This window comes from Archocentrus centrarchus, chromosome 13, assembly GCF_007364275.1.
Source record: "Archocentrus centrarchus isolate MPI-CPG fArcCen1 chromosome 13, fArcCen1, whole genome shotgun sequence".
Classification (NCBI taxonomy): domain Eukaryota; kingdom Metazoa; phylum Chordata; class Actinopteri; order Cichliformes; family Cichlidae; genus Archocentrus; species Archocentrus centrarchus.
In genome coordinates, this window is record NC_044358.1 from 39,278,229 (window position 1) to 39,387,935 (window position 109,707).

The following is a 109,707-nucleotide window of genomic DNA, read 5'->3' on the forward strand; positions in this document are numbered from 1 at the left end:
TTAATACACAGTTGTACTTTTTTCCTCTTTAATTTGTTGTTAATTTTATATTATTATATATTGTTATCTTGCATTATATAGCCTATAATATATGCCTGAACAATAAAGAAATATCTGTTTAACTTCGAGTGTTTCTTTTCCTCGTTTGCAGCCACTTACTAACAATCATGAATTAGAATACGGGCCTAATGTGTGAAGAAGGTCTCATGAAATAGATTACTTAAACATATTTCGCTTTTAAAATGGAGTTGAGTAAAATATCTACAATATCAAAATAGGTTAAGCCAGACACAGGCTACAGAAGGCCTAATTAAAATAAAAATAAATAAAACCCACTTTTTCCCGGGATTCCCGGGAAATTGCTCGTCTTTTCCCGGGATTTGATTCATGCCATTTTCGGGAAAAATATTAAACCCTACGCCATACATACACATTCACTCACCCACCCATACTCACGGAGACGGTGACAAATACACAAAGACACACATTCATCCATAGCTACCCACCCTCTGAAGACGGGACAAGTGGAAACCACCCCAGGGCCAATAGCGACCCCAGGACGCCACCAGCCCAGTCCCCAAGGAACCACCCGACCCCTACCCTGGGCGAGGTGTAAGAAATCGGGGTGTGAGATGACCCATCCACCCCTCCTCCTCCCCAAATTGTAAGTGTATGTGTTAATGTTTGTGAGTGAATGAGGTGTATAGGGTGCAGTTAAAATTGAGGGGACAGTTGTGCCACAAGCACCAACTGTTGGTCGCCCACACTGTCCCCCCAAAACCCTCCATGTCTAAAGTGCAAATAAAATTTGGGGACAGACAATGATGAGGATCCGAGTGGGGCCACCTCAGTGGCCCCACCTCATCAACCTCTGAGTAACATGCCTGCCCCAAAGGTCCTATGTGCATCAGGTTGTAAGTGTGTATGTGTTGTGAGTTATAATGACTAAAGTGCAATTAAAACGGAGAGGCAAGTGGTGGTGCAGCTCTCCACGTGGCCTCTCCATCCTACATCTGTGAGTGATGTGTATTCTGTGTGTGTGTGTGCGTGTTTGTGTATGGGGAGGAGGGGGGGGGGGGGGGGGGGGGGGGGGGCATATGACCAGGAAGAATCCTGGAAGAAGAGAGCCAGCTGTCTGCTGGTTCAATAGGCACCCCGACCCCCCACACCCCAGCACAGGGCAGGGGGAGGTGAGCCCGGGGCCGTGGTGACAGCATCCTGGAGCACTGCAGCACCCGAGGTTGGCGCCCCCGCCCCCACTGCAGAGGGCGGCCCGCTCCCCCTAGATGCCCATTCACTCAACAATAGACACAAACAAGCGACAGGACATACTGGCCTGGGCATGGGAATACAGTGCCCAGTCCCCCCCAACCACCCCACCGCGGCCCCATCCCCCACCCCACCCCCCTGCAATGCAGGCACCCCAGGGCCCCAACAGTGTAGACCGGACATCCCGACGCCAGGCCAACCCACCCCACCCGGTGGCGCGGCCGGGACAGCAGAGGCCCCCCCAGCGCCAGGGGGGACCCACCGGGAGCCGGCACGGCCCCAGTGTCGGGGCCCAGACCCCAGCCCCCGAACCAGGGTTATTATAGTTAACGAAAACGAACGAAATAACGAAAACTGAAATTGAAAAAACATTGTCGTTAACTGAAATAAATAAAAACTAAAATTAAAAGGAAGAAACGACAACTAACTAAAACTGAATTGTGAGTTTACAAAACTAACTAAAACTAACTGAAATTATAGATATTGTTATTTTTTCAAAAGTCTTGTGGATTGATAAGAAATCATTTTTTTCCTCTCTCCGAGTTTAAGCTCGGAACGCCGTCGGGCAAATGGGTGCGCATGTGCGTGCGTGCGCATGTGCGTGCGTGCGCACACCGCGCTGCTCCTCAGAGAGTCCCATGTGGTGTTTTTATTTTTTTTTTTTTTACTATGATAGCACAGATAGCAGCGAGTGTCTTGTTGTGGATGATGTTGTGGATGATGTACGGAACACTTCTTAGTCAGGAAAAAAAACACCAACATCAAAGTAGACCTGAGAAGCGCACACAAGGCAGCTACGGAAACCGCTCTCATCCTACAAGGCAACCCGGCCTGCACCTCCAGAGAAACGTGACTACTCGTCGGGTCAACGCAGCCCACAACGTTGTGTTTAGTCCTTGTGCGTTTCCGGCTACTTTATCAGTCAGATAATAACAGTCAGGACTAATAATCAAAGCATCAATATAAGGACTCACAAATGTCAGCAAATTCCTGGAGGGAGCTGCTGAAACTATGGGAATGGACGTGAAGGAATGAAGAAAGTGAAAAAACAGGGACAAATATGTTTGCACCCTAAAAACTGAGCACAAAGAGCAAGGACCAAAAAACCCCCAGCACACAACCACAAGGTAATTAACACACGCAATCCAGCTATACATGCATAAATGCGGACATGAGGTCGGACACTTCCGTAGGCTACATAGGCCGCAAAGACCCTGCAAGTCTAATCAGCGAGCATCTAACCAAGCTAGCTCCAAAACAGAAGCAGCATCAGGTGGAGAGAACATCAGGATGCAGCTGGATTTGAGCTTTGACTCCTTCAAGGAGTTTGTTTTTGTCAAACACCACATGTAGCTGTTGTTAATCTGCTGCACTGAGGCTGAACTTTATTGGGAGTTTATTGTAGAATTTATCGAGTTTTGGAGTTCATATTGTTAGCAGTTTCTCCCTGTTGATGTTCATGTGTGTCCTTAATATTACACACATTTAGCATGTAGTTCTGCTGTCTGTGAACAGTTGGTTGCTGAATTTATTTCTTTAAAGGGTATCTTTAAAGCGTACCTGATTAAGTATGAAAATACTAAAACTAATACTGAAACTAACTAAAACTAAGCATAAAACCAAAAATAAAAACTAATAAAAACGAGCAAAACCACTCTGAAAACTAATTAAAACTAACTGAATTAGAGAAAAAAAAGTAAAAACTAACTAAAACTAAACTATATTGTAAAATCCAAAACTATTATAACCCTGCCCCGAACCATACAGGGAAGACCAGCCAGCCGACCGAGGGCCGGCATCACCCCCCCAAGCACCCCGGCCCACACCCCAGGACCGAAGGCAGCATCATCCAAGCCCCCACCACCATCAACCAGGACAGGCACACAGACATCACCAGAAGGTCGCCCCAGGACTCCAGTCTCAGGAGGCTACCAGCTACATAGGCGTCCGGAGTCCACACCCAACCGCCTACAAAGCACATCAGGAGCAGAGTCCGCAGCCCACCACCCCCACTAAGTAATGGTGCTGATCAGTGGGAACCAACGAGAATCAAATTCCTCCAATTTGTTTTTAGAAGAAGCAGACATTCTCTCTAAACTAACATGATCTACTAATAAATTTCTGCATTGAGTAATACATAGTTTATTTTTTGTCTTCCAGTTCATGAGGATCATCTTAGCGATGCACAAGGCAGTAAGAACTATGTGTGATATATTTAACTCCATAATTAATTCACTGACATCACCTAAGATGGATAGTCTGGGGGAAGTTGGGATACGACAGCTAAACCATGTGGATAGATCTTCACAAATCCTCTGCCAAAATCTCTGAACTGGTACACAAGACCACAGAGCGTGTAGATGATTATCCTCTGAATTGCTTGTACAGTGGGTGCATATGTTTGAGTGTGTAAGGCCCATTTGGAACATCCTTTGTCCAGTATAGTGTGTTCTATGGAGAATTTTATATTGTACAAGTTGTATTTGGGGTCTTTTAGTCATTTTGAAGATATTTAAACATATTTCTGTCCATAAATTTTGATCCAGGTTGACAGAAAGATCACGCTCCCATTTTGCAATTGGGAGGGAAACTGAATCATCAGTTTTTATTAATAATTTATATAATTTTGATAACAATTTTGGGGTACAGAGGTTAAAAAATTTTGTTACCCAAGTAGGCATTTCTAGATTCAATTGATTAAGGTTAAATCTTCCCTGTAAGATGGACTTAAGTTGTTGATATTCCAGAAATCTACCGTTGCCAATTCTATATTTTGATATAAGTTCTTGGAACGTGATAAGATTTCCATCTTGGATAACATGTTCTAAGTTATTTATACCCTTATCACACCATAACGGAAAATTCAGCATTTTCTTTTTCTGACAAATATCTGGATTGTTCCAAATGGGTGTTAGTTTACAGGGGATAAGTGAAGATTTAGTTATTTTTAAAAATTCCCACCAGGCTGTCAGAGAGGTATTTATACTAAGGACTTTATAGCAATTATGATGTTTAATACTGGGACTAATGAAAGGTAGATCTGAGATTTTTATTTTTCCACAAAGTGCCTGTTCTACATCCAGCCACGTGTTGTCTAATGGATTGGATTTGATCCACTTTGAAATATACTGCAATCTACTGCTTAAGAAATAGTAATAAAAGTTTGGTAATTCTAGACCGCCACTGTGTTTTGGTTTTTGTAAAGTTTTTAAGCTTATTCTTGACGGTTTGTTTTTCCATAAAAATTTTGAGACGTTTGAATCTAGTGACTTAAACCAAGGAAGAGAAGGTTTATTAGGGATCAATGAAAATAGATAATAAATTTTTGGTAAAACCATCATTTTAATGGCAGCAACTCTCCCCATGAGTGATATAGGTAAACTTTTCCAACGTGATAGATCATCCTCTATTGTTTTTAATAAGCCTAAATATCTAATATTTCCTGACTTTAGTGGGGTCCTAGAGGTTCTATGGAAATTACAATTCAGAGGCAAAACTGTTGATTTACTCCAATTGATAGAGTAATCAGATATCGATGAGAACTTATCTATCAGTGTGATAGTCTTCAAAAGAGAGCCTTGTGAATTCCCAAGGAAAAGTAATACATCATCAGCATAAAGGCTAAGTTTATGGTCCATATTTTCAGTTTGAATCCCTTTAATATTTACATTTTGACGGATTGCTGCTGCTAGTGGCTCAATGAAAATTACAAAAAGAGAGGGAGAGAGTGGGCAGCCCTGCCTGGTGCCCCTCTGCAGACTGAAACTTTGGGAAATGAGATCATTTGTCCTAACACGTGCATTCGGAGAGCTGTGTAGTGTTCTGATCCAGTTTATAAAGGATGAACCGAATCCAAATTTTTGTAGAACTGCTAGTAAAAATTTCCAATTTACCCGATCAAATGCCTTTTCTGCATCTAAAGACACGATTGTCGTCTCTAATTTGTTAATAGAACAATAGTCTATTATATTTATCAGTCGACGTGTATTATTGGCTGAGTGCCGACCCTTGATAAAGCCTGTTTGATCTGTATGTACAATACATGGGGTAATACTTTCTAATCTTTTGGCAAGGGCTTTGCAAATTATTTTAAGATCTACATTAATGAGAGAGATTGGCCTGTAGCTGGATGTTAGCTAATGTTAGCTAATGTTAGCAGAGTTCATGGTTGGAGATAATGTGTGATCATTCTGAATCTGAGTCACCATTCTGAAAAAAATGGGAGCTAGCTCAGACCAAAATTCTTTATAAAACTCGGCTGGAAAACCATCTGGGCCTGGGGCTTTATTATTTGGGAGATGCAGTAGGGCTTCACTAAGTTCAGACAATGAAAGAGGTGAATCCAGAGCTGCAGCCTGGCCGTCATTTAGTTTTGGTAGATTTATATTATTAAGAAATTCTTCAATTTCAGTATCAGATGGGTTAATCTGTGGTGAATATAAGGCTTCATAGAAGTCTTTGAAAGAGTTATTTATTTGTTGTGGGTCATGAGTAATAATACCAGTCGAGTCTTTAATAGAAAAAATAGCTGTTTTTTCTTTATTCAGTTTTAATTGGTTGGCCAGGAATTTTCCAGATTTATTTCCACGCTCAAAGTTTTCCAAACGCAGCCTCTGCAACATAAATTGTGTCCTTTTATCAATTATTTCATTTAGCTCCAGTTTCAGTTTCCTCAGGTTGTTAATTATATGTTCTTGTGGTGAAGCAGCATAGGCAGTTTCTAAAGATTTAATTTTTTGTTCTAATTCTAACACAAGTGCTTTTTCTTTATTTTTCTTATGTGAGCAGTAAGATAATATTTTGGCCCGCATTACTGCCTTTCCTGCTTCCCAAAGAACACATGGTGATATTCCTGGAATATCATTATATTCTAAGTATGCTGACCACTCCTTTTTGAAATAATTAATAAAATCTTGTTCTTTAAGTAATGATGTATTAAATCTCCAGTTCCTGATTGGTGGTGTGACTCTTTTCTGTGTCAGAGACATAGACACCGGTGCATGATCACTGATAGTGATAGGGTGAATCTGAGTGTCTGTGATATCCATCATCATGGAGCTGCTAACTAAAAAGTAATCTAAGCGGGAGTGAGAGTGATGTACTGGGGAGAAAAAAGTATAATCTCTCAGAGTGGGGTGATGTGAACGCCAAGCATCACAAAGACCAAAATCCTTCATGTACTGTTTAAGAATGTCTGCAGACTGCCAGTTCCTCTGACTCACTGCTGTACTGAGCCTGTCAGTATCTGCATTAAGTACCAGGTTGAAGTCTCCTCCTATTACAAGTGTGGTGTCAGAGTGATCTGAGAGTGAAGTGAACAAAGCATGAAAGAAGGAGGGGTCATCAACATTTGGCCCATATATACTAGCAATACATAAATCTGTATTCTGTATAGATAAATTAAGTATTATAAATCTACCTTCAGGGTCTATTGTACTGTTGCTAATGTTAAAGTTTATCTTCTTGTTAATCAGTATAGCTACACCTCTTTGTTTGGAGTTATAGCAGGCTGAGTACGTGTAAGGGAACTGTGGAGAGGAGAGAGTGAGCACAGATGTTTTGGACACATGTGTCTCCTGCAGAAAAACATCTGCTTTTAAGTCTTTTAACCGATTAAAAATTTTTAGTCTCTTTTCCCTCGAACCAGCTCCGTGCACATTCCATGAGACAAATATGAGCGTGCTCATATTTAAACTAACTGATGGACTGTTGTGTGCTCACTAAAGATGTGTGTTTGTGTACATATGTTCTGTATGTTGGCGTGTGTGTGTGGTTTATGTTGATGTGTGCGTGTGTATGTGCGCTGTATGTTGGTGTGTGTGCGTCTGCGCTGTATGTTAGTGTAGTAAACTGTAGCATTGTAAGTGACGTAAACATATTGCTGAGTGCAGAATGAAAAAAGACGTGTAAAAAGTGACCTAAGTGACAGAATGAAATTAGATGAGGGGAAAACAAAACAGAACAAACAAACAAACAAACAAACGATCACGGCACTATGCTGACTTGTCGGCGTTAATGGTACTATTTAGACAGATTTAGACTATTTAATGGTACTATTTAGATAGTTGAATATACATTTCGAAAACTGCAGAGAAAGTAGAGAAAGAAGAAGAGAGAAGAGAAGAAAAAAAAAAAAACTCAGAAAAGAACGTTAATATGGACACAGATCACCTGATCGATCAGTAGAGCCATGGCGTGGTGTTTTTGTCGCGGTAAAGCTGTCCGTTTACATATAGTTTGTCCACAGCGATGACAGCCCGGGAGCCTCCCTGCATGAACTTCTTCCGGATGGGGAACAGGACCTTGCATCGCTCCAGGATCTCCTTTGGAAACTGGTCGTTGACGCTGAAGTTCGTCCCTCTCAGCTCCCGGCCGCGGCTCTTCACCAGCTCTTTTTCTTTGAAGTGTTCGAATTTGGCTACGATCGGTCTGGGTCTGCGTGCTCCGGGTCGCTTCCCTCCCAGGCGGTGGACTCTATGGAAGGCGATGATCTTCACAGCGTCCTCCGGGAGCTTCAGGTGAGTTTGGATAAACTCCATCACTGTAGCCTCCGGGTCGTCCTCTGCCTTCTCCGGGATACCTGAAAACACAAGATTTTCTCTCATGCTGCGGGCCTGAAGCTCGATAATCGATTCTTTAATTTTCTTATTTTCTTCTGAGAGCCGGGTCGTTTCCTCGGTGAGGGAATTCACCGACTCTCTGAGGACAGCGTTTTCAGCAGCGAGTGTTTCCACCTGCTGCTGGCTGAACTCGACTGACTCCCGTAGGGCCTGAAACTCCTTGTGGAGGATTTCAACCAGGGCCAAGCGGGCGTCAAAGCTGGACAATTTGTTATTAATGGACTCCAGAATGCCCACAATATTGGTGGTGGGTGGCGAAGTTGCCTCTGGGGAATCTTCGGGGCGGCTTCTTTTTGTGGACGGAGTTCCCTTGCTGGTGGAGGGAGTCGGCGTCTTGTCGGTTTTCCCCATGACGACTCGCTGAAAACACCCGTCGATGTACCACAGCAAACTATCCAGGTCCTCTTCACCATCCTCCAGATTGTTGAAAATAATTTAAGTTAGGCTAAGAAACTACCGATATTTGTTAGTTTTAAGCCTGTCTAGTTATAAATTGGTAGATTCCACCATATCATGAGCCATTGCCTCCGCCGCCACCCCAGTGTCATATCCTTGTCCTGAGGAATCAAGGTTCATCAATACCCCACAGTATGTAGAGCCATGCACGCTACCATCAGAAGTGCCTTCAATAGAAACTGTATACAGAGGGCCAAAGCCTCATATTCCCTACTTCACTGAGGATGACCCTCGACAGTTTGCTCGCCTCAAAATAGCATTGGACAATATATTGCCTAAAGACGCTACAGAGCGATTCAAGTATCAAATACTTGTTGATCACCTCAAACTGGAGGATGCCCTCCTCATAGCAGACTCTTACAGCCATAGTCCAACTCCCTTCTCAAAGACTATGGCTTCCCTCACTGAGCTGTATGGGCAGCCTCACAAATTAGCTCTGCAGCGTATAAATGAGGTCCAAGCTGAACCACCAGTCCGGAGTGGTGATAGCCGTGGGTTTCGCCTCTTCGCACTCAAAGTCAGAGCTCTCGTGGGGATGCTAGAGCAGCTGGGAATGGATGGGAAGACTGAGTTAGAATGTGGGTCACACACAGCACGCCTGTTGTCAAAGTTGCCACATGACCTCAGAGCCTAGTTCAAATGGTTCATTAACCCTATCCGTACTCCCATTCCAACATTGGTGCACTTTTCGAAGTGGCTTGAATATGAAGTCAGGGTCCAGGACGATGGCTCACAACCGTCTCACTTCTGGCCAGCTAGGGATGAGCGGCAGAGACTCAAGCCTAAGCAACTGAAATCAGGCGCCCGTCCTACTACAGTACTGCTTGGTTCAGATCTAGCTCCCAAGCCATCTGCATCATTGGCCTCATTCAGACCTGCGACAAAAATGGAGAAACCCAAAAAATACTGTCCTTACTGTGATAATGTCCAACAGTGTACGGCGTTCAAGAAGTTTAACACAGACCAAAGGGCAGCTTGGATCAAAGCTGAGAGATGTTGCTGGAGATGTGGGAGAAAGCTTCGAGCAGCACAGTGCTATCTCAAGGCTAAGTGCCAACAATGCAATCAGACTCACCTGGAAATATTGCATGAGGTCAATTCAGCCACCACCATCAGATCAGAGGAACCGCCCCCAGAGACTGTACAACCAGTTACCTATTATCTAGACCAGTGTTTTTCAACCAGTGTGCTGCGGCACACTAGTGTGCCGTGGGAGATCGTCAGGTGTGCCGTGGGAAATTATCCAGTTTCACGAGTGTCTGTGCTGTAGTAGTGACTGGGAGCATAATCATGTAATACTCTTCCATATCATTAGACTAGACAGCAGCAGTTAGCGAATTGCATTGTACATAGAGACAAGAGAATTGAGCCGCGTTTCCATACAGAACGACTCCCCGCGATTTGACGGCATCTCCATTAGAATCAGGTACACTTTGCCGGTCTTTTTTCCGTACTCACTCACCCGAGGTTCTAAGCGATCCGAGGCGATACAATGTGACACGGAGGACAGCATGCCACTGATTCGCCAGGGAGTGTTGTCACTAGCGGAGGCACGAGAGCGACTCCTTCGCCACAATCATTTAAAAAACCCCACAGCAAGAAACTGGAGGCACGCAAAGCACCGGTTGAATGCCCAGACCGACAGGTCTCAGCGGTAGTTTTGCAACATGAGAGCCATCTGAAACGCACACACAGCATACATATTATAACCCTATACTGCCGGGCGCTTGCCGCTACTAGCCGAACAGCTGGTTAGCACAGAGCCTGAGGCGGCTGATCAAAGGAACTTTGAGTTACTGTAATACCGTCCTATCTGAAAAATTCAAACGGTTTCTGAAAGCTGAGAAACTGCACTTCACAACCAACATAGGGTATTACTGTGGTGTTATTACTGCAACTGTTGCCATAACTCCGCGAACGGCGGCACTTTTGAAGTACACTGAGTCGATTGTGACATGTTCGGTGGTATGGATTATATTTAACAATAACCTTCATCCATAAAAACATTGTACGGGGACTTATGCATGATGATATTAAACTGACATTAGCTGTGAGCTTACCTCTATCTCATGTATTGTTCTGTTGTGTTATTCCTGGTAATAGAATGCTTTTGGACAGAATTAGAGTTTGCAGAACACTGAAGTTTTCTACTATAAGACCACATTGTTCTGGCATTTGTTATGTTCAAGCTGTGTTTTTGAAGTGGACATGTTAAGTGCACTTTTTATTTGGAAGAAGATATATATTATATGATAAAGTTCTTTTTTGTGTTTATTTGATTCCTATTCAAGACACTTTGATAAGAATGACTATATTGTTAATATAGGCTACAGAGTATAATTTTTTAACATTTTTGCTGGTAGTGTGCCTCGTGATTTTTTCAATGAAAAAATGTACCTCGGCTCAAAAAAGGTTGAAAAACACTGATCTAGACCCTGCCCTAAGAGGTAGCTGTGTTTTGCTGAAGATGGTTAAAGTCATTCTCTACAATGGCAAACAGAGACTTGAGACCTATGCCATCCTTGATGATGGTTCTGAGTGCACAATCATTCACCACAAGGCTGATCAAGAACTCCAGCTTAATGGACCAAGTGAAAACCTAGCACTCAGAACTATCCGCCAGGACATTAAGACAGTGTCAGGAAAGTCAGTGTCCTTTTCCATAGCATCTACAACTCATCCTCAGAAACGGTTTCGTATCAACGGAGCCTTCACAGCAGCAGAACTTGGGCTATCTAAACACTTTCACCCAGTTGAAGCCCTACAAAAGATTTATCGTCACCTCAGGGGTCTCCCCCTCCACTCCTTCAGCCAAGCTCAACCATCGCTCCTCATTGGTTCAGACTATCCTCACCTGCTCACTCCAGTCGAGCCTGTGCACTTGGGACCACCAGGAGGACCCGCAGCTCTCAGGACCTGTCTCGGCTGGACCCTTCAATGTCCTGCTAAAGTCCTGCTGCATCAGTCCTCTACTCCTCAGTGTCTCCTCATCAACACTTCTTCTCCTTCTGCTCATCTCCTCAGTCATGTGTCAAAACTATGGCAGATGGACATTCTCCCATATCGTAATGAGAAACTCATCACAAGGTCAAAACAGGATAATGCAGCCATCAAACTGCTGGAGGAGAAAACAATCAGAGTTGATGTTGACAACGTTCAAAGGTATGCCACTCCCCTGCTGTGGAAAGAAGGACTACCCCCTATCAGTGCTCCAAAGGAAGCAGTCATGAGTCACCTGCGGGGTACCGAGAGTCGTCTGACCAAAGACTCCAGCAAAGCAGCTTCCTATGACAAAGGGATCAAAAGGCTACTTGATGCAGGCTACATCAAAAAGCTTACTTTACCTCAAGAGCAAAGCTGCAACTCACGGTATATACCACATCACATGGTCCATCACAACGACAAAGACTGCGTTGTCTTCAATTGTTCATTTACATTTCGAGGTACCAGTTTGAATGAACATCTCCTTCCTGGACCAACCTTGGGAGCTACTCTTTTAGGCGTCCTACTCCGTTTTAGAGAGTATTACACAGTTAGCAGCGACATAAAGGGCATGTTCCATCAGGTCCGCCTTTTGTCTGAGGACCAGCCCTTTCTCCGTTTCCTCTGGAGAGACATGGATCGCAGCAGACCCCCTGATATATATCAGTGGCAGGTTCTCCCCTTCGGCACCACCTGCAGCCCCTGCTGTGCGATGTTTGCCCTCCAGAAGCACGTCATTGAACACAGTAGCGCTGAAGAGGACACTCGCCACTCAATCGAAAACTGTTTCTATGTAGACAACCTTCTCCAGAACTTTCCCTCCATGTCTGAAGCCAAACAGCTTGTCACTAAGCTGCAAGATCTCCTCCAGTCTGGTGGCTTTGAACTGCGACAGTGGGCCACCAACGTTCCAGATCTCATCAGTCTCATGCCGCCTGAACAGGTATCTGAAAACAGAGAACTCTGGCTGTCCATGGATGGAACAGACCCACCAGAACGAACTCTGGGACTGCATTGGCACTGCAGATCAGATACCATCACCTATCGGCTCCGTCACACAGAACAACCTCAGCCCACAATGCGCACTATCTATCGGATCTTAGCCAGACAATATGACCCCTTAGGACTGCTCATTCCTTACACTACACGAGCTAAGATCTTGGTGCAGCGCCTCTGGGGGAAGAAACGTGACTGGGACGACCCTCATCTTCCAGAGGACCTCCTTCAACTTTGGACCATTAGGGAGAGTGAACTCTATATTCTCCCGAATATCTCCCTCCCCCGCTGTTATGTCCAGTCCGAAACAGACCTCTAAACCTCAACTCAAGGCATCCACATCCTTTCAGATGCATCAGAGAGGGCATACGGATCTGTGGCCTACCTCCGAACTGTTAGCAGCAATGGGGAGATCCAGGTAGCGTTTCTAGCCGCCAGGTCTCGTGTCACTCCAGTTCGACAGCAGTCCATTCCAAGATTGGAGCTCTGTGCTGCCCACATTGGAGCTCAGCTTGGCTCTGTATTGAAACGAGAGCTCACTTTACCCATCTCATCCGTCACATACTGGACTGACTCCACTACTGTACTGAAGTGGTTGCAGTCTCCATCATGCCGCTACAAAGTGTTCGTTGGTGCCAGAGTTTCTGACATCCAAGAGTTAACTGAAAACAGTTCTTGGCACTATGTCCACTCCAGTGAAAACCCAGCCGATGACATTACATGTGGACTAACCCACTCGCAGATCATCAGTGGAAATATCTGGAGTAATGGACCTGGTTTTCTCAAACAACCAGAGTCATCATGGCCCCTCTGTCCAGACATTTCTTCACTCAATGACCTAACTGAACTCCGAAAAGTCCAGTTTTGTGGCCAGACCACTACTTCCTCTTATCCACCATTACCTGATCCCAGACAATTCAGCACCTTCAAAGAGCTACTAGAGGCTTCAGCTCGAGCATGTCACGGGGCGGCCATTAACGCCATTCCTACAGCTGAAAACTTCAGACAAGCAGAACTGTCTCTACTCAGACAAGCTCAAAGGGACTGTTTTCCAGAAGAATTCTCCCTCGTCTCCACCCAGAATCCAGTCTCTTCCAATAGCAGGCTGCTGACTTCAGCCCCAGAATATGACTCAGAAACTCAGTTGATCCGGGTGGGAGGCAGATTACGGCGATGTGAATCACTTAGTAAAGACACCTTACACCCCATTGTTCTTGATCCTCATCATCCCATAACAAAGCTCATCATAGCAGACTATGACAGCAAACTTGCCCACCCAGGAGCAGAGAGAGTTTTTGCTGAACTGCGAAGAAAGTTCTGGATCCTGCATGGCCGCAAGCATCATCACCACTGTCCCGAATGCTGCAAATGGCGCAGTAAACCAGTCATTCCAAAGATGGCTGACATCCCGCCTACCAGTTTAAGATTACATAAGCCAGCATTCTATTCAATGGGAATGGACTGTTTTGGACCTTATTTAATCAAGAGTGGGAGACGCAATGAGAAATGATGGGGCATAATATTTAAGTGCCTGACAACACATGCAGTGTACCTTGATCTGCTAGCCAATATGGACACTGACTCATTCCTCATGAGCCTACGCCATTTCATCGCCAGGCAGGGAAAACCTCACGAGTTGCTATCTGATCAAGGGACAAACTTTAAAGGTGGCAGCTCAGAACTCAAGGAGGCCTTCAACTTACTTGCCCCTGATCTACAGTCACAACTTGCCAGTCAGCAAATTCATTTTCACTTCAACCCGCCAAATGCACCCCATTTCGGGGGCTCTTGGGAGCATGAAATCAGAGCCATCAAATCAGCTCTGCACACCATCCTAGGGTCTCAAACAGTAACAGAAGAGGTCCTGAGAACCATCCTGACTGAAGTGGCGAGTATCATTAACTCCAAGCCACTCGGCTACACTTCCACAGATGTTGCAGACCCAGATCCAATCACTCCCAATATGCTGCTCATGGGACGACTGGATCCCTCCACACCTCAGGTCATCTACCCTCAGACAGATCTTCTTAGTCGTCACAGATGGAGACACTGTCAAGCCTTAGTGGATCAGTTCTGGGTCCATTTCATCCGGAATTATTTACCTTCTCTTCAAAGTGGCAGCAAGACTGTCAGGACCTCGCTAGAGGAGACATTGTTCTCATCGTGGATCAGCAGCTTCCACGTGCCCTGTGGCTGGTTGGCACAGTAACAGCTGTTTTTCCTGGAGTGGATGGCAGAGTATGGACTGCCCAGGTTCAGGTCAAGGACAGGAACTACACAAGACCAGTCGCAAAACTCATCAGACTTCCTTCACTACCACAGGATACACCTAACTGACTTTAATCAACTTTGATCCTCAAAGTTGGGGGCGGCTGTTAACAAGGTTTTCCTGATTTTCTCATTTTCATAGTCACTGAACGCATCACCATCCCATAATAGTTGTTTTCTCGTAGCCCATCCCATAATAGTTTCCTCCGACGGAACGGGACTTCGCTTCGGAGCTCACAGTTCGCTCTCTTTCAGTTTGACCAGTACCCTCAAGTAGTTGCTAGAATAGTTCTTCTTTTTGCCTCAGTGGAGGACTATCTTGTTGGGACACTCATGGGTTTTGTAATTGTCAATGTTTATGCGTCCATGAGACTGTAAGTTTGCCTCTTTAATTGTTTGGCTAGTTACGAAAGGCATCCAGTTCGCTGTTGAAATACTCTATAGTTGTTCTCACTGTTTAATTCTGAGTGTTGTTGCCGTAATATTCCTTATTGTTATGATAACTATCTTTGTGAATCTTTATTAGTCTTAATTGCATCTGAGTTAGCTTTTTTGCATTGTGGTTGCCGAAAATACTGGTGGTGCATTTAAAGACCATCGGAATTCTGGAAATTCCCGTAATTTCATCTCAGTCAATGGTGCGTTCAAGGACACTTGGAATTTCCTGTATTTGGCGAGAATTCACCGGATATCAATGTTCTTTCTAGCACACTATTTATCTGTGCTGTTAGATAGATTATATTTGTTATATATCTATTTGATCACTTGTTGTCATTTATTCTCTTTTTGTAGAAACCATAAACCTCATTATAAGCATAACCCTCATCCCAAGGTAATAAAGAGTGGCATGAGTGTAACTGACGTCTTCTCTCATCTGTTCTGGCCAGACAACCTGGGGAGATTGAGGATCTAAATCAGTTGCCTTATACAGTCCTTCAGCGGTCACAAGTTTGGATTATTTTCCACCACCTCTTTTACAATCTGTAACTAATAGTGTGTAAATAATCAACGAATCTCTAAATAAACTAAGTAATCTATAAGTAATTGATTAGCTTTTAGTTTTCTTTAATGTCTAAATGAATTTACTATCAGAAACATTTAAATGCCTCTGATTTATTCCTCTGAGCTCACATTCTGTATCAAAGACCTCCTACAGCCATGTAGCTCCACATGCAGTCTCCACCTCCACCATACGCTTCCCATCTTCTGCCTCCATCCTCTTCCAGCAGTTTTTACCACCTACCTATATCCACCTCTTCATCCACCAAAATTATCTGCTCATGACATTAAGCTGCTGCCTCCAGTGCCAGAGGGCTCCACCTAAATGATTTGCCAGTAACCTGCAGTCTCCGCATCAAGCTGATGAATCTGACACACAGCCCAAATCGACTTCCACCAAAAGCCACAACCTGCACCCATTGTCTCCACCTACAGAGAGCTCCACCCAAAGTCTCTGCCAGCAACCTACTGCTTCTGGCTCCACCTGCAGGTTCTGGCAGACAGCTGTGATTCAGAGCTCCACACACAGTTTCTGCAAGCAAATCTTTGTCATTCAGCATTATTTCATTTGTCTTTCTCAGGTAATATGCCCAGGGTACCTGCAGTTGTGTCCTACTACTGCCTCTGACAACTTCTACCACCACTTTCTATCAGCCAGCTGCCTCCTCCACCAGCACATTGTGGCACACAACTGCAGAGCAAACCTTGACAAACACCGTCTGCCAACAACATTCAGATCTGAAGTTACCACCCATGTAGTCTCCAACTAAATCAGCTCTCAAACCTCCTCCTCCTGTACATTTCCCTCGAAGAGCACAGACTAATGAAAATCCAGAGGTGAGAAACGGATTTTAAACATTTTTCAAATGAGTAGAAATTCATAAGAAAAAAACAAAAAGTACAAACTTGCTTGTTTAAATGGTCCTTTGTCTTTGTGTGCAGCTTTTCGAAGCAAATTTGAAGACTTGAATCTTTGAAACCTTTTGTGAACACACCGTAAGAGCTAGGAAACAAATAAATCAAAGATTACTATCTTAAACTGAAAATACTGATTAACATACATCTTACTTACACATAAACCATAATTTGTACATCAAATTTGAGCTGCTGATACCCTTACTGGTAAAATAACATAAAATTATAACAAACTACAGCATCCCCATTCACTGTAACACATTACGGTCGCTAGCTTACCGCTTCTCACCCTGCACGAAAAGAGGCATATTCGTCTCCGTATACTGACAGTAAACGACAGCTTTCGACAGCTTACGGGGATGCGCATTTTCGTTCGCCTGAGACGGATATGGTCGTTTACATACCACCAGAAGCAGCAGGGGGTAAAGGAGGTGTTAACGACTACTTTTCATATGAATAGCAGCGCTGCAAGCTGAAGCAGCGGCAAGACCCATGTGGCTTCTCAGTCATTGGATGAAAAAAATGACATCACAATTCATTACTCACATGTGATTGGTTGGTAGATCTGTCCCCCATTGGCCTTTATAAAGACAGGCCTGGGTAAGCCCTTGCCTAATAAATAATAACCTACTAATAAAAATTATTTTTAATTACTATTTCTGTGATATACCTTTTATGTTATGTTGTATTCATGCCATGCTAATAAACTCAACTAAAGGGAATTCAATTAAGAGAAACAAATTTTGAGGCACAAGTTTGAATTTTTTTTTTTTTTTATAAAGCAATATGCACACACACACACACACACACACACACCACACACACACACACACACACACACACATCATATAATCTATATATATATACATATATATAATCTATATATATATAGAATATATATATATATATATATATATATATATATATATATATATATATTAAGAAAACAAAAACATTATGACATATAATGCTTTGCTACTTCTGGGCCATGTGGTGGTGGCTTTCTCTCAGACCTTGGTCCAGCATACAAACACTTATGGTGCATGGCGTTGTATTTAGGGTGAGCTTCTAGTCTGTCTTGCAGTTTGGCTCAGAGGTCACTGAGCTCCTGGCTGCAGAAGCTTGGGGGTCTTAATCCAGCCCGATACGCCCTCTGAGATGCCATCCTCCTCATCCAACATGAGGTCAGTGGTGACACCGTCCCAGAAGGCAACCTCCTCTGCTGCCAGGACACAGAGCACACATTAAGTCATTATAAAACTGTATGAAATATTGTGAAAAATCAGGAAACTACATTGAAAGTTTGAGTCTCTTGACTTTGAATGCACACATAGCAGATAAGACCCTGAATGCAAAAAAACAAACAAATGTAATCAGCCCATCTTTGTCATCAAAAACAATGATTATCTGACAAAGTACCAACTCCTGTGCATCCTGTGAATAAAAGACAAATGAACAAGTACTTTGAAAAAATTTAACATTGATAAAAGTATTTCAGTGGTTTTGGTCATTAACCCTTGAGGCACCTTTAAACTGATTATACACTTTATCTTTTAGGTCCCAAAATGTTACAGCTGCTGAAACTATAAACATTCAGTGTTAATTATTTTCACCTGCACTCCATCACCTTTTTAATAAAAAAGGTGATGCAGTGCAGTGGTGGGCCGTCAGGGGCTGCAAGGCCTTCTCTGCTGGTCTAAAAAATATCTGAATCACAGACTGATGTTAATTATATCTTGTCCATCAATACTTGTTAAATTATTCCAAATGGTTTGTACGGTTCCTTTCATAGCTTTTCCTATGGCCGCGCTGTTTCCAGACGTGTATTTTAATATTAAAGCACTTAACCAATCACATTTCAGCCATCATTTGTTGCCAGGGTCAAAGAAATCTGCCTGGAGGCCTTCACAATCAGTTCTGCGGGCCCTGTAGCACAAAATAAGTGTCGATCAAACAGTTTGATCAACCAATCAGATTATGAGTTGGCAGCACCGAGGCCCTCTAGCAGGCGTACGGTAAGGTCAGCATATTCATACACTTTGATTGGATAGTCAGTGTACTAGCCAGAGCTAGCAAACTGCATCTGTAGCAAGCTGCATAAGCAAAAATATGGTTGTGTTGATTTTATAGCTGTTTTGTCAACTCACAATGGCTGAAGGAGGAGAAGAAATGGATTTGGTTGCAGATTTATTGTCAAAACCATTTTCAAGACGTACTTTTCGAGAAAAGCTGGACATCATTAAGAAAGGTCGGGCAACTCCGAAGCGTTGGGTTACATAACGTAATCCCTGGTTCTTTGATAACAGAGTGAGGTGTTTCACTATGGGAATCGCCTTGGCGTGACCAACTACGGAAGCTCCAATGACACCACGTCTGTCTGCGACAGACCTGTCAAGCCGTGCTCAGGGCCCCGCCCCTCCTACTATCACGGCTGACCAGCTCCTCCCTACTCATTCTAAGCAGATTTCTTTCCGTGCCCAAACAAGGAGGGAAGTGATGGTGAAACACCTCACTCTGTTATCAAAGAACCAGGGATTACGTTATGTAACCCAACGTTCTTTTTCTAACTTCGTTCGGTGTTTCACTATGGGAGATATAGCCCACTCCCGGATTGCGCCAGCCCTCCCGAAGCTGTGCGCCAGTGCTGCCCAGGATCGCAGCTCAGACCTGAGGCACTAGACTCCAGGACTGCCTGAGCCAGGGATGACTGAGCGACATCCAGTCTATAAAACCGCACAAATGTGTGTGGTGTAGCCCAACTTGCTGCTGCACAGATATCCTGGACTGACACCCCTCTGAACAAAGCCCAGGATGTAGCCATTCCCCTAGTAGAATGAGCTCGAAGCCCCGATGGGGGCTGAGTACTCTTACAGCTATAGACTAGAGTTATAGCTTCTACAATCCAATGAGACAGCCTCTGGCGGGACAAAGGCCTGCCCTTGTGGGGGTGGGCCCAGGAAACAAACAGCTGATCAGATTTCCTGAACCCAGCTGTTCTGTCCACATATGACCCCAAGGCCCGCACAGGGCACAAGGTGTTAAGCCTGCGCTCCTCTACAGAGGAAAAAGGCGGGGGGTGAAATGCCAGCAGTTCTACTGTGGGGCACCTGTATGATGACTCTATCACCTTAGGGACAAAGACCAGGTTTGGCCTCAGGCATGCTTTAGTAAGACCAGGGGCCAACTGTAAACAAGAGGGGTGAATGGACAAAGCCTGTAACTCACTAACTCGCTTGGCTGTAGTTAGAGCCAGCAGCAGAGCTGTTTTAAGTGAGAGAAATTTCAACCCTACAGCCTCGATTGGCTCGAAGGGGTGGTAGGAGAGTGCATCCAAAACTAGTGATAAATCCCATAATGGGACCAGTGGCCTTGAGACTGGGAGCTTACGGCGTGCCCCCTTCATGAAGCGACACACAAGAGGGTGCTGACCAATAGGTTTATCACCCAATCCCACATGGCAGGCTGAAATAGCTGCCAAATAGACCTTTATTGTGGAAAAAGCTTTCCCTCCGTCCAGCAAATCCTGAAGAAAACACAGCAACTCCACCACAGAGCACTGAAAAGGGATAACCTGCCTTTCATAGCACCATTCTTCAAAAACACGCCATTTACAACTGTAAAGAGAGCGTGTGGAGGAAGCTCTTGCATTCTGAATGGTGTCAATAACCTTCAGAGGCAGACCTGCAGCATTCAAATTCGACCTTTCACGGGCCAGGCCCAGAGAGCCACCCGGTCTGGGTGAGGATGGTATCTCCCCTTGCGCCTGAGACAGAAGGTCCCGGCGGATGGGGAGCGGCCACGGTTCGCCCGCCAGGAGCTGAATTATTTCTGCTAACCAGTGTTTCGACGGCCACTGTGGAGCTATTAAAATTAGCGACAGCCCCTGATCTCTCACTCTGATTAGGGTTGGAGAGATAAGGCTGAGAGGCAGAAAGGCATATAGCAGTGTGTCTGGCCATGGGTGGGCCAGAGTGTCCATGCCCAGTGGGGCGACTGGGTCTGACAGGGAGAAAAACAGTGGGCAATGTGTGTTTTCTTGCGAGGCGAAGAGATCTACGGCAGCCCGGCCGTATTTCTGCCATATCTGCTCCACCACCTGCGGGTGAAGTCGCCAATCTCCGAACAACGGGTTCCCTCTGGACAGGAGATCCGCCCCCCTGTTCAGAACACCCGGCACGTGAGTTGCCCGAAGGGAGAGGAATTTTGTGCTGCTCCACACAGTTATTTCCCTGGCCAGTCTGTGCAACTGCAGGGAACGAGTACCACCCTGGCGGTTGATATAAGCAACTACTGTAGAGTTGTCTGTTTTCACCAAAACATGTTGACCCTGGAGATACGGCAGAAAATGCATTAGAGCTAAGCGCACTGTGTGCAGCTCCAGTATGTATGTTGATGTGAGCCCGAGAGAGCCTCCGAGACCAAACACCATTTACTGCCCTCCCCATCATGGTTGCGCCCCACCCTGACAGAGATGCATCTGTGGTCAGGGTCATCCTGGATGACACCGCGCCCAGAGGTACTCCCGCCGCAAGAGCTGCTGGGTTCCTCCAAGGCTGGAGAGCCGCTATACATGACGGTGTTATTTTTACACTGCGACCGAGATGGCGGTGAGGGCACAGACGTAGGGACATGACCCAACGCTGAAAATCCCTCATCATAAGCAGCCCCAAATGCACCACATTTATTACCGAGGCCATAAGGCCGAGGAGGCGGAGACAGAGCCGGAAACGCACGACTTTCCCCACTTGAAAGAGGGAGAGGCACTGAGTGAAGGATGCGATCCTGCGGTCTGAAAGCGTGACACGATAAGATCTGGAATCTAAAATGAGCCCCAGATATTCCGTATACTGTGCGGGTTTCAAGCGGCTCTTTTCCAGGTTGATTTTGAAGCCGAGCTCCGTAAGGTGGTTTGTCACCACCCTGGAATCTCTGATCGCCTGCTCCCGCGATCGGGAGCATATCAGATAATCGTCTATGTAAGAGAATATTCTGATGCCGCTGTTCCTTAACGGAGACAGCGCTGCCTCCACACATTTGCTGAACACCCTTGGGGCTAATGATAGCCCGAATGGGACAGTCTGAAACTCGTATGCTGCGTTCTGATAGGCGAACCTGAGATATTTCCTGTGCGGAGGATAAATGGCGATGTGAAAATATGCGTCTGAGAGGTCGATTGTCACAAACCAATCGTCTGGGTGAACGGCCCGACAGAGCGCTTTGTGTGTGAGCATTCTGAACGTGTACTTTCTCAAGTGTTTGTTCAATACACGTAGATCTAAAATGGGCCGGAGAGAGGAACCCTCTTTTTTTGGAATGAGGAAATAGCGGGAGTAAAAGCCCTGCTGAGCCTCCTCGCTCGGGACCGCTCTGATCGCCTGTTTGCGTAACAGGGAAGCAATTTCGTCCTCCAATACGCTTGCTGACTCTCCCTTGGCCACTGAAATCAACTTTCCGTTGAATTTCGGTGGTTTCATTGCGAACTGAAGCCTGTATCCTTGGGAAATGGTGGCCATAACCCAGGGATGGACTGCGCATGCGCGCCATTGCTCCAGCCGCGCAGAGAGCGGGCCCATGAACACGTGTGACGTCACCTCTGCCTCCCGCATGGAGGTGTCCCCCTCGTGAAGAGCGCAAGCTCCCTCTGCGGGGAACGTGGTGACGTGACAGTGACTTTCTTTCATTTTTTCCATTTTCTTTAAACTGGGGGGACATTCTGCCCTTGGCAAACTGCCTGGTTGCAGGAATGCACACTTTATTTCTTTTTGAACCCCCGAAACACAATGAAGTGTCTGAAAACTTTGGGCAGTGCTTGGTGACACTGATAGATTGCTTTGAAGTGAATAATGAAACCGGGGAAGTGCATGGTGACACTGCGATCTTTGACCCCACATCTCCTCTTTCTGAACTAGGTGTGGGAACCGAGAGGGGGCTCCTGATGAACTGGGAACCCCAGGAGCCTCTGAACCATGAACCCTGGGAGGTGTGGTTGCCTCTTCCAGCACCTTCCTCCTCTTTGAGGGAGGAGAGAGAGGTGATGCACAACGTTGCAGGCTTGCTAGGCTGAACGCTTCTTCTTCCCTTCCCCGGGGTGTGACGTTCGGTTCTTTGCAGCAGCTGCTGCGAAGGAGTGTTTGCCCCAAGGCCTTGGGTTTTCTGCCTTGACCTGGTGGGAAGGCTGCAGTCTTGCCACTTGCCTCTGAACTTTAGCCCCACTCTGCCTACCCCTCACGGCTGCAGCTGCTGCTGCGAAGCCTACTCTAGGCACCTGGCGAGATTGTGGGTTCACTTTTCTGGGTAAGCAGAGATTGAAAGCTTCTCCCTCCTGCTTTCTGAGAGTGCTTGTCTCTCTCATTTTCTCCAAAGCTGGGCCAAAGAGACCCTTGGCTGGGTCATAGGCTCCCAATCCTGACAGGTTTAGCCATAAAGCTCTCTCACCTGAGACTGCAAGACCCATTACACGCCCACAACCCTGGACTGCTCCCCTGGAGGAGCGTAGGATGAGATCGTTGACCACACAGATCTCATCCCAGAGGGCCGGGTTTGGAGACCCCGAGTCCAGTTGACGGCCCATGTCCTCTAAAATCTCTGCCTGATAAGCTGACAGCAGTGTAACCGCATTAAGGGAACACACTGACTGTGCTGAATATTTGTACATCCTTTGATAGATGGATGCGGTGAGGCGATCCATCTTACTGGGCAGAGAAATATTAGAAGAAGCTGAAACTGACCTGCGGTTAGGGTGAAGGTGATAAGCCACTGAAGGCTCAACTGCTGGGGGTCCGGTCAGCCCCAGCTCACCCATTCCTTGCATCTCCAGCTTAGAGCAGCCCTGGGTAGGAAGCTTGCTCTTAAAAGGGCTAGACCAATAGCGACTCATTTCTTTCATGCAAGCAGGCACTGCTGGCAGAAGCTGCTTTGCAGGTGGTGAGGCTGGAGGGAGCCTCTTGCCATCATACAGGTCACGATCTGCCCCTTCAGCCGCCTGGGCTGCTGGCCATGTGATGCCCAGCCTGGCAGCAGCCCATTTGCAAACATCATACAAGTTGCTGTCCGCTGGGGGTACAGCTTCAGCCCCACTTGGGGGCCTGGACTGCTGGGCAGGGAAGGTGGAGTCATCCTCCTCTTCCTCCATGTCTTCTAGGCCGAGGAGGTCGGAGTTGGCATCGCCATCCGCATCCTCATCTGCCGGCTCACCCTCAGTTGGGTCGAGGAGCCCCTCGAACAACTGGGGCATAACCGGGGACACTTCCTCCATTATGTCCGCCCAGCTCGTTGTGGCTGTCGGCTGATGGATATCAATCGTAGCATTGTTGGCTGACAGACAGGGGTCCTGGCTGTTAGCCACTGCTACTCTCAACCTCCTTTCCAGGATTTTCTCTGGCATCAAGGCGCAGTGAGAGCAACCTTGCGGGTCCGCCAGAGAAGTTTGAGCATGCTTAGCACCCATGCAAGCTATGCACATCGGATGAGAGTCCCTGCCCGAAATGGAAGCACCACATGATGCGGGGCATGGGCGGGATGCAGCCTCTTTGGCCTTCGGTTCTGACCCTTTGGCGGGGGTAGGAGCCGTAGCCATCGTGGTCGGAAAGATGGTGAGACTGAGCTATACAAGGCTCGTCGTGACACGTTAGCCTGTTTGTAGCTAGCGCTAGCAACGGGGTTAAGTCCGAGCTAGTCGCCGTGAGAGTCAGCTCGTCGTGACACGTTAGCTGAGCTCTACCAGTGGATTCAGCTAACAAATTAATGCTAACGGAAACCTAACACTGTTTAGGGTCGGTTAGCAAATTAATGCTAGCCAGACCTAACACGGTACTGACCCGCTAACAAGCTAATGCTAGCCGGACACCGAAAAGCTCGCCGTGACGCGTTAGCCCAAGTTACACACACACACAACGGCTACCCTGCTAATTAAAACCAGGCGACCGCTGAAGACAGCTCGCCACGACGCGGTCGCTGTCCAGGGTGTATAACTACCAGTACACTTCTTTCGAAGGACTTACTCAGCACAATCCAGACTGAAAACTGGAGAACTGCGTTTGGCGACGTACTCCTCTACGGGATGCCTGAGAACTGTTAAACAGCTAACCAAGCCAGCCTGGACGCGCTGAGGGAGCCCGATGTAGTTTCTCACGGGAAGAAAGCGAGAATGAGTAGGGAGGAGCTGGTCAGCCGTGATAGTAGGAGGGGCGGGGCCCTGAGCATGGCTTGACAGGTCTGTCGCAGACAGACGTGGTGTCATTGGAGCTTCCGTAGTTGGTCACGCCAAGGCGATTCCCATAGTGAAACACCGAACGAAGTTAGAAAAAGAACTAGCAAGCCTGTCACAACCGGGAAAGGATTTGTCCGCCACTTTCAGTCTGGCTCACAGGCCCTGAGGAACACTGCAAATTGTATCGCTGGGAGTGCTTGTTGTTTGCCACATGGTGTTTGGAGCCACACTGGGTTTGTAAATTTGACTTGCCTAACCAAGGCAGCAACGAGACACCAAAGCACTGCTGGACACTTACAAACAACGGTGCTTTCCAAAACATTCGGGGAAACCAGAGCGGATCTACAGCTGAGCGAGCAAGTGCGCAGGGAAACGGAGCTCCACAACGTAAAGGTGAAGAAAAATATAGAAATCTTAAAGAGACTGTTAGATTGTGTATTTTTTAAAAGGAGACTTGAGCACCTTGGGTTTGTTTCTTCGGTAAATGCATTTATTCTGGCTACATGAACTCTCAATCTGCGATGCAACAGCTCCTTCTACTGCATTTCTGCATAAAAAGATGTTTTTATAGCCATAAAATAGTTATTGAGGGTGGAGTGATTCAGACGGATCACTACTGAACCCCTAGGTGTGAAATGCATGGCCCGCCACTGCTTTTTATATACATTTTGGGTTGTTCAAAAGAAGCCAGATTTTATATAAAGTTTAAAAAAACAATAAGTAATATTTTCCAAAAATAAAACTGCATTTCCAAGCTAACTACACAAATACAGCAGACCAACAAAACAATCCAATACGTCTTACCCGCTTCCTTCTTGCACGACACCGGGCAGGATTTTTAATGGCTGTCGCCTTTTCCGGAACGTGAGGTTGACTGTAGCGGAAGTTGCGGCGGACCGTCTCGTAGGTTTTGCAAGAAGCTGGAAAACATTTTTGTACATTGTAAATAAAGAGTGTAAACACAGTGCATACATGAACAATATTCAGGAAAAAAAAACACACACACACAAACATACAACACCAATAGATACTTACACACAATTGAATTATATCAATTGTGTGTAAGTATTATATCCTATAAGATGAAACCAAATAAAAATAAGAAACCAAATCCCAATATGTCTGTCAGCTTACTGTGACCACTCCGCCACTCTTAGTATTTTTGTTTTAGAAACGACCAAGTCTTACTGCAGTTTTCGGATTGTGCTGCCGTCTTTTCCTCTTGAGTCCTTCTGTAGGTGAGTCTTTGTTAGAGCATCGAGTCTCTACACAATAGACGCCATCTTGTCTTTCAGCTGCGCTAGTAGAAACTTGAGTAACTGACGAGATAACCCACTCATTGCAGCCAGCAGCGTCTTCTCGTCTGCAGCGGGGCTGGTTGAAGCTGGCCGGTAGAGAGGCCCGCTTTCACGAGGAGCTTCTGGGGTGTTGAAATATAGACGACATCCTCCATTGTCGTACCAGGAAAGTAGCGTAGACAAAGACCGCCATTCAGTTTGAACGGAAGAGAACGACGAGCCTGATTTCCTCTGGTCTTGCAGACCTTCAGTGTGATCCCGCACGTGATCTGTATTGTCCAATCACAGGCAAGGAAGCTGCCACACGGAATTCAATTCATTTCATTTCAAGTCAATTCAATTTTATTTATATAGCGCCAAATCACAACAGTCGCCTCAAGGCGCTTTGTATTGTGGGTAAAGACCCTACAATAATACAGAGAAAACCCAACAGTCAAAACGACCCCCTATGAGCTGGAAGATGTGTTGTACACACATCCACTGTCCGTTTAAGCAGGACAACTGAGAAGGTGACTGTTGCATTAAAATTTTTCCTTTTTTATTTATTTATTTTTTTACATTTACATTTTTCTTATGAAGGTTTTGCTGATATCGCTTATGTACATCCATGTATAGCAAAATAAAAGTTTATATGTTTATATGTTTTCTTATTACATCTGCCTTGGTAGTCTTTAATGTCATTAATGCATGTGAACTTTCACTGAACGTTTATGTTGTCTGAATGTTCAATGCTAGCTGGGAAGCCACTGCACAGAAGAGGATGATGGTGTGACAGACTTTTTGTTACAGCGAATTAGACTGAAAACTGAGCATGCTTTTCAATGAAAATAATGCTTGTGGTGTCACCAAAATCAAGTCATAGCCTTTGTTGATCTCCCTCAGTCCACTAAAGTTCAGGGTTCACAAAAACCTCCATGACAAAGGCTCACAAGACAGAAGCTCACAGCCTTATTGGAAAAAGGGACAAAAGCTGAAAACGTCCAAAAGTATATTTCCAACTAGATAATACTAATTTATAAATTAGAATGATTTCTTGTGAGTTTAGTCTTGTTTGAATGTTTCGCTGTATAATAATTTATGTGTAGTCACATTGTAATGGAAAAAGGCTTAAAAGATGATAATGTAAATTTGATTATATATATCTCAAAATAAAAAAATGTTGGTTACAATGTAGCACAGACGGAAATGATGGGCCTAGTCAGATCCCGTGCAACATATTTATTTTTTTCCAGACACTGTGGAAATACAGAGAAAGGTTTATTTTCGGAGCACACTCGGTGTAAAGTCTGCCATTGCAACTGACTAGCCTTCTTCTTCTGGCCGTCAGCTGCTAATGCATAACATGTTACAGTAATACTGTTAAACACAAACCATATTACTTCTGGACAGTCTCTCTGATCACCATCCTGGTGTATCTGTAGCCACAGGTTTACACATAACTTTATAAATTCACATAATAATAAACAAATTATTTTAAGAACTCAAAACACACTGTTATATTGAATTAACTCTTCTTAAAACAAACTTCAGGCATGTTAAACTTTAGCAAACACAAACAAAATATAAATCCTTGCTTTAAAACACATAACAAGCATATAGAGTCCATAGCCTTTAATCACGACTCAGTAACTGGGTCTGTACTACTACACAGCCACCACTTGGTGCTTTAGCTTAGCTTTACACTTAGCTCTGATGTCATCTCATTATCCTGACACACTCACTCTCTCCAACATACTCTTAGCCAGCCACTCATGCTTCTGTGCTGCACATCTGCTTTCTTTGACAGTTTACTCTTATCATTTTAGCTTTCACAAACAAACGGTCGTCTGATTAATCGCCACGGACGCGCGTCCGCCATTTTACAATAACAGTGTGGCGATTTGATACTACCAAACGCAAACCTTACGATCTACTCTTTAGCTCGATCTCTTTGACAATACTGGGCATTTATGGTCTATTGCTACTGTTGCCTATCATTTAAGTGTTGTTTACAACCAGCTTACCTGTGGAAATACAGAGAAAGGTTTATTTTCGGAGCGTACTCGGTGTAAAGTCTGCCATTACAACTGACTAGCCTTCTTCTTCTGGCCGTCAGCTGCTAATGCGTTAGGCACCAAGCACCCCCTGCTGGCGGAACTACATATCAACCCAAAACACACATTTAGATGATTTGACAGTAACAAAAAGAGCAATAGTATTTGTCCCAAGCAAATGTGTCCTTTTTATAGAGTAAAAATTAAATGGGAGGGGGGGGGGCATCTATTTCTCTACCTCAATCTACACCCAGGTGCCACAACAACTTGGGAGGGGTAGACTACTGGTGAGTACTGGCGACCACTGGTGAGTACTTGATTTGCATTTGTATGACTCACAGAAACCTCCTTTACATATGAAAGCCTGCCCTAGACCTGAGGAGAGGGGGGAGCTGAGGGAGCACTGACACAGAGAGTCCACGGCAGTTTCCCTACAGTTTACTGTTCTGACCAAAGCCTCCTGCTGAGAGCCCTAAATCTCAAGGTGCGCAGCAATATTACATGCCAGAAACTGTCGAAAACCCCACTTTTCATGCAGTGTCATTACTCCACATACGGACGCGATCAAGTAACAATATGAGTGCACAGAACTTATTGCATGAAATGAACATTAACAAACCTTGTGCCACTGTCAGCCAGGTGCTCATTAACCTTAATAACGTTCATATTTCTTTGTTACAGGAATACTTTTACCATTGTAAATTCGACGTTACTACCGAGTCCTTTTTCCTGTTTCGGCGGTGGTTCATCGTTCAAAATAAAAGCATAAACTTCAAAACAAAATCCCGGATTCACCCATACATCAAACTTTATGAAAATTTACTGAAGGAATAAATGAAAATACTACTTACACACGTCTAACCATTTGAAGGTCATTTACACTGATGCCAACTACATGTTTTCTTTCCAGATAAACCCATATTGGATACAGAATTCAGGACTTGGAAAAGTAGTACTGGAGACATTTTGTGAAAATGGATCAAATTTGGCACCGCGGTGTTATCAAATATCTGCAGAAAAAGGGGTTAGCCCCCAAGGGTATTCACGCTGGCATGGTTACTACATTAGGGGATGATGCTCCAGCTTTATCAACTGTGCAAAAGTGGGCAGCTGAATTCTTTGAATTCTCTTTTCCTGCTAACCCTGAAGTAGCTGTAACACACTTCATTTCCTTATTCATTCACTGGAAACTCATATTGAAATACACGGATCAGCAGGAGTTGACACATCAAAATTCTGGTTAAACATTATGTTATTACCCAAGAGATATCTTTAACATGACTGCATTAATGATCAACCTGTCAGAAATGTAGGACAGAGACTGCAGTCTTTAGATATTGTGGATTCATTCTCAGATATTCTCAGATATGAATAAAGGTTTTGCATTTATAACATTTTGACTCTTTGGCATAAAAGGAGCTGTCTCTTATCAGCAGTTCATGCCTTGGTTGTCCTCACTGAAGTCCCTCCTCTTCTTCTCATTTCTCCTCATATAGGCACTCCTTTTTCTGCTCTTATTTACATTCTTTCATAGGCGTAGGAATCGGGGAATCTGTGACTCGCGTGCGTTTATTTTAAAGGTGCAACATAGTGTCATGTCACTGCGTTCCCCCCGCCCCCCTCTCAACAACGTGTTTGGGAGTATTTGGGAGGCCCAGACAGCGGCAGGAGTCAGAAACTCATTTGAATGAGGTAAAACGGTCTGTCAGGAATGTTGCCGAGAATATGGCTTGTTTATAACGCCTTGTTGTCAGTTTGCTTTCATATATAGAAACCAAATCTTTTTCAGTCATCTTAATCCTGGGATGGTCACTCATCCAATATTTAACTGCTAACTTTGTCTAGAAGTTAGCTAAACCAGCCAAATTGTTTTGTTATCTCATTTCAGCACAATGCCACCACCAACAAAAAAGGCTGAAACAGCAGCAGGACTTACTTTGTTTTTTAAACAGAGTAATGCCAGTGTGAGTAACAGTCACACAACACAAGGGCAGCATCTGATCATAATTTATCAACATGTACGACAGTATATTAGATGTGTAATGATATCGTATCAGGAGAATGGTAGTACATAGAGTAATGACTCAGTTGAAGCAATCAAAGGTGGAGAGGCTGAAGCTCAGACGAGGTCTTAAGTTAGTTTAGTGAAATATGTATTAGCCCCTTATTACTTTTAAATATAAAACTAAACAATTTTATCATGAGAAGAACTGGTTCAGGGAGGAGATGGGAAAGCCAGGTGGAGCTTCAGGGTGTGAGGTCAGCTTTAAAAACCATATTAATTATAATAGATCCAGAAAGAACAGGTGAGGACTGATGTCAGGTTGATTTTTTTTTTAAAGATAAATTTTCAGTAATGTTTTCATTATTTACACAGTACTTATAAGAGTATGGGTTAGGTTAGGTTTAGGTTGCCAGGTGCAGTACAACACTTCACTAGAGTTGGTGAAATGCTTCTCCATAGTGACCAATAAGTGGATTTTTTTCTCGTTTAGTATAAAATGAGGCACCTTTAGGTTCAAGAGCTGTAGTTCATCTCTGAAACCATTTCATATGTTTAGGAGCAGAAATGCAGGGGCAGCACAAATGAGACAGGAAAAAGAGAGGGTGGTGCAGGGCTTGAGGTCAGATTTTAAAATAAATGAAAACTTTACTGTAAGGGCTAGGTGATGCTGTTAATAGAGTTGACAGCGTATGAGATGTAATGTATACATCTTAGGGCTGGGCAATAAATCAATAGCAATCTGTATTGCGATAGACACATGATCAATATGGTGTAACCCAGGTTCCGACTTGACAAATAAATGAAAACAAGAGAGGGAGTGTTGATTTATTTATTTTAATCAGTCACATCAGTGAAATTTGGGATCACGTATGTTAGGTTCAGCCCGTCTACCTGAGGGTGAAGCTTAGGCGGGATCCTTTTCCGTGGGACTTCGACTTCGAACACAGGAGTGAAGGCAGCACTAATCAGGCAGCGGAAAAATTATTTACACATCAAACCTTGGTAATAGATGGTTACAGCAAGTTCACCTGTTCGCTGAGAATCCTGGGCTGTATTGATTGTCAGCAAGAAACCGAGCTGCGTCTGTAAGACCAGTTAATTGCTGGATAAAATCTTCGCTAGCACTCGCTGTCGCTGCTAATGCAAATGCTAATGCTAGCATGGTCACTCACAGACCAGTCTCCCTCTTTGCCTTCCTGAGTGGCTGCAAGCTGCGAGCTCCAAGCTCCAACACCAGTGTGCCCCATTTTGAATACAGAGCAACAGTGAGAGATCTCTTGATTTCACTTAGTTGTCTGTGGTTTAACGTTTATTCAAAATGGGTTGAAATGACTCTGTTAAAGTGACTGAGTAGAATGGAAAATGGTGCAATATGTTTTGTGTATGAGACTCCAAGCTCTGAATATATTATGACAGTATACTTTTATTTTTTTTTATGTGTTTAAAGGAGAAGTTGGGTTGTTCTGTCATTGTTTAATTGGAACATGGAACGAGAGTAGTGAAATGCATGCGCAATGTCCTAATTAGAACTTGATTAGTCATGTGCTTATTGTTGGTTAACTGCATTTCATGCTACCTGTTATGAAAAGCTTTACCAAGATATACACTGACTTCTTGAATGTATAGTGCTCATATCTGAGATGTGATATGTTCAAATGTTGTACAACTGAACCTGAGATGAGATATTAGATTTGAGTTGTTTAAAGATTTAAGCATGAGATTGATGTACTATTTTGAAATTACATTACAGCCATGATTGATTGTTCGATTTTTGAATGGAATGTAATAGATGCATATGACTTTGTCTTTAGGTCAGGTTTTTTTTTTTTTTTGAGGAACAAAAGTCAGAGGATCAGTACGAGATTCCGATTGGGTCAGATGGCGAGCCGAAGGACCTAAAGGAAGAAGAGGCCGCATACATGTACACACTCACACATACAAACTTCACTATTCACCCACAAACTCTTGATAAAAAGACGTTGCAACATCTTTCAATTATAAGGGCCCAACAGACAATTTATTTTATGTTTCTTGTGTGCACACTGTTGATCTCAAGTGTTGACAATTTATTTGTATGTTCTGGCCATTTTTTCACTTATAATTTAAGGGCTGCCACCCAAATCTTTAAGATTGTGTGTGTCCCTTATTGCTGCTCGGATCCTTGGCTCCTCTTGAACCCAGTGTACTTCTGATATTGGCCCATTGACGCAATTGTTATTCATTTATTATTACACTGTAATCCATTTTCCTTCACTAAATCGGTTACAAAAGTGGCGAGCCAGCCAGGAGTCAATTGATTTGAGCAACAATATTGAAATGATGGTCAGTATGGACTTTATACAAAAGTCTGGTATCAAAATTCCAAATGCAGTTATTGTCGTGGGATCACTCAAGTAACTGATAAAGATGAACAAGTGATTGATTTTATGGAAGAATCCTTCTTGTTTGTGATTCACTGTCTGACTTCTATCAAAACCTGATCATTGAATATTCCGGTGGTTCTGCCTTAGAGTGTTTAAAACCCCACTTACCGTATAGGTGTGAAGCACCAGGGGACTCCACTGTTGTATATGAAGTCCATCCATCCATTCTCTTCCCCTTATCTGGGGCCGAGTCACAGGGCCAGGAGCCTAAGCAGAGAAGCCCAGGCTTCCCCCTCCCCAGCCACCTCCTTCAGCTCATCCGGAGGGACCCCAAGGCATTCCCAGGCCAGCTGAGAGATATTATCTCCCCAGCGTGTCCTGGGTCTACCACGGGGCCTCCTCCTGGTGGGACATGCCCAGAACACCTCACCCAAGAGGCGGCCAGGAGGCATCCTAATCAGATGCCTGAGCCACCTCAACTGGCTCCTTTCGATGTGGAGGAGCAGTGGCTCTACTCTGAGCCCCTCCCCGATGGCCACACTCCTCACCCTATCTCTAAGGGAGAGGCCAGCTACCCTTCGAAGGAAACTCATTTCTGCCACTTGTATTCACAATCTTATTCTTTCGGTCACTATCCAAAGCTCGTGACCATAGGTGAGGGTAGGAATGTAGATCTACCGGTAAATCGAGAGCTTCGCTTTTACACTAAGCTCCCTCTTCACCATGACAGACCGGTGCAGCATCCGCATCACTGCAGAAGCAGCCCCAATCCTTCTGTCCTTCTGTCTATCTCCCGCTCCCTTCTCCCGTCACTCGTGAACAAGACCCCGAGATACTTGAACTCCTCCACTTGGGGCAAGAACTCGTCCCTGACCGAAGAGGGCACTCCACCCTTTTCCAGCTGAGGACCATGGCCTCAGACTTAGAGGTGCTGATTCTCATGCCAGCTGCTTCACACTTGGCTGCGAACCGTTCCACTGCAAGCTGGAGGCCACCCCCGATGAAGCCAACAGGACTGCATCATTTGCAAAGAACAGAGATGAGACTCTGAGGCCACCAAAAAAGAAGCCTTCCGCCACCTGGCTACGCCTAGAAATTCTGTCCATAAAAAATTATGAACAGAATCGGTGACAAAGGGCAGCCCTGATGGAATCCAACACCCACAGGAAACGAATCTGACTTATTACCGGCTATACGGACCAAGCTCTCACTGCGGTTGTACAGAGACTGAATGGCCCGCAACAACGGGCCAGACACCCCATACTCCTGCAGGACCTCCCACAGGATACCCCAAGGGACACAGTTGAATGCCTTCTCCAAGTCCACAAAGCACATGTAGACTGGTTGGGCAAACTCCCACGCCCACTCAAATATCCTTGAGAGGATAAAGAGCTGGTCCAGCAATTGGCGACCAAGACGAAAACCGCATTGTTCCTCCTGGATCCAAGGATCGACTAACGATCGGACCCGCCTTTCCAGCACCCTGGCATAGACCTTACCAGGGAGGCTGAGGAGTGTGATCCCCCAAAAGTTGGAGCACACCCTCCGGTCTCCCTTCTTAAAGATGGGGACCACCACCCCAGTCTGCCAATCCAATGGCACTGCCCCAGATCTCCACGCGATGTTGCAGAGGCGTGTCAACCAAGACAGCCCTACAACATCCAGAGCCTTCAGGAACTCAGGGCGAATCTCGTTCACCCCAGGGGCCCTGCCACCAAGGAGTTGTTTAACTGCCTCAGTGACTTCACCCCCAGTGATGGGCAAGTCATCTCCCTCGTCCCCAGACTCTGTTTCCACTACAGAAGGCATGTCAGTGGGATTCAGGAGGTCCTTGAAGTATTCCTTCCACCACCCTCTGACTATAGCCTCAGTTGAAGTCAGCAGAACCCCACCCGCACTATAAACTGTGTGAGTGGAGCACTGCTTTCCCCTCCTGAGTCGCATGACGGTTTGCCAGAATCACTTCGATGCCATCCCAAGGTCTTTTTCATAGCCTCACCAAACTCCTCCCACACTCGAGTTTTTGCTTCGGCCACTGCCCGAGCTGCATTCTGCTTGGCCTGCCGATACCTGTCAGCTGCCTCCGGAGTCCCACAGGCTAACAAGCCTGATAGGACTCCTTCTTTAGCTTGATGGCTCCCTTCACCTCAGGTGACCACCATCTGGTTCGGGGGTTACCACCACAACAGGCACCAACCACCTTGCAGCCACAGCTCTGAGCAGCAGTCTCAACAATGGAGGTGCGGAACATGGTCCATTCGAACTCGATGTCCTCAGTCTCCCTCAAAATGCTGTCGAAGTTCTGCCGGAGGTGGGAGTTGAAGATCTCCCAGACTGGGGCTTCTGCCAGGTGTTCCCAGCGCACCCTCACAATATGTTTAGGTGAGCCAGGTCTGTCCAGCATCTTCCCCCGCCACCTGATCCAGCTCACCACCAGGTGGTGATCAGTTGACAGCTCAGCTCCTCTCTTCACCCGAGTGTCCAGAACATATGGCCGCAGATCTGATGATATGATTACAAAATCGATCATCGACCTGCGACCTAGGGTGTCCTGGTGCCATGTGCACTTATGGACATCCTTATGTTCAAACATGGTGTTCGTTATGGACAAACTGATTTGCACAGAAGTCCAATGACAAAACACCATTCAGGTTCAGATCGGGCAGGCCGTTCCTCCCAATCACGCCCCTCCAGGTCTCACTGTCTTTGCCCATGTGAGCATTGAAGTCTCCCAGCAAGACTATGGATGGAACACTCGAGCACCCCCCCCCCCCCAGCGACTCCAAAAAGGGTGGGTACTCTGAACTGTCATTTGGCACATAAGCGCAAACAGGACCCATTCCCCAGCCCGAAGGCGCAGGGAAACTACCTCTTGTCCACTGGTGAAAACTCCGTCATGCAGGCAGCAAGCCGGGGGATACAAGAATATGAAATAAAAGCCTTAAGTAGTGTGTATGCTACTAAGATCGGACATAATGTCACTAACACCTACTTGGCTGAGCTCAAGGAACTATCTAAGTTGAGTGGCAAAGACTACAGTGAAGTATTGAAAGAGATGATGTCACAGATTGGGGAAAACGTCAGAGCCATGCAGCCCACCACAGAGGAATCGTCCCCCACACATGTTGAGACCACTGTCTTATCCTCACCGGATCTTAAGGAGCAACAGCCTCATATTTCATTCTCAGATGTCACATGAAGTGGCAGTGGTGAAGCTGCCACTGACCCCGTCCGTCCCAATGAGGGAGGGAGAGTATCATCCCTTTCAGCAAGTGACATAAATCCATCTGATATTCAGAAGGTTGTGGTCAAGCATATTATACGGAAACAAGATGTTCTCCCACAGGTGCGATCTCTAGTCAGGATCCGATCCTTCTCCGGAAAGGTTCCCAGGCCCAGTAATGAAGCCGACTATAACACATGGTGCACGTACATTGAGCTGTTGCGAAGTGACCCTACTGTGTCTCCCCTACAAATATCCAGAAAAATTCTTGAAAGCTTACTCCTACCTGCAGCAGATGTAGTTAAGGGCTTACGGCCTGAGTCCCCCCCCCCCCCTTCCCCCGTCAGATACCTACAGCTTTTAGATTTGGCTTTTGGCACTGTGGAAGATGGAGAGGAGCTTTTTGCTCAATTCCTGAACACCCTCCAAGACCCAGGCGAGAAATCATCCACTTACCTTCAGCGGCTGAAACTGGCATTAGACAGAGCCGCAAAAAGGGGTGGAGTTCCACAGGAAGAGGTAGACAAACACCTCCTTAAACAGTTCTGCAGGGGTTGTTGGGATAACACCCTGCTCAGTGACCTGCAGCTTGAACGAAAGAACGGCAGCCAAACCCTCATTTGCAGACCTCCTATTAATGATTCGTTCTGAGGAAGATCGACAGCAAGCAAAGACCAGTCATATGAAGAAACATATTGGCATCACAAGGCAAAGAGCTCAACTGCAGTCCCATGGTTCGTATGCCTGTGAATAGGAGGACAGACATGAGAGTAATCTCATTGTCATAGAGGATCTGAGAAAGCAGATAGTTAGTCTGCAGAGTCAGCTAACTACATTCATGTCACAGAAAAAGACAAAAGGAGCTGGCAGTAAGGGATCTGGATGGAAGCCTCCGAACCGAATGTCAACGCAAACCAACACAGATATGGACACGCAAAGACAGACTAACAAGACGCAGACACATAAGCCCAGTCCCTGGTACTGTTTCAACTGTGGCGAAGATAGCCACATTGCTTCCTACTGCACTGACCCTGCCAGTCTCATCTTGGTGGCAGAAAAGAAGAAGCAGCTGGAGGAAAAACAGCAGGTGAGAAACACAAATTAGACCTATCTTAGCTTTAAACGGCTAACAGCTCCGGTTGAGGGACAAACAGGAGCTGAAGAGAGCCAGCAACGTCCCTCAGATGTAATCAGTGAAAATGAGACCCCCAACAAAAGAGGAAAAACGAACACAGTAGCAGCAAATGCTAAAATTCCTGCATGTGTCAGCTCAAAGCATTCAAGTCAGAGCCAGTCTTTACGACTTCCTAAGCAGCTGGTTGGCACTAGAAGCACCGCTCAAGTGAATGTGATGGGCCAAGAAGTTAACTGCCTTCTTGACTCAGGCTCACAAGTTACAATTGTACCTGAGTCATTTTACAAGCAGCACCTTTCAGAGCAGAAGGTTAAGCCTCTCAATGACCTCTTAGAAGTAGAGGGTGCAAATGGACAGTTAGTGCCTGTAGTAATGCCACAGCTGCAGTTGAGGAAACACACTTGGAGGCTGGAATTCTCTTCACCCGATGTGCAATTTATTTACAAGTGCTATTTACAAGGAGGGTCAGGATGGTGATATGACCAAAAAAAGAGATACAAAAACTATAGAAAACAAACTTAAAACTGTTCAAAAGAATTCAAAAGTTAACTAAACCAAAGAAATCCAAAGGCTAAGCCCATGGCTACTGGGCTCAAGCCAACACACTAGGCCTGCTATGCCTTCCTCTCTCTTCCTCCTCAGGAGCATTAACTCTGGCTTATAAAGCCTAAGCCCCTCCCCAGAATAAACCACACAAAAAATCAATTAAGTCTCCCAATTAGTGATTTTCTACCTATGAGCAAACACAATTTTCCAATTACCTCCTTTAAGCTCTGACACAAGGTCATCAAAACATTAGTTGGTTTCCTGTGTACCAAAGACTATTTCACAAGAAAAGAAAAGAAAATTCACCCTCTGCATTCTTACTGACATAGTGAGCTCCCAGTCTCCCCTTACTATAAAAAGATTTGGAACCTTCCGCATCCTGTTTGGCAGTCCAGATCTCCAAGATGGTGGCAGCATGGAACAGAGCATTCAACAAACATTTGGTAATATTGACATGACTTGACTTGGTGCTAATAAATGGTTTTGAATATATGGGCCCATTGTATTTTATTTTTCTATGACATGGAAATAATGAGAATGATTATGCTAAGAGATAAATACCAAAAACTTGCATACTATTGAATCAAACTGAAATTAAAGTAAACCAATGAAGGACTGGACCAATGTAGTGTTGGCCTCCCATTTACCACTGAACAACCTCTAGTTTGCCAGCACGATGTTATACTATTAGAAGTCATTGCAGTCTGTTGTCGGCCATTAACACATTTAGTCTTACAGGCCACGGGCTACCCCGTGACAGTGCCTTACTTTGGCTACATAGAAATGACCATAACTTTTCCTAGAGACTTTACAGGGGACGCAGTAGATGTAAATACACTTGCCTTGGTTGTCCCTGACACTTTGCAGTCCCTTATGATAATAGGCACAAACACTCTAGATGTGTTGTTTGACATCCACTGTGAGACTGGTGGGAAAAATCGTTGACCTCTCCCACATGGCTACAAAGCAGTCTTCAAAGTTATTGAGTTGAGATGGAAGCAAGCAAGTAGTGACCATCAGGGAGTGGTGAAAATGCAAGGCAGGAGTCCTCAAGTCATTCCAGCTGGTCAAACTGTAGTGGTGGAGGGGTTGCGCTGGACAGGGGCCTTCAAGGCGTAAAATCAGTTATCATTGAGTACCCATCATCATCCCCCTTGTCAGGCGGGTTGCTAGTCAAAGCTGGTTTAGCTAACTTCCCTACACTACGGCTCCATAAGCTGCCAGTTGTCAAAAGCAATGAGTCAGACCATGACATTATCATCCCTGCAAAAACCACTATTGCAGAGATTGGTGCTTATCAGACAGTCCGATTAAAAGAACATAGCATAGTCAAGCAATCAGAACCCCTCCAAAGATCTTCAAAGACTCAGTCATCTCAAGAGTCCACCTTACATTTGAATTTTGGTGATTCCCCAGTCCCACTTGAATGGAAGGAACGCATCACTAAGTAGCTCAGCAGGATGCCTGATGTCTTTGCGCAGCATGACCTGGACTTTGGACGAACAGATAAAGTAAGACATCACATAAAACTCACAGACAAAACCCCTTTCAAACTGCATGCTCGACCAATACACCCACAGGACATTGAGGCTGTCCAAAGGCACAATCAAGAGCTCCTTGATGCAGGAGAGTCAGAGTCACCATTTGCGTCACCCATAGTGGTAGTCCGGAAAAAGAACGGCCAAGTACGGCTGTGCATCGATTACAGGCATCTGAATCTCCAGACTATAAAAGATGCATACAACCTTCCAAAGCTGGAGGACACGTTTTCAGCTCTCCATGGCTCCCAATGGTTCTCTGTACTCGACTTAAAGTCAGGGTACTACCTGTACCATAAGCTTGTAGTTTGAATGCATTCTGTTATTTACTGTTCTTTAATTTTGACATCGTTAAACTGGAAGTAGTGGCCCGTCAGGCGCACAACAGAGCAGAGCGCGGAAATATGGAACGGAGAGACACGAGCAAAAGAGAGAAGAGAAAAGAGTAAGACAGAGAAAGATTGCCATTCTACAACTGGTCAAGGGCACACACGGTAAAACGATGTTCCTTTGTTCTTTTCTTAGATGACACATTTACGGAGTTGTGGTGTGAAACGCGGATTTGCACAACGATTGTATGTTGTATGTTATTGAGTATGAGCCTGCGCTAGGCTGTTGGTGTATTAGCACACACTCCTCATAGAATGCTAGTTGTTTACTGTCTGAGATATTCTGTTGTCATTATTCACGAGTCAGACCTTCATAATTGCTTGTTAAGCTAACAGTGTTTGTTTACAACTTGAATTCTTATACATGGCTATTGTAGTGAACAATATATTTGAATATGTGGAGATTATCTGTCTGTTATAAAAGGATTCATTGAAATTTTTTATTTCATTTCAGTTTTCACGGTTTCTTTAAAGATGAGTTCATAATGAAGAATAAATAAACTTCATTAACATCAGTATTAAGTGTGGACTCAATGATTGACCAGGAAATAGTTACACTACCAGATCGAGGTCGAAGAAGTAGACAGACCAAAGACAGGATGCCCCAAGGTGTTAGTAATGCTCCCAGCACATTCCAAAGATTTATGGAAAGGTGCATGGGGACATGCATTTGAAGGATGTGCTGGTGTTCCTTGATGATGTGATAGTATTCTCCAAAACTCTTGAGGAGCGTGAGGAAAGGCTTATGAGGGTGCTCACTCGTCTAAGAGAGTTTGGGTTGAAATTATCCCCAGAAAAATGTATCTTCTTCCAGACATCAGTCCACTACCTGGGTCATGTAGTCTCCAGAAATAGTACTGAGACTGATCCAGAGAAGATTTCAGCTCTTAGAACATGGCCTGTTCCCTAGAACCTATGAGAGTTGATATCCTTCCTCAGTTTTGCTGGGTACTATAGGCGATTCGTTAAGGGTTATTCTAATATTGGAAAACCTCTCTACAACTTAACCTCTGGTTACCCACCTCACCACAAGAAATAAAGGGGGAAACCAGTAGGTGTAACACAGAAAACAGACCAATACCATAACACAAAGGAGCCTTCTGGAAGTCGCTGGACGCCAGGTTGCCAGCAGGCTTTCGAGACAGTCATTCAGAGCCTCACCACCGCCCCAGTATTAGCCTTTGCCAACCCCCAGAAGCCTTATATATTGCACACTGATGCCAGCACCACTGGCCTGGGAGCGGTGTTATATCAGGAACAAGAGGGCCAACTTCGAGTTATAGGCTATGCAAGCAGAGGGTTGTCTCGAAGTGAGAGTCGCTATCCAGCACACAAGTTGGAGTTTTTGGCGCTCAAGTGGTCAGTGACAGAGAAGTTCAGTGATTATCTTTACGGCAACCACTTAACTGTCATAACAGATAGCAATCCACTGACTTACATCCTGACCTCTGCAAAACTTGACGCGACCAGCTATCGATGGCTATCGGCGCTATCCACGTTCTCATTCAAACTCCTCTGTCATCCAGGGAAATAGAATGGAGATGCAGATGGGTTATCTCGAAGACCCCATGGAGTACTGGCAGATGATTTAAAATCTGAAAAAGAAAGAGAGCGTATTCAACAGGTCACGCATGATCACCTCTCTGATCCAAAGAGCATCGATGCAGTGGATCAGTCAGTTGTGAGAGCAATTTGTGAGAGGCAGTTTATCTACGTCAGTCCTGATGATGGGGAAGAGGAGAAGACAGACTGTGTTGCTTTAGTGGAGACTCTTGCCATGTCCCCTAGTGCTGTACCTGACAGCTATGGACAGGAAGAAAGGTTTGGGGGTATGCCAGCCATCCCCACCTGTCTGAGACAGAACTGGCAGATAAGCAAAGAGCTGATGAATGCATAAAACATGTCATTTCCCAGATGGAGCATGGGAGCACACCACCTCCCACATTGCGGGATCAACTTCCTGATCTCCCGCTCCCTCTCCGAGAACTTCACCATCTTGAGCTTCTGAACAACGTTTTGTATAGACGATGTCAAGTAAGGTCTCAGATAACTTACTAGCTTGTACTTTCATCAGAGCTTCGTCACACAGTCCTCACCAGCCTGCATGACCACATGGGTCATATGGGAGTCGACTGCACAATGGATCTCGTGAGGACCAGGTCCTATTGGCCAAGGATGGGTGTGGATGTAGAGAAGAAAGTGAGGACATGTGGCAGGTGTGTGTGGAGGAAAGCACAACCTGAAACCCTTGGTGAATATTAGTACGACCAGACCCCTTGAACTCCTCTGCATGGATTTCCTGTCCCTGGAAGCCGACAAAAGTGGAACCAAGGATATTCCTGTGATCACAGATCACTTCACCAAATTTGCAGTTGCCATCCCAACACCCAACCAAAAGGCCCGCACAGTAGCAAAGTGTCTGTGGAAAAATTTCATGGTACACTATGGTATCCCAGAAAAGCTACATAGTGACTAGGGGCCAGATTTCGAGTCCCGAACAATCAAGGAACTTTGTCGTGTTGCCAGTATCCACAAGGTTAGGACAACCCCATATCACCACAGGGTTTCACAAGAGGAAACCCTGTGGAGTGATTTAATCGCACCCTGCTTGACATGTTAGGCACTCTTCAAAATCAAGATAAATGTCATTGGCGTGACCATGTAAGACCTCTTGTCCATGCCTATAATTACACCAGGAATGAGGTAACTGGTTTCACCCCATACGAACTGATGTTTGGTCGCCAACCTCGTCTGCCAGTTTACCTTGCATTCAACTTGCCAGTAAACGAGAGTCAGCATTCATCTCACTCCGAGTATGTGAGAAACCTCAAGTCACGTCTCAAAGAAAGCTACAAGATAGCTATGGACCAGGCTGCTAAAATAGCTCAAAAGAACAAAGCACGGTACGATAGACATGTAACAGCCTCAGATTTGGAAGCTGGACATCGAGTACTGGTTAGAAATGTCCGCATCCGAGGGAAACATAAACTTTCAGACAAATGGGAAACTACTGTGCATGTAGTGGTGAGAAGAGCAGGCGCTCTCCCAGTTTACACAGTCAAGCCAGAAAACAGGGACGGTCCCTTTAGAACCTGTTACTTCCATGTGGATACTTGCCCGTGGAGGAACGCAGTGAACCTGTCTGAAATCCACTACCTCACAAGCCAGGAACCTGTGCTAATCCTGCTGTAGAGGAGGAAAGCTCCTCAGATGAAGGAGATGATGTGCTCATTCCAATTTATACAAATTCCCCTGTCCCCACAGTCTGTGGAAATCCTGTGGAAACTAACCTATTGTCGACTAGTGTACAAGATACACGGCATGTTGAACCTCCAGGCCCTCATCCTGTCGAGAGTCCAGCAAACTCGGAAACTGTGCAGAATCTGCGAAGGATAAGACAGTCCTGGTTGATGCAGAGGAGGCAAGAAGAAAAACAGATATGCATGATTCTGCCAGGAGATCTGAGAGAAACCGTCAGCCACCAAAACGGTTCGACTATCCCTTAATCACTGCAGTGAAGTCATTTTTCCAAGGACTCTCCAAAGCTTGGGAAGATTTCGAAGGTGCTGGTAAAGAATCTGTTCATACCCCTTCTCTATCCCCCCGAGTGATCATCATTTAGCCATCTACCATGCATGGGAACGTGCATGAGTTCAGGAGGGGAGGGTGTAACCCAGGTTCCGAACTTGACAAATAAATGAAAACGAGAGAGGGAGTGTTGATTTATTTATTTTAATCAGTCACATCAGTGAAGTCTGGGATGTCCTACTGGACATGAAAGCACCCTTACTTCACATGGCCCCAGCCAATCAGGGACCACATATGTTATGTTCAGCCCGTCTACCCGAGGGTGAAGCTTAGGCAGGATCCTTTTCCACAGGACTTCGACTTCGAGCACAGGAGTGAAGGCAGCACTAATTAGACAGTGAAAAAGTGATTCACACATCAAACCTTGGTAATAGGTGGCTACTGCAAGTTCACCTGTTCGCTGAGAATCCTGGGCTGTATTGGTTGTCAGCAAGAAACCGAGCTGCAAGACCAGTTAATTGCTTGATAAAATCTTCGCTAGCACCCCCTGTCGCTGCTTATGCTAATGCTAGCATGGTCTCTCACAGACCAGTCTCCATCTTTGCCTTCCTGAGTGGCTGCAAGCTGCGAGCTCCAAGCTCCAACACCAGTGTGCCCCATTTTGAATACAGAGCAACGGTGAGAGATCTCTTGATTTCACTTAGTTGTCTGTGGTTTAACGTTTATTCAAAATGGGTGGTTGAAAGACAATTTTTGAAGTGACTCTGTTAAAGTGACTGAGTAGAATGGATAATGGTGCAGTATGTTTTGTGTATGAGACTCCAAGCTCTGAATATATTATGACAGTATACTTTTTTTTAATGTGTTTAAAGGAGAAGTGACTGGAAAAGTTTCTATTGAATAGAGATAACTCCTAATATCCACAGCATGAAAAATGGTGTGTGAGAATTGGCTTTTATACCATGAGAGATGGCAAAATAAGTTGTTCAGGGTAATAAGTATTGTTGATATTTATGTCGGCCCCGCAGAGGCTCATATCTGAGTAGATGTATACGTTGGCCATTAAAACGATGGCTCATAATCGTTTCGGACTCAGTCGGCCATTAAAACGATGGCTCATAAGCGTTTCAGACTCAGTCGGCCATTAAAACGATGGCTCATAATCGTTTCAGACTAAAAGTCGGCCATTAAAACGATGGCTCATAATCGTTTCAGACTCAGTCAGCCATTAAAACGATGGCTCATAATCGTTTCAGACTCAGTCGGCCATTAAAACGATGGCTTAGAATCGTGTCAAACTCAGTCGGCCATTAAAACGATGGCTCATAATCGTTTCAGACTAAAAGTCGGCCATTAAAACGATGGCTCATAATCGTTTCGGACTCAGTCGGCCATTAAAACGATGGCTCATAATCGTTTCAGACTCAGTCGGCCATTAAAACGATGGCTTAGAATCGTGTCAAACTCAGACGGCCATTAAAACGATGGCTCATAATCGTTTCAGACTCAGTCGTCCATTAAAACGATGGCTCATAATCATTTCAGACTTAGAGTCAGCCCCGCAGAGGCTCATATCTGAGAAGACATATGTTGGCCCGTAAAGTGGCGGCTCATAGCAATTTGAGACATTAAATTGATAAATACTAGGTTTGTGTAGACCAGTGCTTCTCAATTATTTTCTGTTACGCCCCCCCTAGCAAGAAGAAAACTATTCGCGCCCCCCACTCCCCACCGTGACTATCCATCTCTGCATAACATTTTATCCTTATTAACATTAAAGAAAAAAAAGAAAGAAAGACATATGGTCAAACTTACAAAGAATAACTTTATTAAATCATGTTTTAAGTCTGCAACAGAAAAGATTTTAAGTGCATCATTGCCTGAAATTAAAAATAAATAAATCCTTGTTTAAACTGTAAACATGTTTGACCAACTAATTGCACCATTGCAAAATTAAATCAAATCAATAAATAATATTTAATAATTATAATAACTAATAAACTACAAAAACTAAAAAAATAATAACTAATTTATATTCAGTTCAGCAACATTAACTCAGGAGCACAATATATAAAACACTTGAACCTACAAAACAAAAATGAATTAAACAATTTGTGCTAATTTTTTCTTTCTTTTTTTGATCAAAATGAGGAGGAAGTCAGGTTTAATGGCTACAATGAGCACGTTTTGCAGTGCACAGCTTTTCGAAGCATGATAGTGCAACTCTCAGCTCCTGCTCAATGTTTAGCTGGGACCTGTACTTAGTCTTCAGTGCAGCAACAGCAGAGAAGCCAATCTCACAAAGGTAAGATGTTGAAAAAGGAAGCAGAATGCTTATAGCTTTCTCCCCTAAGAGTGGATACTGCCTCTCTACACTCAGCCAGAATGCACTGAGTGTCTGTGATGTGAACCTCAGTCTCAATGTGGAGTCAGACGTCATGTCAATGAACTGCTCCTCTTCTGCAGAGCTGAAACCAGTTGGAGCTGGTGCACTGAAAGGGTCTCTCACCCAGTCATACTGGGAACTGTTTTCAGGGAAGTACTTTTTAAAGAATCCAATCAGTGAAGAAATATGCTGCTTAATGTGTGGAATCACATTAAGCAGCATATTTCACATTAGTGTCCACAAATTCATGCAGGTTCTCAAATGAATCGGTGTTTCCTTCATCAAGTTGCCTGCCCCACATTGCAAGCTTTCGGGTGAAAGAGCTAATCTTGTCTGTGACCTGAGGGAGGTGTTTATCTTTCCCTTGAAGCTGTAGATTCAGTTCATTTAGCTTTCCAAATATGTCACTCAGGTAGGCCAGTTTTCCCAGGAAGTTCTCATCACAAAATTTTTCTGCCACTTCATACTTGTGCTCCTGCTCCAAAAACACTCTTATTTGCTCTCTGAGCTCCAAAACTCGGGACAAGACTTTTCCTCGTGACAACCACCTTGCTTCACTGTGATAGAGCACAGCTTGATGTTCGGCTCCCATCTCCTTACAGATGGCAGAGAAGACTCTTGTTTTTAGTGGTCTAGTCTTTATAAAATTGACTACACCTATGATGTCAGTCATAACCTCACTTAATTCAGGGGAAAGTTGCCTGGATGCAAGTGCTTCTCTGTGTATAATACAGTGTGTCCACTCAGCATGAGGTGAGCTGTCTTGATGAGTGCCCTAAGTCCTTTTCTCTTCCCTGCCATGGTTTGTGCACCATCACTGCAAACACCAATGCAGTTCTCCCACTTTAGCCCATTCTCAGTCAAAAAGGAGTCCAGAATTTTGAATAGCTCTTCAGCTGTGGCTCTGTCTCTGACATATTTACAAAAAGTAGATCCTCACACAGGGAGTTTGACAAGTCAAAACATACATAAGCAATAAACAGACAGCCTTTGTTGCTGTCAGTTGCTTCATCAAATTGTAAGGCAAAACGTTTGTCTTTGAGTTTATCTACCAGCTGTTCTTGAAGATCGTTAGCAATGTCATCTATACGTCTGGCGACAGTGTCATTGGACAGAGGGATAATTTTTAGTTTTGCTGCACTGGCGGCGTCCAGCATGACAGAGAACATGTCTAATGCTGCAGGCAGTATCAGCTCCTCTGCTATGGTGTGGGGCTTTTTGCACTGCGCAATTTGGTACGCCACCTTATATGATGCTAACAGCGCTCGATGGTTTACTGAAGTAGCCTTCACAAAGCAGGATGACTGTTGGCAATATTCAGCACGTTTTCGCTGAAAAAACTCTAGCGGCTTACCGGCGTGATTGGAGTGTAACGTATTTAAGTGACGCGCTAATTTATTTGGCTTCATGCTGTCCGCTGCGAGCATTTTTAGACACAGCAAACACACCGGTCTTTCCTCTTCTCCAACTGTAGTGACAGTGAAGCCAAGTGCTAAATACGCTTCGTTGTATTTCCTCGTCTTAGCTTTCGGGTGACTTTCTTTTGTCTCATTATCTTTGTCTCTCTCCGCTTTTCTTTTCATCCCTGTTAAAAACTTTTTCATGTTGGGGGTTGTTATGTTGAATAACAGAGGCTATAGACAGAACGCAGTCGGAGCTTTCTGTTGACTCAACACTGCTAACCAAGGCAAACCTGTTGTAACAATGACAGCGCCACTGCCGCCTACTGTAGTGGATGCGCAATTACACTTTATACTAGTACGGCCCAAAAAAAAAAGCCTGTTCCCCAGGGTCACACGCGCCCCCCCAGGTATCGCACCGGGGCGCGCCCCACTATTTGAGAACCACTGGTGTAGACTAAGGTACTCTCCTTAAAATAAAATAACAATTGAAAATGATTATTTCTGTAGATTAACTCTCACGGTATACGTTGGCAGAAATAAAATTGTAACAAAAGTGTTGTATGAATCCAATTTGTTCATGTAAATGGGGAGTCTTCTTCAGACACTAAGGTTAGTTATGGCGTTCCACAGGATTCTGTCCTAGGACCAATTCCATTTACATTATACATGCTTCCCTTAGGCAGTATTATTAGAAAGCATTGCATCAATTTTCATTGTTATGCAGATGATACTCAGCTTAAACTGCAGGAATGTCTTAAAGACATAAAGGCATGGATGACTTCTAATTTCCTGCTTCTAAATTCAGATAAAACTGAAATTCTTGTACTTGGCCCCACAAATCTTAGAAACATGGTGTCAAACCAGATACTCTGGATGGCATTACTTTGGCCTCCAGTAACACTGTGAGAAATCTTGGAGTCATTTTTGACCAGGATATGTCCTTCAATGCACATATGTAGGACCACTTTTTTGCATTTGCGCAATATTTCTAAAATTAGAAACATCCTTTCTCAGAGTGATGCTATCTCAAAGACCTTATAGTACCATATCACCCAAATAGAGCACTTCACTCTCAGACTGCTGGCTTACTTGTGGTTCCTAGGATACTTAAGAGTAGAATGGGAGGCAGAGCCTTCAGCTTTCAGGCCCCTCTTCTGTGGAACCAGCTCCCAGCTTGGATTCGGGAGACAGACACCCTCTCTATTTTTAAGATTAGACTTAAAACTTTCCTTTTTTGATCAAGCTTATAGTTAGGGCTGGATCAGGTGACCCTTAGTTATGCTGCTATAGGCCTAGGCTGCTGGGGGGTTCCCATGATGCACTGTTTCTTTTCATTCACCTTATTTACTTTGTTTATACTCCACTCTGCATTTAATCATTAATTGTTATTAATCTCTGGCTCTCTTCCACAGCATGTCGTTTTTCTCTTCCCTCAGCCCAACCAGTTGTGGCAGATGACTGCCCCTCCCTGAGCCTGATTCTGCCAGACGTTTCTTCCTGTTAAAAGGGATTTTTTTCTTCCCACTGTCGCCAAGTGCTTGCTCATAGGGGGTTGGGTTTTCTCTGTACTATTGCAGGGTCTTTACCCACAATACAAAGGGCCTTGAGGCGACTGTTTGTTGTGATTTGGCACTATATAAATAAAATTGAACTTAATTGAATTGAATTGACTTCCATATGGTTTCTCTCCACTTGGGATCTTTGTGTGTGACAGGAAACCAGTCTGATATGAAGAATCTGCAGCATGTAATGCCATGAGGACTTCACTGAGAAAGTAGCTTTGTTACCAGATCTAAATACACTCATGAACGAGGACACTGCTGCTGTGCCACGTGTATAAAATGCTCGTTCTGAATTGCTGCTATATATATAATATATTGCTAATAGATTTATTTATCTTTATACTCCATCCGTCCACCCTCTTATCCAGTTCAGGGTCACAGGGGCCAACACAGAGAGACAGACAACCATCCACACAATTTAGAGTCACCAATTAACCTAACCAGTAATGGCATGTCTTTGGACTGTGGGAGGAAACCCACACAGACACAGGGAGAACATGCAAACTCCACACAAAGAGAGAGAGAGAGAGAGGCCCGTGCCAAGGTGGAATCAAACCCAGACCTTCTAGATGTCATTCTAACTGTGAGGCAGTAGCGCTAACCACCACACCACCGTGCAAATATGTACAGTTACATGTTTATATACATTTATTTATTTACAATTAAACCTGGTAATAGGAAGTGGTTAGTTTGTGATGTGTGCCAGTGGTAGGTGGGTCACACATTGGCCTTAACAGTTTTCATATAAGTGGGTAGCATTAGCAATTTATAGGCAAAAGTTTTTGTTCTTTATGTCTTTTGAATAAAAATTTCAAGGAAATGCATCACTTTCTCTTGTATTTTGAATAGAGTGAAGATTTAAGATTGGGTGGGCCCTATCACTATTAGCGATCATGCACCGGTGTCTATGTCTCTGACACAGAAAAGAGTCACACCACCAATCAGGAACTGGAGATTTAATACATCATTACTTAAAGAAGAAGATTTTATTAATTATTTCAAAAAGGAATGGTCAGCATACTTAGAATATAATGATATTCCAGGAATATCACCATGTGTTCTTTGGGAAGCAGGAAAGGCAGTAATGCGGGGCAAAATAATATCTTACTGCTCGCATAGGAAAAATAAAGAAAAAGCACTTGTGTTAGAATTAGAACAAAAAATTAAATCTTTAGAAACTGCCTATGCCGCTTCACCACAAGAACATACAATTATCAGCCTGAGGAAACTGAAACTGGAGCTAAATGAAATAATTGATAAAAGGACACAATTTATGTTGCAGAGGCTGCGTTTGGAAAACTTTGAGCATGGAAATAAATCTGGAAAATTCCTGGCCAAGCAATTAAAACTGAATAAAGAAAAAACAGCTATTTTTTCTATTAAAGACTCGACTGGTATTATTACTCATGACCCACAACAAATAAATAACTCTTTCAGAGACTTCTATGAAGCCTTATATTCACCACAGATTAACCCATCTGATACTGAAATTGAAGAATTTCTTAATAATATAAATCTACCAAAACTAAATGACAGCCAGGCTGCAGCTCTGGATTTACCTCTTTCATTGTGTGAACTTAGTGAAGCCCTACAGCATCTCCCAAATAATAAAGCCCCAGGCTCAGATGGTTTTCCAGCCGAGTTTTATAAAGAATTTTGGTCTGAGCTAGCTCCCATTTTTTTCAGAATGGTAACTCAGATTCAGAATGACCACATCTTATCTCCAACCTTAAACTCTGCTAACATTAGCCTGCTTCTTAAACCAGGCAAAGACCCCACACTCCCATCCAGCTACAGGCCAATCTCTCTCATTAATGTAGATCTTAAAATAATTTGCAAAGCCCTTGCCAAAAGATTAGAAAGTATTACTCCATTTATTGTACATCCAGATCAAACAGGCTTTATCAAGGGTCGGCACTCAGCCAATAATACACGTCGACTGATAAATATAATAGACTATTGTTCTATTAACAAATTAGAGACGACAATCGTGTCTTTAGATGCAGAGAAGGCATTTGATCGGGTAAATTGGAAATTCTTACTAGCAGTTCTGCAAAAATTTGGATTCGGTTCATCCTTTATAAACTGGATCAGAACACTACACAGCTCTCCGAATGCGCGTGTTAGGACAAATGATCTCATTTCACAAAGTTTCAGTCTGCAGAGGGGCACTAGGCAGGGCTGCCCACTCTCTCCCTCTCTTTTTGTAATTTTCATTGAGCCGCTAGCAGCAGCAATCCGTCAAAATGTAAATATTAAAGGGATTCAAACTGAAAATATGGACCATAAACTTAGCCTTTATGCTGATGATGTATTACTTTTCCTTGGGAATTCACAAGGCTCTCTTTTGAAGACTATCACACTGATAGATAAGTTCTCATCTATATCTGATTACTCTATCAATTGGAGTAAATCAACAGTTTTGCCTCTGAATTGTAATTTCCAGAGAACCTCTAGGACCCCACTAAAGTCAGGAAATATTAGATATTTAGGCATAAATTTTTCCGCCAGGCTCTCAGACTTGGTACGATTAAATCATATCCCCTTATTAAAAACAATAGAGGATGATCTCACACGTTGGAACAGTTTACCTATATCACTCATGGGGAGAGTTGCTGCCATTAAAATGATGGTTTTACCAAAAATTAATTATCTATTTTCATTGATCCCTAATAAACCTACTCTTCCTTGGTTTAAGTCACTAGATTCAAACATCTCAAAATTTTTATGGAAAAACAAACCATCAAGAATAAGCTTAAAAACTTTACAAAAGCCAAAACACAGTGGAGGTCTAGAATTACCAAACTTTTATTACTATTTCTTAAGCAGTAGATTGCAGTATATTTCAAAGTGGATCAAATCCAATTCATTAGACAACCCATGGCTGGATCTAGAACAGGCGTTTTGTGGAAAAATAAAAATCTCAGATTTACCTTTCATTAGTTCCAGTATTAAACATCATAACTGCTATAAAGTCCTTAGTATAAATACCTCTCTGACAGCCTGGTGGGAATTTTTAAAAATAACTAAGTCTTCACTCATCCCCTGTAAACTAACACCCATTTGGAACAATCCAGATATTTGTCAGAAAAAGAAAATGCTGAATTTTCCGTTATGGCGTGATAAGGGTATAAATAACTTAGAACATATTATCCAAGATGGAAATTTTATCACGTTCCAAGAACTTATATCAAAATATAGAATTGGCAACGGTAGATTTCTGGAATATCAACAAGTTAAGTCCGTCCTACAGGGAAGATTTAACCTTAATCAATTGAATCTAGAAATGCCTACTTGGGTAACAGAATTTCTTAACCTCTGTACCCCAAAATTGTTATCAAAATTATATAAATTATTAATAAAAACTGATGATTCAGTTTCCCTCCCAATTACAAAATGGGAGCGTGATCTTTCTGTCAACCTGGATCAAAATTTATGGACAGAAATATGTTTAAATATCTTCAAAATGACTAAAAGACCCCAAATACAACTTGTACAATATAAGATTCTCCATAGAACATACTACACTGGACAAAGGATGTTCCAAATGGGCCTTACACACTCAAACATATGCACCCACTGTACAAGCAATTCAGAGGATAATCATCTACACGCTCTGTGGTCTTGTGTACCAGTTCAGAGATTTTGGCAGAGGATTTGTGAAGATCTATCCACATGGTTTAGCTGTCGTATCCCAACTTCCCCCAGACTATGCATCTTAGGTGATGTCAGTGAATTAATTATGGAGTTAAATATATCACACATAGTTCTTACTGCCTTGTGCATCGCTAAGAAGATGATCCTCATGAACTGGAAGACAAAAAATAAACTATGTATTACTCAGTACAGAAATTTATTAGTAGATCATGTTAGTTTAGAGAGAATGTCTGCTTCTTCTAAAAACAAATTGGAGGAATTTGACTCTCTTTGGTTCCCACTGCTCAGCTCCATTACTTAGTGGGGGTGATGGGCTGCGGGCTCTGCTCCTGATGTGCTTTGTGGGGGGGTGGGGGGGGACTCCGGGGGCCTGGGTAGCTGGTAGCCTCCTGGGGCTGGGGTCCTGGGGCGACCTTCTGGTGATGTCTGTGTGCCTGTCCTGGTTGATGGTGGTGGGGGCTTGGATGGTGCTGCCTTCGGTCCTGGGGTGTGGGCGGGGTGCTTGGGGGGGTGGTGCCGGCCCTCGGTCGGTTGGCTGGTCTTCCCTGTATGGCTTGGGGGCTGGGCTCTGGGGCCCCGGCACTGGGGCCGCGCCGGCTCCCGGTGGGCCCCCCCTGGCGCGGGGGGGGCCTCTGCTGTCCCGGCCGCGCCGCCGGGTGGGGTGGGTTGGCCTGACGTCGGGATGTCCGGTCTACGCTTTTGGGGCCCTGGGGTGCCTGCATTGCAGGGGGGTGGGGTGGGGGATGGGGCCGCGGTGGGGTGGTTGGGGGGGACTGGGCACTGCATTTCCATGCCCAGGCCAGTATGTCCTGTCGCCTGTTTGTGTCTATTGTTGAGTGAATGGGCATCTAGGAGGAGCGGGCCGCCCTCTGCGGTGGGGGCGAGGGCGCCAACCTCGGGTGCTGCAGTGCTCCGGGATGCTGTCACCGCGGCCCCGGGCTCACCTCCCCCTGCCCTGTGCTGGGGTGTGGGAGGTCGGGGTGCCTATTGAGCCAGCGGACAGCTGGCTCTCTTCTTCCAGGATTTTTCCTGGTCATATGCCCCCCCCCCCCCTCCCCCTCCCCATACACAAACACACACACACACACACACAGAATACACATCACTCACAGATGTAGGATGGAGAGGCCACGTGGAGAGCTGCACCACCACTTGCCTCTCCGTTTTAATTGCACTTTAGTCATTATAACTCACAACACATACACACTTACAACCTGATACACATAGGACCTTTGGGGCAGGCATGTTACTCAGAGGTTGATGAGATGGGCCGCTGAGGTGGCCCCACTCGGATCCTCGTCACTGTCTGTCTCCAAATTTTATTTGCACTTTAGACATGGAGGGTTTTGGGGGGGCAGTGTGGGCAAGCGCTGACGACCAACAGTTGGCGCTTGTGGCATAACTGTCCCCTCAATTTTAACTGCACCCTATACACCTCATTCACTCATAAACATTAACACATAGACCTACAAGTTGGGGAGGAGGAGGGGTGGATGGGTCATCTTACACCCCGATTTCTTGCGTCTCGCCCGGGGTAGGGGTCGGGTGGTTCCTTGGGGACTGGGCTGGTGGCGTCCTGGGGTCGCTGTTGGCCCTGGGGTGGTTTCCACTTGCCCCGCCTTCAGAGGGTGGGTAGCTATGGATGAATGTGTGTCTTTGTGTATTTGTCACCGTCTCCGTGAGTATGGGTGGGTGAGTGAATGTGTATGTATGGCATATCTGTGTGTGGGTAAGTATGTATGGGCATGTATGAGTATCTGTGTATAAATGTGTACACGGGTGTCTGGGTGTGTTTGTATGTATGGCTGGACCTGGGTCTGGGCCTTGTGCCTTGCCTCCTGGCCGCTCCTTGCTGGTTGCCTCCTCCCCCCTACCCCCCTGGGATGGGGGTGCCTCGGGGTTCCTGGGTGGGGCTGGGTGTTCTGGCGTGGGTGCTGGCCTGCCCCCCTTGGGGGTGCGGTGCGGGGCTGCGTTGGCTTCTTCGGCGTGGGGGGGGGGCTCTGTGGAGGGTCGGGCGGTCCTTGGGTGCCGTGGGCCCGGGAGCCCTGCCGCCGGCCAGTGCAGGGGGCTGGCCGCTGGGGGGGGGCTGGCTTCTCATCGCCTTGGGTTCCCTGGAGCCCTCGCTCCTCGACTGGGGGGGGCTTCGTCTGAGACCACCCTCTCCCGTCTGCTGGGGTAGGTGTGCGGTTGTCTTTGGACTGAGTGGCCGGGGGTCTTCCTGGCCCTTGGTGGGCTGCTGGTGGCCTGGGGTTCCGGGGGCTGTCCGTACCTGCCTCTGGCTTCTGATGGGTGGAGCTGCAGCGTTTTGCCCTCATTGGTAAGTACGTTCCATGACACAGACACAAACATGACACAGACACAAACGCCCACTCAATCACAACTCAACAAAATTGTTGGTGTGCGTAACATGCTTTGTTAGTTTTGTTTTTCACACACAAATTTATTTTTGCAAGTATTGATAGTATTTTTTTATATGTTAAAGTGATGAAGTATCTGATTAATAGACTTGTGCTCTTTCCCCTTTTTTTTTTTTTGCTCCCTTTCTCTCTCCCTTTTTCTTCTCTTTATTTTCCTCTTCTTCAGCCTGTCAGCTCTGGCTGTTACATAGTATGTGGAAAAATAACTCAGATAAATAAAATAAAGGGTTAAAACATCAACAAGAAGAGCCTATTGAGAACCTATAGAGCTCATCTTGAAATAGCAAATATGTTTGGCACAACAACGCATTCAGATCACAGTTCTGCTTGCAAGATCTACCAGACATGACAGGCTTTAAAAAAAAAAAAAAAAAAAAAAAAAAAAAGATTGGGTGGGCCCCGTGGGATTTTGTTTTTTTGAGTGGGCCGCAGTACTGTTGACTTTGGGAGTGACTGTTCTAGAGGGATGTTGGATGTAGAAACATGTTAGATACAATATTTGAAATTGTTTTTAAACAGAAGAGATTGAGACGTGCACCTATGAGAACTTTCCAGCAGCAGAGATGGTGATAAAAAGAAAACCTCCGTGACAAAGACACCATGTGACCACTGAAATTTAAGTTATTTATGCCTTACTTTAAAATATCTTCTCAAATAACTAAACGTGTTACTAGAATAGCTGCAAAGTGGCAGCACTTGCTTCTAGAAGGACTTTAGTTGTATTCCTGTCTAATACTCCCTGAGTTTAGATGAATGGGAGTAAAAAATAGCTCATTTTTTTCCCACTCTGCCCTGCACACCTGTGGTTAAAAAGGGCTAAGAAGCTAAGGTTTCACTTAGCCCCTGCTTACATGTCAATTTTAGGGGACAACAGAACACTGTCAAAAATGTCAAAAGGCTTCTTCTGTTCACGGAAAGAGTCACTTTATTTAGGAATATTTTGTTTCATATTTTGTGTTAGCCCTGCGATTGGCTGGCGACCTGTACAGGGTGTACTCTGCCTCTCGCCCTGTGACAGCTGGGATAGGCTCCAGCCTGTAAGGCTCCTTTCTGATGTGTATGTATTGTTGCAGTGTGCTACTCCAGGCCAGGACAACCTCACAGCGAGGAGCATCTCTGCACGACTAGCAGAGAGGAGGAGAAAGCTCGGAGCCCAGAGACAGTGTTCATGCTGCAGGGACAATCAGGTTACAACTCTAACTCTCATATTTTAGACAATAAATAAATAAGAACATGTAAAGGATGTTGTTAAATCAGACATTTACTGAAATCTGACGTCCTCTTGTGTCTTACTGACCTTCTCCACATACAGAATTCTCACTTGAAGCGCCAGTGCTCTCCAACTCCAGCTAACCCTCCCCAGAAGAGGAGGACCAAAGTGGTCGGTCCTTCTGGACCTTCTGCTGTGCCTTCCACCCTCAGACCTCCACTCCAGGTTCTCAGACTTTGGTCACAAAACCCTCAGCCACCATCCCAGAGGATGACCTGCCCCCGGTCACAAATGCAGCCCCCAGCTTCCAGCCCTCCACCGATCCGGTGCAGGAAGATAGCCCCCTGGTGATCCACAACAACACAGTGGAAGAGTACCAACAGCTGTACCACAGAGTGGTTGATGACATGCTGAGGTCTGTTTGGGTCAAAAGTCAAGCCTCTTTCAATCAATAAAACAAATAAATCAATAAATAAAACTCAGTATTTTAATCACACGTCTTCATGATGTTATTCCTGGTTTTTCTGCACCTCACAGGTACAAGAACGGTCGGGTCAGTCCAGACAGTTTGGCCCTGGGACGCTGCATAAAGCAGAAGCTCTGGGACAGACTGAATCGTCCCACAATGACGACATCTGAGGGTGAAGACGGCCGCCTTCAAGTAGACGTGTCTTATGGGTTTGATGAGTGTCCGCCTCAATTTGATGTTGATATCCACAGGTTTCTGGAAGAGCACACGTAGGCTGCCATGACAGACTGCTACTTCCGCTGTACAGTTTTATACTTCCGGTTACCCAAAGTCAGAGCCAGAGTTAATGACAAAATTCGGTTACTTTGTGCTGTAATGGGTGGCTTTATTAGTTGGAACATGAGCTCGGATTTAACTTGTGCTGTTGTCGGTTGTCACTACATCAGTCTGTAAATTTTTTCAAATTATTTTATTCTGTAAATTTGTTCTTTTTCCCCAAAATTATACTACCCAGTTGCACATCCTATTGCCATATTTTTTCCTTGTTTTAAGTTTTCCTTTAATGTACAGCCTCTTATTTTTTTTACGTTATTTTATTTATAGTGTGACACTACAGTATAGGGCCTACACAAAGCTTTAACAATGCGTGCCTTCATGTAAACACGTAGCAGTTAGCAAGATGACAGCTGCGTGTCTCCACGATCACAGCCTTCGGCCAGTCCAGTGTTTCTGTTTCAGTGATGTGAACATTCTGATATCCAGATAATTGATATACCTTCCACAGAATAGCTGCAGCATCACTACATGATTTCCCTAATAAGTGATACAGGAACAGCTGACTGTCTCCATCACTCCACTTTCCCTTAGCATGACCCATGCTAAGCGCTTAGCTTAGTCGATGCTCTGGCTCGGCTCTACAGCTGCTTTAAGGAAAACGTTGCCTTGTTTGTTCAGCATTACTTTATTGATTTTATTGCTTTGAAGGTAATCTGGTGCTCTTATAATTACGTGATTCCTTGCCATCAACACCTTCAGAAAAAACAAGGTAACTGATGTCGACGTAGCTGACTTCAGGCCATAATTTCATGTCATTTACACAAGTGACGGGTAAGGCACTGTTACCTCGCTGCTTTTTAAAACATCCTTGCAATGTATCCACGTCCGATGTGGTACCATTTACGCAAGGTAAAAGAAACTGCAGTGTCAAAATGTTTAAATGAACGGCAAGTGTGTAAGCCCGCAACTGTAAATAACAGCGCAAATGGAAGTAAAGTACCGGCTTCCACTATGAATTATGGGTAATGGCAGGAAGTCAGGAATACTGTGGATTAAAGGGGAACCAAAGCCTAAAATAGTTAAAGAAGTGAACAGTTAGTTAATAGATAATAAGTCTGTAACTAATCTAGGGCTGCAACGATTCATCGATTAACTCGATTAAATCGATTCTAAAAAATTATCGACACAAATTTACTGTGTCGATGCTTCGTTTAAACTCTGCAGCAATCAGCTGTCTCGGTGTAAGCGGCGCTCCTCACTAGCATTAGTGCTCCGTCATCTTTTTGTGGGTTTATTGGTGGCTGGCAAACCAACATAGAACTGCATTACCGCCACCTACTGGACTGGAGTGTGAATCACGCGCGCACACACACACACACAGATTCTAAAAAGCTCTCCGTCGCTGCGATGGATTTCCTTTAACACAGAGTGGATCATCGCTAGAGTTGCCACCTGTCTTGTAAAATACAGAACCCCGTATGTTACGGGACTCCGCGGAATACGGCTCCGTAACATGCGGGGTTCCGTACTTTACCGGACGGGTGGCAACTATCGCTGACATGCATTTCCACGCCTCCACTGCTCTCTGTGTGTCTGTGTGTGTTGTGCTCGCTGACAATTTCAGCTGTTATTTTTGTCTTTACTTCAGCTGTAGCTAGCACAACTGGTTTGCTAGAGCGCGGGCCATTAGCTCTAGCGATGGTTCGGTACCGGAAGGCCCGCCCCCCAGGACTGGGAGGCTCCGTCAAAAAATTTTTTTTTAATCCCTTATTAGTGACTAAATATAGACCTGCAGTAGAAACGTATTTTTGAGAATGCTTGTGAATACAAAGCATTACAACATTACTCACACATGCACCATGGCTCCCACAGCCACTAGTTTTTCAAAACACTCATAGCAGGCAGCGGTTTTAACTGCGCAAGCGCAAAGAGACGGTGAGCTCAAGTAGTGCAAAAGGAAACGTTTTTCCAGCGTCCAAAACAGCAGCTTTTTCTTTTAGTAACCACCATTAAAATCTTTACTGGGAAACAGCTGGAGGTCCTTCATCAAGCACCTGATCAGCAAGTGTTAAGGTGAAGAAAAGAGAACTTTGTAGCTGCTCCATTCACCGCTGTTTGTTCACACGGCGAAAAACTGCAGTACGGAAGTTAAAATATGCAGATAAACTGTTAATAAAAAAAGTATTTCTTATCCGATTACTCGATTAATCGATGGAATAATCGATAGAATACTCGATTACTAAAATAATCGTTTTATGCAGCCCTAAACTAATCAATTTACAATCTGTAAATAATCAATTAATCTGTAACTAATTAATAATTTGTAAATAATCAATTAACAACCTGTAACTAATAATCTGTAAATAATCAATTATTCTTCAAATACACAGTAAGTGATCTATAAGTACTTGATTAGCTTTTAGTTTTTTCTAAAGGAATTTACTGTCAGAAACATTTAAATGCCTCTGATTTACTCCTCTGAGCTCACATTCTGTGTCAAAGACCTCCCACAGCCACATAGCTGCACATCCAGTCTCCACCTCGAGCGTACACTTCCCATCTACTGGCCCCATCCTCTGCAGCAGTTTTTACCACCTCTTTATCCACCAAAATCATCTGCTCATAACATTGAGCTGCTGCCTCCAGTGCCAGAGGGCTCCATCTAAATGATTTGCCACTAACCTCCAGCCTCCACATCCACCTGACGATCCTGATGCACAGCCCAAGTCTCAACCTCCACCAAAAGCCACAAACTGCAGCCATTGTCTCCACCTACAGAGAGCTCCATCAAAAGCCTGCAACCTGCAACTGCCTCCTCCACCTGAAGGTTCTGGCAGACGTCAAAACTTAGGCTAATGTGAATTTCTGTTGAAACTGGTGTTGGCATGATGAGTTGAACATAGCGTTTGATCTGGTTGAAGAATTGGGCACCTCACTGCCTCCATCGAGGCTTTGGTGAATGAGTGTATTGAAGTTTCTGGCCACACTCTCTACCTTCGTGGATGCTGGCCTTACAGAAAGAAGGCAAACACAAGTTTGAGCTTGAATAGCAAAGCAAACAAAAACACAGGCCTGTGTTGGAATGTAATGAAGTACAAGGGTGGGCTGAAAAGTTCACAGGCTAACTAAGGAGTTAGCATACAGTAATTAAATTTGGCATGCCTTAAATTCAACCTTTACTGATGCCAACTGCATGTTTTCTTTCCAGATAAACCCATATTGGATACAGAATTGTGGACTTGGAAAAGTAGTACTAGAGACATTTTGTGAAAATGGATCAAATTTGGCACCGTGGTGTTATCAAACATCTGCAGAAAAAGGGGTTAGCGCCCAAGGGCGTTCATGCTGGCATGGTTACTACATTAGGGGATGATGCTCCAGCTTTATCAACTGTGCAAAAGTGGGCAGCTGATTTCTTTGAATTGTCCTTTCCTGCTAACCCTGAAGCAGCTCTAACACACTTCATTTCCTTATTCTTTCACTGGAAACTCATATTGAAATACACGGATCAGCAGGAGTTGACACATCAAAATTTTGGTTAAACATTATATTACCCAAGAGCTATCTTTAACATGACTGCATTAATGATCAACCTGTCAGAAATGTAGGACAGAGACTGCAGTCTTTGGATATTGTGGATGCATTCTCAGATATGAATGAAGTTTTTGCATTTATAACATTTTGTCTCTGTGGCCATAAAAGGTGCTGTCTCTGATCAGTCGAGAAGATCCTCCTCTTCTTATTTCTCCTCATATAGGCACTCCTTTCTCTGCTCTCATTTACATTCTTTCTTCTGTCCTGTCAGGTAGAGCTCCTGGTGTTTCACATCTCTTAAAAAGTGTTGTGCTGCAATTTAAGACCACAGAAAGGCAACTTTCAGGTAAGAAATAACTTTGGTTGGAATGAGATCAGTGGAGAGCGGCTATTTGTTATTTCATCTCTGAACCAGCTGCAGTTTGACAATTTGTTGTGTGTCTTGTTGTGATGTGTAACACATCAGCAGTACTTTTAATTTTCCATCAGGTCAGCTTAGCATGCATACATGTAAGAAAAACCATTAAACCCAATCTGCTAACACAGCCTGCTGTTTTTGTCTGCCATCCTACCCTCCACCTTCTTCATCAGTCTTTAGAGTATAAGTCCTCTACACACCATGTCATGCAAAACCCATGAAGAGGCCTACGCCTCCCTGATGAGAGGCCTGAAGGAGCTGGATCTACGGGGACCCTGTGTTCCCAGTGACCTGGTGTTGATTGGAGACCATGCCTTTCCTTTGGCAATGAACAGCCGAGGCCAGGTGCTGATGGCTGCCTCTCTGTACGGCAGTGGAAGGATTGTGGTCCTGGGTCATGAGGGCTACCTGACTACCTTTCCTGCTCTGGTAGAAAATGCTGTGACCTGGCTGAGAGGTGATAGATGTGATAACCTCTCTGTAGGGGTGCACAGAAATGCCAGTGCAGTTGCTGATAACCTCAGAAAATCCAGCTTCCAAGCAGAAGTTGTGGGGGCCTTCAGTGATAACCTGGGGGTTGGTGTTTATGTGACCAATGCTTACAGCGTGGGTTCAGACCCGAAGGAGCTGGTTACATTTCTGAAAGCTGGAGGAGGGGTGCTGATAGCGGGGCAGGCGTGGAATTGGGCTTCAAATCACCCCAAAGAGAACACGCTGCATCAGTTTGATGGGAATAAAGTGTCGGGTGTGGCAGGGATCTACTTCACTGAGCGTTATGGTGAGGCGGAGAACCTGCCTGTCTACCCTCAGATCCCATCGTCCTGGATGTCTTTAGCGTGAGTACATGCTGAATTTCTGTTTATTTACACATTTATAAAAGCTCCACTGTGCAGGTAGCAACTGAATTATAATGAATTGATCCATGTAATCAATTAGATTTTTTAGTCAACATTTTATCTTTAAAAACAAAAGTTGGTCTTTTTATTTTTATATACAGATTATGTAATTTTCAAAAAAGGCTAATTTACAAAAATGTGGTGCAAAAATTTATAAATGATTTTTTTTTTTAACTTTGACAAGTGTCCTTTAATTTTTCATTTAATGATTAAGTGTAGAATCAATTTAGGATTGAATTAAGTAATAAAAACCATCACATCTTTTTATATTGTTGTCATTTTACAACATTGTTATAAAACATTTTTACAAGCTGCTGATGGTCACATTTTATGATGACAAGTAAGATTTTTTATTTTTAAAAGTAAAAAGATTTTACTCTTTTCTATCTATAAACTGTGTCTCTAATTCTCAGCATGTCTCTTTTTTATTCCTCTTCCATGTTTCAAACAGGACAGGTAAGGATTTTAAGGATGACTTGGAGTTCTTACTCCAGGGGGTTTCAGAGTTCCCGTCTAGCTATCAAAGTTCTGAGGTTCTAGTCCACAGCCCGCTAGCCTTTCCCATCGGGACTACAGGTGATGGACAGCCATTCCTGGCAGGAGCCTACTATGGACGAGGACGGGTCATTGTGGTTACACATGAAGGATATCTGGGAGTTGAGGTAGAGGCGACATTAAATACGAGTCTTAGTTAAAATCAAGAATTTTGCATATTTTCAAAAGTATTTTTTGCCCATTGCATTTGTTTCCACCAGCAGTCTGTCTGCACAGTACTTAAGTCATCATCAATGAAATGAGTTGAAATTGAACCCTATGTTATGGAGAAAAACAAATAAGTTCAAAGTTCAAGTGGGTTTATTTGTCATTTCAACAATATACACTGTACAAGGTGAGACTAAACAACATTTCATCATGGATCCAGCGATGTTACATATACACATATATACATATATTAACAGATTTACAATATCAAAACACAATTTACATTTACTGCATACATAAGCTAATGAAGTACAGTTTCTACTTAAGGTAGAGACTTTAAGACAAACAACGGTGTGACACAGCAGGAGACAGGGCATAGGTACATTTGTAGCAGAGCACTGGTTATATGAGTTAACACATTACTGTCATAAGTTAAGGCACTGGTTATTATAGTTTAACACTGTCAGTTGAGGTAGGATATATAGATTTAAGCAGCACAGGAAAAAGTGCAGGAGTGTATTTCAGTTCAGTGTGAAGGTTTTGCTGTTCAGCAGTCTGACTGCAAAAGAAGTGTTTTGGGGGTTTTTTGAAGAAAAAAAAGAATTGTGTTTTTGCAAAGTGTGATGGAGCACTGGAAGAACAGCTTTAAGAGGCCAAAAAACTACATATTTTGACAGGGTTAGGGGTGAGTAGTAGACCTCAGAGTTAGTTCAAATTAAATGTGCGCTGATCTGCCAAAGCATTTATATATGACGTGTACACATGACAGCCTTTCTTGCTGCTTTCTGTCTTTAATTTTAGAGCATGACTCCGTTTTGGAGAAACGCCATCCATTGGTTGGATGAAGGGCGCAGAGGGGTTGTTGGTGTAATGGGGAAATTGCCACTCAAAGTTCTCAGCGAGTCAGGGCTGCAGTGTGAGAAGACAAACTTCAGGAAAGACCTCAGTGTGTTTGTGTGTAAGACGTGTATCACTGAGCATTTGGAAGAAATCCAAAACTTTGTGGCAGAGGGAGGAGGCCTGCTGATTGGAGGACATGCCTGGAACTGGGCTCGGACACATGAAGGGCAAAATCCACTCACAGAATTCTCAGGTATGATAATGCACCACAAGATTTTCACAATATACACATCAGAAATACCAGCATTTCTGATCTGTAGTGTCCTTACTGTCCACCTAATTGTCCACATCTGCATTAATACAGATCTCGTCTTGTCTTATCAACCACCACAAATACTTAAATGTATTGTTTTCATGCAGTGGTGTAACAGACTCACACTCATACGCTGATGATAAGGTGTAGTTTCTTGTCCAAAAGACACTCTGAAATGCTCACTGGAGAAGTCAGGGATAGAATGACCAACGCTCTGATTAGTAGAAAGCTAAAGTCACCACATTTCAAACAATGCAACACAGCAGATGAAGTCAGATTTGCTGTAATGTCTTTCAGGGAACAAGATCCTGAACCAAATGGGACTGAGCCTGTTGGAAGCAACAGTCAGTGCAGGATCCTACAGAGCCCCTGTACCCAGCCAGGCTATTAAAGATACCTACCACTTCCGTCACCTTCTACACCGCTTTGCTGCCCACGTGACAAGAGGTGAAAAACTTAGTGAGCGTGAGGAGGAATATCTGAAAAAGCTGGGCAGCGACTGCAAAGCATACTTACACACAAAGGTCCACAGCTGCTTCTACTACACACAAGTGTTGACCACACTCACTGACATTTTAATGAGGTCAGGCCTGCCACGGGTGAGTAGACAAAATAAAATGACCACCTTTCAAACCATAGCAGCATAAAGGCTGGTGCCACTGGTCATTATACCACAGCTGTCAGCTACTAAGATGTTTTAGATAAATGTTTTTTCTGTCAAGGTGAGTGACAGCTGCCCTGTCAAAACTCCAAAAGACCACCTGCTCCTCAGTTTGGGATCAGCTGTATATGAGGTTTGCCCAAATCCTGATGCTCTTCTGCCCTACCTCATCAAAGATAATCCACTGATGCCAGACGTCTATAACCACAGGTTCAAGATTGATGTTAACACAGCAGGTCAGATTTCAGAATCAGAATCAGAATCAGAATCAGAATCTTTATTGTCATTGTACACAGAAGTTGCACAACGAAATTTAAAATGCATTCCTTTCTAGGTGCCTCAGACAATAAATAATAAAATAATAAAAATATGAGTGATAAAAATGATTACTAAAATACAGTGCACAATAGTAAATTAAGATGAATCTAGCCCCAATACACACACCAACGCACGCACACAGTCAGCACTACCACCCCACATCACTGTCCAAACCACACAGAGTTCAGTTCAGTGATAGCCCTGGCATAAAAGCTGTTCCTCAGTCTGTTTGTTCTGGCCTTCATTGTCCTGAAACGTCTGCCTGATGGCAGTAGCTGAAACAAGGAGTGTCCAGGGTGTGAGGGGTCCTGGAGGATGTTCTGTACCCTCCTCTGGCAGCGGGCATTGAACAGTTCCTGGAGGGAGGGCAGGGGACAGCCTATGATCTTTTGAGCCGTGTTGATGATTCGCTGGAGTGTTTTCCTGTCTGCTGCTGTGCAGCTGTTGAACCACACGCACAGACAGTAGGTCAGGATGCTCTCTACACAGCAACGGTAGAAGGACACCAGCAGATTCTGGGTCAGATAGTTGCTCCTAAGAACCCTCAGGAAATGCAGTCTCTGTTGGGCCTTCCTGTAAATGCTGGTCGTATTGATACTCCAGGTCAAATCATCCTGCAGATGTACTCCCAGGAACCTAAAATCTGAAACCAGCTCCACTTCATCCCCCTCGATGAACAGAGGTTGAATGACATGTGTTGTCCTCCTAAAGTCTACTACCATCTCCTTTGTCTTAGTGGTGTTCAGGATCAAGTTATTCTCACTGCACCACCTTGACAGCCGCTGCACCTCGTCCCGGTATGCTGACTCATGCCCGCCTGATATGAGCCCCACCACAGTGGTGTCATCCGCAAACTTAATGATGCAGTTACTGGCATGTATGGAGGTGCAGTCATGTGTGTAGAGGGTGAAGAGTAGGGGACTCAGCACACAGCCCTGTGGAGAGCCGGTGCTGAGGCTGATGGCTGAAGAGAGGTGGGGACCTACTCTTACCCTCTGGGAACGGTCTGTCAGGAAGTCCTTGATCCAAAGACAGGTGGAGCGTGGTATCCCCAGATCTGACAGTTTAGTCACCAGTCTGCCAGGAAGGATGGTGTTAAACGCCGAGCTGAAGTCCACAAAGAGCAGCCGAGCGTAGTTCCCCCCCTGCTCCAGGTGAGAGAAGGCAGAGTGGAGGGCCGTGGCAATGGCGTCCTCTGTGGACCGGTTGGCTCTGTAGGCAAACTGGTGGGGGTCTAGTCTGGGAGAGAGACTGGAGATGACGTGAGCCCGGACAAGCTTTTCAAAGCACTTCATAACAATTGGTGTTAGTGCTACTGGCCTGTAGTCATTCAAACCTCTGATAGTGTTCTTCTTGGGGATGGGGACGATAATGGAGGACTTCAGGCAGGAAGGGACAGCAGCCTGGCTCAGGGACTGGTTAAAAATGCTGGTAAAAATACCAGCCAGCTGAGCCGCACAGACCTTCAGTATCCGTCCAGAGACACCATCGGGCCCCACAGCTTTCCTGGGGTTCACAGTTTCCAGCATACGCCTCACCTCTTGCTCTTGCAGCCTGAGGATGCTGCTGCTGCCTGCTGAGGGATGTTGGATGGCTGTCTCTGATTGCTGTACCTCAAAGCGTGCAAAGAAGCTGTTCAGCTCCTCTGCCAGATTGATGTTACGCTGATCAACTAACAGGCTGGGTTTGTAGTTCAAAATATGCCGAACCCCTTGCCACACCTGCCTGAAGTCGTGGCTCTGGAAACAGTCCTCAATCCTCCTCTTATACACAGCCTTGGCCTCCCTGATGCCCCTCTTCAGGTTGGCTCTGGCAGCGCTGTAAAGCGCCCCATCACCAGCTCTGAAGGCGATGTTCCTTTCTCTGAGTAAGCTCTGCACCTTTCCATTCATCCATGGCTTTCTATTTGGAAAAACCCGGATATTCTTGTCCACAGTTACAGTGTCGGTGCAGAACTTGATGTAGTCCAGAACAGCCGAGGTATACTGCTCCAGGTCCTGGTGCTTGAATACGTCCCAGTCAGTTGTTTCAAAGCAGTCCTGCAGCTGTTGAGAGGCACCTTCAGGCCAGGTCTGAACAGTCTTAGATGTAGAAAGAGCAGTTTTGCTGAGGGGGGTGTATGCTGGAATCATAAGCAGGGACAGATGGTCTGACTGGCCCAGATGTGGCAGTGGCACAGCCCTGAAACCCAGCTTGATGTTAGAGTAGACTTTATCCAGTGTGTTGTTCCCTCTTGTAGGGCATTTAACATGCTGATGGAACTTGGGTAGAACAGTCTTTAAATCGACATGGTTAAAGTCTCCTGCAATGATGTGTACAGCCTCAGGATATCTGCTCTGTTGACTGCAAACCGTGTCATGTAAGAGACTAACAGCCGAGTTAGAATTAGCATCAGGGGGAAGATAAACAACAGTGATCAAAACAGCTGTAAACTCACGGGGCAGATAGATGGGCCTGCATTTAACAGTCATGTACTCCAGGTCCGGAGAGCAGTGGCTGTTCACAGTCATACTGTCTGTACACCAGCTGTTGTTTACATACAAGCACACACCCCCTCCTCTGCTCTTACCGGAGGTCCGCATTCTGTCATGCCGGTGCGTTGTCCTGCCGGCTAGCTCGATGGCTGCATCAGGAATGGATGAATGAAGCCAGGTCTCAGTGAAGAGCAAAACGCAGCAGTCCTTCACGGTCCTGTTTGTAGCCACCAGCAGTCTCAACTCATCCATTTTATTCGGGAGTGATCTTACATTGGCGAGGAAAACACTGGGTAACGGAGGTCTATGAGGCCGTTTACGTAGCCTCTCCAAAACGCCAGCTCTGCCGCCTCTTTTCTGCCTCCTTTCTCTGCGCCGTCTCCGTCTGCGACCCCCCCTCACAGGGATGATGAACCACAAAGAGCCAGGTGGTCTGGCGATGTCCACCGGGATGTTGTGAGAGTGGAGGAAGTCAGCCATAACCGCCTGCTCACTTTGTGCTCCTATATGTAGGAGTTCGTGCCGTCTGTATGTTATAATGTCCGCCCGACATAATGGTGATGTGTTGAGCCACAGTTGAAGCACACATAACAACATACACAATTTCACAGAGCACCGAAAAGGAGAGCACTGAGCCGCTGCGACTATGCGCGCCGCCATCTTCCATTGTTGGCTGTCTGAAAAGTTGCTAATCATTGTGGACAAATATGTGGCCTGTTTATGTGTCATGGTCTCTGGATCTTTGACTCAGAGTTTTGGGTTTTGTTATCTTTTGTGTTTTGTTCCAGGTTTGTCTCCATATCTCCAGGTTGTGGCTCTCTTCCTGTTTTATTTTGGTGGCTGTTCTGCTCTGTGTCTTGCATCTGGATCAACTTCCCCTTCAGTGATTATGTTACTTATTCCCAGCTGTGTGCCCATCTGTTTCCCATCCTCTTATCTAGAAGTGTGTTTATTGTCTCCATCTTTCTTCTGTTCTTTGTTGTGTTCTCACTCATGTTGCATGTTTCTTGTGCAGAGAATTTTTTGTTCTTTAGTTTGTATCCCTGGCTTCAGCCCAGGCCAGTTTACTGCTTCTGTTTGTTGTTACTTCTGAGTAGACTTCAGCAATAAAGCTGTTCTCAGTCTAAATCTAAAGTCCTGCATTGGGGCAGTGCCAAATTAGTGACTTTGCTACTAGATTTAGCAACTTTTCAGACAGCCAACAATGAGTTTTCTTACACAAAAGTTGGCAACAGTGGTCCAGATAAAGGAGGAGGGTTGAATGTAGATCTAGTAATCACACCCCACATAATTCTTTTTGTTAAATTTGATATTGCAACATTGAATAATACGGGACAAAAATTGATTTATGTTATGTGGGTCTAGGCAAAGCATTAAAGTCATTAAGTTATTTCATAGAGTTCATTTGTAATTCTGAATATATTTTGGGTGTTCTTCACATTTGTCTCTCCAACTATGTTATTCATCTCTCCTACAGCCTCAATTACAACTACATGCAAATGACCAATTATGCAAATTAAGTGATTACATCATACAGCTACTCCAGCAACTTTTAGGACAGCCAATAGGTAGTTTCCTTACTGAGGAGATGGCAACAGTGTATTGGGATCCTAACCCTGCCTACCACACAGCAGCGTCTTGGCATTATGATCCCAACCTGCTCTCAGCTTTTGCACAACAGTGATTTTTTGATTAACTTCTTTGGACTCAGTATGGTGCAGCAATATTTGTATGTGATGTTACACTGTGCACTTCATCACAAACACTGAAGACAGTGAAATACGTAAAAAATGCACATTTGTTACATCTAAATGTCACCAACTGTAACCTCTGATGTTGTATGTTGGGGTGTTACAATATGCTGCGATTTCCATAAAATTAAAAAATTGTATTGTGTTAAAAATGCACATAAACAATCCAGCACCAGTCCTCTGATGCTGCTCCTACCTGCTGCTTCCTTCTGTTTCCTGTTTCTTCAGTTTGTTGTTGGCCTGACTGAGTCAGCTTCATGTTTTTTGTGTTTAGGTAGTGAAGAGTGGCTCAGCACTGGGCTCTACCTGTCTCCTGGCATGAGGACCTACATGATCATGCCAGCTCAGATCATCAACAAAGATTGGAAGGTACGGCACACCAAATCAGATCATTTGGAGGTCTTTGTCCTCCTGCTAATGCTACATGTTTATGTAGTCCTCTGCCCCCAGCAGCAACCTAGGCACTCCTCAAGTGAAGCTCAGAGTGTGAGCCCCAAATCCCAATGCATCCTTGTAACCCCTTGAAATTACAGCATCTGTAGTTGAAGCCACTGCAACACGGAATTTAAAAGATGGATGTAACCACCATGACATCACCCACTGGTGTAGCTCTGTTTTGAAACTCCTGCTGTGATGAATTTTAAAAGGCAGAATAGACCATATTGCACCAATGGGTTACGTTATCAGCTGATATTAATAAGTCCATTTAGAAAGGTGCATCTATAGGATGTACAGTTGCATCACACATGGTTCATATTTTTGTCTTATTAACAGTTCATCTGCATATTTTAACTTCCTAGATTTACTGCAGATTTTTTGCTGCGTGAAACAAACAGCGGTGGATGGAGCAGCTGTAAAGTTCTTATTTTATGTCTCTTTATAGTCGCTAATCAGGGATTAAAGCATAAAAAAATATATATTTTGACGGAGTCCCTCGATTGCTAGTGCTAATGGCAGCGCCCGCTACCAAACCGTGGTGATTGTAATCCGTTCTGGTAGCTAACAGCTGAAATTCTCAGCACAGCAAGCACAACACACACACACACACACACACACACACACACACACACACACACACACACACACACACACACACACACACACACAGGTGTTGAGAGCAGTGGAGGCGTGGAAAAACGTGTCAGTGATGATCCACTTGGTGTTAAAGCGTAGTTTTTCCAAATGACCGAAATCCGTCGCAGTAACAGAGAACTTTAATGCTGCCAATGTGGATGAAACCTTCTGCTTACCTGGTGACACCTGAGCACTGCAGAGTTGAAATCAAGCATCAAAGCAACAAATTTGTGTTGAGGATTTTTTTATAATCGAATTATTCGAGTTGCTCGAGGAATCGTTGCAGCCCTAATCCCTATACTAGGGAGTGACAGCCCAACCCATTGGAGCATACTGACTGAGGAAACTGAACATCTGTTTCAGCATCAGATGTTCAGCCAGTAGAATGTCTCACCCAGAATTGCATCCTCTTTCCACTGCCTGCATTGCTTCAACCCAGTCCAATTACATGATCCAGCTTTCTGTAGGAACAGTGTTAGTCCTGTCCATGCTTATTCGTAGCACACCCCGAGAAATAAAATTTGATAATTCATAACATCTATAAACCGTGTTGAAAAACCTCCATTCCTGAATGCACAGGTGTCTGTTTTGTCAAAACCCGGAAATGTGGAGAAGAAAATTTGTTGATGATAGCAAGATGCCTCGAATCAATTAGTCAGTTCTGACTATTCAGTCACTGAATGTAATTCAGTATTTGCAATGTTTATTTATCCATTTTTCTGCTTTTTATCTTTTTATTTATTAAATTATTCACAAAGCAGTGGTGGTGAATAATATAGTTTCCATTTCATCTGCAGATTCAGATAGGCTGCCACTCTGATAACCTACATGGCAAAGATGAGCTGAAGAGACCACCACGTGTTACTGAGCGATTTCCTGTTACTTCAGAGATGATGCACCTGTGCAGCCTTTGGGGGGGGCTCATCTACCTGGTGGCCCCACCCAACACAGACGTGACGGGGTTGGAGGTGACAGTGCAAAAGGCTGTAACTGCTCCATATTATAAGTCTGGTGAGTCTGTGGTGTTTTGAACAGTGGTGTGTACCTTGTGTCCCTTAAGTTAATGGAAGATATCAGGTGAACCTTGTTATTCAGTTTGATCACCTTCATTCAGCTCAACATGTTTCTAGTAAAGTAAACAAAACTCCAGTTAACAGTGTAACCTTTCAGCCTTTTACAGCTGTTTAAAGCTGCTAGGCTGTAATGAAATGCATATGTGACACTGGATAAAACCAAAAAATCCTTGTGAAGATTTCATTTATATCAGGTGCATCAGAGGTTTCTCCTTCATCAACCAGTGTTACAACCCTTTGCAAAAACTGTGGAAATACCAGCTTTTTTTCATGGATCCACTCGTCTCTTTGTTCTTTTCAGGTGTGACAACTGCAGCTGAGTGGTCGCTGCTGCGCACAGCTCCTTCACCCTGGGCAGAGTTGGAGTTTGAAAACATCATCCTCACCGTACCCTCGGATGCTGTTCGGGACCTGGAGCGGCCCGATGCGTTGGCCGCTCTGTGGGATGAAATCATGAGGGCCATTGCAGATCTGGCTGCCAAACCACACAAATTTCCCCGCAAGGAGCGCTTTGTGACAGATGTGCAGATTTCTCATGGTAAGTGCATTTGCCTCATGTTGTATACACCTGGCTTTTATCTATTTGTCCTCTGGAGACTCCCAAGGACATGAAGTGTGTCCCATCTCGTGGTGGGTGACAGATACTTTCACCAAAACAGCATCTGCATGTTTTAAGCTTTTCTGTCATTTACATGCTGACATTGTTAGAATGGTGGATGCTAAACACGACCAATGAGATCTCATCTCAGTGCACCTCAAGTAATTCTCTGAATGCTTCACACTGCTCAGTTTCAGACAGTTTTGAGGGCTTTTTTTTGTTCTTGGCTGTGTGTGATGTCAAAGAGAGGGTAACTTAATATGGTCATCTCAGGCTGTGAGCACAGGACCACCTATCCACCTCCAGTTCAAATTTTTTGTTAATGACAGGAAGTAATATTTTCTAGAAAAAAATAGAAACAAAGAAATCATGAGGAATAGTAACCAGAATTGAGAGTATTCAAGTACTTGACTACAACACAAACAAGATGATCTGGCATTAAAACATTTAAACACTTCTTTTTTTGTAACAACAGGGTAATCATTAGATCCATTTACATCTTAAAACAGTTATTGCTATGCCACATTTCATTTCCTTTTTTTCCTCTTAAGGCTGGATGCATGCAGGTTATCCCATCATGGCACACATACCCACAGCTGCTGATGTAGTTGGTGTTAAAAAAGGTAAAAAACTGTGGGGCTCCATCCATGAGCTGGGACACAACCAACAGAGAGGCTGCTGGGAGTTCCCATCACACACCACAGAGTGTACATGCAACCTGTGGTCAGTGTATGTGCATGAAGAGGTGCTGGGCATCAACAGGGCACAGGTGGAGTAAATCACATCTTTGGAACTAAAAGCTGTTTTTGTTATTTGTTTTGTATCAGTCTGTTATGGTCCTGGGCTAGCTGCCCAGTGTTTTTGAGTTTTGGATTTTGTGTTAGCTTCTCGATACCCTGACTTCAGATACATAAAAGAGTCATTTTCACTTTCACCCTTTTTGCCTCCACCCGTCCTGCATTTGGCTCCTCATTTTTCCATGCGGTCAGTGTCCACTGACTGTGACAAAATATCAATGTTTCCACTATGATCACAGGATTTCACAACCATTTCCTTCCATGTTGTTTAATGCAGGCTCATGATAATTTGCTGTTAGCAAAGCGAAAGAGTCGAGTAGAGGAGTACATCAGAGGAGGCAGGAAACTCAGTGACTGGAGTGTGTGGGTTGCCCTGGAAACATATCTGCAGGTGAGAGAATAACAGAAAAACTTTGGAGTGACTTGTTTTCACTGAAAAAATGAAACAAATAGGACTGAAAGTCTCTAGCTTCATTTGATCCAGTCACATTTAGGGGTAGGGCTAGGTCTAAGCTGCATTTTAGCCACATGCTAAACAAGTTCAACAGGTTATGGTGACTTGGTCAAGAGGTTAATGTTCATAAAATAACAGACAAGAAAGAGTTTGAGTTGTTTTCATATCTGTCTCGTGTGCAGCTGCAGGAAAAGTTTGGCTGGGATGCCTTTAAGAAGGTGTTTGCTGCTTACCACCACATGAGCAAAATCCCCGGTGACAACAAAGGAAAGATGAACCTGTATGCTGAGACTTTCTCCCAGACTGTGAGGATGAACCTGACTGGATTCTTTAAGGCCTGGGGCTGGCCCATAAAAACAGCCACTGAAGAGAAACTGTCCGTGCTGCCTTCCTGGAGTGATCACCCCATGAGCCAGTATGCCTGAACCTCAGACCACTGCAGGCTAAAGAAAAGTGATTTAGTTCAATCAGTGAGATTTTTGTTAATTACCTTTTTGTTATTAATCTTTTTCTGACAGTTACTGCAGTACTGCATTGTACTCCAGCTGAAAGTGAATATTGTAGCTTCTTTCACAGTACTTTCAGGGATCTGTTGCTCCAAATTAGAGTCTGTCCAAATTAACTGTGAGATTTCTTTGTTATTTTGGAGGGACATTGAAGTGTCCTCTGTGCTTTTCTGTATTCAGGGTTGTGAAAATTAAAGATTATATATATATATATATATATATATATATATATATATACACTTTGTAAAACATTTGTGGTCAACTACACGTATTTGGCTGCTATCTTCAAATGTTAGTCTTTATATGTCTCTGGTGATAAGCTTGACTTGATTTCCAGTGATCACGATGAGGACACAACAACAGACAGAGAAAACACAGGACTAAAATACACAAGAGGGCTGATGAGGGGAGTGGAAACAGCTGAGAACACAGGTGAACCAAATTACACCGAGGAGACAAGGGGAAGCAAAACTCAACACAACACACAGGGACCAGACAACTATCAAAATAAAACAGGAACAGGACTGGTAGAATTTATTAGTAATTCTATCAGTCCCTTACACTGGATTAATGCATACTGTATGCTTTAGTTCAGTAGTTCAGTATAAATCTGAGGCCTCTCATTTATGCTTAAGACCTTTGCGGTAGTGATGCTCAAATGAAGCAATAAAGCAGTATTGAACCACTTTGCCAATTGTATTGAACATGAGTTCATTTAGTCAAAGGTTCATTTCAGTGACATCTAGTGGTGAAATAGAACAAACATTGTCAATATATGTTCAGCTGATTCCATTGACAAGTGGGATTGAGACAGGGTGTGCTTTAGGAAACAAAGTAGGTGCAGGGAAGGTGGGTTGTGCTTGTATAACTCGGACAGTCATGAAAATTGGGGATGGGAATCCAGAGGTTTTTATTTAGGAATAAGTGTTTTTCCACTGTTTTTGGATTCAGGCGATTTCTTTTTTTGCTGACAACTTCTCCAGCTTTTGAAATGTCATGTTTGAGGCCCACACGTTATGACCAATTATCATGATATCAGGCTCTATTTACAAATAAAGATGGATGAATTTGTGTGTTGTGTTATTGAGCATAGTGCTGAAAAAACATGGCATGAACTGGGTGTGCTTGTGTAACTACCGCTTTTGCGTTAATCTTGATACAACAGCGTCCGTCATCATGTTGAAAGGACGAGCCAGCAAAGGTTGTCTTTAATTCATAACTCAGCAGTAACTGTTGGCTATGTAACGTGAGGGTTCGGGATATGCCACTGATTCTCTCAACTAAAAGAAACAGCACGATGGAGACGGATAATTTTCTCAGCAGCCTCTTTGTTTACTGCACCACATTTTGTGTACACTACAACTTCCTTGTTCCCACTTCCCGTGTGACTCACACAACCAATCAGAAGCCAGAAACTCCTAGCCTTAGGTAAATGTGGGAAAACCACAAAGGTACATTCAACACAGTATTGAAACATCACTGAAATGTACATCAATAAACATCCTAACGTACTTACAAAAACATGTAAACACTAAATATAAATGCAAATATGTATATTCTTAGCTTCTGTAATTGCATCTCTATAAACTAACTAAAGTTTACCTCTAAACTTTACAGCTATAACAACGTTAAAACTGTGCGAATATGAACCTGGTTGACTGTCTCGCTCTCGCTCGTAACCAGCGGATCACATCTGAACGAGCAGCTCAGTAGGTCTACATGATTAGAAATATTCTAGTCTATAGGTGATCATTTAGAAATTAAATATACTGTAAATGTGTTCAGATCTTTAATTTGCAGTCATATTAATACAGAACACATTATATAGTCATTATATAGTAAAAAAAATTGAAAATAACTTAAAGTGACAGTGACACATAGAAATCTATATATGCTGGTACTGGAATATCCTGACAGTAATTCAAAGCTAAGGCATCAAAGTGCAGCTCTGTGCATTTCAAATGTGAAAGAGAAAGTAGCTATGTTACCAGATCTAAATACACTCATGAATGAGGACACTGCTGCTGTGCCATGTGTATATAATGCTTGTTCTGAATTGCTGTTATATATAATATATTGCTAATAGATTTATTTATCTTTATACTCCATCCATCCATCCTGTTCAGGGTCACAGGGGACAACACAGAAAGACAGACAACCATCCACACAATTTACAGTAACCAATTAACCTAACCAGTAAGAGCATATCTTTGGACTGTGGGAGGAAACCCATGCAGACACACGAAGCTGAAGTTGGTTTCCGATTGCAGCTTCCGATTCAGGAAATGGATAAAGGGCCCTTCCACTTAATTTTTTGCTACCTTCAGCATCTTTAATCTGCTCTAGTTAAAAATCTACAACACCTACACACTTCAAACCTGGATTAGATTATTCTGCACTAATAGTAGAGTATTTAAAACCAAGTGTGTGATTCGTGAAACTTTGATCTGATTTGTGAAACTTCAATAAATGCACATTTCAGCAACTTTTTTCCGTCTGGATCACATTAGAACTGCTCCAGCTCCAAAACTACAACACCTACACACTTCAAACCTGGATTAGATTATTCTAAACCGATAGTACAATAATTTAAACCATGTGTGTGATTTGTGAAACCTTTATCTGATTTGTGAAACTTCAATAAAGGCACATTTCAGCACTTTTTTGCATCTGGATCGCATTAGAACTGCCCCAGCTCCAAAACTACAACACTTACACATTTCAAACCTGAATTATATTATTCTCAACTAATAGTAGAGTATTTAAAACCATGTGTGTGATTTGTGAAACCTTTATCTGATTTGTGAAACTTCAACAAAAGGCGATTTCAGCACCTTTTTCCCGTCTGGATCACATTAGAACTGCTCCAGCTCCAAAACTACAACACCTACACACTTCAAACCTGGATTAGATTATACTAAACTGATAGCAGAATAATTTAAACCATGTGTGTGATTTGTGTAGTTTTGGAGCTGGAGCAGTTCTAGTGTGATCCAGATGCAAAAAAGGTGCTGAAATTGCCCTTTATTGAAGTTTCACAAATCAGATCAAGGTTTCACAAATCACACACATGGTTTAAATTATTCTGCTATCAGTTTAGTATAATCTAATCCAGGTTTGAAGTGTGTAGGTGTTGTAGTTTTGGATCTGGAGCAGTTCTAATGTGATCCGGAGGGGAAAAAGGTGCTGAAATCGCTCTTTATTGATGTTTCACAAATCAGATAAAGGTTTCACAAATCACACACATAGTTTAAAGTATTCTGCTATTAGTGCAGAATAATCTAATCCAGGTTTGAAGTGTGTAGGTGTTGTAGTTTTGGAGCTGGAGCAGTTCTAATGTGATCCAGACGGAAAAAAGTTGCTGAAATGTGCATTTATTGAAGTTTCACAAATCAGATCAAAGTTTCACGAATCACACACTTGGTTTTAAATACTCTACTATTAGTGCAGAATAATCTAATCCAGGTTTGAAGTGTGTAGGTGTTGTAGATTTTTAACTAGAGCAGATTAAAGATGCTGAAGGTAGCGAAAAATTAAGTGGAAGGGCCCTTTAGCCATTTCCCGAATCGGAAGCTGCAATCGGAAACCAACTTCAGCTCCCTCTCATTGCAGCCAGCAGTGTCTTCTCGTCTGCAGCGGGGCTGGTTGAAGCTGGCTGGTAGAGAGGCCCGCTTTCACGAGGAGCTTCTGGGGTGTTGAAAATATAGACGACCTCCATTGTCGTACCAGGAAAGCAGCGTAGACAAAGAACGCCATTCAGTTTGAACGGAAGAGAACGACGGGCCTGGTTTCCTTTGGTCTTCCGAGACCTTCAGCGTGATCCCGCACGTGATCTATATTGTCCAATCACAGGCGAGGACGCTGCCACATGGAATTCAATTCAATTCATTTCATTTCAATTGAATTCAATTTTATTTATATAGCGCCAAATCACAACAAACAGTCGCCTCAAGGTGCTTTGTATTGTGGGTAAAGACCCTACAATAATACAGAGAAAACCCAACAGTCAAAACAACCCCCTATGAGCTGGAAGACACACGTCTTTTTTTTTTTTTTTTACATTTTTCTCATGAAGGTTTTGCTGATATCTCTTATGTATACCCATGTATAGCAAAACAAAAGTTTATATGTTTTATATGTTTTCTTATTCCATCTGCCTTGGTAGTCTTTAATGTCATGAATGCATGTGAACATTCACTGAACGTTTATGGCAGCGTTCATGGGATGTTGTCTGAATGTTCAATGCTAGCTGGGAAGCCACTGCACAGAAGAGGATGATGGTGTGACAGACTTTTTGTTACAGTGAATTAGACTGAAAACTGAGCATGCTTTTCAATGAAAATAATGCTTGTAGTGTCACCAACATCAAGTTATAGCCTTTGTTTATCTCCCTCAGTCCACTAAAGTTCAGGGTTCACAAAAAACTCCAAGACAAAGGCTCACAGACAGAAGCTCACAGCCTTATTGGAAAAAGGGACAAAAGCTGAAAACATCCAAAAGTATATTTCCAACTAGATAATACTAATTTATAAAATAGAATGATTTCTTCTGAGTTTAGTCTTGTTTGAATGTTTCGCTGTATAATTTATGTGTAGTCACATTGTAATGGAAAAAGGCTTAAAAGATGATAATGTAAATTTGATTACATATATCTCAAAATAAAAATATGCTGCTTACAACTGTTGGGAGGGGTAGACCACTGGTGAGTACTTGATTTGCATTTGTATGACTCACAGAAACCTCCTTTACATATGAAAGCCTGCCCTAGACCTGAGGAGAGGGGGGGAGCTGAGGGAGCCCTGACACAGAGAGTCCACGGCAGTTTCCCTACAGTTTTCTGTTCTGACCAAAGCCTCCTGCTGAGAGCCCTAAAGCTCAAGGCGCGCTGCAATATTACATACAAGAAACTGTCGAAAAACCCACTTTTCATGCAGTGAAGTGCACTGATCAAGGGGTGAGCCACTATAACTAATTGGGCTGTATTTCGGGGCTGGCTGTGTGAGCCTTCCTGACCGGCAGCATCGGAGTATAGAGGGAGCGGGGCAGATGTTAGGATTATCAGTGGTTAGAAGCCAGACGAGTCACCCCGCCACAGCTTAAGTAGTGTCACAAAGTACAGAAGAGGGTAATACCCCGCTGACCAGCGGCCTGGGCCCTATGAAACGGAGTAGCTGTCACAGAGGTAAAACCTGTGGGATCTAACACAAGTCAAATAACAGCCACAGCTGCTACACTCTCTACAAAATGCCTTGGGTAGAAACAACTTGATCAGCTGTGTTATTGTGTCTTGTGCTTCTACATGTCCCCTCTGTACTGTATGAAGGTGCAGCCATCCTTGAATCTAACCGTTGCCAGTTTGTGTGGTTTTTCCGTCTGAGCAGATGCAGCTTTCTGCACTCTCTCTTCAACGTCCTCACACTTATCACTACATCGTGTTTGTGTACTAAAAGAGAAATAATTTCCTTGTTACTAAAATCAATTCTGAAGTATAGTTTCACTAACTCATAATACAAGACATTCTGGAGGGGATAACAGATGTGTCGTGGCAGTTGTTTGACTTGAAATGACTTTAATCTGCACATTTTGACTTTTTTCTCAAAATTTTGAATTTATTCTCAAAATGCACAATTTATTTTTTTTCTCAATGTGGCCCTAATACTCCTTTGTACTAGTACCAGTGCGGCCAGCTAATAAAGTTAGCCCTTCAGCCTGGAATGACATGGTCATTATGCTTCATAAAAGACTCAAGCCATTTTGCTTGGTGGTTTGTCCACGTCTAAAACATAAAACATATATATATGCAAATTATACATGCAATAATATCGGTGTACACAACACTATTTTTCCAAGAAATATTTGAAAAGGAGAAACTAAAAGATCAAATAGCATTTTTTATGCTTTGCTCTGAGTATTTACGGATATGTCAGATTTCTGATATGTGTCCCCCCCAATAGTAAACTCCTTCTTACGCCCTTGCCCTCTACCGTCTGCTGCTGACGCATTAACCCCATAAATGCTTGTTCAAACAGTTTTTTGTTACACTTCATATTTATTTTAAACATAACAAACAAACAAATCACAGTATTAAATGTATTTAAACCTTTTATGACATAAATCACAGTTTTTGACAGACACATTTATATTTTAACTGATTTTAACAATAGATTTTAAACTAAACCAAACACAGATTTTTTTAACCGAGTTACACGTTTGTTTCTTTGTATACTGATAATCTCTCAGCTCCGAGGACTCTTCACAGTATGAAGGTAAAGGTCTCCCTGTCTTCTAACATCCTCTTACATGTTCAGACTAAGCTATCCTATGTTCCCTTCCATGGGATTGTAGCTCAGAGTATTGGGGCAGAAATTTGTGCTTAAACCTAGTTCAGGGGGTATGTCACCCTCTTACTTGCGGCTTTCTGTCAGTATTCTCTGAGAGGAGAGATCTCTGTCACACATTCACACAGACTCACACATAACAATAACTTAACTGTTAATGTTGTAACTGTAGTGCTTACGAAGAAATCGTTTAGGAACTCACTGTAATGCCTCAATGTAAATCTTCAGTAACTAACACCCCACCAGACTGTGCAGTGACGGAGCAGTGACAATCAGAATACCTGAGTGAAAAGTGGTTGGTCTTGTTTTTCTGTGAAACAGCTGCAGTCTGTCTTAACTTGTTTTGGTTGTGTGTTTGATATGGAGGTATTTGGGCTGCTGCTGTTGTAAATGGCATAAAAGTGCAGTCTGCCATGGAAAACTGCATACGGGTGCATGTGTTTGAAGGTCTGTGTGTTGATGACCTGAAAACTTAGGCTAATGTGAATTTCTGTTGAAACTGGTGTTGGCAATGATGAGCTGAACATAACATTTGATCTGGGTGAAGAATTGGGCGCCTCACTGCCTCCATCGAGGCTTTGGTGAATGAGTGTATTGAAGTTTCTGGCCACACTCTCTACCTCCGTGGATGCTGGCCTTACAGAAAGAAGACAAACATAAGTTTGAGCTTGAATAGCAAAGCAAACAAAAACACAGGCCTGTGTTGGAATGTAATGAAGTACAAGGGTGGGCTGAAAAGTTCACAGGCTAACTAAGGAGTTAGCATACAGTAATTAAACTTGGCATGCCTTAAATTCAACCTTTACTGATGCCAACTGCATGTTTTCTTTCCAGATAAACCCGTATTGGATACAGAATTGTGGACTTGGAAAAGTAGTACTAGAGACATTTTGTGAAAATGGATCAAATTTGGCACCGTGGTGTTATCAAACATCTGCAGAAAAAGGGGTTAGCGCCCAAGGGCGTTCATGCTGGCATGGTTACTACATTAGGGGATGATGCTCCAGCTTTATCAACTGTGCAAAAGTGGGCAGCTGATTTCTTTGAATTGTCCTTTCCTGCTAACCCTGAAGCAGCTCTAACACACTTCATTTCCTTATTCTTTCACTGGAAACTCATATTGAAATACACGGATCAGCAGGAGTTGACACATCAAAATTCTGGTTAAACATTATATTACCCAAGCGCTATCTTTAACATGACTGCATTAATGATCAACCTGTCAGAAATGTAGAACAGAGACTGCAGTCTTTGGATATTGTGGATGCATTCTCAGATATGAATAAAGTTTTTGCATTTATAACATTTTGATTCTGTGGCCATAAAAGGTGCTGTCTCTGATCAGTCGAGAAGATCCTCCTCTTCTTATTTCTCCTCATATAGGCACTCCTTTCTCTGCTCTCATTTACATTCTTTCTTCTGTCCTGTCAGGTAGAGCTCCTGGTGTTTCACATCTCTTAAAAAGTGTTGTGCTGCAATTTAAGACCACAGAAAGGCAATGTTGTGGCAGACTTAAGACGTAATTTCAAAGCCACTCACCGGTATTAGCAGCAGGCAAGAATGATGGGCTTGACTCGTTTGCACCGTTCTTACTTCTTACTCCAGTCAAAAAAGAATCAGGTCGTAGTTTTGAGCGTTTATTTCCACCATCTTGTTCATCCAGGTCACATTTCCATCCACATACATCCGAGCTTCTCTCAGATCAGACACACATGAAAATATCCCTACAATGATCCACGTTTTAGATGGTAGCTAAATAATAACAGCATCAATCTTTACCTACAGTTGCAGCACGGTCAAAAAACCTTTTTACACCGTACTTGGCTCTGCCGCTGATCCACACTTCTATTCTAACCTCTGTGTCCTAGTGAGCATGCGCAGAGCTTAGTTCAATAGCTAACTAAAAGAACAGAACAAATGGGTTTTACAGTTAAATCTAATGCCATTTAAGGCCTTACATGAGCAGTAACAGCAACAACCAACAATAACAAATGAAGAACACACTATACACCTACAAACTAAAATTGCACCATCTTAAGTTCACATTGGCTCCTACATTTCCCGGCCCCTAATTGGGAGACGATATGGATGCCAATTACCAAAATAATAAACAAAGGAGCCCATAGTATACACATATGTACATTTTTACACCTTTGCACATATCAGTAGGTCTCATGAGAGTCCTTTAACGGTTCATTTCGCAGATAAGGCAGAGCTTTTCAACAGGTCTTTCCAGAGTGTTTGATTTTGTTTTGACTAACACTCTGCGAACAAGTCCTTTTGCATCTGGAATGGTCTGAATGACTCTACCTAGGACCCAAGAGTTTCTTGGAGCAGAGTCATCAATAATCATTACTACATCTCCTGAAGAGAGATTTTGCTTCACTTGAGTCCATTTCTGACGTTCCTGTAGAGCTGGCAAGTATTCACGTACCCACCGCTTCCAGAATAGGTCGGCTAAGTACTGCACCTGCTTCCATCTTCTGTGCGAGTACAGATCCTCTTTTTTGAACAGTCCAGGTGGCAGCAAAGGCTGCCTTTTCAGTAACAGTAGGTGATTAGGGGTTAAAGCTTCAAGGTCATTCAGGTCCTCAGAAGATGTTGTTATTGGTCTGTCATTTATTATCGCTTCCACTTCACATAGAAGTGTTTGCAGGGATTCATCATCCATAGTCTGTTCTTTGAGTACAGCTTTCAGAATTTTTCTCACTGACCGTATTTGTCTTTCCCAACTCCCGCCAAAATGAGAACCTGTTGGAGGATTGAAAATCCATTCTACTTCCCTTTGCCGAAGTGTGTCTTGTATTTTGTTTTGATTCCAGTGTCGCATGGCGTCACGAAGTTCCCGTTCTGCAGCAACAAAATTTGTGCCGTTATCTGAACGAATGGTAGCAACGTGACCTCTCCTGCACATAAACCGCCTGATTGCATTTAGGCAGGAGTCTGTGTCCATTGTGTGAGCAATCTCTATATGCACAGCTCTTGTGGTCAGGCATGTGAAAAGTACTCCATACCTCTTCACTGTTGAGCATCCTCTTTTAACCAAAAATGGCCCAAAGTAGTCTGTGCCAACATGTGTGAATGGTGGCTCATCTGGCTGAAGTCTATCTTTGGGCAGGTCGGCCATTTTTTGTTCTTGTCCTTTGGCTCTGACCTTTCTGCAGGTGGTACATTTTGAGAGAAATTTCCTTGTGATAGAATTTGCAGTGGGGATCCAAAACTTTTGGCGTAGCTGAGACAACATATAGTTTCTTCCACAGTGTCCAATCCTTTCATGAATGTCTCTCAGTATCAGGGTGGCGATATGGGAGTCCTTTGGTATAATAACTGGGTGCATGGCCTCTGCTGGCATACAAGACCTACTGAGGCGACCTCCTACACGCAACAACCCATCTTGAAGCACTGGATCCAACTTATACAGGGGGCTGCTTTTCTTTAGGTTATGGTTTCCCCTTTTTAAACTTGAGACTTCATCTTGAAAATGTTGGTTTTGACAGAACTTGATTATTTCGTGCTCAGCTCCTTTTACATCTTTGACGGTTAGACCTCCTTTACCTGTTGTTGTTATACAGCTTTGCATTTGGTCTACAGTCTGCTGTCTCTCTTGGTCAGTTTGAATGCAACCGTCTTTTGCATGTAGTTCCTTTCTCCTTTTCCTGATTTGCATAAACATTTCCTTGAACCTTAACATCCATGCCACGGCCTTTTTTAGTTTATACCAGCTAGAGTAGTGGTGAATGAGTTTGTTCACAGAATCTGTGCTTTCAGTTGCATCGATGAGGTTTGTGATGACTGGCCTTTTCATCTCGATGTCATCCCCAGTGATCTCCAGATGTTGTGGTTTCTGTGGCCACAGACACTTTGGTTCTTGAAGAAACAATGGACCTTGAATCCAACAAAGGTTGCTCATTAATTTGGCTGCTGTTTGGCCTCTTGATGCATAGTCGGCTGGATTTTGTGTTGTGCTGACATAACTCCATTGTTTTGGCTTAGTCAGTTCCCGAATAGTGATAATCCTGTTGGCAACAAACGTCTTGAATCGGCGAGTGTTGTTTTCAATGTACTTCAAGACGGTTGTACTGTCTGTCCAGTATGCCGACTCCTGTAGTTCCATTTGAACCTCTTTCTTCAGCACTTTGTCAATGGTCACAGCTACCACTGCCGCTGTCAACTCCATTCGTGGGATTGTCATTTGTTTTAAGGGAGCAACCCTCGACTTTCCCAACATGAATGCGCAGTGCACTCTTCCTTCGTTATTTGTCAATCTGAGGTATGAGACAGTCCCATATCCGCTCTCACTTGCATCTGCAAAATGATGGAGTTGGGCTGTTGCAACATCCCCGAATCCTGCTGGTTTTAAACATCTGTTTACAGTGAAAGTAGACAGCTGTTTCAGGTCATTTAACCACGCAAACCACTTCTGGGCGAACATGTCTGGAACAGGCTCATCCCAGTTGAGTTTTTCTTTGATCAACTGTTGCAGCAATGTTTTTGCGGGAAGCGTGAAGGGAGACAGGAATCCTAAAGGGTCATAAATGGAACTTATGGTAGACAGAATCCCTCGTCTAGTACTTGGTTTACTTTGTACCATGATCCTGAACCTGAATGAGTCGGATTCTATGCACCACAGAACTCCAAGCGCTCTTTCAATTGGAAGCTCATCTTTACTCAAGTCGACAGCTCTTACTTCCTTAGCTCGCTCGTCTTCTGGTAGAGAAGCCAAAAACTCTCTACTGTTGCTCATCCATTTGGTTAGGTTGAATCCTCCTGAGGCACACAACGCTTTGAGGTCTTTGTACAAGGAAATGGCTTGAGCTGCATGCTTAACAGATGTCAAACAATCATCAATGTAGAAATTGTTGAGAATTGTATCCACAGCCTCAGACGATGCCTTGATACTGTTGTCCTGGGCCGTCTTCCTTAGAGCATAATTTGCACAAGTCGGGGAGGATTTAGCACCGAATAAGTGCACAGTCATTTTATATTCCACCATGTCCTGCTCGATATCTCCCTCAGGCCACCAAAGGAAGCGCATGAGGTTGGTGTCACTTTCAGGGACCTTTACTTGGTAGTACATTGCTTCAATGTCGGCTATGATCGCAATTTCCTCTTTCCTGAAGCGTGTTAGCACTCCAACCAGGGAGTTTGCAAGATCTGGACCCTGCAAGAGTTCACCATTTAGTGACGTACCTTGAAAGCTCGCGCTGCAGTCAAAGACCACTCGTAACTTTCCTTTTTGCGGATGGTAGACACCATGATGTGGGACGTACCAAACTTTACCATCCTGGCAGTCTAGCTGGGTTTCTGGGATTTTGACAGCATAACCTTTTGCGATCATATCCTTCATGAAGTCACTGTATTCCCGACGGAAGACAGAATTCTTTTTGAATTTCCTTTTCAGTGTTAGAGCTCTTTGCACTGTGACACTGTGGTTATTGGGCATTGTGACAGCAGCTTTCCTTGTTGGTAGCCCAATGACATAATGACCATCGGCATGATATGTAGAGCTTCTCACGCAGTTCATGAACTGCTGATCCTCCTGAGACATTTCCGCCTTATCATCACACAGACGCTCTGGAAAATCCAGATTATATTGCTTTAGCAAAAGTTGCTCTAAATTCTCCACTGAAATACGATTTACTGTAGCTTGTGAATGTCCACAGTGTTCTGAGTCCGTGTATGTGTGATCTCTAAGTGGACCATTGACTGTCCATCCAAGAGCAGTTTTGACTGCATATGGCCCATCACTTCTACTGTTAATCACTTGCCATGGTTCTAATGCTTTGTGCACATTGCTTCCAATGAGAAGCCCAACATCTGCATTAATGCTGGGTATTCTGACTTCGCTGAGGTACGGCCATTTTTCTATATCCTCTTGTGATGGAATGTTTCCTGGTGACACAGGGATGCTTTTCTGTGTGTATACTTTAGGCAAATCGATGAAGTCATTGCTATTAATCCCACTTACTTCCAAGTCTGTGAGCAAATAGCTTTCCACATGATGCTTGGGACCCATGGTTTTCAACTCCAGCGTCGTCCGTCTGCCCTGCAGGTTCAACTGTAGGGCAAGTGCATCTACCTGGGTCCATAAAGGCATAAGTCTCCACTACCTTGTTGCCTTTCTTTGATTTCACCTGCACTGGTACGATAGAGAGGATGCAGCCATCTCCCGCCCCAGTATATGCACTTGTTTCAATGTTTGCAGCTACTGACCCACTTGTAGTTGCTGGATGTATGGCAGCACCTTCCTGCACCTTTTCCTCAGTCTCTTTGTCACTAGTTGAGCTACTTTGTTTAGCAAAGTGTAGCATGCTAGGATGTTTAAGAGCACAAATGTTACATGTCATTCTTTTTTTACAGTCTTTGCTTACATGGCCTTTAATTAAGCAGCTAAAGCACAGACCTGCTTTCTTGAGGAACTCGATTTTCTCCTTGTGTGGACTTTCACCCATCTTTCGACACTCTTCCAAAGTATGATTTCTTTCACAGAACACACATGGTTTGCTGAAAGCACTGCTAAGATGTGTCGTTTCACCTTTTGATTTTTGCATGGTAAGTCCTTCATTCTTAACTGGAGTAGCATTAGTTGCGAAGCTGGTACCTTTCTTTCCTTCTGGTTTTGACCGTAGCCTAATGTCAAGCTTCGCTTTGTCTTTCCTTTCAGCAGCTGTACTCTCTAGCAAGTTGCCGAATAGCGGATCCATCATGACTTTAGCTTGCTTATCCACAAATTTGACAAGATCAGGAAACTTGGCTCTGCTTCCTCGCAGCTCTTGTATCTCGTATGCGTGACCCCTCCACTTCTCCATGAGTTTGTATGGCAACTTTGACACTACCACTCTCATATTGGTGGGATTGTCCAGCTCATCCATAAATTCAGCATCCTCCATGGTGTTGCGACAGCTCAGGAGAAACAGTGAGAAGGCACTGAGAGCTTTTCCATCTTCTGGCTTGATTTTAGGCCATTTAAAAGCCTTTTCCATTAAAGCTGAAGCAATTTTAACTTCATTTCCATAGTGATCACTAAGGAGTTTCCGTGCCTCATGATAGCCACGATGTGCTGGCATATGTTGGCAGCTTTTAACTAAATCCCTTGGATCACCCCTAGTATATTGCTCCAGAAAATACAACTTATCTGCCTCACTGTCAGCTCTGGCGTCAATAGCATGATCAAATGCCTTTAGAAAGGACTGGAATTCCAGTGGATCTCCACAGAACAAGGGAATGTCTCTTTGAGGCAGGCGGGACAGCTGCTGGTTTCTCACAAGCAACTCTGTAATGTCATTTTGACGTTTCATCACTTTGAACAACTCACTTGTGTCTCTATTATGTTGAAGTGGCTCAGCTGCAGGTAATGAGTTTGACCTTTGCTCCACAGATGACTTTGGTCTAACTGCCGGGGTGTTAGTTGAATGCATTGGCCAGTCTTGGTATCCCCGTCTGGGTGGTGATGCCTCATACCTGTGCTGACCTTCATCTTCGTCCAGTTGACTTGACTGTAATACTGCGGCTGCGGCACCAAGCTGTAATTGAGGTGATTCATGCTCAGAATATATTTTAAGCCGTGCGGCAGAAGCCGCCAGTTCTGTTTGAATCGCCAGTTGTTCTTTGTCTGCATTTAACTGGGCTTCTTTCAGTGCAAGTGCCTTCTTTTCCTTTAATGCTGCTGCTTTTGCCATGAGCGCTGCTCTATTGGCCTCCTCTTTCAGACGTATTGCTGAAGAAGATGCATGTGAACTTGCTTGACTACTGCGACTGGAAGACTTGCCAGATTTTTGCTTTGCAGAAACATTCGAAACACTGTCCCTAGGAGTGACGTCCTTTTGACTTGTCTTTACCAAGTCTCTATGCAGTTTTGCTTCCTCAATCCAAGTCTCTACTCTTTTCATGAAGTCTTGACAGTTGGATACTTTGGGCTCAAACCAGAATGTTTGGTCGGCCTCGCTTTCCTCTTCTTTCAAATAAAGTTTCACTGACTGGTTCAGTTCGGTGAATTCCTCATACAATTTTTTGTAACTCTTTATTTCCTTTTGCTCAATATGTATCAGATTATCTTCATCTTCCATAAGGCGCTCTATTTGGTCGGATTTTGTAGTCAACAGTCTTAGTTTAGATCGTCTTGCAGTGATAAACTGATGCAGTTTTTCCTCAAAGCTCTTTTCTGTGGGCACGACTGCCCTCTTCTGGTCATCGTCGGTAACTGCAACTTCCGCATCCTCGTTTTGCGGGTCCGCCATTGCGGTTACAATGTTTCAATAATGTCGTGACAGATTGCAGCGGTAGAAGCGATAAATTAACCACTTAGCTTTAACACAAGGAAACGATTTCCATGGTTATCCAGATTAATATTAAGCGAATCAAGGCTTTCTGTATTTTCACCGCGTCGTCCCACAAAGCGGTATAATCCGTTTGGGCTCTGTCTAATTCCTGATCGCTCATGTCCGCAACATGGTCGCACAAAGATGCCAGAGAAAAGGTTTTTTGACTTAATGTTGTGGCAGACTTAAGACGTAATTTCAAAGCCACTCACCGGTATTAGCAGCAGGCAAGAATGATGGGCTTGACTCGTTTGCACCGTTCTTACTTCTTACTCCAGTCAAAAAAGAATCAGGTCGTAGTTTTGAGCGTTTATTTCCACCATCTTGTTCATCCAGGTCACATTTCCATCCACATACATCCGAGCTTCTCTCAGATCAGACACACATGAAAATATCCCTACAATGATCCACGTTTTAGATGGTAGCTAAATAATAACAGCATCAATCTTTACCTACAGTTGCAGCACGGTCAAAAACCTTTTTACACCGTACTTGGCTCTGCCGCTGATCCACACTTCTATTCTAACCTCTGTGTCCTAGTGAGCATGCGCAGAGCTTAGTTCAATAGCTAACTAAAAGAACAGAACAAATGGGTTTTACAGTTAAATCTAATGCCATTTAAGGCCTTACATGAGCAGTAACAGCAACAACCAACAATAACAAATGAAGAACACACTATACACCTACAAACTAAAATTGCACCATCTTAAGTTCACATTGGCTCCTACAGGCAACTTTCAGGTAAGAAATAACTTTGGTGTGAATGAGATCAGTGGAGAGCGGCTATTTGTTATTTCATCTCTGAATGAGCTGCAGTTTGACAATTTGTTGTGTGTCTTGTTATGATGTGTAACATATCAGCAGTACTTTTAATTTTTATTTTCCATCAGGTCAGTTTAGCATGCATACATGTAAGAAAAACTGCTATTAAACCCAATCTGCTAACACAGCCTACTTTTTTTGTCTGCCACTCTTCCCTCCACCTTCTTCATCAGTCTTTAGAGTATAAGTCCTCTACACACCATGTCATCTAACCAGTCACTTAAAACCCACGAAGAGGCCTACGCCTCCCTGATGAGAGGCCTGAAGGAGCTGGATCTACGGGGACCCTGTGTTCCCAGTGACCTGGTGCTGATTGGAGACCATGCCTTTCCTTTGGCAATGAACAGCCGAGGCCAGGTGCTGATGGCTGCCTCTCTGTATGGCAGTGGAAGGATTGTGGTCCTGGGTCATGAGAGCTACCTGACTACCTTTCCTGCTCTGGTAGAAAATGCTGTGACCTGGCTGAGAGGTGATAGATCTGATAACCTCTCTGTAGGGGTGCACAGAAATGTCAGTGCAGTTGCTGATAACCTCAGAAAATCCAGCTTCCAAGCAGAAGTTGTGGGGGCCTTCAGTGATAACCCGGGGGTTGGTGTTTATGTGACCAATGCCTACAGCATGGGTTCAGACCCGAAGGAGCTGGTTACATTTCTGAAAGCTGGAGGAGGGGTGCTGATAGCGGGGCAGGTGTGGAATTGGGCTTCAAATCACCCCAAAGAGAACACGCTGCATCAGTTTGATGGGAATAAAGTGTCGGGTGTGGCAGGGATCTACTTCACTGAGCGTTATGGTGAGGCGGAGAACCTGCCTGTCTCCCCTCAGATCCCATCTTCCTGGATGTCTTTAGTGTGAGTGCATGCTGTATTTCTGTTTTATTGCACAAGTTTTATTGCACAGTTTATTGCAAGTTCCACTGTGCAGATAATAAGTTTTACTCACAAAACTGTTTTTCTTTCTTACTAAAGTGAATTTTGCCATTGAAGCATTTTTTTTGCTACTTTTTCAAACTTGGGGAAAGATATTTTAAAAATTTTGCTGAGATTTTTCACTGGCATCCATCCCTCCCAGCATCCTCGAAAGGGATAACATTCAACTTTACACTGGCCCACAAGTCCGACACGGGGCTTACACTTAATTATAATGAAGTCTTTAGAAACAAAAGTTGGTCTTTTTATTTTTAAAAGTAAAAGATTTTATTCTTTCTATCTATAAACTGTGTCTCTAATTCTCAGCATGTCTCTTTTTTATTCCTCTTCCATGTTTCAAACAGGACAGGTAAGGATTTTAAGGATGACTTGGAGTTCTTACTCCAGGGGGTTTCAGAGTTCAAGCTCCCGTCTGACTGTCTAAGTTCTGAGGTTCTAGTCCATGGCCCGCTAGCCTTTCCCATCGGGACTACAGGTGATGGACGACCATTCCTGGCAGGAGCCTACTATGGACGAGGACGGGTCATTGTGGTTACACATGAAGCATATCTGAGAGTTGAGGTAGAGACGACAATAAATACGAGTCTTCGTTAAAATCAAGAATTTTCTCATTTTGCATATTTTCAAAAGCATTTTTTGCCCATTGCATTTGTTTCCACCAGCAGTCTGTCTGCACAGTACTTAAGTCATCATCAATGAAATGAGCTAAAATTGAACCCTATGTTATGAAAAATAAAAACAAAAGAATTGTTTTTTCGAAGTGTGATGGAGTACCGGCAGAACAACTTTCACATGCCAAAAATCACATATTTTGACAGGGTTAGGGGTGGGTAGTAGAGCTCAGAGAGTTAGTTAAAATGAAATGTCTTGTATATTACATGGCATTACACTCACACACTTGCTGCTTTCCTTCTTCTATTTTAGAGCATGGCTCCGTTTTGGAGAAACGCCATCCATTGGTTGGATGAAGGGCGCAGAGGGGTTGTTGGTGTAATGGGGAAATTGCCACTCAAAGTTTTCAGTGAGTCAGGGCTGCAGTGTGAGAAGACAAACTTCAGGAAAGACCTCAGTGTGTTTGTGTGTACAGCGTATATCACTGAGCATTTGGAAGAAATCCAAAACTTTGTGGCAGAGGGAGGAGGCCTGCTGATTGGAGGACATGCCTGGTGGTGGGCTCGGACACATGCGGGGAAAAATCCACTCACAGAATTCTCAGGTATGATAATGCACCACAGGATTTTCACAATATACACATCAGAAATACCAGCATTTCTGATCTGTAGTATCCTTATTGTCCACCTAATTGTCCATAAATGCACTGCATTAATACAGAGCTTTTCTTGTCTTATCAACCACCACAAATACTTAAATGTATTGTTTTCATGCAGTGGTGTAACAGACTCACACTCATACGCTGATGATAAGGTGTAGTTTCTTGTCCAAAAGACACTCTGAAATGCTCACTGGAGAAGTCAGGGATAGAATGACCAACGCTCTGATTAGTAGAAAGCTAAAGTCACCACACTTCAAACAATGCAACACAGCAGATGAAGTCAGATTTGCTGTAATGTCTTTCAGGGAACAAGATCCTGAACCAAATGGGACTGAGCCTGTTGAAAGCAACAATCAGTGCAGGATCCTACAAAGCCCCTGTACCCAGCCAGGCTATTAAAGATACCTACCACTTCCGTCACCTTCTACACCGCTTTGCTGCCCACGTGACTAGAGGTGACAAACTTAGTGAGAATGAGAAGAAATATCTGAAAAAGCTGGGCAGCGACTGCAACACGTACTTACACACAAAGGTCCACGGCTGCTTCTACTACACACAAGTGTTGACCACACTCATTGACATTTTAATGAGGTCAGGCCTGCCACGGGTGAGTAGAAAAAAATAATATGACCACCTTTGAAAAATATTGAAACAGCAACATAATAGTTGGCGCCACTGGTCATTATACCACAGCTATCAACCACTAAGATGTTTCTCTTTTCTCTCAAGGTGAGTGACAGCTGCCCTGTCAAAACTCCAAAAGACCACCTGCTCCTCAGTTTGGGATCAGCTGTATATGAGGTTTGCCCAAATCCTGATGCTCTTCTGCCCTACCTCATCAAAGATAATCCACTGATGCCAGACGTCTATAACCACAGGTTCAAGATTGATGTTAACACAGCAGGTCAGATTTAATCATTGTGGACAAATATGTGGCCTGTTTATGTGTCATGGTCTCTGGATCTTTGACTCAGAGTTTTGGGTTTTGTTATCTTTTGTGTTTTGTTCCAGGTTTGTCTCCATATCTCCAGGTTGTGGCTCTCTTCCTGTTTTATTTTGGTGGCTGTTCTGCTCTGTGTCTTGTATCTGGGTTAACTTCCCCTCTAGTGATTATGTTACTTATTCCCAGCTGTGTGCCCACCTGTTTCCCATCCTCTTATCCTGAAGTGTGTTTATTGTCTCCTTCGTCCTTCTGTTCCTCCTGTTGTGTGTTTATTGTGCAGAGAATTTTTGGTCCTTTAGTTTGTATCCCTGGCTTCAGCCCAGGCCAGTTTACTGCTTCTGTTTTTTGTTACTTCTAAGAAGACAAACACTGAAAACAGTGAAATACATTTTAAAAAATGCAGATTTGTTATATCTACATGTCACCAACTGTAACCTCTGATATTGTACGTTGAGGTGTTACGATATGCTGCAATTTCCATAAAATTAAAAATTTGTATTGTGTTAAAAATGCACATAAACAATCCAGCAGCAGTACCATTAAGGTTACAGATTCAATTTGCCATTCATCATAGTTTTCTTCTCACTCAACTGAAGCCACAGCTTATGTCTACACACAAGCATGATCACAATATGGTGACATTCACGTCTCTGTTGCTGAGGCAACTTCTCTCACACACCACGAGAGTTTACTTTTTACAACTAGACTGATCGCTCACACAGAAGTTTTTGTCATGTTGTTGAGTAAAGCAGTGGAGCCTGGTTAGAAATTAATTCTTAATTTAATGAATTTTGTTACCTTCTCTTCCTGAGGCTTCTCTCCACTGAGTTCTGAGTGTTTAAACTATTTTTATATTGTCCAAAGGCTGGCAAAATATGGCCCTAACAGGAAATAACCTCCACAAAGACATTAGAATCCTGAATTATGTTTAAGAACCTCACTCACAAAAACTGCACTGAATGTTTACTACTATTTAGGTCCAGTTCAATGTTTCATCAGTGACCAGCACAGTGGGACAGATCTGAAAACTGAGAAAATGTAGCCTAATCTAAAAGCACATATAACATTTAAGTTAATTTTTTTAATGTTAGTAATATTTCCATCATAACCTCTAACCATGATTGTATTCAGTTCTCCAGTGTGTGGCTCCTCTCTTACTTTATTAATGTCATTGTGGTCCTCTGATGCTGCTCCCTTCTGTTTCCTGTTTCTTTAGTTTGTTGTTGGCCTGACTGAGTCAGCTTCATGTTGTCTTTTAGTTTCATGGTTTTGTTAGTACTGCTCAGATCAGTGACATTTTTTGATAAAGTTCAGGAAACGAGAAAAACAGATCTAAGAATAATTTTTACTCATGACATTTTTTCCCCCAATTTTTGTGTGTAGGTAGTGAAGAGTGGCTCAGCACTGGGCTCTACCTGTCTCCTGGCATGAGGACCTACATGATCATGCCAGCTGAGATTGTCAACAAAGATTGGAAGGTACGGCACACCAGATCAGATCATTTGGAGGTCTTTGTCCTTCTGCTAATGCTACATGTTTATGCAGTCCTCTGCCCCCAGCAGCAACCTAGGCACTCCTCAAGTGAGGCTCAGAGTGTGAGCCCCAAATCCCAATGCATCCTTGTAACCCCTTGAAATTACAGCATCTGTAGTTGAAGCCACTGCAACACTGAATTTAAAAGATGGATGTAGCCACCATGACATCACCCACTGGTGTAGCTCTGTTTTGAAACTCCTGCTGTGTTGATTTTTAAAAGGCAGAATAGACCATATTGCAGGAGAGGGGAAGATGTTATTGTTGTAACTAATATTAATAAGTCCATTTGGAAAGGTGCATCTATTGGATGTACAGTTGCATCACACATAGTTCATGTTTTTGTTTTACTAATAGTTCATCTGCATATTTCAAGTTCCTAGATTTGTTGCACATTTGTTGCTCTGTAAAATGAACAGCGGTGGATGGAGCAGCTAAAAAATTCTTTGTTTTTTATATCTATTTGAAGTCACTAATCAGGGATTAAAGCATAAAATATATTGACAGAACCCCTCGGTTGCTAGTACCAGATTGTGGCAAGTGTAATCCATTCTGGTAGCTAACAGCTGAAACTGTCAGCACAGCGAGCACAACACACACACAGGGTGTAGAGAGCAGTGGAGGCGTGGAAAAATGTGTCAGAATTAAGTTATTCACAAAGCAGTCGTGGGGAATAATATAGTTTCCTTTTCATCTGCAGATTCAGATAGGCTGCCACACTGATAACCTACATGGCAAAGATGAGCTGAAGAGACCACCACGTGTTACTGAGCGGTTTCCTGTTACTTCAGAGATGATGCACGTGTGCAACCTTTGGGGGGGGCTCATCTACCTGGTGGCCCCACCCAACACAGACATGACAGGGTTGGAGGTGACAGTGCAGAAGGCTGTAACTGCTCCATATTATAAGTCTGGTGAGTCTGTGGTGTTTTGAACAGTGGTGTGTACTTTGTGTCCCTGGAGTTAATGGAAGATATCAGGTGAACCTTGTTATTCAGTTTGATCACCTTCATTCAGCTCAGCATGTTTCTAGCCAGGTGTATACAATTCTAAAAACTCCAGTTAACAGTGTAACCTTTCAGCCTTTTACAGCTGTTTAAAGCTGCTAGGCTGTAATGAAATGCATATGTGACACTGGATAAAACCAAAAGTCCTTGTGAAGATTTCATTTATATCAGGTGCATCAGGGATTTTTTCCCTCATCAACCAGTGCTACAACCCTTTGCAAAAACTGTGGAAATACCAGCTTTTTTTCATGGATCCACTCGTCTCTTTGTTCTTTTCAGGTGTGACAACTGCAGCTGAGTGGTCGCTGCTGCGCACAGCTCCTTCACCCTGGGCAGAGTTGGAGTTTGAAAACATCATCCTCACCGTACCATCAGGCGCTGTTCGGGACCTGGAGAGCCCCGATGCGTTGGCCGCTCTGTGGGATGAAATCATGAGGGCCATTGCAGATCTGGCTGCCAAACCACACAAATTTCCCCGCAAGGAGCGCTTTGTGACAGATGTGCAGATTTCTGCTGGTAAGTGCATTTGCCTCATGTTGTATACACCTGGCTTTTATCTATTTGTCCTCTGGAGACTCCCAAGGACATGAAGTGTGTCCCATCTCGTGGTGGGTGACAGATACTTTCACCAAAACAGCATCTGCATGTTTTAAGCTTTTCTGTCATTTACATGCTGACATTGTTAGAATGGTGGATGCTAAACACGACCAATGAGATCTCATCTCAGTGCACCTCAAGTAATTCTCTGAATGCTTCACACTGCTCAGTTTCAGACAGTTTTGAGGGCTTTTTTTGTTCTTGGCTGTGTGTGATGTCAAAGAGAGGGTAACTTAATATGGTCATCTCAGGCTGTGAGCACAGGACCCACCTCCAGTTCAAACTTTCTGTTAATGACAGAAATTAATAATTTACAGAAAAACAAGAAATCATGAGGAATAGTAACCAGAATTGAGAGTTTTCAAGTACTTGAATACAACACGAACAAGATGATGTGGCATTAAAACATTTAAACACTTCTTTTTTTTTAAATGACTAAATTGTAGGGGTTTTGTAACACCAGGGTAATCATTAGATCCATTTACATCTTAAAACAGTTATTGCTATGCCACATTTCTTTCTTTTTTTTCTCTTAAGGCTGGATGCATTCAGGTTATCCCATCATGGCACACATACCCACAGCTGCTGAGGTAGTCGCTGTTAAACAAGGTCAACAACTGTGGGGCCCCATCCATGAGCTGGGACACAACCAACAGAGAAGCTGCTGGAACTTCTCATCACACACCACAGAGAGCACCTGCAACCTGTGGTCAGTGTACGTGCATGAAGAGGTGCTGGGCATGAACAGGGCACAGGTGGAGTAAATCACACGTCTTTGGAACTAAAAGTTGTTTTTGTTATTTGTTTTGTATCAATCTGTTATGGTCCTGGGGCCTATTCCAGGAAGCGTGTTCAACAAACTCTGAGTTTCCCATACCAGAACAGCTGATCAGAGTTAGTTCAATCAATACTAAGGTTTTTTTACCCTGAGTTAGCACGTGCGTGAATCAGAAAAGAAAGCCATCATCAATGGAGCACTGACACCAGGATTCACCATGGCAACAGGTAAATAAAGACTGGCGCCTCCATTTTAATCCGATGGATGGCGGTTCACATGTGTCATTGTGGAGCATGACAAGTCTGACCCACTTTGTCATCACAGACAGAATAAAAAATTTTTTATAAAATATATCATTTTTAATACTCTCTGCTGTCATCATTTACAAAACTTAATCTCCATCAGATGAAGCTGAATCCTAATTTTACATTTAATTTATAAAATCTAATTATTCAGCTGCAGCCTGACGGACAAAATGCAGGAGACAGAAAGTGAAGATAAAAATGTGGAGAAACAGCTCAGACTGACTTTACTGACCGACATGTGTGTTAGAGACTGAGACAGCAGCAGACCCCCGGGGGTGGAGCTGACCTCAGGTCAGTTTTTCAACGTAATAAAAACTGTTTTTGCTGCCATTTCTGACAGTTCAGCTTATAACAGTTCAGTTTATGGGCATTTACTGACACGGTTTGCTGACCTGTTAGATGATCACCGATTTAGGTGATTTTCAATGGAAAATATTTCGTGATTCATACTCTGAATTACAGACATCATAACTTTCAAAATGTCAACATTTAAGTCACTTTGAATACATTTAATTTTATCCAAAAGAGTTTGTTGGGTAAAACCTGCCAGCCTGGTTGCTCCGGTTACTGACTCAGAGTTGGAGGTAGCTCTGTTTCTGCAACTGAAAACCTGAGTTTCCCTCTTTTTAGGGTTAACAAACCAGAGGTATTAGATAAACCTGCTTCCTGGAATAGGCCCCTGGGCTACTTGCCCAGTGTTTTTGAGTTTTGGACTCTGAGGTTTTGTTTACTTAATTATTCCATGAGATTCTTGGTTTCTCTTGGATTTATATTATTAGTATAGTTTCATTTTAATTATATTTAATTGTGTTCTCAGTTCCTAGTGCTTTAGTTGAGTTCTCCCTCTGTGTCTGCCCCATTATAGATGTGCCCTCCCTCTTGCATGTTGAGTCCCATGTTGTGTTCGTTCATGTGTCTGTGTGTCCTCTGTGTGTCTGTCTTCCTGTGTGATGTCAAGTCTGCGTTCCTGTCTCCATGTTCAGTTGCTCATGTCCCTGTGACCCATCCCCCAACATTTCCCAGCCCTGGAGAGTTTCTGAGTGTTTTATTAGTTTTTAGTGTGTTTTGTGTTACCTTCTGGTTGCCCTGCCTTCAGTTAAATAAAAGACTCACTTTCATTTTCACCCTTTTTGCCTCCACCCGTCCTGCATTTGGCTCCTCATTTTTCCATGTGGTCAGTGTCCACTGACCGACAATATCAAAAAAAATCAACTCTTTTTGTATTCTCTGTTTAAAGATCTCTTAATGTTTCCACTATGATCACAGGATTTCACAACCATTTCCTTCCATGTTGTTCAATGCAGGCTCATGGTTATTTGAATTTAGCAAAGCGAAAGAGTCGAGTAGAGGAGTACATCAGAGGAGGCAGGAAACTCAGTGACTGGAGTGTGTGGGTTGCCCTGGAAACATATCTGCAGGTGAGAGAATAACAGAAAAACTTTGGAGTGACTCGTTTTCACTGAAAAAATGAAACAAATAGGACTGAAAGTCTCTAGCTTCATTTGATCCAGTCACATTTAGGGGTAGGGCTAGGTCTAAGCTGCATTTTAGCCACTTGGTCAAGAGGTTAATGTTCATAAAATAACAGACAAGAAAGAGTTTGAGTTGTTTTCATATCTGTCTCGTCTGCAGCTGCAGGAAAAGTTTGGCTGGGATGCCTTTAAGAAGGTGTTTGCTGCTTACCACCACATGAGCAACTTCCCCGGTGACAACAAAGGAAAGATGAACCTGTATGCTGAGACTTTCTCCCAGACTGTGAGGATGAACCTGACTGGATTCTTTAAGGCCTGGGGCTGGCCCATAAAAACAGCCACTGAAGAGAAACTGTCCGTGCTGCCTTCCTGGAGTGATCACCCCATGAGCCAGTATGGCTGAACCTCAGACCACTGCAGGCTAAAGAAAAGTGATTTAGTTCAATCGGTGAGATTTTTGTTGATTACCTTTTTGTTATTAATCTTTTTCTGACAGTTACTGCAGTACTGCATTGTACTCCAGCTTAAAGTGAATATTGTAGCTTCTTTCACAGTACTTTCAGGGATCTGTTGCTCCAAATTAGAGTCTGTCCAAATTAACTGTGAGATTTCTTTGTTATTTTGGAGGGACATTAAGGTGTCCTATTTGCTTTTCTGTATTCAGGGTTGTGAAAATTAAAGTTGTTTATGTTTTCTCCAGTGACTCTTAAATGTATAATATTCACTGACATAAATAAAAAAATTTTTTTGAAAGAAAACTCATATCTGTGTTTAACTGAATAACTGAGTCAAAAAAAAAAAAAAAAAAAAAAAAAAAAAATATATATATATATATATATATATATATATATTAGGGGTGGGACTTTAACGCGTTAATTTTGATTAATTAATTACGGGGAAATAAACGAATTAAAAATTTTAACGCATTTTAATCGCACTTTGCACTGTGGAACATTTCTCAGTGCACGAGTTCCAGGCATACAGATTATATCGACGCACAATGTCCAAATTCAGGAGCCGCATCCTGCGAAGGACCCGGCTCACGTCCTTCGCAGCCCACGAAGACCTCAAAGGCCGGAAGTGAGCGGCTAGCCTTCATATCAGCTGCCGTCACCTCTGCGTAGCTCATGTCGCCTAGCAACGTGAGTGTGAAGCACAGCTGTGTGAAAGCAGCTGTTAAACGGAGAACGAACTTTTTCTCCTTTTTGTGGTTTAATTTTTATTCTTTTATTGAAAATAAGCTGTTAAAACAAGCATAACACATTTCAACATCAAGGAATGCAGCTGAGAGAATGATTCATTTCCAACTATATTAAGTGAGACATTAATGTTGAATAAAACTATCCAGTTATGATGCTTAACTTTTATTTCAGGAGTTTGCTTTTACAGGAGCACTTCGGCCCTGTTGGCCTGTGTAGTAGACTGGTGGGAAAATAAACAAAAGTTTGAATTTTAAGCTTATGTATATTGATTCATTCATCAACTAAACTTAAATTAATATTTCTCATGTCAAATATTGAAATGCAATTAAAATGTGATTAATTTTGATTAATTAATTACAAAGTTTGTAATTAAATTGATTAATTTTTTTAATCGAGTCCCACCTCTAATATATATATATATATATATATATATATATATATATATATATATATATATATATATATATATATATTATGTGCCTGACCCACAAATGTAAAACATTTGTGGGTCAGGCACATAATATTTCACATAATTGCACAAGACAATCAAAAGATTTGCTGAATCAGGACACAAGCACAGGACACAGGAGAAAGTCTGACAGATTTAGTGCAGCCACAGATGGTTAAACAGTCAGTAAAGACTGGATAAACAATTGTTTGGTGTCTTCTTTCAGTTTCGGCAAATGAGGGGAGAGACAGATAAATCCAAAAAGGTGTTTTTTAGAGATGAGTATCAAATCTCTGTGATCTGTTGTTGACCGATGGCTTTGAGGCTTTATACATCATTATGAAACACAGGGAGTGAGTTGACTGATTCAAATCTGTGTCATTCATTATAAGGCGACACAAAGTGCTGCCAGTGACCATAACCTCCAAAGACCCAAGCTCCTGTTTGCGATGCATTTTCAATTTCTCCTAGATATTTGTGGTTAGATAGACCCGAAATGTATATAAACTAAGCTTCCTCTTTACATACTTTTGTGAGAAAAAAAAGATGTCCTCAGATGTGGACACTGGTTTTATTTTATAGCATAACACAACAAAAGCAACATGACTTAACAAAGTATAAAATACTATTGAGCAGAATGAAGTATGAGGTGCAGCAAAGCCAAAATGTAATATCCCCAAATATGGACGCAGGGTCTTAGGAGGTTAAAGTGCAACAGAGCTGAAATGCTGGGTTTGGTTAAAAAATCAGAATCATGTTTTCTTAATGAAAATCAGGCAAAGGTATGTGATAAAAGTCCAGGGATGTCCTCGTGAGCATTACAACAATAAGTGGTTTCCACTGAATTGCATAAGAACTTCGCACAAACCTTCAGTCATGCCTCAAAAACACTGATGCTGAAGTACTTCAGTCATCTCATGTCACAACACAGACCTGTCACAAAACATTTTATTAGTAAATTTACATTTCACAATGTTGTAACACATTCACAAGTGCCAAACATGAAAATGAGTATGTCCTGTATTATAATGTATCTCTGTCATAAGTCTGTCATAATTTTCTGAAATACAAGAGTGATAAATCACAGCAAACAATAATATTTGACATGAGCGGGTATTTACTTGCACAGTATAAATCGAGAAATCAAGCAGCCAATCACACAAGGCACAAATGACAGGCAAGTGTTTCTGTGTGGTGACCACTAGAGGGCACACATGCTCTCACAGTAGCTGTATTGCGTTGTGGCAGCAGCATGTGTGTCATTTGATCATCAGTGTAACTGGAGCTGTCAGCTTCATTGGAGCAGGAAGAATCCAACAAGAGGAGCAGAGTTACCTGTGAGAGCGTGTGTGTCCTCCAACATCACCAAACAGAAACACTTGTGCTCCTTGGGGCTGTATTGTGTGCTTGGATGTTTAAATCTGCACTGCGGTTTGTTTGCAATAACTTTTGAAAGAAAAATAAATTGCCATATAGTTCAGCTGACCTGCTCTCTGCTAAAAGAGTACAAGTCCAAAAAATGGAAAAACAACCAAAAAATAAACTGCCTATATTTTTTTATTCTCTTTCATATTGACACTACAGCATCTGATATAAAGTTCCCTCATATTAATAACTCTTTATGGATTCTTTGCCCTGTTGTTTGTCAGCTGTCCTGATTCAGGGCCCTGACAGCCTGCGGAAAGAAGCTCCTCCTCAGCCTTCAGGGAGCGAAAGCGCTTCCCTGACCTCAACAGAGAGAAGAATCCACGGCCGGGGTCATTCATGATCTTCCTGGCTTTGGTCTGGCACCGCCCGTAGTAGATGGTCTGCAGGTCAGGAAGTTCAGTTCAAATGATGCATTCTGCTGATGGATAAATGGACTGAGTCCAGTTTATATATAGTATTCTACTATGTCAGCTTAACGTATGCCTGAGACAACACTTCTGTTGCCTGGGACTCAATTTTATAACCAATTTCAGGCTTATTCACTGCATATCAGTATTTACAGTTAAAGGTTTTAGAGTGGTGTTGTTGATGTGTCTTTACCACAGGGCGTGAACAGGGCTGAGTGTGTGCATAATAGGAGATTACACATCCTTCTTACCTTCCTTTGTGCCCAGTCAAAAGGTACTGATAAATAACCACATTATCCTTGTGCTTCTCATTTATATTCATTTATTTAGCATTTAAAGATAAGGGATTCATTGGTTTAAAAGCTGTAAAACAAAAATGTAAAATTAAAAGTGCCTTAAATTAATCTTAGTCATCGCTTTCATGCTCTGCAATTGTTGTAAAACAGCTCCCCTACTGGTTTTGTGGAGAACTGCTGCAAGAATTCTCCCAGCTCGTCCAGAGAGAGCTGCTCCACCCAGTTTTCCTCGGTGTTCCTTGCTGTGGCAGCGCCACTCTGAATGGGTCTATCATTGTTGTCCACACAGCAGTAGCCATTCCACACATAGTCTGGGATGTTGACACGCTTCACATTGTTTTTAACAATCCAGCTGTCTGCAGAAGGAATGACACCGACCAGCACGTAGGCCTTAGAGCACTTGTCCAGAAAAAGCTCTGTGAGCTGGGACTCGTGGATCTTCCAGGCATTCTGATTCAGCTTTGGGTTCTGAGGAACCACATTGGTCAGGGTGAAAGTGGCGTTGCGGCTAGGGACTGCAGGAGAGAGGGATGGACATACATACAGTTTGTGGGTGGCACAGGCTGGTAGCGAAGCAGTTTATGAGTCTAGAAGTGGACGAGTCACTTTCATTCAGCAATTAGAATTTTCTTTAAAATATTTCAGCTATTGATTGCAGCATGCCTAGAAAAAATAAGGCTGAAGATGTTGCTTGTTATTTAAGTCTATCGATCCTTATTTGCCAAAACACCTCTGAGACCTCTGAATGTGGATTTGCTGGGTGGATAGCAGGCATGTATTTGCTTTATATTTTAATAAACCACATACTAGCATATAAGGCATGCGTGTAATTTTGAATGGTAGTGGAAAAAGCAAGAAAGTCCCTCAATCCCAAGTTGAGCTATGAACACAGATGTGTCTGAGCTCTCCTGTCCTGTACTGCCATCTGCTGTCTCCCCTGCTAAAAACCACAGAATCCATCCTCCACTACCTGGATGGTGTCCATTGGGGTTGAGGTGACCACGGTCAAAGCCAGAGTTTGTGTAGTCCTCATTCAGAGCTTGTCTTTCTCCGAGGTAGACCCCAGGGTGGTCCTTCCCCAGCCAGTATCCATCTTTCATCTCTGCTTGCCAGGACTTGTTTACCAGCTAAGGCACATGGAAAAAAGAAAGCAAATGGTTGATTCCTTATGATCTAAAATTATCTAAAAGAACAAAAATAATGCATTTTATGACCCAGTATTCTCCATACTTTCTTTCTGGCATGTACCTAGGCAAAATCAGAATGTGTGGCACAAACCTGCGGCTCCACAAACCACCTGTTCTCCCTGCCACCCCCATTGCTGGGCTGGAATTGATAGGCAGAGTAGACAGCAATACGATGGATGGTGTCATACAGCGTGGCAAAGTGAAACCTGATGGCGCAAAGATTAGCAATAGATCAGAAGTGCTGCTCAGTGCTGCTGTGGAAAATAAAGAGCAAAGAAATGTTTTGTTCTAAAAATTATAAGTAGTAGTCAGATTTTCTGAGATGCCACAGGCAAACGTCAGGTGAGCGCACATTACAGTACCACGTATGCTTCATCATTCAGTTTTAAAGTGTTCTTTCTGCCTGTTTACTACCTGTTGACAAAGCGCTGACAGAGGCGGGCAGCACCAGGTGTAGAAGTCCCCCACTCTGGCACCTTCTCTTTATAAAAGTATTTCATGCATTCTGGCACATCCTGGGGCAAAATGATAAAATAACAAAAGATCCTCCTGCTGTAGGTGGAGCTCTTGCACAAGACACACATTTCATTTTTCTGATAATCTGGAATAAGAACAACAAACCTCAAAACGTTCCACAACATCTGCGTGGACAAAAGAGAGGAGCAGGAGAAGAGCGCACAGCGGTACAAAAGTTTGCATTCCGGATCAGGACTGTGGTGTGATTCACGTTGGGAATAAAATACAAAACAATAACACTTTACCCAACAAGACACTATGATACAAAGTCTATACTGTGACAGTTTGGGCCATCACGGAGACGTTCCAAACAAAATAAGTGTTTGTTTGGACCGTCTGTGTTGGCATGTGTGCGTTACCTCTCACCTGCTGGTGCACCTGTCTGCTGCCACAGTTTGTCCTGAAGAAACTGGCTTTCACCCTGTTTGTCGACTCCTTTTATCTGAGCACATGATATTTGTGTGGAATGAACCAGAATCTGCTTACCAAATCAGAGTGGGTGTGGATGACCAAATGATTTGGAAAATGCTAAAATTAACACCACTGAAGTGAGTGTGAGTGATCAGTTCTGAGTTGCTTGTACTTTACTGGAAGGTTTAAAATTAAAAAAAAAAAAAAATGAGCACATCAGCAATAGAATAGCATTCCAAACTTTTTATGCTCTAAAGATATTATGATGAAATTCAATTTTTGATTAGAAGGCTTTTACCTCTGAGTGTTTCTACACTGTTAGGATCTGAGATCTGAGCACTTCCTCTTTCTGGTTTTAAAGCCTGCTGCACATTTAATTTCTCGCCTAGTACTGTATGAAATCCAGAACACATCCAATAAATATTTTTAGCTACAGTCTGATTCCTTGGAAACAAGAACATTTTACTGTACGTCAGGCAGGAAGTTGCAGCTTTGTAATGATGGTGAGATGAGACACCGAAGCTGAATGATCGTTTAATCGAATTTGAGTGCATTAACCCTATTAATGAGCTCATATAACATAAAACACTCTTACATTCATTGCTGCTATTTATAATCCAGATCGCCTCCTGGAATATTACTAACATGTGGTTTTGACAGATTTGCTCACACTCTCCCACAACCAGTTCTTGGTTGATTAACACAGAGAGATATTTGTTCATATGCTGCTTTTCCCACGATCACAGCAGGAGTTACAGCTAAACCTCACGTCTGGACTCTTCCCAGATCCCCACCTTTAGTTCAGCTGATAAATCTAACATCTCCTGAAAGAATTTGCACTCTGACTTGTTCCACATACCCAAAAAGGTCAAGAGGTCATCCCAAAAAGATGATTCTGTTCATCTAGCCTCAGTGTTTACAGTGGAAGAAATGTTTCATCAAAGTGACTTCCTCAGTCTCAGCTGACTGCAGATTTCCTTATAAACAGTATATACAGTTGCATAACAACCAAAATTAGCACCTTTACCTAACAATGAGTCACAAGCTCAGTTTTATGATCATTAAAATGTGGCCATTGATCAAAGTCCATGAGTATTATTTAGAGAGGGCTGCAGAATGGCTGTAATCACAGTATTGTAAGATGGAGAAAGATGCACTCTTAGACCGCCTCCTTGGTTCAGAGATGGTCATTCCCTGTTCACATGAATGGCCTCTTTGACTCCCTACTAAAACCAGCATTCCTAACTGTCCAGGATGTGCACACCCTCATCAGTGAAAGAGTGGTCACTGACTGTCTGTAGGTGTAAATAAACGGCAGAGTCCTGGCCTGGCGAGGTAGCTTTTCTTTGACAAATGCCCAGCTGAGATAACCACATTTCCTCAGGACCTCTCTGATATGATGGTCTTCTGCATTTGTGACCGCTGTGCCTGTAGGGATGGTGTTTGTGCTGTGTTGTGATGTCCTGATGGCACCTAGTTTGTGCTCCAATGGATGATGAGAGTCAAACCTTAAATACTGATCCGTATGGGCTAGTTTACAGTGCACTTTCACTGTGATTGCAGCCATTCCCCAACTCTGTAAATAGTATTATGGCCACTGATCAATGGTCATGAAAATTTGCATATTAATGGTCATAAAACTAAACTTGTGGCTTCTTGTTTGACAATGGTGCTAGCTTCAGTCATTATGCACCAGCTGTACTGTAGTCAGCAGGTCATTAAGGTGTCATTGGATCCTTAAGTCATTAGGATGAGTGATGAAATGTTTCTCCCACTGTAAATGCTGCATCCTGATGAACAGAATCAACTTTATGGGATTCCCTTACCTGGATTATTGAGCATGCATCAAGATATGAAGAGGTCATGTTTGGCTATGAAGAAATGCTCATAAAGAGATCTGCATCAAACATCTGCAGATTACATGATTGCTCTTATGTAGACTTTGCAAAATGAAAACATGACATGCAACTGTTTTCCACAATAGTGTGGTTTTTTTTAACCAGTTGTCCAGTATAAGAATTAATGTTGCTGACTGCAACTTTGCAGCTTGTCCTGTTAACAATTCAAAATGACATTTTTTTACAGTTTTGAGTTTTATATTTTTTGGAGAAAACTGAGAAGAAAACACAAGTATTAGTTTTCAGATTTTTTTAAACACACTACAAGTTAATCAGGCATGAAATCAGCAGATGAATGTGTGTTGAAAAAAAGCAACAGCATACAGAAAGTTTTTTGAATGCTCATTGCAACAATACAAAGATGCTTTCACATTGTTGCACGTGAAAAAGAATACGCCCACTTTCAGTTGTAAGGTTTTATATATCAGGGCATAAAAAAACTGGTCCTTAGCATGTCTTAAAATGATTTAAATACAACATCAGATGAATAACAACACGTGGTATATTACCCTGTGTCATTATTAATGCCACAAAAACTGAGCAAAAAATGCAGAAGCAGCGTGCGAAAAGGCATTTCAGCAAAGTCCACCCTCACTGCTTCCATAGAAATTCAGAGGGTAAGTAGCAGCCAGGTGCTGCTAATTAAATCCACTTGATTATTTGATCATCAGCAAGTGTGAGCACCTCTATAAAAGCAGAAGTTTTGGCAGTTTGCTGGTCGGGAGCATTCAGTTGTGTGGTAGGCAATTGTTGCTGATTGTTGCAAACAATCTTAAATCCATCATTTTACAGTGAGAAAGATTATTCACAAGTGGAAAACATTCAGCTGCCAGGCATCCCAGGAGGGGACGTCCCAGCACATTTGCCCCAATGTCATACAGTTTAGTGCTCAGAGAAACTGAAGAAAACGCATCTCAGACTCTGCAGGCCTCAGTTAGCATGTTAAATGTTACAGTTCTTGACAGCACAATTAGAAAAAGACTGAACAAGTGCGTCTTGTTTGGAAGGGTTGCCAGGAGAAAGCCTTTTCTCTCTAAAAGAACATGGCAGCACAGTTTAGGTTTGCAAAGTTGAATCTGAACAAACAGCAAGAGCTGTGAAACAATGTCCTTTGGACAGATGAGACCAAAGTGGAGATGTTTGGCCATAATGCACAGCACCACATTTGGAGAAAACCAAACACAGCATATCAGCACAGACTCCTTAAGGCAACTGTCAGCACGGTGGTGGAGGGGTGATGATTTGGGCTTGTTTTGCAGCCACAGGACCCTGGGATGCTTGCAGTCAACCATGAACTCCTCTGTATACCAACATATGTGAGGCCATCTGTCAGACAGCTAAAGCTTGGCCCAAACTGAGTCATGCAACAAGACAATGATCTCATGTAGTTTCAAATTGTTTTGATTGGTGTTATGCTTAAATATTTTCTCCTGATGAAATATAAAAAAATATAGATGGATAAAACTTTACAGTCAATTTGACCATTCAGACATTTTGCACTGCAAGATACACTGCAAATCCCTGAGACTATTCCCAGCAAACATTTCTTTCTTCATCCTTTTTCTATTTAATACAATAAATATGAAATACAATTTAAAAGAACATGAAATAAAGAAAAAAATTTGCGCACAAGGTTCCTCACACTACAGATCCAAAAGCAGATGTGCAGGTTATGTCTAGTTACAGTTTAATATTTTGATTTATGCTATAAATTTCTTTAAACTTTAATGTTTTGCAAAAGTCTTGAGCCACAATCGTTTCTTTATATTTTGCATAGGAGAAGTCAGACTTTCACCTGCTGTAATTTTTAAAGTGTTATTGTTTTTGTGAAGGTCTTTCAAAGTTGGATGCTTTTAAATTCATTTTCAATGCAGTCCTTTTTTTTTTCTTTTTCTTTTTCTGTTTTTTTGTTAAGGCATTTAACAATGAACTATGATTTACTCAAAAATACACTTAACAGTGGCTTTTTAAAGAGTGATGATTGTGATTGATATGTATGGAGGAGAGCAGGAGAGAGGTGCCTACAGCTGTCTGTAAAACGTGGAGGTTCTGTCATAGTTTGAGGCTGCATTTCAGCCAGTGGTGTTGGAGATCTTGAATATCCTTCAAGAAACCTGGAGAACTATTCCTGAAGGATACTTAAAGAAATTACAGAAAGCTGCCTGAGAGAGTTCAGGCTGTGCTGAAGAATAAAGGTGGTGTAGGAGTTGGTGGAAGGAGACACAAGCAGGTATGTAGAGTCTCAGCTTTATTGGTGGTAAACTTCACAACAATCAAGGACTCAAAAGATGACTGCAAGAATAATGGAAAAGTCAAGCCTTTTTGGCTCAGGCTCCTCACTTCCGCCCTACTCCGGACCCTTTCCGGTCTCCTCCTTCACAGTAAGAGCTCAGGGCATTCTGGTGTGAAATGTGCATATATGTGGCCACCACACAGGCCCCCCCTGAACACACAGAATGGCAAACAATACAATAAAAACAGCAACCGTCTTCAACTGAAGACGGTTGCTGTTTTTATTACCACATCAAGAGTATCTCCTAGGGGGTTTAACAGGGCGGCCACTACGGCTATGCTTGGCGACCACAGGTGGTGAAAACGAGGGAGGGGCATGACTACGGCGAGACTGCCCCCTCGCAGGGGAAAAAACAGCAGCCGGGGGCAGGTCCTCCGAGTGAGGCATAAAAACGGGAGGACCACCGCGGCGCGGAGGTTGGGCCAACTCAATAGGACCATCCGGAAACACGTGAGCAGGCTTAAGGTGATCCACCGAAACACGCTCCTGACTACCTCCCAGCTCAACCAAAAAATCCTTAGGTCCCGCCTCTAGCACACGGAATGGACCGTCATAAGGAGGTTGAAGTGGAGAACGGTGCACGTCATGGCGGATAAAAACATACTTGGCAGATATCAGGTCCTTTGGCACATATGACTGTGGAAAGCAGTGATGCGCCGCTACTGGGGCTAAAAACCTAGCATTCCCCAGGAAAACCGACCCGCTCCTTTTGTCGACCCCCGAACCAGATGCGCCAGGAAGGAATTCCCCTGGAACCCTCAAAGGCTGGCCCAGGACCAGCTCAGCTGAAGAAGACTGCAGGTGCTCCTTAGGTGCCGAACGCAGGCCCAGCAGGACCCAAGGAAGGCGGTCGACCCAGCTGCTGTCCACAAGCGCAGCCCGTAAGGCAGCCTTCATGGTATGGTGGAACCTCTCGCAAAGGCCATTGGCCTGCGGGTGGTACGCGGTAGTGTGATGGAGTTTGATGCCAAGGTTTTCCGCCACAGCAGTCCACAGCTCAGACGTGAACTGAGGACCCCTGTCAGATGTCAAGTCAAGTGGTACGCCAAACCGAGATACCCAGGAAGAGACGAACACGCGAGCGACATCTGCTGAAGTGGTTGACGACAAAGGAACTGCTTCAGGCCACCGAGTCGTCCTGTCCACCACAGTCAGGAGATGGGTAAAACCCCAGGAAGGGGGAAATGGACCTACCAGGTCTACATGGACATGTTCGAACCTCCTCTGGGGTATGGGAAAGTGCTCCAGAGGGGCTTTGGTGTGTCGTTGCACCTTGGCGCGCTGACACGCAACACATGAGGAAGCCCACGCCCTGACCTCTTTCCGGAGGCCAGGCCACACAAACTTGGCCCCCACCAACTTAACTGAGGCTTTAACTCCCGGGTGCGAAAGGGAATGAACTGCATCAAAAACCCGCCGACACCAGCAAGCAGGAACCAAGAGGCGAGGCCTGCCTAATGAGACGTCGCAAAGTAGGGTTACGCCACTGTCCTGAAATGAGACATCGTCCAAACACAAACCGGACTCGGCCATCCTAAAAGCCTGAATCTCCGTATCCGTAAGTTGGTCGGCAGCCATGGTGGAGTAGTCCACTCCCAAATGCACAGAACTAACCTGCGCCCTGGACAGACAGTCAGCCACCCGATTACACTTGCCGGCGACGTGCTGAATGACAGTGGTAAACTCTGAAATGGCAGAAAGCTGCCATTGCTGCCGTGCAGTCCATGGTTCCGAAACCTTTGCCATGGCAAACGTGAGAGGTTTGTGGTCTACAAAAGCGGTAAAGTTGCGGCCCTCAAGCAGGAACTGGAAATGGCGTGTCGCAAGAAAAAGGGCAAGGAGCTCCCTGTCAAACGTATTGTATTTCCTCTCCGCATCCCGAAGCTTTCTGCTGAAAAAGGCGAGGAGCTGCCAAGCACCACCCACCCATTGTTCGCACACGGCCCCAACTGCAAAATCAGAGGCATCAGTAGTAAGGGCAACAGGAGCCTCGGGAGACGGGTGGGCCAGCAGGGCAGCGTTGGCAAGAGCAGCTTTGGTACTGTCAAATGCCTGCACCCGCTCAGGTGTCCACTCTATCTCTTGGTTGCCTTTCTTGCCCTTAAGTGCATCGTACAGGGGGTGCATGAGGTGAGCAGCCCAGTGGATGAAATGGTTATAAAAGTTCACCATGCCCAAAAACTCCTGCAGGGGCTTCACTGAGGGAGGGCGTGGAAAAGCAGAAACCGCCTTCACCTTAGCAGGCAGGGGAAAAGCCCCTTGGGGCGAAATGAGGTGTCCCAAAAACTCAATGGCCAGCAGACCGAACTGGCATTTAGCCGGATTCACAATCAAACCGTGCTCACTGAGACGCTCAAACAACTGGCGGAGGTGCACTGCATGCTCCGCGGCGGAAGGACTGGCAACCAGTATGTTGTCCAGATAGATGAACAAAAATGGCATACCACGCAAAACGGAGTCCATGAGGCGCTGAAACGTCTGTGCCGCGCCCTTCAGAGCGAAGGGCATCCGCAAAAACTCGAAAAGGCCAAAAGGAGTGATAACCGCGGTCTTGGGCACATCACGCGGATGGACAGGAACCTGATGGTATCCCCTCACTAAATCCACCTTTGAAAAAATAGTTGCCCCAGCAAGATGAACCGAAAAATCTTGAATGTGGGGAACCGGGTACCTGTCATTAGTCGTCGCATTATTAAGGCGCCGAAAATCTCCACAAGGGTGCCACCCACCGTCAGCTTTAGGGACCAT

At 43.6% G+C, this 109,707-nt stretch overlaps 3 protein-coding genes and 1 long non-coding RNA gene across 7 annotated transcripts; 2 read left to right on the top strand and 2 right to left on the bottom strand.

Annotated features, from left to right (window-relative positions):
- Nucleotides 1-17,676: 17,676 nt before the first annotated feature.
- LOC115790985 (uncharacterized) lies at nt 17,677-28,244 on the bottom strand. The gene is made up of 3 exons (XR_004020829.1): nt 28,016-28,244; nt 25,519-25,634; nt 17,677-17,727 (listed from the first exon to the last, which is right to left on the bottom strand). It is a non-coding gene; the product is annotated as an uncharacterized LOC115790985 (long non-coding RNA).
- Nucleotides 28,245-43,105: 14,861 nt separating this feature from the next.
- On the top strand, nt 43,106-72,736 carry LOC115789958 (TRPM8 channel-associated factor homolog). Of its 3 annotated transcripts, XM_030743558.1 has the most exons (17): nt 43,106-43,450; nt 44,924-45,077; nt 55,271-55,384; nt 55,510-55,822; nt 55,945-56,048; nt 59,958-60,032; nt 60,278-60,940; nt 61,452-61,662; nt 62,504-62,795; nt 63,153-63,454; nt 63,578-63,752; nt 68,334-68,428; nt 69,931-70,144; nt 70,508-70,744; nt 71,356-71,573; nt 71,879-71,992; nt 72,238-72,736. In XM_030743558.1, exons 7-17 carry the CDS (start codon nt 60,306-60,308, stop codon nt 72,478-72,480), a joined length of 2,736 nt encoding a protein of 911 aa, XP_030599418.1. In that variant the 5' UTR covers nt 43,106-43,450; nt 44,924-45,077; nt 55,271-55,384; nt 55,510-55,822; nt 55,945-56,048; nt 59,958-60,032; nt 60,278-60,305; the 3' UTR covers nt 72,481-72,736. The 3 variants fall into 3 exon arrangements, with proteins under 3 accessions (XP_030599418.1, XP_030599420.1, XP_030599419.1); XM_030743560.1 differs by lacking the exon at nt 63,578-63,752 and having other exon boundaries at nt 63,153-63,302; XM_030743559.1 differs by lacking the exon at nt 44,924-45,077.
- Nucleotides 72,737-87,777: 15,041 nt separating this feature from the next.
- On the top strand, nt 87,778-97,531 carry LOC115790911 (TRPM8 channel-associated factor homolog). The gene is made up of 12 exons (XM_030744920.1): nt 87,778-87,958; nt 88,213-88,887; nt 89,310-89,526; nt 89,890-90,181; nt 90,544-90,845; nt 90,968-91,142; nt 92,565-92,659; nt 93,415-93,628; nt 94,001-94,237; nt 94,856-95,073; nt 96,706-96,819; nt 97,034-97,531. Exons 2-12 carry the CDS (start codon nt 88,241-88,243, stop codon nt 97,274-97,276), a joined length of 2,754 nt encoding a protein of 917 aa, XP_030600780.1. The 5' UTR covers nt 87,778-87,958; nt 88,213-88,240; the 3' UTR covers nt 97,277-97,531.
- Nucleotides 97,532-100,663: 3,132 nt separating this feature from the next.
- On the bottom strand, nt 100,664-102,807 carry LOC115791076 (endonuclease domain-containing 1 protein). Of its 2 annotated transcripts, none has more exons than XM_030745166.1 (6): nt 102,724-102,807; nt 102,463-102,552; nt 102,256-102,356; nt 101,933-102,047; nt 101,625-101,781; nt 100,664-101,169 (listed from the first exon to the last, which is right to left on the bottom strand). In XM_030745166.1, the coding sequence occupies exons 2-6, from the start codon at nt 102,538-102,540 to the stop codon at nt 100,778-100,780; spliced, it is 843 nt and encodes a 280-aa protein (XP_030601026.1). In that variant the 5' UTR covers nt 102,541-102,552; nt 102,724-102,807; the 3' UTR covers nt 100,664-100,777. The 2 variants fall into 2 exon arrangements, with proteins under 2 accessions (XP_030601026.1, XP_030601027.1); XM_030745167.1 differs by having other exon boundaries at nt 102,717-102,777.
- Nucleotides 102,808-109,707: the final 6,900 nt, after the last annotated feature.

What these genes read in the sequence shown, in the direction of transcription:
- LOC115789958 (XM_030743558.1), top strand. Translation starts at nt 60,306, where the DNA reads ATGTCATGCAAAACCCATGAAGAGGCCTACGCCTCCCTGATGAGAGGC. An exon ending in TCGTCCTGGATGTCTTTAGC is followed by an intron (nt 60,941 to 61,451) that starts GTGAGTACATGC and finishes TGTTTCAAACAG; the next exon opens with GACAGGTAAGGATTTTAAGG. An exon ending in AGATGTGCAGATTTCTCATG is followed by an intron (nt 70,745 to 71,355) that starts GTAAGTGCATTT and finishes TTTCCTCTTAAG; the next exon opens with GCTGGATGCATGCAGGTTAT.
- LOC115790911 (XM_030744920.1), top strand. Translation starts at nt 88,241, where the DNA reads ATGTCATCTAACCAGTCACTTAAAACCCACGAAGAGGCCTACGCCTCC. An exon ending in AAGCATATCTGAGAGTTGAG is followed by an intron (nt 89,527 to 89,889) that starts GTAGAGACGACA and finishes CTTCTATTTTAG; the next exon opens with AGCATGGCTCCGTTTTGGAG. An exon ending in GATTGATGTTAACACAGCAG is followed by an intron (nt 91,143 to 92,564) that starts GTCAGATTTAAT and finishes TTTTGTGTGTAG; the next exon opens with GTAGTGAAGAGTGGCTCAGC.
- LOC115791076 (XM_030745166.1), bottom strand. Translation starts at nt 102,540, where the DNA reads ATGCAAACTTTTGTACCGCTGTGCGCTCTTCTCCTGCTCCTCTCTTTT. An exon ending in TGTCAGCGCTTTGTCAACAG is followed by an intron (nt 102,048 to 102,255) that starts GTAGTAAACAGG and finishes TTGCGCCATCAG; the next exon opens with GTTTCACTTTGCCACGCTGT. An exon ending in CCCCAATGGACACCATCCAG is followed by an intron (nt 101,170 to 101,624) that starts GTAGTGGAGGAT and finishes TCTCTCCTGCAG; the next exon opens with TCCCTAGCCGCAACGCCACT.